At 41.3% G+C, this 111,512-nt stretch overlaps 1 protein-coding gene and 3 pseudogenes across 1 annotated transcript; 3 read left to right on the plus strand and 1 right to left on the minus strand.

Annotated features, from left to right (window-relative positions):
- The first annotated feature begins 18,372 nt into the window (after positions 1-18,372).
- Positions 18,373-19,624, plus strand: LOC132417835 (serine/arginine-rich splicing factor 3 pseudogene; annotated as a pseudogene).
- Positions 19,625-55,574: 35,950 nt separating this feature from the next.
- LOC132418577 (small ribosomal subunit protein eS4-like) lies at positions 55,575-58,172 on the plus strand (annotated as a pseudogene).
- A 1,773-nt stretch (positions 58,173-59,945) lies between these two features.
- Positions 59,946-61,876, plus strand: LOC132418954 (ubiquilin-1 pseudogene; annotated as a pseudogene).
- Positions 61,877-71,631: 9,755 nt separating this feature from the next.
- Positions 71,632-97,828, minus strand: GNL3L (G protein nucleolar 3 like). The gene is made up of 16 exons (XM_060002922.1): positions 97,732-97,828; positions 95,432-95,500; positions 88,952-88,992; positions 88,014-88,121; positions 87,163-87,279; positions 86,340-86,423; positions 85,674-85,809; positions 84,609-84,712; positions 82,731-82,875; positions 80,610-80,697; positions 79,950-80,124; positions 79,721-79,863; positions 79,276-79,412; positions 77,396-77,523; positions 73,657-73,876; positions 71,632-72,042 (listed from the first exon to the last, which is right to left on the minus strand). The coding sequence occupies exons 2-16, from the start codon at positions 95,448-95,450 to the stop codon at positions 71,960-71,962; spliced, it is 1,728 nt and encodes a 575-aa protein (XP_059858905.1). The 5' UTR covers positions 95,451-95,500; positions 97,732-97,828; the 3' UTR covers positions 71,632-71,959.
- Positions 97,829-111,512: the final 13,684 nt, after the last annotated feature.

A 111,512-nucleotide genomic window follows, 5' to 3' on the forward strand; every position in this document is an offset into this window, starting at 1 on the left:
CTAGGAATAAACCTACCTAGGGAAAAAAAGAAACCTACCTAGGGAGACAAAAGACCTGTATGCAGAAAACTATAAGACACTGATTAAGGAAGTTAAAGATGATATCAACAGATGGAGAGATATACCATGTTCTTGGATTGGAAGAATCAACATTGTGAAAATGACTATACTACCCATAGCAATCTACAGATTCAATGTAATCCTTATCAAATTACCAATGGCAATTTTTACGGAGCTAGAACAAAAAATCTTAAAATTTGTATGGAGACACAAAAGAACCCAAATAGCCAAAGTAGTCTTGAGGGAAAAAATCGGAGCTGGAGGAATCAGACACCCTGACTTCAGACTATACTACAAAGCTACAGTAAACAAGACAATATGGTACTGGCACAAAAACAGAAACATAGATCAATGGAACAAGAGAGAAAGCCCAGAGATAAACCCACACACCTATGGTCAACTGATCTATGAGAAAGGAGGCAAGGATATACAATGGAGAAAAGACAGTCTCTTCAATAAGTGGTGCTGGGAAACTTGGAGAGCTACATGTCAAAGAATGAAATTAGAACACTCCTTAACATCATACACAAAAATAAACTCAAAATAGATTTGAGACCTAAATTTAAGACTGGACATTATGAGACTCTTAGAAGAAAACATAGGAAGAACACTCTGACATAAATCACAGCAAGATCTTTTTTGATCTGCCTCCTAGAGTAATGGAAATAAAAACAAAAATAAACCAATGGGACCTAATGAAACTTCAAAGCTTTTGCACAGCAAAGGAAACCATAAACAAGATGAAAATACAACCTTCAGAATGGGAGAAAATATTTGCAAATGAATCATTGGACAAAGGATTAATCTCCAAAATATATAAACAGCTCATGCAGCTCAATATTAAACAAACAAACAACCCAATCCAAAAATGGGTAGAAGACCTAAATAGACATTTCTCCAAAGAAGACATACAGATGGCCAAGAAGCACATGAAAAGCTGCTCAACATCACTAATTATTAGAGAAATGCAAATCAAAACTACAATGAGGTATCCCCTCACACCAGTTAGAATGGGTATCATCAGAAAATCTACAAATAACAAATGCTAGAGAGGGTGTGGAGAAAAGGGAACCCTCTTGCACTGTTTGTGGGAATGTCAATTGATACACCCACTATGGAGAACAGTATGGAGGTTCCTTAAAAAATTAAAAATAGAATTACTATACGTCCCAGCAATCCCACTACTGGGCATATACCCTGCGAAAACCATAATTAACAAAGACACATGCACCCCAATGTTCATTGCAGCACTATTTACACTAGCCAGGTCATGGAAGCAACCTAAATGCCCATCGACAGACAAATGGATAAAGAAGATGTAGTACATATATACGATGGAATATTACGCAGACATAAAAAGGAATGAAATTGAGTCATTTGTTGAGACGTGGATGGATCTAGAGTCTGTCATACAGAGTGAAGTAAGTCAGAAAGAGAAAAGCAAATATCGTATATTAACGCATGTATGTGGAACCTAGAAAAATGGTACAGATGAACCGGTTTGCATGGCAGAAATTGGGACACAGATGTAGAGAATAAACACATGGACACCAAGGGGGAAAGCCGCGGGGGGATGGGGATGGTGGTGTGATGAATTGGATGACTGGAATTGACATGTATACACTGATGTGTATAAAATTGATGACTAATAAGAACCTGCTGTATTAAAAAATAAATAATATAAAATTTAAAACAAAGGCTTCCCTGGTGGTGCAGTGGTTGAGAATCTGCCTGCCAATGAACACTGGTTCAATCCCTGGTCTGGGAAGATTCCAAATGCCACGGAGCAACTAGGCCCGTGAGCCACAACTACTAAGCCTGCGCATCTGGAGCTTGTGCTCTGAAACACAAGAGGCCATGACAGTGAGAGGTCCGCGCACCGCGATGAAGAGTGGCCCCCACTTGCCACAACTAGAGAAAGCCCTCACACAGAAAGGAAGACCCAACACAGCCATAAATAAATAAATAAGCTTTCATTTTAAAAAAATGAAAAAAAAAAGTCATGGACCACTATGTTCATTGCAGCTCTATTTACAATACCCCGGACATGGAAGCAACCTTAGTGTCCATCAACAGATGAATGGATAAGGAAGATGTGGCACATACATACAATAGAATATTCCTCAGCCATAAAAAGAAACGAAATTGAGTTATTTGTAGTGAGATGGATGGACCTAGAGTATGTCATACAGAGTGAAGTAAGTCAGAAAGAGAAAAACAAATACCATATGCTAACACACATATATGGAATCTAAAAAAAAAAGGTTATGAAAAACGTAGAGGCAGGACAGGAATAAAAAGCACAGACGTAGATAATGGACTTGAGGACACGGGGAGGAGGATGGGTAAGCTGGGACAAAGTGAGAGAGTGGCAATGACTTATATATACTACCAAATGTAAAATAGATAGCTAGTGGGAAGTAGCTGCATAGCACAGGGAGATCAGCTCAGTGCTTTGTGACCACCTAGGGGGTGGGATAGGGAAGGTGCGAGGGAAACACACGAAGGAGGAGATATGGGGATATATGTATATGTATAGCTGATTCACTTTGTTATACAGCAGAAATTAACACACGATTGTAAAGCAATTGTGCTCCAATAAAGATGTTATTAAGTAAATAAATAAATAAATAAAGTCCCTGGAACTTATCTTAATGGCATACACCAAATTTGAAAAATAACATTTATTCTTGAAAATCTACCAAATCCCCCACAAGAACAATGAGAGTCTGTAGCACTTCAACCATAACCTGATCCCTCCCTCATCTCCCCAGCTTATCTTGACAGAAGCTCAACTCTAGGGGAATGTGGCCCAAGGAGTGCTTCCTCTCCTCATAGCTCCTAATCAAGGGATGATATCTTACTGGAGGGGAAGTCTGTCAGCATTTCTCAATTGCTTCAACTCTGAGTTATAGAGGCTAAAAATTCTGAGTGAGTTCCTTCCTCCAGCCAGCTCCAAATCATAGGACAAAGGTTCTACCCCAGATACAGCACACCAATAATATGGGACTCAAAATGGCCTCACCTCAGCTTTCTCATTTAGTGCAGACCCAACACCGAGAGAGGCAATATAAGAAGGCCAGACGCTACCATCCCAGCCAAGTGCTTGGAACAGTGGCTCAGAGCTTTTGCCCAGAGAAAGAAGCAGTCCCTAAGAACTGACTTTATTTGAAGCCTAAGGACATTCTCATAACAATAGATTTTGGTGATAGGGAATTAAGAGGAGGGTGATGGCTCTCCCGTGAGCCACAAGTTAAATCATAGGTCACCTACATTACCAGAGAGAACAAAATAGAGAGATAAGAAGAGTCCTCCTTGGGGTCAGAACAAACCTCAAGTCTGACCTCAAAAAAACTACTTCTTCCTAAATATAATTGAATCAGACATCAGCAATTTATTCCGCAGGGCATTGTTGCAAAAAATAGAGCAATCAGCCTGAAATTAGTGAAAACTAATAACTGTAATATCAACAGAGGCACACAACATAGAAATCAGGGAAAGATATAGTCAAAAAGAATCCTGCTAAAACCTCTGTCATCCCAAGGTGACTGTGCATGACCAAGGCTATACCCTCTGAGGAGTGACATAAGAGGCATCACACTGTTGAGGAAGAATATTTCACTAAAATAGTCTAGGCACATCACTAAACAAATAAACAAGCAAAAACAAAACAAAATAAAAATAAGCCCAAATAGAGAGGGAAGGGAATCAATATATAGAGTTGCTACAATATATTGTATAATATGACTGGTCTTCAACAAAAGTATGAGACATGCAAAGAAACAGAAAAATGTGACCCATATAAGGAGGGAGGGGAAATAAGCAACAGAAGTGATTTGAGAGGGCCCTGTTGTCAGAGTTAAAAACTTCAAAGCAGTCATTATAAATGTTAAAAGAACTAAAGAAAACCATGCTTAAGGAAATAAAGCATGCTGTGATGACAATGCCTCACAAACGTAGAATATCAATAAATAGACAGAAGTTATTTTTAAAACAATCAAATAGAATTTCAAGAGATTAAAAAGTACAGTAACTGAAATAAAAAATTCACCACAGGGATCAATAATAGGTCTAAACTAACATTTTTAAAAAAGGATCAGTTAGCTGGAAAACAGATTGATAGAGATTATGAAATTTGAAGAACAGAGAGGAAAAAGAATGAAGAAAAATGAACAGAGAAATATAGACATTAAGCACACCACCATATGCATAATGGGAGTACAAGAAGGAGAGAAGAGAGAGAAAGGAGCAGAAAAAAGTTTTACAGGAAACAGTGACTGAAAACTTCCCAAATTTTATGAGATGCATTCATCTATTAATCAAATAAATTCAACAAATCCAAGTAGGATTAACAAAGAAATTCACACCCAGGCATATCATATTAAAAATATTGAAAGACAAAGACTAAAAGAACACTTTAAAGAAGCAAGAAAAAAATAACTCATCACATACAAGGGAACCTGATTAAGATTAATAGTTGACGTCTCTTCAGAAAAAAATGTAAGCCCGCAGGCATTAGGATGACATATTTAAAGTACTAAAAGAAAAAACTCTCAACCAAGAACATTATATCCAGAAAAATTAATTTCAAAAATGAATGCAAAATAAAGGCATTCTCAGATAAACAAAAACTGAGATAACTTACTGCTAACAGACCTTCCTTAAAAAAAAATACTAAGAGGAAGTTCTTCACGCTGAAAGTACGTGATCCCAGACAGTCATTCAAATTCACACAAAAAAAGAAAGATTATCAGTAATGGTAATTATGCAATTATAAAAAACAATATAAATTCATATTTCTTCCCCTTTCCCTTCTTAAGCTAATTTTAAAAGAAATTGTATAAAATCATATCTAGATAGATGATAGATAATAAACAGATCATACATGTGTTCATATATACATGTATAGGTATATTTGTATTGTAGGTCCATACATGTAAAAACTAAGATACACTTGACAATAAAATCACAAAAGTGTGGGTGAGAGCAAAGCTGTATTGGCATAAGGAAATAATACCCGAAGGTAACTTAAATCCACAAGAATACATGGTAAATAATGTTAGTGTAGAGGAACAGTCACCAAGGTGGAAGAGTTGGCGACCCCAGCCTCCATACCCTCACAAAGATCAACAACTAGACAGCTATCCATGAACAAAAACAGCTCTGAGAGAGCTCTGGAGTCCACTTAAAAAGTTTCAGCAGCACAGTGGAACAAAATATTTGAGAATAACCACACAAACACGGAAGGAAGAACAGCTTCATTTTGCCTGCATCATCCCATCCCCCAAGCCAGCATTACTCAGTGCCAAGAGAGAACTCCCCAACTAGAAAGATTTTGCCTCACCCTCCCTGGCTAGAAAAGGAGGATGGGTTGGGAGACCAACTTCCCCAGCCTTTTGGGGCACTGCATGAAAGACCTATTTTGGTTCCCCCCTGCCCCCCTGTTCAGAGACAAGCAAAGCTTAGACATATAGTGATGGCTAGGAACAAGGAAGAAAATCAGGGACTACCAATACCAGCCATGCAGTGGGAATAACCAAATTTCCCAGTGACCTGCTCTGCAGAAGACCCAGCAGATTTCACTGCTGAGGAAACCAATGGCCAACACAGCCTCCACAGACCCCATGTAGATTTCACCATGTTTCATGAAAAAGTATTTGTGTTGACAAATGCCAGCTGCTTGCGTCCCTCCATGCTCCCTTCCTACATGCCCATGCCATAGCCCAGAAACTGCACCAGCAACAATCCCAGGCCCTTTAGCTGCATGAGCGCAAAATGCCAGCCTAGCTCATGCAGTTAACTACCACCACAATATGTGCACTCGGGGCTAGTCCCTATAGCTATGCTTTTGCTCACCATTGGCCTGATGCCCATCACTGGCCTCCATTGCCATGGGCACACCCATTGTAAGATTCTGCAGCCATAGAGGTGCATGCCAAAGCCAAGGCCCCTAGAGATGCTATGGGTGCAGATATGACTGTATCCTGTCACTGGCCTCACCTAAGGATAGCCCCTCTAGCTGTCCACCTGCACATCCCCAGCACAACCCACATCACTGGATTCCATTGCCATGCACAAGTCCCTGGGAAGACTGTGCAGGCACTAGTGTGAACAACAACAACCAGAGTCTCCATAGCTGCTCATGGACCCAGATCTGACCCTATCATTGGTCTGGACCACTGAGCTCAACTGGAGCTAGCCTCTCCAACTGTGTACCTGCATGTCACCTGCCTGACCCGTGTCACCAGTCTCCACTGCCATTCACATGCCTGTGGGGAGACTACGCAACCACAGGAAGGCATGTCCAAGCCAGGACTTCCACGGGTACTTATAGGCTCAGATCCAGCCCTGTCTCCTGTCACTGGCCTACATCACTGGGCTCACCAACAGCTAGCCCCTCCAGACTTAACACTTGCATGCCCCCAGCCTGACACCCAATACCAGCCTCCACTGCCATGTGCCTGTAGTGAGAACCAGCATCCACAGTATTACGTGCTGACAGCCAGGTCCCCTGTGACTGCCAGTGTGCCTACAGTTGGCACTGGCCCTTGTTGATGCCCTAACCCCCTAACCACTATGTGTATTGTTGCAACTAGTGCCTGACACTACACAGGTACCTGCATCTGGCCCCTGCAGCTGAGTATGTACACACCACCAATTCCAGCCACTACCACTGCCTGCTCTGTTCCCTAGATGCTGGACCCGAAGGTGCCACTGAGGAACCCAACAGCCTGTGCAGACACTGTGGACCCCACAGCACTTGCCATGTACCACATGGTTGTTGGTGCTGTGGACCCCAGTAGCCTGAGCTGAAGAGATATCACACACACAGTCCCAGACCTGGTGCCACCACACACCCCTGCACTTGGTGATATGCACCACTAGAACCAGGGTCACGGCACTTTCCAGCATACCTCACCCCCAACACACATACAGGTAAAAGTCTTTCCTTACCAAAGTCAGTCCATGAAGTCCATAGAAGCAACTGCTTCTTCAAATGCACAGTCACCTACAAAACACTACAGGGACCATGAAAATCAGAGAAATATGACTCCACCAAAGGAAACAATAAACTTCTAGTAACTGACCCCAAAGAAATGGAGATATAGGTATTTCCCAACAAAGAATTCAAAATAATTATTCTAAACATGCTCAGACACCTACAAGAGAACACAAATGAACAATTTAATGAAATCAGGAAGAACAATACAAGAACAAATTGAGAAGTTCAACAAACAGATACAAATCATAAAAAAAGAACAAAACAAATTTTGTAGCTAAAGAATACAGTGACTGAAGTGAAGAATTCAATAGAGTTTCAATAGCAGACTGGACCAAGCAGAAGAAAGAATCAGTGATCTTGAAGACAAATCATTTGAAATTGTCAGAGGAGCAAAAAAATAAATAAATAAATAAAAGAAAAGTAATGAAGGAAAGCCTTCAGAACTAATGGGATACCACTAAGAGAAATAATCTACACATCACTGTAGTCCCAGAAGGAAAAGAAAAGTAGGAAAGAATAGAAAGCTTATTTAAGGAAATAATGTCAGAGAATTTTGCTGACCTGGGGAGACATTTGGACATCCACATTCATGAAGCTAAGAGTCACCCCAAAATTTCTATCTAAAAGTATTATCTCCAAGACACATTAAAATAAAACTGTCTCAAAGACAAAGAGAGAATTTTAAATCAGCAAAAAACATTTTTTTCTTTCATACAATAGAAAGAGTGGACTTCTAAGCAGAAACCTTGCAGGGTGGGAGAGAATGGGTTGATATATTCAAAGTGATGGGGGAGGACTTCCCTGGTGGTACAATGGTTAAGAATCCACCTGCCAATGCAGGGGACACGGATTCGAGCGCTGGTCTAGGAAGATCCCACATGCCACAGAGCAACTAAGCCTGTGCACCACAACTACTGAGCCTGCGCTCTAGAGCCTGCAAGCTGCAACTATTGAGCCCTCATGCTGCAACTACTGAAGCCCATGTGCCTAGAGCCTGTGCTCTGCAACAAGAGAAGCCACCATAATGAGAAGCCTGCGCACTGCAATGAAGAGTACCCCGCACTCACCGCAACTAGAGAAAACCTGCGCACAGCAACGAAGACCCAGCGCAGCCAAAAATTAATTAATTAATTTTTTAAAAAGTGACAGGAAAAACTGCCAACCAAGAATACTTTACCCAGAAAAGTTGTCCATCAGAAGTAAAAGCAAGATAGGGACTCCCCTGGTGGTCCAGTGGGTAAGACTCCATGCTCCTAATGCAGGGGGCCTGGGTTTTATCCCTGGTCAGGGAACTAGATCCCACATGAATGTCACAACTAAGAGCTTGCATGCCACAACTAAAGATCTCACATGCTGAAACAAAGATTCCACATGCCACAACTTAGACCCAGAACAGCCTAAATAAATAAATAAATAAATATTTTTTTTAAAAAAGTAAAAGCAAGACAAAGACTTTGCAAAACAAACAAAAGCTGAGGGAGTTTATTCCCATTAGACCTGCCTTAAAAGAAATGCTGAAAGGTGTTCTTCAAGATGAAATGAAAGGACACTAACTAGTAACACGAAAATACACAATGCACTGGTAAAGTTAAATATGTAGTCAGATTCAGAATACTCTACTATTGTAATGTGGTGGAGTGTTAAACACTTAACTCTAATGTAAACTTTAAAGAATAAAAGTATTTTTAAAAGGCTATAGCTACAATAATTAGTTAAGGGAAACAATATAAAAAAAGATGTAAATTGTGACACAAAAACATAAAATAGGGAGGAGGGAGGTAGAAGATAGACATTTTTTATACAATCAAATTTAAGTGATTATCAGCTTAAAATAGACTGTTATATATCCATAAGATGTTTCAAGTAAGCATCAGGGTAACCACATACATACACACACACACACACACACACACACACACACACACACACATGTACAACCCTATGGTAGATACACATAAGATAAAGAAAAGGGAATCAAAGTATACCATGACACAAATCATCAATTCACAAAGGAGGACAGACAACAAGAGGAAAAGAGAAAACAACAACAAAAAAGCAACCAGAAAATAATTAAAAGATGGCAACAGTGCTTATCTAACACTAAATCACTTTAAATGTAAATAGACTAAATTCTCCAATCAAGAGGCAGAGAGTGGATGAATGGATTTTAAAAAAATATCCAACTATACTGTGCCTACAAGAGACTCACTTCAGCTTCAAGGATACACACAAGCTCAAAGTTAAGAAATGGAAAAAGATATTCACGCAAATGGAAACTGAAACAGAGCAGTGGTAGCTGTACTTATAAGGACAAAATAGACTTGAAGTCAGAAACTGTAAGAAGAGACAAAGAAGGTCATTATATAATGATAAAGGGGTAAATTCATCAACAGGATATATCAATTGTAAAAATATATGCACCCAACATTAGAGCACCTGAATGTTAATCAAATACTAACAAATGAGAAGGGAGTAATAAACAACAATACAATAATAGCAAGATACTTCAATACCACACTGTCAGCAATATATAGATCATCCAGACAGAAAATAAGGAAACACTGTATCTGAACTGTACTTTAGACCAAGTAGACTGATAAATACAGAACATTCAATCCAACAGTAGAAGAATACACATTCTTCTCAAGCACACATGGAATAGTCTCCAGGATAATATATGTAGGTCACAAAACGAGTTTCAGTGATTTTTTAAATAATTTGTAATTATATCAAGTAGCTTTTCTAAACACAATGGTAAGAAACTAGAAATCAATTACAGGAGGAAACAAAATTTTTACAAATATGTGTGGAAATTGAACGACACACTCCTTATAAAAAAAGGATTAAAGATGAAATCAAAGGAAAATTTAAAAATAGCTTGAAACAAATGAAAATGGAACACAATACACCAAAACTTATGGAATGCAGCAAAAGTTGTGCTAAGAGTGAAATCTATAGTGATAAATGTAGACATTAAGAAAAAGGAAAGATCCTCATGCACCTATGGTCAGCTAATCTATGACAAAGGATGCAAGAATATGCAATGGAGAAAACACAGTCTCTTCAACAAGTGGTGCTGGGAAAACTAGACAGTTACATATAAAAGAATGAAATTACAGGGCTTCCCTGGTGGCGCAGTGGCTGAGAGTCCACCTGCCGATGCAGGGGACATGGATTCGTGCCCCGGAATGGGAGGATCCCACATGCCGTGGAGTGGCTGGGCCTGTGAGCCATGGCCGCTGAGCCTTTGCGTCCAGAGCCTGTGCTCTGCAATGGGAGAGGCCACAACAGTGAGAGGCCTGCATACCGCAAAAAAAAAAAAAAAAAAGAATGAAATTACAACACTGCCTAACACCATACACAAAAATAAACTCAAAATGGATTAAAGGTACTTCCCTGGTGGCACAGTGGTTAAGACTCCACACTGCCAATGCAGAGAACCTGGGTTGGATCCACGGTCAGGGAACTAGATCCCACATGCATGCCACAACTAAGAGTTTGCATTCCACAACTAAGGGGCATGCATGCCGCAACTAAGGAGCCTGTGAGCCACAACAAAGGAGCCTGCCTGACACAACTAAGAATCAGTGCAACTAAATAAATAAATAATAAATGGATTAAAGACCTAAACATAAGGCAGGACAGTATAAAACTCTTAGAGGAAAACTTAGGCAGAACACTCTTTGACATAAATCACAGCAAGATCTTTTTAAATTTTTTTTGTGTGTGTGGTACGTGGGCCTCTCACTGCTGTGGCCTCTCCCGCTGCGGAGCACAGGCTCCGGATGCACAGGCCCAGCGGCCATGGCTCATGGGCCCAGCCACTCCGTGGCATGCGGGATTCCCCCAGACCGGGGCACGAACCCAGGTCCCCTGCATTGGCAGGCGGACTCTCAACCACTGCGCCACCTGGGAAGCCCCAGCAAGATCTTTTTTGAACCACCTCTTAGAGTAATGAAAATAAAAACAAAAATAAACAAATGAGACTTAGTTAAACTTCAAAGCTTTTGCATAGCAAAGGAAACCATAAACAAAACAAAAAGCCAAACCTCCGAATGGGAAAAATATTTGCAAATGATGAGCAATAAGGGGTTAATATCCAAAGTGTATAAACAGCTCATATAAGTCAACATTAAAAAATCAAACAACTGGATTAAAAAATGGGCAGAAGAACTCAATAGACATTTCTCAAAAGAAGAAATACAGATGGCCAACAGGCACATGAAAAGATGCTCAACATCACTAATTATTAGAAAAATGCAAATCAAAACTACAATAAGGTATCACCTCACACCAGTCTGAATGGCCATCACCAAAAAATCTACAAACAATAAATGCTGGAGAGGGTATGGAGAAAAGGAAACCATCCTACACTGTTGGTGGGAATGTAAATGGGTACAGCCACTATAGAGAACAGTATGGAGGTTCCTTAAAAAACTATAAATAGAGCTACCATATGATCCACCAATCCCACTCCTGAGCATATATCCAGAGAAATCCATAATTCGAAAATACATATGCACTCCAATGTTCATTGCAACTTTATTTACAGTAGCCAAGACATGGAAGCAACCTAAATGTCCATCAACAGACGAATGGATAAAGAAGATGTGGTACATATATACAGTGGAATATTACTCAGCCATACAAAAGAACAAAATAATGCTATTTGAGGCAACATGGATGGACCTAGAGATTGCCATACTGAGTGAAGTAAGTCAGACCGACAAAGACAAATATCACATGATATCACTTATATGTGGAATCTGAAAAAGGGTACAAATGAACTTATCTACAAAACAGAAATAGAGTTACAGATGTAGAAAACAGACTCATGGTTACCAGGGAGCAAGGGGGGAAGGGATAAATTGGAAGATTTGGACTGACATATACACACTACTATATATAAAATAGGTAACAAATAAGGACCTACTTATAGCACAAGGAACTCTACTCAACACTCTGTAATGGCCTATATGGGAAAAGAATCTTTAAAAAGAGTGGATATATGTATAACTGACTCACTTTATACACCTGAAACTAACACAACATTGTAAATCAAATATAATCCAATAAAAACTTTGAAAAAAGAGAAAATGGTGCTACAAAATAAAATAAAATAGGCGAAGGACTTGAATAGACATTTCTCCAAAGAAAATATACAAATTACCAAGAGGCACAAGAAAAGACACTCAATATAATTAGTCATTAGAGAAATGCAATCAAAAAAACACAATGAGATAGCACTTCATACTCACTAGGCAGGCTGTAATCTAAGAAACAGGAATTAGCAAATGTTGGGGAGGATGCGGAGGGGAAAACAGTTTGGCAGTTCCTCAAATACTTAAAACATAGAATTACCATATGACACAGTAATTCCACTCCTTGTTATTGAATATATACCAAAAGAATTGAAAACATGTATTTAAACAACTACTTGCACATAAATCTTTTTTTTAACTTTTTATTTTATATTGGAGTATAGTTGATTAACAATGTTGTGATAGTTTCAGGTGTACAGCAAAGTGGTTCAATTATAAATATACATGTATCTATTCTTTTTCAAATTCTTTTCCCGTTTAGGTTGTTACATATAATTGAGGACTATTCCCTGTGCTATACAGTAGGTTCTTGTTGATTATCCATTTTAAATATACAAGTGTGTACATGTCAGTCCCAAACTCCCTAACTATCCCTTCCCACCACCCTTCAACCCTGGTATTCATAAGTTCATTCCCTAAGTCTGTGAGTCTGTTTCTGTTTGGTAAATATGTGTCATTTGTATCATTTCTTTTTAGATTCCCTGTATAAGTGATATCATATGATATTTCTCTTTCTCTGTCTGACTTAATTCACTCAGTATGACAATCTCTTGGTCCATGCATGTTGCTAAAAATAACATTATTTCATCCTTTTTAATGGCAGAGTAATATTTCCTTTTATATATGTACCAATTTTTCTTCATCCATTCCTCTGTCGATGGACATTTAGGTTGCTTCCATGTCTTGGCTATTATAAACAGTGCTCCAATGAACATTGGGGTGCATGTATCTTTTTGGACCATGTTTTTCTCCAGATATATGCCCAGGAGTGGGAATGCAGTATCATATGGTAGCTCTATTTTCAGATTTTTATGGAACCTCCATACTGTTCTGCATAGTGGCTGTATCAATTTACATTCCCACCAACAGTGTAGGAGGGTTCCTTTCTCTTCACACCCTCTCCAGCATTTACCATTTGTGGATTTTTTGATGATAGCCATTTTGACTACTGTGAGGTTATAGCTCATTGTAGTTTTGCATTTCTCTAATAGTTAGCGATGTTGAACACCTTTTCATTTGCCTCTTGGCCATCTATATATCTTCTTTAGAGAAGTGTCTATTTAAGACTTCTGCCCATTTTTTGATTGGGTGGTGTGTTTGGATGATATTAAGCCACATGAGCTGTTTGTAAATTTTGGAGACTAATCCCTTGTCAGTCACATCATTTGCAAATATTTTCTCCCAATCTGTGGGTTTTCTTTTCATTTTGTTTATGGTTTCCTTTGCTGTGCAAAAGCTTTGGAGTTTAATTATATCCAATTTGTTTATTTTTGTTTTTATTTCCATTACTTTGGGAGGTGGATCAAAAAGATATTGCTGCAATTTATGTCAGACAGTGTTCCGCCTAGGTTTTCCTCTAAGAGTTTTATAGTGTTCAGTCTCTCATTTAGGTCTTTAATCCATTTTGAGTTTATTTTTGTGAATGGTGTTAAAGAATGTTCTAATTTCATTTTTTACATGTAGCCTGTCCAGTTTTCCCAGCATCATTTATTGAAGATATTGTATTTCCCTCATTATTTAGTCTTGCCTCCTTTGTCATAGATTAATTGACCATAGGTGTGTGGGTTTATTCCTGGGCATTCTATCCTGTTCCATTGATCTACATTTCTGTCCTTGCTCCTGCACCATACTGTTTTGATGACAGTAGCTTTGTAGTGTAGTCTGAAGTCAGGGAGCATGATTCCTCCTGCTCTGTTTTATTTCTCAAGAGTGCTTTGGCTACTTGGGGGTCTTTTGTATCTCCACACAAATTTTAAGATTTTTTGTCCTAGTTCTATGAAAAATGCCATTGGTAATTTGATAGGGATTGCATTGAATCTGCAGATTGCTTTGGGTAGTATAGTATTTTGACAATATTGATTCATCCAATCCAAGAACGTGGTATATCTTTCCATCTATTTCTGTCTTCTTCAATTTCTTTCATCCGCGTCTTATTATTTTCAGATTACAGGTCTTTTGTCTCCTTAGATAGGATTATTTCTGGGTGTTTTATTCTTTTTGATGCAATGGTAAATGGAATTGTTTGTTGGATTTCTCTTTTTGATCTTTTGTTGTTAGTGTATAGAAATGCAACAAGTTTCTGTGCTTTAATTTTGTAACCTGTGACTTTACCAAATTCATTGAAGAACTCTAGTAGTTTTCTGGCGCTGTCTTTAGGATCTTCTATGTACAGTATCATGTCATCTGCAAACAGTGACAGTTAAATTTCTTCTTTTCCAATTTGGATTCTTTTTATTTCTTTTTCTTCTTGATTGCTGTACCTAAGAATTCCAAAACTATGTTGAATAAAATTGGCAAGAGTGGACATCTTTGTCTTGTTCCTGATCTTAGAGGAATTGCTTTCAGTTTTCATCATTGAGTATGATGTTAGCTGTAGGTTTGTCATATATGGCCTTTATTATGTTGAGGTATGTTCCCTCTATGCCCACTTTCTGGAGAGTTTTTATCATAAATGGGTGCTGAATTTTCTCAAAAGCTTTTTCTGCATCTATTGAGATGATCATATGGTTTTTATTCTTCAATTTGTTCATGTGGTGTATCACAATGTTTGATTTGCAGATATTGAAAAATCCTTGCATCCCTGGGATAAATTCCACTAGATCATGGTGTATGATCCTTTTAATGTATTGTTACATTAATTCTTCTCCTGAGTTCTACGAGTGTCTTTATGATCATTACCTTGAACTCTTTGTTCAGTAGATTGCTTATCTCCACTTCACTTGGTTCTTCTGGGGTTTTATCTTGTTCCTTTGTTTGGAACATATTACTCTATGGCCTCATTTAGCTTAATTCTCTGTTTTTATTTATATGTATTTGGTAGGTTTGTTATGTTCCTGATCTGGAGAAGTGGCCATATGTAGGAGACGTCCTATGGGGTCCAGCAGTACACACCCCTCTGGTCACCAGAGATATATGTTCTCTCTGTGTGGGCTGCCCTCTATGTGAATTGTGTGGGCCTTTCTGTTTTTGCATGCTGATATGCATGTCTGGCCCCATTCCAGTCCAACTGGTTACCTAATGTGGAGGCTGCTGGCCACTGGTGGGCAGGATCATGTCCTGGCATGGCTGGCTGTATGACCCAGGGAGTCCTGGTGCTGGTGTTGGCCTGCTGGTAGGCTTAGCTGTGTCACCAGATGGCTGGCTGCAGAGTCCCGGGGTTCCTGGGGCTAGTGTTGGTCCACTGGTCTGCAGAGCCAGGTCCTGAGGTAGCTGGATGTGGGGCTAAGGATCCCAGAGCTAGTGTTGGCCTGCTGGTGGGTGGGGCTGGTTTCTTATATGGTTGGCTGTGGAGTCTGGGACGTCCCAGAGCTGGTGGCAGCCCACTGATGGATGGGGTCAGGGCCCAGATAGTGTTGGGGCTGTTGCTGGCCTGCTGGTGGGTGGGCTGGGTCCTGTCACTGCTGGCTGTGGGGAGGCAGTGGTCCCTGGGCTGGTGTCCACCAGCTGGTGAGCAGTATTGGGGTCCATAGGGTCCCAGGTGCTGACACCCACCCACTCGTGGGTAAGGCCAGGTCCTGGAGCTAATGCCAGCCCATCCATGGGTGGAGCCAGGTCCTGGGTTCTCTGGCTTCAGGCCCCAGGGATCCTGGAGTTGGTGGTAGCCTGCTGGTTGTCAGGGTCATGTTCCAAAGGCTGGCTACTAGTCCCAGGTGTTCCAGGGCTAGTGACAACCCACTGGTGTGTGGTGCTGGTTCCTGGGCCCTCTGGTGGGCAGGGCTGGGCCCTGGAGTGGCTGGGGGTTTAGGGGGTCCTATGGCAGCTGGCCTGCTGGTGAGTGGGGCTGTGTCCCTGCCTGGCTAGCTGCTTGGTCTGGTGTATCCCAGGATTGGTTCTGACTATCCAGTGGGCAGGGCTGGCTCTCACCACTGATAAGCTAGAGGGAGGGATCCAGAATGGTGCTTGCCAACACCAGTGTCCTCATGGTAGGTTGAGCTCCCCAAAATGGCTCCTTCCAGCATCTATGCTTCCAGTGTGAGTCCCAGTTGCCTCCTGCCTCTCTGGGAGGCTCTCCAAGATCAACAAGTGGGTCTTACCCAGGCTACTTTCAAATTACTGCTTCTGTCCTGGATCTTGGAGAGTGTGAGATTTTATGTGTGCCCTTTAAGAGTGGAGTCTCTATTTCCCACAACCCTCTAGCTCTCCCAAAAGTAAGCCCCACTGGCTTTCAAAGTCAAATGTTCTGGGGGCTTGTCTTCCTGGTGCAGGACCCCTGGGCTGGGGAGCCTAATGTGGGGTTCAGACCACTCTTTCTTTGGGGAGAACCTCTGCAATTGTAATTATTCTCCCATTTGTGGGTCACCTATCCAGGGCAGGTATAGGTATTGACTCTATTGCATCTCTACCCCCCCACCTGTCTCCCTGTGGTTCCTTCTTTATATCTTTAGTTGTGGAAAATGTTTTCTTCTAGTCTTCACATTGTTCTCATCGAAAGTTTGTATCTGAACAGTTGTAACTTTGGTGTGCCCATGGGAGGAAGTGAGCTCAGGGTCTTTCTACTCCACCATTTTGGCCACTCATTCCCAGAAAATATGTCTCTTGGTATTTACCCAAATGAGTTTAAAACTTATGTTTATGAAGAAAACATGCACTCAAATATTTATGGCAGCTTTATTCATAATTACCAAAACTTGAAAGCAACCAAGATGTTCTTCAGTAGGTGAATGGATAAAGTCTGGTACATCCATAGACTTGATTGCTATTCATCAGTAAAAAGAAATGAGCTCTCAAGCCACAAAAGCACAGAAAGAAACCTTAAATGCATATAACTAAGTGAAAGAAGCCAAACTGAAAAGTCTATATACCATATGTTTCCAAGTATATGACATTCTGGAACAGGCAAAACTAGAGGGAGACAGTAAAAAAGACCAGTAGTTGCAAAGAGTTGGCAGGGTGGGGGAAATAGGAGGGCTGAATAGGTGGAGCACATGGGATACGGGAGGCAGTGAAACTATTTTGAATGATACTGTTATGGTTAAAATATATAACACAAAGAGTGAACCCTAATATAGTCTAAGGACTTTAGCTAATAATAATGTATCATCATTGGATCATCAACTCCCTCTTGTGAGAGCACCAGAATCACAACTAAATGCTGAACAATCATCAACAGGAAGACACTGGAACTCACCAAAAAGATATCCCACATCCGAAGACAAAGAAGCCACAGTGAGACGGTAGAAGGGGCATATTCACAATAAAATCAAATCTCATAACTTCTGGGGGGGTGACTCACAAACTGGAGAACACTTATACCACAGAAGGCCACCCACTGGAGTGAAGGTTCTGAGCCCTACATCAGGCTTCCCAACCTGGGGGTCCAGCAATGGGAGGAGGAACTCCTAGAGAATCAGACTTTGAAGGCTGGCAGGATTTGACTGAAGGACTTTGACATGACTGGGGGAAACAGAGACACCACTCTTGGAGGGCACACACAAAGTAGTGTGCACATCAGAACACAGGGGAAGGAGCAGTGACCCCATAGGAGACTGAACCAGACCTACCTGCTAGTTTTGGAGGGCCTCCTGCACAGGTGGGGGGTGGCTGTGGCTCACCGTGAGGACAAAGACAATGGCAGCAGAAGATCTGGGAAGTACTCCTTGGCATGAGCCCTCCCAGAGTAGGCCATTAGCTGCAACAAAGAGCCCAGGTTTGCTCCATTCTTGGGTCACCTCGGACCAAACAGCCAACAGGGAGGGAACCCAGCCCCACCCATCAGCAGACAAGTGGATTAAAGTTTTACTGAGCTCGGCCCACCAGAGCAACAGCCAGCTCTACCCACCACCAGTCCCTCCCATCAGGAAACGTGCACAAGCCTCTTAGAGCAGACAGCAGAATCAAGAAGAACTACAATTCTGCAGCCTGTGGAACAAAAACCACATTCACAGAAAGATAGACAAGATGAAAAGGCAGAGGGCTATGTACCAGATGAAGGAACAAGATAAAACTTCAGAAAAACACCTAAATGGGCCATTTCGTGGACGACGGGTGTGGGAGAGCATCTGTGGGTGCCAGGCGCGAGGGGACCGGGAAGACCCAGGCGAGGGTGTGTGGATTTGAGCCTACGCGTTTCTAACCCGAGATCTCGAAATGCATCGTGATTCCTGTCCGTTGGACTGTAAAGTTTATGTAGGTAATCTTGGAAACAATGGTAACAAGACTGAATTGGAACGAGTTTTTGGCTATTATGGACCACTCCGAAGTGTGTGGGTTGCTAGAAACCCTCCCAGCTTCGCTTTTGTGGAATTTGAAGATCCTCGAGATGCAGCCGATGATGTCCGAGAGCTAGATGGGAGAACACTATGTGGCTGCCGAGTAAGAGTGGAACTGTCGAATGGTGAAAAGAGAAGTCGAAATCGTGGCCCACCTCCTTCTTGGGGTCGTCGCCCTCGAGATGATTATCGGAGGAGGAGTCCTCCAGCTTGCCGCAGATCTCCAAGATGGAGAAGTTTCTCCAGCAGCCAGAGCAGGTCCCTTACTAGAGATAGGAGAAGAGAGAGATCACTGTCCCAGGAGAGAAATCACAAGCCGTCCCCATCTTTCTCTAGGTCTCGTAGCCGATCTAGGTGAAATGAAAGGAAATAGAAGACCAGTTTGCAAGAGGAGTGGTGTACAGGAAGTAACTTCATTTGACAGGAGTATGTACAGAAAATTCAAGTTTTGTTTGAGACTTCATAAGCTTGGTGCATTTTAAAAATATTTTAGCTGTTCACATTTGTTTGTCTCTTGGAACAGTGACACAAAAAGATGTAATTCTCTATGGTTTGAAATGGATCATATGAGGCATGTAATATCAAGAATTGTTACTTTACAATGTTCCCTTAAGCAAAATTGAATTTGCTTTGAATTTTTAGTCTTGCATAGATTGATAATAAACCTCTAACTCCTGCCCAGCTAAAGTGTGATGTTTAATATTACGGAAACAAAACTGGTAAAAATTGAAAAGACTCTGTAGCTGGGATATGGTATGCAGCTGTAGTTAAGCGGTCTTTAAAAGCTGCTGTGAACACAAGCCAGCAGGTAAAAATTAAAGCTGCACCCTTAAACTAGATTAGAGGTTTAAAAATTCCACTAGTCTTCACACTGGACAAGAGGTTGTCCAGTGGGTTTAGAATCTAAGAAGTTTCAAGAAAGTTAGTTTACCTTCTGTGATTGCTGAATATGGATACATAGCTCTTTGTAATATTATTTGGAAATTTGACACTATTCAAGATACCCATGTCCTGCCAGTTTAAGGGTACATTGTAGAGCTGAACTATGAGCTACTGTGCAAGATTTTTTTTTCATGCTGTCATTTGTAATATGTTTTGTGAGAATCCTTGGGATTAAAGTTTTGGTTACAAAAAAAAAAACAAAACACCTAAATGAAGTGAAGAAAGAAACCTTCCAGAAAAAGAATTCACAATAATGGTAGTGAAGAACATCCAGGACCTCGGAAAAAGAATGGAGGAAAAGATCGAGAAGATGCAATGTTTAACAAAGACCTAGAAGAATTAAAGAACAAACAAACAGAGATGAACAATAACTGAAATGAAAATTACACTAGAAGGAATCAATAGCAGAATAACTGAGGCAGAAGAACGGATAAATGACCTGGAAGACAGAAGTGTGGAATTAACTGCTGTGGAACAGAATAAAGAAAAACGAATGAAAAGAAATGACAGCCGAAGAGACCTCTGGGAAAACATTAAATGCAACAACATTCGTGTTACAGGGGTCCCAGAGGGAGGAGAGAGAGAGAAAGGACCCGAGAAAATATTTGAAGAGATTATAGTTGAAAACTTCCCTAATATGAGAAAGCAAATAGCCACCCAAGTCCAGGAAGCATGGAGAGTCCCATACATGATAAACCCAAGGAGAAACATGCCGAGACACATAGTAATCAAATTGGCAAAAATTAAAGACAAAGAAAAATTATTCAAAGCAGCAAGGGAAAAACGACAAATAACATACAAGGGAACACCCATAAGGTTAACAACTGATTTCTCAGCAGAAACTCTACAAGCCAGAAGGGAGAGGCATGACATACTTAAAGTAATGAAAGGGAAGAACCTACAACAAAGATTATTTTACCCAGCAAGGATCTCATTCATATTCGATGGAGAAATCAAAACCTTTAAAGACAAGCAAAACCTAAGAGAATTCAGCACCATCAAACCAGCTGTACAACAAATGCTAAAGGAACTTCTCTAAGTGGGAAACATAAGAGGGGAAAAGGACCTACAAAAACAAACCCATAAGAATTAAGAAAATGGTAATAGGAACATACATATTGATTATTACCTTAAAGGTAAATGGAATAAATGTTCCAAACCAAAAGACACAGGCTCCCTGAATGGATTGCAAAATAAGACCCATATATATGCTGTCTACAAGAGACCCACCTCAGACGTAGGGACACATACAGACTGAAAGTGAGGGGAAGGAAAAAGATATTCCATGCAAATGGAAATCAAAAGAAAGCTGGAGTAGCAATTCTCACATCAGATAAAACAGACTGTAAAATAAAGAATGTTACAAGAGACATGTAAGGACACTACATAATGATCACCCTTGATCAATCCAAGAAGAAGATATAACAGTTATAAATATATGTGCACCCAAAACAGGAGCACCTCAATACATAAGGTAACCACTAACAGCTATAAAAGAGGGAATCGACAGTAACACAATAATAGTGGGGGACTTTAACACCTCACTTACACCAATGGACAGATCATCCAAACAGATAATTATTAAGGAAACACAAGCTTTAAATGACACAATAGACCAGATAGATTTAATTGATATTTAGAGAACATTCCATCCAAAAACAGCAGATTACACTTTCTTTTCAAGTGCACACAGAACATTCTCCAGGATAGATCACATCTTGAGTCGCAAATCAAGCCTCAGTAAATTTATAAATGTTGAAATTATATCAAGCATCGTTTCTGACAACAATGCTATGAGATTAGAAATCAATTACAGGGGAAAAAACGTCAAAAACACAAACATATGGAGGCTAAACAATACATTACTAAATAAGCAAAAGTTCACTGAAGAAATCAAAGAGGAAATCAAAAAATACCTAGAGAAAAATGGCAACGAAAACACGATGGGATCCAACTCTATGCCACTAAAACGGACAACCTGGAAGAAATGGACACATTCTTAGAAAGGTATAACCTTCCAAGACTGAACCAGGAAGAAATAGAAAATATGAACAGGCCAATCATAAGCAATGAAATTGAAACTGTGACTAAACATCTTCCAACAAACAAAAGTCCAGGACCAGATGGCTTCACAGGTGAATTCTATCAAATATTTAGAGAAGAGCTAACACCCATCCTTGTCAAATGCTTCCAAAAGATTGCAGAGTGGGCTTCCCTGGTGGCGCAGTGGTTGAGAGTCCACCTGCCGATGCAGGGGACACGGGTTCGTGCCCCGGTCCGGGAAGATCCCACATGCCGCGGAGCGGCTGGGCCCGTGAGCCATGGCCACTGAGCCTGCGCGTCCGGAGCCTGTGTTCCGCAACGGGAGAGGCCACAACGGTGAGAGGCCCGCGTACCGCCAAAAAAAAAAAAAAAAAAAAAAGATTGCAGAGTAAAGAAAACTCCCAAACACATTCTATGAGGCCACCATCACCCTGATACCAAAACCAGACAAAGATACTACAAAAAAAGAAAATTAAAGACCAATATCACTGATGAATATAGATGCAAAAATCCTCAACAAAATACTAGCAAACAGAATCCAACAACACATTAAAAGGATCATACACCATGATCAGGTGGGATATTTCCCAGGGATGCAAGGATTCTTCAATATAGGCAAATCAATCCATGTGATACACCACATCAACAAATTGAAGAATAAAAACCATATGATCATCTCAATAGATGCCGAAAAAGCTTTTGACAAAATTCAACACCATTTATGATAAAAACTCTCCAGAAAGTGGGCATAGAGGGAACATACCTCAACATAATAAAGGCCACATATGACAAACCCACAGCAAGCATCATTCTCAATGGTGAAAACCTGAAAGCATTTCCTCTAAGATCAGGAACAAGACAAGGATGTCCACTCTCGCCACTATTATTCAACATAGTTTTGGAAGTCCTAGCCACAGCAATGAGAGAAGAAAAAGAAATAAAAGGAATGCAAATCAAAAAAGAAGAAGTAAAACTGTCACTGTTTGCAGATGACATGATAGTATACATAGAGAATCCTAAAGGTGCTACCAGAAAACTACTAGAGCTAATCTATATATTTGGTAAATAGCAGGATACAAAATTAATGCACAGAAATCTCTTGCATTCCTATACACTAATGATAAAACATCTGAAAGAGAAATTAGGGAAACACTCCCATTTACCATTGCAACAGAAAGAATAAAATACCTAGTGATAAACCTACCTAGGGAGACGAAAGACCTGTATGCAGAAAACTATAAGACACTGATGAAAAAAATTAAAGATGATACCAACAGATGGAGAGATATACCATGTTCTTGGATTGGAAGAATCAATATTGTGAAAATGACTATAGTACCCAAAGCAATCTACAGATTCAATGCAACCCCTATCAAATTACCAATGGCAGTTTTTACAGAAGTAGAACAAAAAATCTTAAAATTTGTATGGAAACGCAAAGGACCCCGAATAGCCAAAGCAGTCTTGAGGGAAAAAAATGGAGTTGGAGGAATCAAAATCACTGACTTCAGACTATACTACAAAGCTACAGTAATCAAGACAATATGGTACTGGCACAAAAAAAGAAATATAGATCAATGGAAACGGATAGAAAGCCCAAAGATAAACCCACGCACCTATGGTCAACTAATCTATGACAAAGGAGGCAAGGATATACAATGTTGAAAAGACAGTCTTCAATAAGACCACCATTCAATAAGTGGTGCTGGGAAAACTGGACAGCTACATGTAAAAGAATGAAATTAGAACGCTCCCTAACATCATACACAAAAATAAACTCAAAATGGATTAGAGGCCTAAATGTAAGACCGGACGCTATAAAACTGTTAGAGGAAAACATAGGAAGAACACTCTTTGACACTAATCACAGCACCATCTTTTTTGATCCACCTCCTATAGTAATGGAAATAAAAACAAAAATAAACAAATGGGACCTAATGAAACTTAAAAGCTTTTGCAAAGCAATGGAAACTACAAACAAGATGAAAAGACAACCCTCAGGGGCTTCCCTGGTGGCGCAGTGGTTGAGAGTCCGCCTGCCGATGCAGGGGACATGGGTTCGTGCCCCGGTCCGGGAAGATCCCACATGCCGCGGAGCGGCTGGGCCCGTGAGCCATGGCCGCGGAGCCTGCGCGTCCAGAGCCTGTTGCTCCGCAACGGGAGAGGCCACAACAGTGAGAGGCCCGCGTACCGGAAAAAAAAAAAAAGACAACCCTCAGAACGGGAGAGAATATTTGCAAACGAATCAACGGACAAAGGATTAATCTTCAAAATATATAAACAGCTCATGCCGCTCAATATTAAAAAAACAAACAACCCAGTCCGAAACTGGGCAGAAGACCTGAATAGACATTTGTCCAAAGAAGACATACAGATGGCCAATAAGCACATGAAATGATGCTCAACATCACTATCAGAGAAATGCAAATCAAAACTACAATGAGGTATCACTTCACACCAGTCAGAATGGCCATCATCAAAAAATCTACAAACAATAAATGCTGGAGAGGGTGTAGAGAAAAAGGAACCCTCCTACACTATTGGTGGGACTGTAAATTGATACAGCCACTATGGAGAACAGTATGGAGGTTCACTAAAAAACTAAAATTAGAGCTACTGCATGATCCAGCAATCCCCCTCCTGGGCATATATCCAGAGAAAACAATAATTTGAAAATATACATGTACCCAAATGTTCCTTGCAGCACTGTTTACAATAGCCATGACATGAAAGCAACCTAAACGTCCATCGACAGAGGAATGGATAAAGAAGATGTGGTACATATAGATAATGGAATATTACTCAGCCATTAAAAAGAATGAAATAATGCCATTTGCAGCAACATGGATGGACCTAGAGATTGTCATACTGAGTGAAGTAAGTTAAACAGAGAAAGAGAATCTCTTATATGCAGAACCTAGAAAAAATTATACCAATGAACTTATTTACCAAACAGAAACAGACTCACTGACTTAGAGAACAAACTTATGGTTAGCAGCGGGGGAAGGGTTGGGGCAGGGATAGTTAGGGAGTTTGGGATTGACATGTACACACTGCTATATTTAAAATGGATAACCAACAACGACCTGCTGTATATCACAGGGAACTCTGTTCAATATTATGTAACAACCTAAATGGGAAAAGAATTTGAAAAAGAATAGATACATGTATATGTATAACTGAATCACTTTGCTGTACACCTGAAACTAATACAACATTGTTAATCTACTATACTCCAATATAAAATAAAAAGTTAAAAGAAAGAGGGGCCTTAGTTAAATAAATTCTGTTATATCCATACAATTTAATACTATGAATTTGGGCTTTTTTAATGAAGTAGTTAAGTACTGACATGGAAAGGTGTTAATGATAATTTGTCATGTGAAAAAGCAGGTTGCAGAACTTCCATTGCCGTTAAAAAGGAATACATGCACATTTATTTTTATATAAGAGAGGTATATGTTTGTATATGCACAGAAAATATCTGGGAAGATGTAGAACTGTTGAGTTACTGTCTCTGGGAATTGGTATTGGGGAAAAGAGGGTTGGATAAAGGTTTCTTTCTTTAGTTTATACATTCATTCATTCACTCATTCAACAAATACTGAGTGAACTTCTATTATATGGCAGCACTGTTTTAGGTTCTGGGACTACAGATGAGGCCTCTGCTCTGTGTTGAAGGAGAGACAGACGATAAGCAATGACATAAATGAATAGCACAATTTCAGACACAATATCAACACAATAAGGTCTGTGGAGAAAAAAACGGGGTGATATGATGGAGAGAAGTAGGGGGAAAGGGTTGGGTGGGCTATTTCACATTGCATGGCTGGGCAGGGCCTCTCTGAGGAAGTGACAATTGAGCTGAGACCTAAATGACAAGTAGGAGCCAGCCACCAGAAAATCAAGAAGAAAAGCATTCCAAGGAGAAGGAAGATTCGGTGCAAAGGCCCAAAGGCAAGAACAACCTTGATGTGTTCCAGAAACGGAGGCCAGTATAGCTGGAGCTTAGTAAATGTAGGGGAGAGTTGGAGAAGCTGACTGAGAATCAGACACATAATCTCTGTATTGATTATTTTTCTTTTATCTTTTTTTGTAACAAATTTGTGGTAATTTTTAAAAATAACAATAACACCTTAACACTTTTAAAAGAGAATAAGAGAATCACATAGACTAGCTCCATCACCTACTGGCTAGGTTACTTTAGTCAAGTTAATCTCATTAAGCCTCAGTTTGTTCATTTGTAAAATGAAGAAAAATACACTCACCTCAGAGGGCCAAACCTATGTAATGGGTTGTTTTGGTTAGGGCTCTTTTGGACACAAGGAAGAGAAACTCAGTCAAGCTAGATCAAGAATCAGAAATCCAAGATCAGGAAGTTGAGCACAGTTAGAGCTCATTAAGCCTGGAGCTGTAGGAAAGTTCTGGATGAGGCATGGGCCTCTGCTCTAGAGCTTTGCTATTAACATGACTCATCTACATTACATGTCTGCTTCTTTCTGCACATTTCCCCCATGCATCGTGCTCAACTCAGAAATGCAGCTGAGGGACTTCTCTGGTGGTGCAGTGGGTAAGACTCCGTGCTCCCAATGCAGGGGGCTCGGGTTCAATCCCTGGTTGGGGAACTAGATCCTGCATGCACGCCGCAACTAAGAGTTTGCATGGCACAACTAAGAAGTCCACATGCCACAACTAGGAGCCCACATGATGCAACTAAAAGATCCCACACACCACAACTAAAGAGCCCGCACGCCACAGTGAAGATCCCACATGCCACAACTAAGACCCGGTGCAGCCTAAATAAATAAATAATAAATAAATATTTTTTAAAAAAAAAGAAATGCAGCTGACACTTGACTTGTTCCATAATGCCCACCCCCCCACCAGCATCCTGGTCTGCTAGACCTGCCCGCTCAACAACTAACTGGCAACTCCCCTCTGCATCTCTTATTTCACTTTCCCAAAAGTGCAATCTGATTGGTCCACATCATCTTGTCAAGCAGGGCCATAAAACTCTCAGGTTGTCTGGCTGGGCTTGGATCAGATGCAATCAGCTGTACCTTAAGGGAAGGGAGGATATAGTACATAGTCAGGCCTGGCTTGCCCATTCAGCAGGAGCTGTAAGTAGAACAGATTCTCCCAGAACGGAGGTGTAAAGATGGCAGGCAAGAAGTGGCTTTTCTGATGCATGTGTGTAGCAGAGTGACTGCCATACAGTAGGTGTTCAAAAAATGGTCACAATTATTAACAGTAACATTATGCCACCTCTTACAGGAAGCCTTCTCAGAACTCTCAAGCTTCTCAAATTTTCCCCCCAGAAGAGAAATCCTACTGCAGGAATTGTCCAGTTAAGAAATCATTGAAATTCCTTCATCTAGGGCAGATTTTAAAGGCTCGTAGGTGTAATGCACTGGGAGGAGGGATATACAAATGAATCAGGCCCTTATCCTGACCTCAAAGAGCTCCCAGGGTAGTGCAAGGGAAAAGGAAGGCTAAGCCATGAGAGATCCACAGATAGGAAACTCTAGGAGTTCAGAGAAGGGCAAATATTGCTGTTTATCCGTATGTATGCATGTCTCCTGGATACATCCCCTTAGATGTCCCAAAGGCACCTCATACTAAATGTATTTAAAACTGATCTCATCTGCCCCCACCCCCAAACCTGTTCCTCTTCTCAGATTCCCTGTCTCCGTGAGGCAAGTTCATCCACACCTGTTGCCCAAGCTTGAAAGCTGAGCTGCACCCTCTCTTAATGTCAGCTGTTGTAGTTGCTAAAGTTGTCCCTGAGCCTTTACTGTGTGTTTGTCTTGCCCCAAAGGGCAGAACTAATAATAAACTTGAGAGTTGCTTCAGGAGGGAGAATTTTAAACCAGCCTGGAACAATACCTGGAGTTCACTAGGGTTGATTTCGGATTTGGCCTCTGGCATCAATGGGTACAATCCCTTTCAGGAAAGTGGGTCAATAAGAGCCTAAAACATTCATGCCATTTTCCCACTAATTCTGCTCCTCAATATCCACCCAACCCTACTCCGAAACAAGAAAAGCTCTAAGCACAAAATTATTCCTAACAAGGCTATTTTCTGATGGTCAAACAGAGAAGTAGTCTTAATATCCAACAAGAGGGGAAGGGTTAAGTGATTCGTGGCACAGCTGTCTGATGGAACATTCTATAACCATTACCGATGGATGATGGCTGTGGAGATTCTATAGCAACAGGGGAAAATTATTATGCTGTAACTAAGGACACAGGGTTATGTGTACACTCCGACTGCAACAACGTAAAAGCTGCGTAGGCTCAGGGTCTGCTGGTGAACATTTAAAATGTCTCATCTACAGGGGGAAAAAATGTCCTAAACTTAAGTAAACCATGAACATCTCTGAGGTTTTTCCTCTCTTTTTCCCCCTTTTCATTCAATCAGTCAACCATCTTAATTACGTGCCTTTTTTGTTACCGGGCCTCCCATTAGGTGCTGGAGATTCAACGAATCACCCATGATTCTTTTTCTCAGGGACATTAGGGCAGAAGAAGAAAGAGATACAAAAATAAACCGTTTCAAAATATATAGGCCAGTCTGTGCGGAACCATTTGTGGATGTGTGCAGGCACGGTCACCCCCTGGCGGCCACCCGACTGTCTTCGGTGGCTCTAACCTCCTCCTGGGCAGTGGCTTCCACCCTCGGGAGTCCAGCCCCAGCCTAGCTGCCTCCAAGACTCCTTCCTCTCCCCCGTTCTGGGGATCTCGACCTCTTAGTAGGTGCTTCAGCCTGAAGTTGGCCCGGACTGATCCCACCCTGCTACTCTCACCCGAGCTCCTCCCTCGCCCAAAGCCTCTCTCCGCTGGGATCTACAATATGATGTCATTCTCACTGGTTCGCATGCGCTCCCACCACTGGCCAATTGGTGCGCCGCTGCCGCAGGTGGGGCCGAGCTTCAGGTTCCTGAGTTCTCTCTTTTCTTTATTCCAATACTTTAAAAAGTGGCAACACCCTACTCGTAAGAAATGCAGGCAAACTCTTGGTTCTAAGAGCCGGATCCAAGAAAAGCTGCGAACCCTAAACTTCACTACTCCCTACTCTGCCTTTGTCGCACCCACTCCAGAGATAGATATCGCCCCTTTCTGACTCCTTCCACCTCCTTTCTCCAAGCGTGGGAATTGAAGCCCAGACCTGTGTGCGGCTCACACTTCTGAGATACTCTAACTGCGCCTGCGTCTGTTCGTAGCCGGCGGGGCTAGCGGGAGGCTGATGCAAGAAAGTCAGGGCGGGGCGCGTCAGATGAGATGGGAGCGGGATTGGAGAGGCCTGTTCCAGCCTTCCAAGTGGAAGTTGCCGTGGGGGCGGGGGGTGAGGGGGTGTTGGAGGGCTATTTGACAGTGTCTGTTAAAACTTTTAAGTGCGGGACTTTCATGGTGGTGTGGTGGTTAAGACTGCAGGAGGCCCGGGTTCCGTCCCTGGTCTGGGAACTAGATCCCACATGCATGCTGCAATTAAGAGTTCACACTAAGGAGCCGTTGAGCGGCAACTAAGGAGCCCCCTGCCGCAACTAAGACCAGATGCAACCAGATAAATATTTTTTTTAAAAAACTTTTAAATTCATGTATCCTATTGGCTCAGCAATCCCATTTCCATGTATACACCCAAGAGTCCTAGAGCAGTGCAACAGAATCACCTAGTGGGCCTGCTAAAACGCAGGTTGTCAAGGTTCACCCACTATCAGAGTTTCTGATTCAGTAGGTGTGGAATGGGGCCTGAGAATTTGCATTTCTAACAAGTTGTGAGTAATGCTGATGCTAACTGATTCAGTGACCACACTTCAAGAACCTTTGCTCTAAAGGGAAAAATACTTTGCAAGGACCCATGCGTGAACAAGTATAAGCCTTACTCATTTGTTTGCAATAATGAAAATTGAAAGCGTCACTAGGGGGGTGATTTTATCTGTTAAAAATGGGCTATATCTTTATAAACTGACAGGGAAAGATACTGATGATGGTGGTGGTGGTGGTGGTGATGGTGATGATTATAGTTAACATTCATTGAGTGCTTACACTGTCCTAGGCACTATACTAAGGACTTTTATAGTCATTTAATTTTACAGCAACACTCAATGATATGGACCATGTCTAACTCACCCTATATGTCCAGTCCAGAACAGGTTCTGGGACCAAGGATCTTGTCTGTAAATTTTTGTGGCTTCATATAGTCAGACTTACCCCCTGTCTGGTGGAGGAGACAAAAATACAAGTAAAGGAAGGCTGTAGGAGCCCAGAGGAATGGATCAGGCAGAGTTTCAGGAAGAGGTAGAACCTGAAATGTGGGTAAGTGTTTGCCAAAAGGGAGGAAAAGGCTGTCTCAGACAAAATGAGTGTGTGGCAAAACATCCCATTCCCAAACCATAGGACTTCAAAGGCCAAACAACATTTCAAAACATTATGAGGTGACAACAAATGCTGGTGAGGATGTAGAGCAACATGAACTCATGCACTGCTGGTAGGAATGCAAATTGGTACAGCCACTTTGGAAGACAGTTTGGTGGTTCATGCCAAACTAAATATACTCTTACTATATGATCCAGTGAACACATTCCTTGGTATTTACCCAACGGATTTGAAAACTCATGTCCACTGACAAAGATTCTTTGCTTGACCAAACTTTAGTCAGGCTTCCCTGAACCTTCTCCCCAGTAAGGCCCATCCATGTACTTACTTCCTTGTAGAATTCAGTTCTAGCTAGAATCCTACTAGGTCAGTTTAGTGAGAATTCCCCACCCTTGATATCTGATCAAACTGCTCATCCACACTATCCCCCAGGTGATACCTGATCACCTAGCCTATCGTCAGCAAGAATCCTGTTAGGTCAGTTCAGCCAGAATTCTCCCAGACTTCATGGCTCCTGTTACTAATTTTCCATCCACCAATGCTCCCCCTCAACTTGCTCCTTAGCTATAAATCCCCAGTTTTTCTGGTTGTATTCAGAATTGAGCCCAGTTCTATACTGGAGTCTCTCTTCTGCTGTTGCAATAATTTATTGAATAAAATCTATCTTCACCACTGTAACTTCTGTCCAGCTTTGGTTCTCTTTAACAGTTTTTGGTGCCGCAACTCAGATCTGGATCAGAACCACCATCAGACCCTCAACTCGGACAACCAAGCTTCCCATCTCCCACCAAAAATTTTGTCTCCAGTCTGCTTGCTCATTTGGGTGTCCACTGGTGAGTCTGACTCCAACCAAAACCCGGTGCTCCAGATAAATGTCCACTGAAACACGGTGAGGATAGACTTTGATTCTTAAGATTCTGAGTATATTCTAGAAGCCAGGTTAGAGTCCCAGACAAGCAGAGGCTAGTTAGAGTCCTAGGTTTCTCTGTTTGTAACAAGCTGGGTTAGAATCCCAGGCAAGCATCTGTTTCTAAGTTGCTGGGTTTCTCTTTCTGACCCACATTCTGGATAATTTCTTTGGATCTATCTTCTAGTTCACTAATTTACTGTTCATCAAGGTTTAATTTGCTGTCTGATCTATCCACTGACTTTCTGTTTTCAATTGTTATATTTTTTCATATATAGTAGTCCTATTTGGTTCTTTTTCAAATCTACTTGGTCATTTGTTATTATCTTCCATTCTCTGTACATATTTTCAATCTCCTGTTTTATTTCTTTAAAACTATTATAGTTTTATAATATTCTGTGTTTGAAAAATTTAATATCTTTATATGTCCTATGTTTTGTATGTAACCAATATCCTCAGACAAAGGGCTGCCACCCTGCTCTTCTCCCTTCCTCAATCAGGCCCCAATCCCTACTGGGCCATGAACTCATTGTTTTTTTCTTTGCTGGGGCCCCAATGCCTGCTGAGCTGCCAACCCATTCTTCAGCCTTCTGTGCTTGTGCCCTGACCTCCAATAGGCCACTGTTTATCTCTCATTAATATTTCTTGAAAGAATGAATAAATAAAGTGAATTAATGAATAAACAATATTCTCCTTGCTGCCTCTGCCACCCAAGTGCCAACTCCATTTCATTCTAGCTCTGCCAACAGCTCCTCTCCATCTTTGCAGCCTAGTTTAGGTCCCATCACTTCCAACCTAGGTTACTGTCCACCCCCAACCTTTATACTTCCTAACCATTCTGTCTACAAAATCAAGTCCAAATGTTAGGTCTGATCATACCCCACTCCTCTGCTATAGAATATTCAGCAGCTCACCAAGGCCCACTAGAGAAAGATGGAGCCTTCAATCATTGCATTAAACCCTTCTGAAACTGGCACTCCTGTCATCCTCCTCTACTTTTCCTATGCTCGGTTTACAGTGGTTAACACATCAAAAATAGAAGTCATCAGAAGAAAACTCCCAAAATCTCTAACCACCTTTGCCCACCTACTCCCATCTGTGCCAACACAGTCTCCCTGTAACTGTGGATAGCAGGTCACTGCTCCTATCTAAGACCAATTCTTCCACTTGGGCACCTGATCCCACTGCATCTTGCTTCATCAGAGAGAGAATTACTGCAATTCTCCCATCTCTTCTTAAATCCAGCAATATATAAAGATAGCAAAGCTCTGCAACCAAGTTAGGTTTGTGTTGGGAATACAGAGCTGGGTCAATATTTGAAAATCCATCAATGTAATCCTCCAAATTAACAGGCTTATGAGGAAAACCCACATAATCATATCGATTGATGCAGAAAATCAACTGAAAAAATTCAACACCATTCATGATTAAAAAAAAAACTCAGCAAATAGGAGTAGAGGGGAATCTCCTCAACTTGATAAAGAGCAACTATGAAAAACCTACAGCCTACATCATACTTAACAGTGAAAGACTAGATGTTTTCCCCTAAGATTAGGAACAAGATAAGGATGTTCAATCTCACTACACTTTTTCAACATCTAACTGGAAGTCCTAACTAGTGCAATAAGGCAAGAAAAGTAAACAAAAGGCATGTGTATTGGAAATAAAGAAATAACACTATACCTATCCACAGATGATATGATGGCTTATGTGAAAAAATATCACATGGAATCTACAAAAAAAAAGCTATTAAGACTGCTATGTGAGGGATACAGCAACATCAGCAAGATACAGGGCTAGGAGGTCCCAATGTTCATCACCCCCATAAACAACAAATAAATAACTACAAATCAACAAAAATAGGGATTGCATTGAATCTGTAGATCACTTTGGGTAGTATGGATATTTTAACAATTTTAATTCTTCCAACCCATGAACATGAGATATCTTTCCATTTATTTGTGTCCTTTCCAATTTCTTTCATCAATGTCTTATAGTTTTCAGTGCAAAGATCTTTCACTTCCTTGATTAAATTTATTCACAAGTATTTTATTCTTTCTCATCGTACTGTGAATGGGATTGTTTCTTTAATTTCTCTTTCTAATAGTTCATTATTGGTGTATAGAAATGAAACTTATTTTTGTAAATTGATTTTGTATCCTGCAACTTTATTGAAATTGTTTATTAATACAATAGTTTTCTAATGGAGTCTTTAAGGTTTTCTATATATAATATCATGTCATCTACAAATAGAGACAATTTTACTTCTTCCCACTCCAAAACTATGCCTTTTATTTATTTTTCTTACCTAATTGTTCTGGCTAGGGCTTCCAGTACTTTGTTGAATAAAAGGTGTAAGAATGGTAATTCTTGTCTTACTCCTGATCTGATAAAAAGTGTTCAGCTCTTCACCATTCTTTCTGGTATTAGTTGTGGGCTTGTCCTATATGGCCTTTATTATGTTGAGGTATAGTCCCTCTATAACCAGTTTGTTGAGAGTTTCTATACTAAAAGGATGTTGAATTTTGTCAAATGATTTTTCTGCATCTATTGAGAAGATCATATGACTTTTATCCTTTATTGTGTTAATGTGGTGTATCACATTTACTGATTTGTGAATGTTGAACCATCACAGCATCCCTGAAATAAATTGTGCTTGATCGTGTTGTATAATCCCTTTAATGTATTATTGAATTTGGTTGGCTAATATTTTGTTGAGGATTTTTGCATCCATGTTCATCAGGGATATTGATCTATAGCTTTTTTTCTTGTAGTGCCCTTGTCTGGATTTGATATCAAGGTAATGTTGGCTTTGTAAAATGAACTGGGAAGTGTTCTCTCATTTTCTATATTTTGGAGGAGTTTGGGAAGATTTGGTCTTAATTCTTCTTTAAATGTTTGGTAGAATTCACCCAAGAAACCATCTACTGTTGGCCTTTTCTTGTTAAGAGATTTTTTACTGTTTATTCAATTTTCTTCCTAGTAATTGCACTGTTCAGATTTTCTATTTCTTCCTGATTCAGTCATGGTAGGTTTTATGTTTCTAGTAATGTATCCATTTCTTCTAGGTTGTCTAATTTGTTAGCATATAATTGTTCATAGTAATCTCTCATGAGCCTTTGTATTTCTGTGATATCAACTGTAATTTCTCCTCTCTCATTTCTGATTTTATTTATTTGAGTCCTCTCTCGTTTTTCCTTGGTAAGTCTAACTAATGATTTTTCAGTTGTTTATCTTTTTTAGAAAAAGTAGCACTTAGTTTTATTGATCTTTTCTATTTTCTTTTTAGTCTCTGTTTCATTCTTCTCTGATCTTTGTTATTCCCTTCTTTCTGCTAACTTGGGGCTTATTTTGTTCTTCTACTTCTAATACATTGGGTGTAAAGTTAAGTGTTTATTTGAGATTTTTCTTATTTCTTTTTTTTTTTTTTTTTTTTTTTTTGCGGTACGCGGGCCTCTCACTGTTATGGCCTCTCCCGTTGCGGAGCGCAGGCTCCGACGCGCAGGCTCAGCGACCGTGGCTCACGGGCCCAGCCGCTCCGCAGCATGTGGGATCCTCCCGGACCGGGGCACGAACCCGTGTCCCCTGCATTGGTAGGCGGACTCCCAACCACTGTGCCACCAGGGAAGCCAAGATTTTTCTTATTTCTTAATGAAGGCTTTTTTCACTAGAAACTTCCCTCTTAGAACTGCTTTTGCTACATCCCATAAGTTTCAGTATGTTTTGTTTTCATTTTCATCTATCTCAAGGTATTATTTTTATTTCTCTTTTGATTTCTTCTTTAACATGTTGGATTTTCCAAAGCATGTTATTTAATCTCCACTTATTTGTGATTTTTTTCCATTTTCTTGTAAATGATTTCTAGTTTCAGATCATTGTGATCAGAAATGATACTTGATATGATTTCAATCTTCTTAAATTTATTAAGACTTGATTTGTCACCCAACATATGATCTATCCTGGATAATGTTCCGTGTGAGCTTGAGAAGAATGTGTACTCTGCTGTTCTTGCATGAAATGTTCTATATATATATGTTTGTTCCATCTGTCCTAACATGTAGATTAAATCCAATGTTTTCTTATTGACTTTCTGTCTGGATAGTCTATTGCCAAAAGAAGGGTATTGATGTCCCCTGCTTTTATTGTATTGATGTATATTTCTCTCTTCAGATCCGCTAATATTTGCTTTATATATTTAGGTGCTCCTATGCTTGGTGTATAAATATTTAAAATTGTTATACCTTCTAGATGAACTGACCCTTTTATTATTATATAATGACATTCTTTCTCTTTTTACAATCTTTGTAAAGTCTATTTTGTCTGATATAAATGTAGCTTCTCCTGCTTTCCTTTAGTTTTCATCTGATGGAATACTGTTTTCCATCTCTTCACTTTCACTTTATGTGTGTCCTTAAAGCTGTGGGGAGTCTCTTGTAGGCAACATAAACTTCATATACTTGGAACTTTCTAAAATTCTTAAATTCTTATTGATATTTCTTTCAAGATAGTCTTTTTTTTTTTTTTTTTTTTGGCCTCACTCTTCAGCTTCTGGGATCTTAGTTCCCTGACCAGGGATTGAACCTGGGCCCTCGGAAGTGAAAGCACAGAGTCCTAAAAACTGGACCACCAGGGAATTCCCCAGTTGGAACTTCTTTTTAAGCCATTAAGCCATTTTATGCCTTTTGACTGGAGAATTTATTCTATTTATATTTAAAGTGGTTATTCATATTATGGACTTACTGTTTCCATTTCATTCATTATTTTCAGGTTATTTTTTAATTCCTCTGTGCCTTTATTCCTTTCTTGTTCTCTTCATTTGTTATTTGATGTACTGTACTGGTATGCTTAGATTCCTTTCTATATACTGTAGGCATTTGCTTTATAGTTACCTTGAGGCTTACATAAAACATTACACTTATAACAGTCTACTTTAATCTGATAACTAACTTTTAACACGTACCAAACTCCTCCACCCCCAAATTGTATATTTTTGATGTCAAAATTCCACCTTTTTACACTGTGTATCCATTAAAAAATTATGTTACAGTTATTTTTAACACTTTGGTCTTTTAACCTTCATACTAGAGTTATATGTGATTGACCTAACAGCATTACATTAGAATATTTTTAATTTAATTATATATTTAACTTTACCAGTGAGCATTTTAGTTTCATATGTTTTCCTGTTACTAATTAGCATCTTTTTGTTTCAGCTTGAAGAACTCCTTTAATATCTCTTTTAAGGCAGATCTGGTGATGATTAAACCCTTCAGCTTTTATGTGTCTGGAAAAGTTTTAATCTCTCTTTCAGTTCTGAAGGACAACTTTGTTGAGTAGAGTATTTTTGGCTGGCAGGATTTTTTTTTCTTTCAACACTTTGAATATATCATCTCACTCTCTTCTGGCCTGCAAAGGATTCTTCTGAAAAATTGGCTGATAGTCTTATGTTGGTTCCCTTCTAGGTAACAAGTTCTTCTTCTCTCGCTGCTTTTAAGATCCTCTACTTGTTTTTAACATTTGACAATTAATATGTGGATTATTATCCACATATTATATTATTATATTATCTTTTTTTTGATGATAGAGAAATGGTTTATTCTTTTTTTTACAATGGTGTGTTAGTTTCTGCTTTATAACAAAGTGAATCAGTTATACATATATATATGTGTTCCCATATCTCTTCCCTCTTGCATCTCCCTCCCTCCCACCCTCCCTATCCCACCCCTCTAGGTGGTCACAAAGCACCGAGCTGATCTCCCTGTGCTATGTGGCTGCTTCCCACTAGCTATCTATTTTATATTTGGTAGTGTATATATGTCCATGCCACTCTCTCACTTTATCACAGCTTACCCTTCCCCCTCCCCATATCCTCAAGTCCATTCTTTAGTAGGTCTGTGTCTTTATTCCCATCTTACCCCTAGGTTCTTCATGACCTTTTTTTTTTTCTCTTAGATTCCATATATATGTGTTAGCATGCGGTATTTGTTTTTCTCTTTCTGACTTACTTCACTCTGTGTGACAGACTCTAGGTCAATCCACCTCACTACGAATAACTCAATTTCGTTTCTTTTTATGGCTGAGTAATATTCCATTGTATATATGTGCCACATCTTCTTTATCCATTCATCTGATGATGGACACTTAGGTTGCTTCCATCTCCTGGCTATTGTAAATAGAGCTGCAATGAACATTTTGGTACTGACTCTTTTTGAATTATGGTTTTCTCAGGGTATATGCCCAGTAGTGGGATTGCTGGGTCATATGGTAGTTCTATTTTTAGTGTTTTAAGGAACCTCCATACTGTTCTCCATAGTGGCTGTATCAATTTACATTCCCACCAACAGTGAAAGAGGGTTCCCTTTTCTGCACACCCTCTCCAGCATTTATTGTTTGTAGATTTTTTGATGATGGCCATTCTGACCAATGTGAGGTGACACCTCATTGTAGTTCTTTTTTTTTAACACCTTTATTGGAGTATAATTGCTTTACAATGGTGTGTTAGTTTCTTCTCTATAACAAAGTTAATCAGCTAAACATACATACATCCCCATATCTCCTCCCTCTTGTGTCTAAGACCTGGCACTCCCAAAATACATAAATAAATAAATATCTTTTAAAAATAAAAGCAAAACTAACAAAAACAGAAAACAAAAGTCAAAACAGGGACTTCTCTGGTGGCAGAGTGGTTAAGTTCTGCCTGCTGGAGCAGGGCACATGGGTTCGAGCCCTGATCCAGGAGGATCCCACATGCTGCAGAGCAGCTAGGTCCATGTGCCACAACTACTGAGCCTGTGCTCTAGAGCCTGCAAACCACAACTACTGGGCCCACGTGCCTAGAGCCCATGCTCCACAATGAGGGAAGCCACCACAGTGAGAAACCCTCACATTGCAATGAAAAGTAGCCCCTGCTCACTGCAACTAGAGAAAGCCCTTGCACAGCAACAAAGACCTAACACAGCCAAAATAAATAAATAAATAAATAGATAGATAAATAAATTTTTAAAAAATCAAAACAAAAACAGAAAGCAAACTAAGAAAAAAAGCAAAGAATACATAAAACAAACACAAAAAAACAGTGGAAAAAAGATAAAAACAAAACAAAAGAAAACAAAGAGAAAAACAAAAAATGAAAGAACAAAATCGTAAAATAAAAATAGAAAAATAAAAAATATCTTACACAAATTTTTAAAAAAGAAAAGAAAAAAAATTTAAAAAGTAAAAGAATAACAGGAGAGCAAAACAAAAAAAAATTTCCTGGGGTCTCAGCTGTCAGTGTTCTTGCCCCCACAGTGAGGCACTGCCAACCCCCACCTCCCCAGGAGGCCCTCCAATACCTCTAGGTAGGTCTCTGGACCCACTGTGGGCACTGTGGGGGCAGTTCAGCCTCTGACCTGCCCCAACTCCTGCATGTACTTGCCCCCAAAGTCCATGGCTGCTAAAGCTAGACTGGTCTCAGTTGTGGGAGCACTCATTGTCTATTCAGATATTCCACAGATGCAGGGTTTACCAAGCTGATCATGGGGATTTAACCCACAGCTTGTGCAGCTGTACAGAGAGATTTCTGTTCCTCTCCCTTGTGCAGCTGTACAGCCCCTGGGGCTCAGCTTTGGTTTTGGTCCCACTTTTACGTGTGGGCCACCCTCAGGCATCTGTTCCAGGTGAGACGGGGTAAAAGGAACAGCTGACTGGGGCACACTTGCTTGCTCAGGGCAGGGATGGATCAGGTGGTCACAACTGGGGCACTCACACTCACTCTGATGGGATCCCCCTCTAGTGCATGCAGCTGCAGAGACCAGCAGGAAGTTGCAACAGTCTGAGGCACTCTGGTGGGCAGTTCCCGCAGAAGCAGGGGCTGGCGTGTGGGGAGAGAGTCCACGATGACAGCCCAGCCCCTTGCGCACCACTCAACAATGGCACCTCGTTTCCAAGGCAGACCACGCTTCCTCCAGGAGGATTCCCAACCACAGAACCCCTCACTCCTGTCCCCTCAGGTTGTCTCCGCGCACCTGAGCTCCTCATTCCCATCCCTTCAGGCCATCTCCATGCAGCCAACAGGAGCCTTCTCCCCAGGTCCACTCTCCTAACCCCACACTTTAGCACTCAGCCCCCGCCAGCACTGGCAGATTCCCGTCTCAGGTTGGGGCACCCAGGGCTGGTTCCCTGGAGGCTTTGGTTGGGGCAGCGCTCAGGACCCCGGACCCTGCGTGGGCAGAGGAGGCCTAGGCTTGAGGTGCAGGCCAACCTTTTCAGACGGGTGCCCCTCCACTGCATGCAGAGTCAGGGGCTGGAGGGTAGGGAACAGCATTGCAATGGTGGCCCCGCCCCTTGTGCACCACTCAACAGTGGTGCCTTGTTTCTATGGTGGCCTGGGCTTCTTCCACAAACATTCCTGGTTGTGGATCTCCTTACTCCCATTCCTTCAGGCTGTCTCTTCACAGCCAACAGCTGTCCCCTCCCTGGGTCCACTCTCCGAACCCCACTTTCCAGTACCCAGCCCCCCTCCACACCAAGAGACACACAACTCAAGGTGGGGTGCACAGGGCTGCAGCAAGGACCATGTGCATAGATCTTACTCTGTCCTGCTTTCCACAGACCTGTTGCTGTGTTATCCTCTGATCTCGCAATCCCCCAAAGGTCTCTCTCTGTCCCAGCTGATTTCTCCACCATGAGGGGGCTTCTCTGAGTGCAGGAAGCTCTCCTCACCTTCATCTCCCTGTCAGTGGTGCTGGTCCCTTCCTGTTTCCTCTTTTCTTTTTTCTCTTTCTTTCATCTTACCCAGTTGCTGGGGGGTTTTCTTGTCCTTTTAGGTGTCCAAGGTCTTCCACTAGTATTCAGCAGGTGGTCTGTGAGAACTGTTCCATTTGTAGATGTATTCTTGAGGTACTTGTGAGGAGAGGCGAATTCCATGTCCTCCTATTTCACCATCTTGACTCCTAGAGTCAGCAATGATTTTTTAAATATGACACCCAAAGTATAAGCAACAAGAGCAAAATGAAGCAAGTGGGTTACATCAAACTAAAAACCTTCTTCACACCAAAAAAAAAAAAATGTAAAGGCAACCTATGGAATGGGAAAGAATGTTTGCAAATTATATATCTGATAAGGGGTTAATATCCAAAAATATATAAAGAATGCATATAACTCAGTAGCAACAAAAACCAACAACCCAATTTAAAAACAGGCAGAGGAAATGAATAGACATTTTTCCAAAAAAGATATACATATGACCAAAAGGTACATGAAAGGGTGCTCAACATCACTAATCATCAGTGAAATGCAAATCAAAACCACAATGAGAGGGACTTCCCTGGTGGCACAGTGGTTAAGAATCCGCCTGCCAATGCAGGGGACACGGGTTTGAACCCTGGTCCGGGAAGATCCCACATGCTGCAGAGCTACTAAGCCTGTGCGCCACAACTACTGAGCCTATGCTCTAGAGCCCATGGGCCACAACTACTGAGCCCACATGCCACAACTACTGAAGCCCATGCACCTATAGCCTGTGCTCCACAACAAGAAAAATCACTGCAATGAGAAGCCCATGCACCACAATGAAGAGTAACCCCTGTTCACCACAACTAGAGAAAGCCCACACACAGCAACAAAAACCCAATGCAGCCAAAAATAAATAAATAAAAATAAATAAATTTACTTTTAAAAACACAATGAAATATCACCTCATACCTATTAGAACTGCTATTGTTAAAAAGACAAATGATAACAAGTGTTGGCAAAAATGTGTAGAAAACCAAACCTTTGTGCACTATTGATGGAAATGTAAATTGGTATAATCACTACATATAATAGAATGAAGTTTCCTCAAAAAATTAAAAATAGAACTCTCATATGATCCAGCAATCCCACTTTTAGGTCTATGTCCAAAGAAATGACATCACCATCTCAAGAAGATATCTGCATCCCAACGTTCATTGCAGAATTATTCACAATAACCAAGAGACTGAAACAACCTAAGTGTCCACTGATGTATGAATGGATTTTTAAAATGTGAATTTATATACATATGTGTGTATGTATACATATATAACACTCACAAATAATGGAATATTATTCAGCCATGAAAAAGAAGGAAGTCTTACCATTTGCAACAATATGGATGGACCTTGGGGGCATTTATGCTAAGTGAAATAAGTTAGACAGAAAAACACAAATACTTATGATCTCACTTATATGTAGAATCTAAAAAAGCCAATGTCATAGAAACATAGTAGAATAATGGTTGCCAAGGAATGGAGAGTGGGGGAAATGGAGACATGTTGGACAAAGGATACAAACTTCCAGTTAAGATGATTGAGTTTTGGGGATCTAATGTAGAGCAAGGTGAATATAGTTAATAATACTGTATTGAATACTTGAAAGTTGTGAAGAGAGTAAATATGAAATGTTCTCACCACAACAAAAGGCAATTATGTAACATAATGGAGGTGTTAACTAACCTTATTTGGTAACCATTTTGCAATATATACATGTATCAAATCATCATGTTGTACACCTTAAACTTAGACAATGTTACATGTCAAATATATCTCAAGATAGCTCAGGAAAAAATCAATTGTATTTCTGTGCGCTACCAAAATTCAACTGGAAAATGGAATTTTAAAAATTACCACTTATAGTAGCTCCACAAAAATGAAATATGTAAAAACCTAAAAACATGTACAGGATATGCAGGCTGAAAACTAAAAAATACTGATGAAAAGTCAAAGAACACCTAAATTAACTGAGAACCATACCATGTTCATGGATTAAAAGACTTGTGGAGGTGCAGGAAATTTTTCAGCTCTCTCCAAATTGACCTAAGGATTAAACATAATTCCAATCAAAACTCCAGTGGATTAGTTGTAGATACAGACAAACTGATTTTAAACTTTATATGGAAAGGCAAAAGAACTAGAAGAAAAGAATATTAAAAAGAAGAAATTTGGAATAATCACACTAATTCAAGACTTACTATGAAGCTATAGTAATTAAGACAACATGAAATTTGCATTGATAAAGACATAAATCAACATAAGAGTCCAGAAATAGACCCACGTGAATATAGTCACTTGATTTTTTTTTTACAAAGATACAAAGGCATCTTGATGCTGGGAGAATAGTAATTCTTTTAATGGTTTTGAGAAAATTGGGTATCCATATTTTTTAAATGAACCTCAACTTAAACTCCACACCTTATATAAATATTAAGTCAAAATGGATCATAGATCCAAATGTAAAATTACAAAACATTCAGAAGAATACAAAGGAGAAAATCTTAATGGCATTGGTATAGGCAAATAGTAGACATGACACTAGAGATACAATCCATTAAGATATAATTGATAAATTAGAATTCATTAAAATTTAAAATATTTGCTCTGATATAGTCACTGTTAAAAGAAGGAAAACGTAAACCACTGACTGGGAAATAATATTTGCAAATTACATATCCAGTGACGACTTGTAGCCAGAACTCACAAAACTCAATGCTAAGAAAATAAGTGACACAATTCATATGTGGGCAAAAGACATGAGCAGACACTTCACAAAAGAGGATTATAGGATGACAGATAAGCAGATAAAAAGATGTTCACCATCATTAGCCATTAGAGAACTAAAAGCTAAAACTATGAGTACCACTACACACCTTTTACGATATCTAAAGTAAACAATTATAACAACACCAAGTGCTGGTGAGGATGGAGCAGAACTATAGTTAGCAGAACGATAACTCTCATACCTGCATAGTGGGTGGGCAAAATGGTAGAGCCACTCTGAAACACAGTTTGTCAGTTTCTTACAAATATAATTCGTATCACAAAAAAAAGGATGAAAGGAAACTTTTAGAGGTGATGGGTAAGTTTATTACCTGATCGTGGTGATCATGGGTGTATGAATATGTCCAAACTCATCAAATTGTATACATTAAATGTGTGCCCTTTTAATATCAATTATAGCTCAATAAAGCTGTAAAAAGTTAAACATAAATGTACCATAAGGACCAGCAATCCTAAACCAAGTATTTGCTCCACAAAAATAACAATTCTGTACCTGCAAAAATCTGTACACAAATGTTTGTAAAAGCTCCATTCATAATCCCCATATATTGGGAACAACCCAAATAGCCTTCAATGAGGGAATGTATAAACAAACTGTGGTATATCCATACAATGGAGTACCACTCCAGAATTAAAAGGAATAAAGCATTGTTACATGGAACAAAATTAACTAATCTCAAAGCTGAGTGAAAATAATAGCTGTTCTCAAAAGTCCTATATTCTATTCTGTGATTCCATTTATATACTGACAGAAAACAGACCAGTGGTTGTCAGGATTTAGGAATAGGGGGGAAACATGAAAACAAAGGGATAACACAGGCAGTTTAAGGGGTAATAGAACTGTTCTGTATTCTGATTGTGTTTGTTTTTAACCAATCTATACATTTGAAAATTAATAAAGGAAACCTCAACTAAAATTAAAGTTGGGAATGACTCTCATGCATGCATTATCACTGGCCATCCTTTGCATGCACTGACCTTGATTTGCATGCCCAACAGGAAGAAGCATAAGTTGCACTCCCAAACAGAAAGTACAACTACTTTAGTATCCTGAAGGAAGAATTTTCCTTGCTCAGCAACAGCCCAACCAATAAGGAATGGGTGCAGCTCAGCCAATGAGAAACCATCACCACCATGAACTCCTACTTTTCTCCAATGAACTTTTATTTAGAGCTGTCCCTCTCAACTACGCCTGCTTCCCTATAAAAGCAGCCTCTTTTCCTTTGTTCTCTGGACATGTCTGTGGTTTGACATAGATTGCATGTCTTAAAGTGCAATTAATTGCTGTTTCCCAAATAAAACCCATTTTGCTGGTAAAATAACTTCTGTTTTATTAGTTTTCAGTTAATACATGTTAAAATTCATATGACAGACAAATCTGAAATCCATGAGGTAGTATGCAAAAAATATATTTTAAGGTAAGTCTTTAAATATTGTACTTTATTATTTTACAGCAGTTTTAGGTTCACAGCAAAATTGAGAGGAAGGTACAAAGATTTCACATTCACCTCCTGTCCCCACACATGCATAGCTTCCCCCACTTTCAACATCACTCACCCGAATTGTACAGTTGTTATAATTGATTAATCTACATTGACACATTATAATCACCCAAAGTCCATAGTTTACCTTTGGGTTCACTCTTGGTGTCATACAATCTATGAGTTTGGGCAAATGTATAATGCCATGTATCTATTATTATAATATCATACAAAGTATTTTTACTTTCCTAAAAATTCTCTTTGTTCCACCTCTTCATTCCTCCCGCCACCCCAACCCCTGGCATACACTGATCTTTTTACTGTCTTCACAGTAAAAATGGAGACAAATGTTGTCTTTTCCAGAATGTCATAAAATTGGAATCATACAGTATGTAGCCTTTTCAGATTGGCTTCTTTCACTTAGCAATATGCATTTGTTTCCTCCATGTCCTTTTATGATTTGATAGCTCATTTCTTTTTATCATTGAATAATTTCCCACTGTCTGAATGTACCACAGTTTATTTATCCATTCACTTACCAAAGGACATCTTGGTTGCTTCCAAGTTTGGATAATTATGAATAAAGCTGCTATAAACATCCATGTCCAGGTTTTTGTGTGGACAAAATTTTCAACTCCTTTTGGGTAAAACCAAGGAATGTGATTGCTGGATTATATGGTAAGAGTATGTTTAGTTTTGTAAGAAACTGCCAATCTGTGTTCCAGATTTGGTCATCCTAATAGGTGGGAAGTGGTATCTCACTGTTGTTTTAATTTGCATTTTCCTGATGACATAGAATGTAAAGCATCATTTCACATGTTTATTCACTATCTGTGTATCTTCTTTGGTAAAGTATCTGTTAAGGTTTGGGGCCCATTTTTAATCAGGTTGTATGTTTTCTTATAAGCGAGTTTTAAGAATTATTGGTATATTTAGGATAACAGTCCTTTATCAGTGGTGTTTTTGTAAATATTTTCTCTGTCTGTGGCTTGCCTCCTATTTTTCTTGGCATCTTTCGCAGAACAGAAGATTTTAATTTTAATAAAGTCTTGTTTATTATTTCTTTCATAGATCATTCCTTTAGTGTTTTATCTAAAAAGTCATCACCATACCAAGGTCATCTAGGTTTTCTACTATGTTATGTTCTAAGAGTTTTATAGGTTTACATTATACAATTCGGTCTATGATCCATGTTGAGTTGATTTTTTTTGAACTGTGTAAGGTCTGTGTCTAGATTCATTTTTATGCATGTGGATATCCAGTTTTTCCAGCACCATTTATTGAAGAGACTCTCTTTGCTCTATTTTATTGCATTTGCTCCTTTGTCAAAGATCAGTTGACTATATTTATGCAGGTCTATTTACGGACTCTCTATTCTGTTCCATTTATCTATTTGTCAGTTCTTTCCCTAATATCTCACTCTTGATGACTGTAGCTTTATTGTAGTTCTTGGAGTCAGATGATGTCAATCCTATAATTTTGTTCTCTCCTTCAATATGTGTTGGCTATCCTGGGTCTTTTAACTCTCCATATAAACTTTTTTTTTCCTTTGGCCAGTGGCTTGCAGGATCTTAGTTCCCCAACCAATATTTGAACCCCAAGTCCTAACCACTGGGCCACCAGGGAATTCCCTATAAACTTTTGAATCAGTTTGTCAATATCCATAAAAAAACGTGCTGGGGGCTTCCCTGGTGGCACAGTGGTTGAGAGTCCGCCTGCCGATGCAGGGGATGCGGGTTCATGCCCCAGTCCGGGAGGATCCCACATGCCGCAGAGTGGCTGGGCCCATGAGCCATGGCTGCTGGGACTGCACGTCCAGAGCCTGTGTTCTGCAATGGGAGAGGCCACAGCAGTGAGAGGCCCGCGTACTGGGGAAAAAAAAAAAGTGCTGGGATTTTGATTGGGATTGCATTGAATCTATAGATCAATTTCAGAAGCACTGACATCTTGACAATATTAAATATTCCTACCCATGAACATGGACTCTCTCATCATTTATTTAGTTCTCTTTTGATTTCATTAATCAGCATTTTATAATTTTTCTCATATAGATCTTGTACATGTTTTGTTAGATTTATATCTAAATATTTAATTTTGGGGAAGCTAATGTAAATGATATTACATTTCTAACTTCAAATTCAACTTATTTGTTGCTGATATGTAGAAAAGAAATTGATTTTTGTACATTAAAATCTTATTCTGCAACCTTACTATAATCCATTATTAGTCCCAAGAGTTTTTTGTTGATTCTTTCAATTATCTACAAAGACTATCATGTTATCTGAAAACACAATTTTATTTCTTCCTTCCCAATCTGTATACATTTTGTTTCCTTTTCTTGTCTTATTGCATTAGCAAAGACTTTCAGAAATGGAATGGTGAGAGAGGAAATCTTTTCCCTGTACCTGATCATAGTGGGAAAGCTTCAAGTTTCTCACCATTAAGTAGGATGTTAGTGATAGATTTTTTCATAGATAGTCCTTATCAAGTGGATAAAGTTCCCCTCTGTTCCTAATTTACTGAGAGTTTATCAGGAATGAGTGCTGGATTTTGTCAAATGTGTTTTCTGCATCTATTGATATGAACATGTGATTTTCTTTTTTAGTTTGTTGATGTGATGGATTTCATTTATCAATTTTCAAACGTTGAACCAGCCTTGCATACCTGGAATAATTTACACATGGTTGCAGTGTATAATTCTTTTTATACCTTGCCGTATTTGATTTGCTAGTATTTTATTGAGAATTTTTGCATCTGTTAAGCCAATATTAAAAATAAAAGTTAAGATAATAGGGTTCAAAATGGCAGCATAAAAAGAGCCTGAACTTACCTCCTCCCAAGGATACAATAAATATACAGCTATATAAGGATCATTCCACCTGAAAAGAATGTGAGAATTGACTTGAGATGTGGGGGCGAGCAGTCACAGCACTATCCCACCACCTTGCTGAAACTAGGGAATGTCTGTTGTTGCAGCACACACACACACACACACACACACACACACACACACCGTCCCCTGGCTGGGGAAGGCGAGTATGACAAGTTGCAGTATTATTCCTCTCCCAGCCTAAAGCCAGCTCAACACTTCCCTGCCACCAGGCTGGGTCTTGCAAATATGAGCAGTTGCAGCATTCTCCTACACCTGGCCTAAAGCTGACATGCACTCAGACAAGGCACTCTACTGCTGTGTTGCTGAAGCCTGCAACTGTATGCAGTCATTTTCCCACTGCCTTTATGAAAAAAGGGAACAAGCCCTGCACCATACACTCTCCAGCTTCCTAGCCAAAGTTGTTGGGCATGTACAATTCACAAAAGGGACAGCACTTGATTGCCTGGCCCTGTTGACCAAGAGGGCTGGCATTCCAGAGCTCCATGGGACTGTAACAATCAGAAAGACAGTTCTCAGCAGGCCACCAACACCAGGGTACTGCACAGACAGCAGACTGAAACACAATCTCAGTCTTCCTGTGAAAAAGGCCTATTTACTTAGCCTGGAACTTCACCCTGAAGTAGAGGCTTCAGGTTTCCCACACAACTAGAGGTTAAGGAGGTGCTCCCAGGGTACATAAGCAGGGAGACACCATCCTTGCCCACCCTCTTGGCCTCACTAATGCTCAACAAGGCTCCCCAGAGTGCAACTTATATACTAGTCAGGAGCCCCAATGTTTGTAGCTGTTACCCAGAGGACACCTCCAGGTCTCCTCATCTGGAAGCCAGCAGAGAATACAATTATGGCTCCACTGGAATGTATATATCTGTGTACTTTAAAAGTACTGCCTGAGGGTCTGGCTTCCAATCAGACTGACACTGGGGTTAAATGAGATTCCTCCCCTTGGAACACTGAGAGGTCTCAGTGCATCCTCAACATCAGGGGCATATCAAGAATAAATCAGGTGGTATAGACGACTGCAAAGATTTGTGAGACAACCAAGAGCTAGGACGAGGTTGAATGAGAAGGATCATCACCTACACAAGATCACTCCTTCAAGAATGAGAGAGGTAGCAATATTGCCTAATACATGGAAATAAACATAGAGATCAAAGCAAAGTGAGGAAACAGAAAAATATGTTAAAAATGAAAGAACGAGACAAAACCCTCAGAAATAGATCTTAATGATATGGGAATAAGTAATATAATTTATAAAGAATAAAAATGGGCTTCCCTGGTGGCACAGTGGTTGAGAATATGCCTGCCAATGCAGGGGACATGGGTTTGAACGCTGGTCCAGGAAGATCCCACATACTGTGGAGTAACTAAGACCGTGAGCCACAACTACTGAGCCTGCATTCTAGAGCCCATGCACCACAACTACTGAAGCCTGCGTGCCTAGAACCTATGTTCTGCAACAAGAGAAGCCACCACAATGAGAAACCCATGCACCACAAAGAAGAGTAACCCCTGCTCATGGCAACTAGAGAAAGCCTGTGCACAGCAATGAAGACCCAATGCAGCCAAAAATAAATAAATAATAATAATAATAAAGAAGTGGTGGCCCCTTAAAAAAAAGAATTCAGGGCTTCCCTGGTGGCGCAGTGGTTGGGTGTCCACCTGCTGATGCAGGGGACATGGGTTCATGCCCCGGTCTGGGGGGGTCCCGCATGCCGAGGAGCGGCTGGGCCTGCGGGCCATGGCTGCTGGGCCTGCGCATCCGGGACCTGTGCTCTGTGGCGGGAGGGGCCATGGCAGTGAGAAGCCCACGTACCGCAAAAAAAAAAAAAAAAATTCAAAGTGATGGTCATAAAGGTTCTCATTGAACTTGGAGAAGAATGGATGAACACAGTGAGAACTTCAAAAAAATTTATAAAATATAAAAAAGAACCAATCAGAGGTGAAAAACACATAACTGAAATGAAAAATACACTAGAGGGAATCAATGGAAGGTTAGATAATACAGAAGAACAGACCAATGATCTGGAAGACAGGGTAGTGGAAATCATCCAATCAGAACAGCAAAAAGAAAACAGAATTCTGTGGAATGAGGATAGTTTAAGGGAACTCTGGGCAACCTCAGGCATACTAACATTTGCATTATAGGGACCTCCAGAAGGAAAAGAAAGAAAGGGGCAGAAAACTTCTTTGTAGAAATAATGGCTGAAAACTTCCCTAACCTGGGGAAAGAAACAGACATCCAAGTATGGAGAGTCCTAAACAAGATGAACCCAAAGAGATCCACACCAAGACACATTACAATTAAAATGCCAAAAGTTAAAAATAAAGAGAATTTTTAAAGCAACAAGTGTAAAACAACTAGTTACATATAAGTGAACCCCCTTAAGATTATCAGTGAATTTTTCAGCAGAAACTTTGCAGGCCAGGAAGAAGTGGCATGATACATTCAAAGTGCTGAAAGGACAAAACTTACACCAAGACTATTCTATTCAGCAAGGTTATCATTCAGAATTGAAGGAGAAATAGTTTGCCAGACAGGCAAAAACTAAACGAATTCATCACCACTAAACCAGCCTTACAAGAAATGATAAAGGGACTTCTTTAAGCAGAATGGAAGAGTCCATAAATAGAAATAAGAAAATATGCAAAAGAGAAAATCTGGTAAAAACAAATATATAACAAAGCCACTTATAAAGCTAGCATGAAAGGTAAAAAACAAAAGTAGTAATATCAACTAAAAGTACAATAAGTAGTTGAGGGATACACAAAATAAAAAGATTTAAAATAGGCTGTCAAAAATATTAAAAGGGGGAGTAAGTTAAAATATAGTGCTTTTAGAATGCATTTGAATTTAAGCAACTATCAACTTGAAATAATCTGCTTTATATACAGATTGTTAGATATGAACCTCATGGTAACCAAAAACAAAAAACTTATAATAGATACACAAAAAATAAAGAGAAAGGAATCCAAATATAACACTAAAGAAAATCATCAAACCACAAGGGAAGAGAACAAGAGAAATAGAAAAGAACAGAGAAGAACTGCAAAAAAAACAACCAGAAAACAATGAACAAAATGGCAAAAAGTATATACCTCTCAAAAATTAACTTAAATGTAAATGGACTAAATTATCCAACCAAAAGACATGAAGTGGCTAAATGGATTAAAAAACAAGACCCATATATATGCTGCCTACAAGACACTTACTTCAGATGAAAGGACACACACAGATTGAAAGTTAAAGAATGTAAAAAGATCTTCCATGTAAATGGAAACCAAAAGAAAGCTGGAGTAGCTATACTTATATCAGAGAAAATAGACTTTAAGACAAAGACTGCAATAATATACAAATTAGGTCATTAGATAATGATAAAGGAGTCAATCCAACAGGAGGATACACAGGCATACCTCATTTTATTGCCCTTTGTTTATTGTGCTTTACAGACATTGCATTTTTTACAAATCAAAGTTTCGTGACAACCCTGCATTGTCTGATGATGGTCAGCATTTTTTAGTACTTTTTCAAAGATATAATGCTGTTGCACACAGTAGACTACAGTGTAGTGTAAACATGACATTTATATGCACTGGAAAACCAAAAAATTCATGTGACTCACTTTATTGCAATATTCACTTTATTGAAGTGATCTGGAACCAAGCTCACAGTATTTCCAAGGTATGCCTATAATAATTTTAGATATTTATGCACCCAACATAGGAGCACCTATATACAAAGAAATATTAATAGACCTAAAGGGAGAATAAAAAGCAATACATAATTGTAGAGGGCTTTAATACCCCACTTTTATCAATGGATATATCATCCAGACAGAAAATCAACAAGGAAACATTGACCTTAAATGACAAGATGAATTTAACAAAATATACACAACATTCCATCCAAAAGAAACAGAATACACATTCTTCTCAAGAACACATGGAACATTCTCCAGGATACATCATATGTTAGTGCACAAAACCAGTCTTAATAAATTTAAGGGACTTCCCTGGTGGCATAGTGGTTAAGAATCCACCTGCCAATGCAGGGGCACGGGTTTGATCCCTGGTCCAGGAAGATCCCACATGCTGCGGAGAACCTAAGCCCATGTGCCACAACTGCTGAGCCTGCGCATCACAACTACTGAAGCCTGCATGCTCTAGAGCCCGCGTGCCACAACTACTGAGCCCACGTGCCTAGAGCCCATGCTCTGCAACGAGAAGCCACTGCAATAAGAAGCCTGCGCACCAAAACAAAGAATAGCCCCCTCTCGCCACAACTAGAGAAAGCCCATACGCAGCAATGAAGACCCCACGTAGCCCAAAAAAATAGATAAATAAAATAACTTAAAAAAATAAATTTAAGAAAATTGAAATCATATCAAGCATCTTTTTGGACTATAGAAATCAATTAGAAGAAGAAAAGTGGAAAATTCACAAATAAGTGGAGATTAAACATGTTACTGAAAAACCAATGAATAAAAGAAAAATTCAATAGAGAAATAAAAAATGCCTTGAGTCAATGAAAATGGAAATACAACATACCAAAACATATGGGCTACAGCAAAAGGAGTTGCAAGAGGGAAATTCATAGAGATAAATGCCTACATCATAAAATAATAAAAAGCTCAAATAAACAACTTAACTTTATACCTCAAGGAACTAGAAAAAAGAAGAACAAATGAAGCCCAAAGTCAGTAGAAGGAAGGAAATAATAAAGATCAGAGTGGAAATAAATGAAATAGAGACTAAAAGGACAATCAAAAAAATCAATAAAATTAAGAGCTCATTCCTTGAAAAGATAAATAAAATTGACAAAATGTTAGCTGCATTCACCAAGAAAAAAAGAGCAAGTCTCAAATAAAATCAGAAATTATAGAGATGTTACAATTGATACCACAGAAATACAAAGGATAATAAGAGACTACTATGAAGAATTATATACCAACAAATTGGACAACCTATAGGAAACTGATAAATTCCTAGAAACATACAACCTACCAAGACTGATTTAGGAAGAAACAGAAAATATAAATAGACCAACCACTCCCAAAACATTAAAAGCCCTGGATTAGATGGCTTCGATGGTGAATTCTACCAAACATTTAAATAATAAATACCAATACTTCTCAAACTCTTCTAAAATATAGGAAATGGAGGGGGCAACACATCTAAATGCATTTTTTGAGACCAACATTACCTTAATCTCAAAATTAGACAAGGACACCAAGAAAAGAAAATTACAGTCCAACATTCCTGAGAGACATAGAATCAAAAATCCTCAACAAAGTATTTGCAAACAAAATTCAGCAACACAATAAAAGAATTGTAACCATAATCAAGTGGAATTTTTCCAGAGATCAGTAATGGTTCAACATCCACAAATCAAACAGTATGCCATACCACAGTAACAAAATGAGTGACAAAAATCATATGATCATCTCAAAAGACAGAAAAGACATTTGACAAATTTCAACATACATTTATGATAAAAACTCTCTCTCAACAAGGTGAGTATAGAGGGAATATATCACAACATAATAAAGGTCATAGAAGACAAGTCCATGGCTAACTTCATGCTCAGTGGTGAAAAACTGAAAGCATTTCCTCTAAGGTCAGAAACAAGACAAAGATGCCCACTCTCTTCACTTTTATTCAACATAATATTGGAAGTCCTAACCACAGCAGTCAGACAAGGAAAAGAAATAAATGGAATCAATATTGAAAATGAATAAGTAGAATTGTCACTGTTTGCAGATGAAATGATACTACATAGGGAAAATCCTAAAGACACCACCTAAAAGGGGTGGGATGAACTGGGAAACTGGGATTGACACATATACACTAATATGTATAAAATAGATAACTAATAAGAACCTGCTGTATAGCACAGGGAACTCTACTCAGTGCTCTGTGGTGACCTAAATGAGAAAGAAATCCCCAAGGAGATATATGTATACATATAGCTGATTCACTTCACTGTACAGCAGAAACTAACACAACATTGTAAAGCAACTATACCCCAATTAAAAAAAAAACACCTAAAAGTTATTAGAAATAATAAATGAATTCAGTAACGTTGCAGGATACACAATTAATACATAGAAGTCAGTTGCCTTTCTATACAATAATAATGAATTATCAGAAAGAGAAATTAATAAAACAAGCCTATTTACAACTGAATCAAAAAGAATTAAATACCTAGGAATAAACCTAACCAAGAAAGTAAAAGACTCATACTTGGAAAACGAATAGGTATTGATGAAAGAAATTGAAGATGACACAAACGGATGGAAAGATATACCATGTTCATGGATTGGAAGAATTAATATTGTTAGGCAGAACACTCTATGACATAAATCACAGCAAGATCCTTTTTGACCCACCTCCTAGAGAAATGGAAATAAAACCAAAAATAAACAAATGGGACCTAATGAAACTTCAAAGCTTTTGCACAGCAAAGGAAACCATAAACAAGACCAAAAGACAACCCTCAGAATGGGAGAAAAGATTTGCAAATGAAGCAACTGAAAAAGGATTAAGCTCCAAAATTTACAAGCAGCTCATGCAGCTCAAGCAGCTCAGTATCAAAAAAAAACAAACAACCCAATCCAAAAATGGGCAGAAGACCTAAATAGACATTTCTCTAAAGAAGATATACAGATTTCCAACAAACACATGAAAGAATGCTCAACATCATTAATCATTAGAGAAATGCAAATCAAAACTAAAATGAGATATCATCTCACACCAGTCAGAATGGCCATCATCAAAAAATCTAGAAACAATAAATGCTGGAGAGGGTGTGGAGAAAAGGGAACACTCTTGCACTGTTGGTGGGAATGTAAATTGATACAGCCACTATGGAGAACAGTATGGAGGTTCCTTAAAACACTAAAAATAGAATTACTATACAACCCAGCAATCCCACTACTAGGCATATACCCTGAGAAAACCATAATACAAAAAGAGTCATGTACCAAAATGTTCATTGCAGCTCTATTTACAATAGCCAGGACATGGAAGCAACCTAAATGTCCATCAACAGATGAATGGATAAAGAAGACGTGGCACATATATACAATGGAATATTACTCAGCCATAAAAAGAAACGAAATTGAGTTATTTGTAGTGAGGTGGATGGACCTAGAGTCTGTCACACAGAGTGAAGTAAGTCAGAAAGAGAAAGACAAATACCATATGCTAACACATATATATTGAATCCAAAAAAAACAAAGGTCATGAAGAACCTAGGGGCAAGATGGGAATAAAGATGCAGACCTACTAGAGAGTGGACTTGAGGATATGGGGAGGGGGTAGGGTAAGCTGGGACAAAGTGAGAGAGTGGCATGGACATATATACACTACCAAACGTAAAATAGATAGCTAGTGGGAAGCAACCACATAGCACAGGGAGATCAGCTTGGTGCTTTGTGACCACCTAGAGGGGTGGTATAGGGAGGGTGGGAGGGAGGGAGATGCAAGAGGGAAGAGATATGGGGATATATGTATATGTATAACTGATTCACTTTGTTATAAAGCAGAAACGAACACACCATTGTAAAGCAATTATACTCCAATAAAGATGTTAAAAAAATAAAATAAAGATAATACACCTAATTTTCAGAGGTGAAGAAAGGATTAAATAAGATAATTCATTAAACATTTTTAGTTTTGTGACTATAAAATAAATAATCCATTAAAAAAACTTTCTGTTATAAATAAATAAAGTGGCAGAGCCCGGAGGTTGGCGGGGGGGGGGGGGGAAGAATTAATATTGTTAAAATGACCATACTACCCAAGATGATCTACAGATTTGATGCAATCCTTATCAAAGTACCAATGAAATATTTCACTGAACTGGAACAAAGGATCCTACAATTTGTATGGCATCACACACAAACTAAAACCCAAGTAGCCAAAACAGTCTGAGAAAGAAGAAAATGCTGGAGGTATCATGCTCCCTGATTTCAAACTATACGAAAAAGCTACACTAATCAACAGTATGGTACTGGCACAAAAACAGACACATATATCAATGGAACAGAATAGGGAGCCCAGAAATAAACCCACATTTATATGGTTAATTAGTCTATGACAAAGGAGGCACAAATATGCAATATGAGAAAGACAGCTTCTTCAATAAATGATATAGTTGGAAAAACTATACAGCCATATGCCAAAAAAAAAAAAAATCAAACTGGAGTACTTTTTCATACCATGTATAAAAGTAAACTCAAAATGGATTAAAGACTTAAATGTAACCCCTGAAACCATAAAATTCATAGAAGAATCACAGGCAATACATTCTCTGACATTAATCTTAGCAACGTGTTTTTGGATAGGTCTCCTCAGGCAAAGGAAACAATATGGGACTACATCAAAATAAAAAGCTTTTGCACGGTGAAGGAAACTATCAACAAAATGAAACGGAAATGAGAGATTTTGCAAATGATATATCCAACAAGAGGTTAATATGCAAAATATGAAAAGAACTCATACAACTCAACATCAAAAAAACAAACAACCCAAGTAAAAAATGGGCATGGGGGCTTCCCTGGTGACGCAGTGGTTGAGAATCTGCCTGCTAATGCAGGGGACACGGGTTTGAGCCCTGGTCTGGGAGGATCCCACATGCCGTGGAGCAACTAGGCCCGTGAGCCAAAACTACTGAGCCTGCGCGTCTGGAGCCTGTGCTCCGCAACAAGAGAGGCCGCGATAGTGAGAGGCCCGCACACCGCGATGAAGAGTGGCCCCCGCTTGCCACAACTAGAGAAAGCCCTCGCACAGAAACTAAGACCCAACACAGCAAAAATAAATAAATTAATTTTTAAAAAATGGGCATAGGGCTCTTTACGTGCCTAGTGCAGCCATGGCTCATGGTCCCAAGAAGCACCTGAAGCATGTAGCAGCTCCAAAGCATTGAATGCTGGATAAACTGACTGGTGTGTTTGCTCCTCGTCCATCTACCAGTCCCCATAAGCTAAGGGAATGTTGCCCCCAATCACCTTCCTAAGGAACAGACTTAAGTATGCCCTAACAGGAGATGAAATAAAGAAGATCTGCATGCAGCGTTTCATTTGGATTGATGGCAAGGTCCGCACTGATATAACCTACTGCTGGTTTTATGGATGTCATCAGCATTGACAAGACTGGAGAGAATTTTCGTCTGATCTATGGCACCAAGAGTCGCTTTGCTGTTCATTGTATTACACTTGAGGAGGCCAAGTATAAGCTGTGTAAAGTGAGAAAGATCTTTGTGGGGACAACAGGAATCCCTCATCGGGTGACCCATGATGCTCCCACCATCCACTACCCTGATCCCCTCATCAAGATGAATGACACCATTCAAATTGATTTGGAGACTGTCAAGATTACTGATTTCATCAAATTTGACACTGGTTACCTGTGCATGGTGACTGGAGGTGCTAACCTGGGAAGAATTGGTGTAATCACTAACCGGGCGAGACATCCTGGTTCTTTAGGTGTAGTTCGTGTGAAAGATGCCAGTGGCAACAGCTTTCCCACCCGGCTCTCCAACATTTTCATTATTGGCAAAGGCAACAAACCATGGATCTCTCTTCTTCATAGAAAGGGTATCCGCCTTACCATTGCTGAGGAGAGAAACGAGACTGGCGGCCAAACACAGCAGTGAATAAAATGAACTCTAAGTGACATGATTGGAAAAGTCTTTGTACTTAAAGATAATACCACATAAAAAAATGGGCATAGGACCTAAATTGATATTTTTCCAAAGAAGACATACATATGGCCAACAGACACATGAGAAGATGCTCAACATCACTAATCATCAGAGAAATGCAAATCAAAATCACAATGAGATACCACCTCACACATGTCAAAATGGCTATTACCAAAAAGACAACAAAATACAAGTGTTGGTGAAGATGTGGAGAAAAGTGAACACTCCAGCACTGTTGGTAGAAATACAAATTGGTGCAGCCAGTGTGGAAAACAGTATGGAAGTTCCTTGAAATTTAAAAATAGAACTGTCATATAATTCAGCAATTCCACTTCAGGGTATTTACCCAAAGAAAACAAAAATACTAATTCAAAAAGTTATGTGCACTTCATGTTTATTGCAGCATTATTTACAATAGCCAAGATAGTAAAGCAACCTAGGTGTCCATCAATGGAAAAATGGATAAAGAAGATATGGTATCTCAATAATTAAAAAAGATTTTTTAATACATTGAATTGGATTGAGTTGGATGGAAATGAAAATAAATCATATCGGGCTTCCCTGGTGGTGCAGTGGTTGAGAGTCCGCCTGCCGATGCAGGGGACGCGGGTACATGCCCCTGTCCAGGAAGATCCCACATGCCGTGGAGCGGCTGGGCCTGTGAGCCATGGCTGCTGAGCCTGCGCGTCCGGAGCCTGTGCTCCACAATGGAAGACGCCACAACAGTGAGAGGCCCGCGTATCGCAAAAAGAAAATAATAAAATAAATCATATCAAAATTTGAAGAATAAAGCTAACGCAGTGCTAACATGGCTGTTTCCACATTTGTAATCAACCAGTGTAATCCATCACATCAACAGACTAAACAAGAAACATCAAATAATCATATCAATTGATACGGAAAAGTTTTTGATAAAAATTCAACATCCATTCATGATAAAAAAATAATGCTCAGAATAATAGTGATAGACAGAAATTTTCTTAATTTGACATAGAGAATGTAAAAAAGAAACTATAATGTTACACAAAATGGTGAAAGACAATGTTTTCCCCTAAGATATGGAATAAGGCAAGAATTCCACTTTCACCACTTCAACATTATACTGGAAGTTCTCACCAGTACAATGGGCAAGAAAACAAAATAAAAATCATATATACTGAAAATATAGAAATAAAACTGTCTAAATTTGCAGAAGGCAAAGTAATCTACATAGAAAATCCCAAGATATTCACATATACAAAACCTAGTACAAATAAGTGAGTTCAGCAAGGTAACAGTATACAAGAAAAACATACAGAAATCAAACATATTTCTACATGCTAGCAATGAACATGTGGAACCTAAAATTAAAAATACAATCCCTAAATTCCTATTACAATTGTTCAAAAAATTAAATAGATGTTAACCTAACAAAACACACACAATACTTGTATGCTGAAAACTACAAAACACTGAAGAAAGAAATCAAAGACTTAATTATGTGGGGACATACCATGTTTAAGCTTTAGAAAGCCTATTATAGTAAAAATGTCAATTATCTCCAATTAATACACAGGGTGAATGGAATTCCTATCAAAACCCCAATGCCCAGAAAGATTTTTTAAATATTGAAAAGAAAATTTAAAATTTTATATGAAAAGCTGGGAAATGAGATGTCCAAAGCTCCAATGTATTCCTGGGAATCAGAGTGCCACATACATATGCAGGTCTGTGTTTATGACTAAGGTTGTGTGTACACTGGGGAAATACCTGAGAAAGCCTTAGGCTCTCACCTCTGCCTGTTAATGAGGCTCTGTACTAGTAGGAAGTTAAGGTTAAGACAGAGTTGTAAACTGCCTGATGAGCTGATAAAAGCATGTCCCCAATAAAGACACAGAGCCCCTCAGAAAAGACAAGGAGTGTTACTATTTCCAGACATTTAAAGAATCTCTGTTGGGGGCTTCCCTGCTGGCACAGTGGTTAAGAATCTGCCTGCCAATGCAGGGGACATGGGTTCGAGCCCTGATCCAGGAAAATCCCACATGCCGCAGAGCAACTAAGTCCATGGGCCACAACTACTGAGCCTGCCCTCTAGAGCCCATGAGCCACAACTACTGAAGCTCGCATGCCTAGAGCCCATGCTCCGCAACAAGAGAAGCCACCACAATGAGAAGCCAAGGCACCGCAATGAAGAGTAGCCCCCACTCGCTGCAACTAGAGAAAGCCCGCGAGCAGCAACAAAGACCTAACTCAGCCAAAAATAAATAAATAAATTTATTTTTTTAAAAAACAGGAATCTCTTTTGGTCATTAGCTAACCACTTTGCTCACCAAGCAGAGACTTCAGTGGTCACAGATGACAAAGAATACAGGCTTTACAAAATTAATTCAGAAAAGACACTAAATTAAAAAAAAACAACAAAGAGCAACAAAACACAGGAAAATGAAAGAATCTGACTTCCAGAGTTGCCACATTTTATATATACATACATACACACACACATATATGTTACTGAGGTAACATTGATTTATAACATTATATAAGTTTCATGTGTACAACATTATATTTCTAATTCTGTATAGCCTACATGCTCACCACCAAAAATTTATTTTCCATCCGGCACCATACAGTTGAACCCCCTTACCCATTTTGCACTACCCCCCCGATACCACCCCCTCTGATAACCACTACTCTGTTTTCTGTATCTATGTATTTGTTTTTGTGTGGTTTGGTTTGTTCATTTATATACACATTGTATTATTGCAAATGTCCAGTTTTCAACAACAACAAAAAAATGAGGCATGCCAAAAACCAAGAAACTATGGTTCATATACAGGAAAAAAGCAATCAGTTGAAACTGTTCCTAGGGAAGCCCAGAGGGTAGACATAAAGATAAATATATTAAATCAACTGTCTTAAATATGTTCAAAGAGCTTAAGGAAGTTATGTGAATAATGTCTAAATACATAAAGAATATCAATAAAGAGATAAAAATTAAACAAAGGAACAAAATTAAAATTCTGGAGCTGTAACGTTAAATACTGAAATACAAAATTCACTAGAGGGATTCAATAGTAGATTTTGGCAGGAACAAAAAAGAATCATCAAAAAAAGATCAATTAGAGTATCCAATCTGAAGAGCAGAAAGAAAAAAGAATGAAGAAAAATGATCCAGACCTAGGAGACCTGTGGGACAGTAATAAACATATCGACATGTGCATAATGGAAGTTTAAGCAAAAGAGGAGGGAAATGGAGAAAAAGAATATTTGAAAAAATAATAGGGGCTTCCCTGGTGGCACAGTGGTTAAGAATCCACCTGCCAATGCAGGACATAGGTTTGAGCCCTGGTCCAGGAAGATCCCACATGCCGTGGAGCAACTAAGCCCATGCGCCACAACTACTGAGCCTACACTCTAGAGCCTGTGAGCCACAACTACTGAGCCCACGTGCTACAACTACTGAAGCCCATGCGCTTAGACCCTGTGCTCCACAACAAGAGAAGCCACTGCAATGAGAAGCCCACGCACCGCAATGAAGAGTAGCCTCCACTCGCCGCAACTAGAGAAAGCCCACACAGAAACGAAGATCCAACACAGCCAAAAATAAATTAAATAAATAAGTTTTTTTAAAAATAGCTAAAACTTCACAAATTTAATCAAATACATGAATCCATACATCCAAGAACCTCAAGGAACTCCAATGAGTTAAACTCAGAGATCCACACCAAGACATTATAATCACATCACTAAAAGATAAAGACAAGAAGAAAATCTTGAAAGCAATAGGAGATAAATGACTCATCATATATAAGGGGTTCTCAATAAAAATTAACAGCCGATTTCTTATCAGATACAAAGGTGATTACATGTTTAAAGTGCTGAGGGCCTGCACTGGAACCCACATCGAGCTCTGTGCCCCCTAGCCTGCCAGGGCGTCCCTGCGCCCAGTTGTCACTGAGGCAGTGTGCCCCACATTCTTTGCTGCCCCGGCCGACCAGCTCAGGTGTTGCCTGGCTCCCCTTGGCTCGCCCACTCCCTCCTGCACACCTGAGGCACTGCTGTCCCATGGCCAAGAATGGTGAAAGTCTCAGCCCCCCAAGCTCCCAGGACAGTGCCACCACTGCCAAAGGTGCCGGCCCCCCTGCCACCGCTGCCTCCACAGAACCCAACATCACAAAAGTCACCCTGAAGACCCTGAAGAAGGAGTACTTCACAGTGTCCAAGAATAGCTCCACCCCCACAGTTCAAGGAAGAAATCTCTAAATGTTTCAAATCACATACCAACCAACTTGTGTTGATATTTGCTGGAAACGTTTTAAAAGATCAAGATACTTTAAGTCAGCATGGAATTCACAATGGACTTATTGTTCACCTCGTCATCAAAACACAAAACAGACCTCAGGATCATTCAGCTCAGCAAAAACACACCAGTGGAAGCAGTGCTACCACATCATCGGCTCCTAATAGTAACTCCACATTTGGTTCTGCTGCTAGCAACCTTTTTGGTTTAGGTGGCCTTAGAGGACTTCCAGGTCTGAGTAGCTTGGGTTTGAATAGTACCAACTTCTTTGAACTACAAAGCCAGGTGCAGCAGCAACTTGTGTCCAGTCCTGAAATAATGGTCCAGATCATGGAGAATCCCTCTGTCCAGAGCATGCTTTCAAATCCTGACCTGATGAGGCAGTTAATTATGGCCAATCCACAAATGCAGCAGTTGATACAGAGAAATCCAGAAAGTAATTATATGTTGAATAATCCAGATATTATGAGACAAACATTGGAACTTGCCAAGAATCCAGCAATGATGCAGGAAATAATGAGAAACCAGGACCGAGCCTTAACCAACCTAGGAAGCATCCCAGAGGATACTACAATGCTTTATGGTGCATGTACCCAGATATTCAGGAACTAATGCTGAGTGCTGCACAAGAACAGTTTGGTGGTAATCCATTTGCTTCCTTAGTGAGCAATATATCCTCAGGTGAAGGTAGTTAACCTTCCCGTACAGAATATAGAGATCGATTACCCAAAACGTGGGCTCCACAGGCTTCTCAGAATTCATCAGCTTCTGAGGGAGGCACTCAGAAGTGCCTGGGAGGCACTAGTGGTAGTGCTGTCAGTGGCACTGCTGGGCAGAGTTCTGTGCCAAATTTGGGGCCTGGAGTAAGAGCTAGTATGTTCAACACACCAGGAATGCAGAGCTTGTTGCAACAAATAACTGAAAACTCACAACTTATGCAAAATATGTTGTCTGCCCCCTACATGAGAAGCATGATGCAGTCACTAAGCCAGAACCCTGACCTTGCTGCACAGATGCAGACTGCTGATAAGTTATTGGCAATGTCAAACCCTAGAGCAACGCAGGCCTTGTTACAGATTCAGCAGGGTTTATGTCTCTAACAATAGGAAACATCAATGAAATTAAAAGCTGGTTCTTTGAAAAGATAAACAAAATTGATAAACCTTTAGCCAGACTCATCAAGAAAAAAAAGAGAGAGGGCTCAAATCAAAATTAGAAATGAAAAAGGAGAAATTACAACAGACACCACAGAAATACAAAGGATCATAAGAGACTACTATAAGCAACTATATGCCAATGAAATGGACAACCTAGAAGAAATGGACAAATTCTTAGAAAGGTACAATCTCCCAAGACTGAACCAGGAAGAAGTAGAAAATATGAACAGACCAATCACAAGTACTGAAATTGAAACTGATTTTAAAACTCCCAACAAACAAAAGTCCAGGACCAGATGGCTTCACAGGCAAATTCTATCAAATATTTTGAGAAGAGTTAACACCTATCTTCTGGAACTATTCCAAAAAAACTGCAGAGGAATACTCCCAAGCTCATTCTATGAGGTCGCCATCACCCTGATACCAAAACCAGACAAAGATACCACAGAAAAAGAAAATTACAGGCCAATATCACTAACGAACATTGACATAAAAATCCTCATCAAAATACTAGCAAACCGAATTCAACGATACATTAAAAGGATCAGACAACATGATCAAGTGGGATTTATCCCAGGGATGCAAGGATTTTTCAATATATGCAAATCAATCAGTGTGATACACCATATTAAAAAACCGAATACTAAAAACCATATATGATCATCTCAATAGATACAGAAAAAGATTTTGACAATATTCAACACCGATTTATGATAAAAACTCTGCAGAAAGTGGGCATAGAGAGAACACACCTCAACATAATAAAGGCCATATATGACAAAACTACAGCTAACATCATTCTCAATAGTGAAAAGCTGAAACCATTTCCACTAAGATGAGGAACAAGACAAGGATGTCCACTCTCACCACTTTTATTCAACGTAGTTTTGGAAGTTCTAGTGATGGCAATCAGAGAAGAAAAAGAAATAAAAGGAATTCAAATTGGAAAAGAAGAAGTAAAACTGTCACTGCTTGCAGATGACATGATACTATACATAGAAAATCCTAAAGATGCTATCAGAAAACTACAAGAGCTCATCAATGAATTTGGTAAAGTTGCAGGATACAAAATTAATACACAGAAATCTCTTGCATTTCTATACAATAACAGCAAAAGATCAGAAACAGAACTTAAAGAAACGATCCCATTTACCATTGCATCAAAAAGAATAAAATACCTAGGAATAAACCTACCTAAGGAGACAAAAGACCTGTACTCTGAAAACTATAAGAAGCTGATAAAAGAAATCGAAGATGACACAAACAGATGGAAAGATTGTGTTCTTGGATTGGAAGAATCAATATTGTCAAAATGACTATATTACCCAAAGCAATCTACAGATTCAGTGCAATCCCTATCAAATTACCAATGGCATTTTTCACAGAACTAGATCAAAAAATCTTAAAATTTGTATGGAGACACAAAAGACCCCATATAGCCAAAGCAATCTTGATCTGGAGGAATCCTGCTCCCTGACCTCAGACTATACTACAAAGTTACAGTCATCAAAAGAGTATGGTACTGGCACAAAAATAGAAATATAGATCAATGGAACAGGACAGAAAGCCCAAAGATAAACCCACACACCTATGGTCACCTAATCTAGGACAAAGGAGGCAAAAATATACAATGGAGAAAAGACAGCCTCTTCAATAAATGGTGCTGGGAAAACTGGACAGCTACATGTAAAAGAATGAAATTAGAACACTTCCTAACACCATACACAAAAATAAACTCAAAATGAATTAAGGACTTAAGTCTAAGACCAGATACTATAAACTCTAGAGGAAAAACATAGGCTGGACACTCTTTGACATAAATTGCAGCAATATTTTTTTGGAATCATCTCCTAGAGTAATGGAAACAAAAACGAAAATAAACAAATGAGACCTAATTAAATTTAAAAGCTTTTGCACAGCAAAGGAAACCATAAACAAAGCAAAAAGACAACATATGGAATGGGAGAAAATATTTGAAAACAATGCAACCAGCAAGGGATTAATCTTTAAAATATACAAACAGTTCATACAGCTTAATATCAAAAAAACAAGCAAACAATCCAATCAAATAATGGACAGAAAACCTAAACAGATATTTCTCAAAGAAAGACACACAGATAGCCAAGAAGCACATGAAAAGATGCTCAACATCGCTAATTATTAGAGAAAAGCAAATCAAAATCACAGTGAGGTATCACCTCACACCAGTCAGAATAGCCATCATCAAAAAGTCTACAAGCAATAAATGCTGGAGAGGGTGGAGAAAAAGGAACCCTCCTACACTCTTGGCGGGAACGTAAATTGGTACAGCCACTATGGAGAATAGTATGGAAGTTCCTTAAAAGATTAAAAATAGAGTTACCATATGATCCTGCAATCCCACTCCTGGGCATATATCTGGTGAAAATTCTAACTCGAAAAGATACATGCACCCCTATGTAGCACTATTTACAATAACCAAGACGTAGAAGTAATGTAAATGTGTATCAACAGATGAATGGATAAAGAAGATGTGGTATATATATACAATGGAATACTACTCCACCATTAAAATAATAAAATAGGGACTTCCCTGGTGGTGCAGTGGTTAAGAATCCACCTGCCAATGCAGGGGACACGGGTTCAATGCCTGGTCCAGGAAGATCCCACATACCGCAGAGCAACTAAGCCTGTGTGCCACAACTACTGAGCCTGCGCTCTAGAGCCCATGAGCCACAACTACTGAGCCCGTGTGCCACAACTACTGAAGCCCACGCACCTAAAGCCCACGCTCTGCAACAAGAGAAGCCACCACAATGAGAAGCCCGCACACTGCAATGAAGAGTAGCCCCCACTCACCACAACTAGAGAAAGCCCATGAACAGCAATGAAGACCCAACGCAGCCAAAAAAATAAATTAAATAAATAAATTTTTTAAAAAAGAATAATGCCATTTGCAGCAACATGGATGGACCTAGAGATTATTATATTAAGTGAAGTAAGTCAGTCAGAGTAAGACAAATATCATGTGATATCAGTTATCTGTGGAATCTAAAGAAATCATACAAACTTATTTATAAAACAGAAATAGATGTAGGAAACAAACTTATGGTTACCAGAGGGGATAGCGGGGCGGGGGAGATAAATTAGGAGTTTGGGATTAACATATACACAGTACTATATAAAATAGGTAAACAAGGACCTACTGTATAGCACAGGGAACTATATTGAATACCTGTAATAACCCACGATGGAACAGAATCTGAAAAAGAATATATATATATATATATATATATGTATAACTGAATCACTTTGCCGTACACCTAAAACTAACACAACATTGTAAATTAACTGTATTTAAATTTTAAAAAAAAGAAAAGAAGGGCTTCCCTGGTGGCGCAGTGGTTGAGAGTCTGCCTGCCGATGCAGGGGACACGGGTTCATGCCCCGGTCTGGGAAGATCCCACATGCTGCGGAGCGGCTGGGCCCATGAGCCATGGCCGCTGAGCCTGCGCGTCCAGAGCCTGTGCTCCGCAACAGGAGAGGCCACAACAGTGAGAGACCCGCGTACCACAAAAAAAAAAAAAGAAAGAAAGAAAACCTTTAAAAAAATCTTGAAGATAGGAACAAATTTAAAAAGAGAACAAAAAAGAAAAATTAAAACAATCTTTATTCACAGAGAACATGATTATCTATGTAGAAAGTATAATGAAATCTAGAAAAAAGCTACTAGAACTAAGTAGGTTTAGCAAGGTTTCAGGATATAATATCTATATACAGAAACCAATTGTATATGTATATACAATTTTGGCCATGCCGTGAGGCATGTGGTATCTTAGTTCCCCAACCAGGGATTGAACCCGTGTCCTCTCTGCATTGGGAGTGCAGTCTTAACCAATGGACTGCCAGGGAAGTCCCACAATTGTATCTTTATATACTAACAGTGAATGACTGGAAATTCACTGCTACAATTGTATTTTTATATACTAGCCGTGAATGACTGGGAATTGAAAATTTTAAAATACCATTTATAATAGCATACAAAAATATGAAATAAGTGGGGATAAATCTGAAAAATGTGATAGACCTGTACACTGAAAACTATAAAAAAATATTGCTGAGAAAAATTAAAGGCCTAAATAAATGGAGGAATACATCTTGTTCATGAGCCAAAGACTCAATATTGTTAAGAGGTCAATTCTTCCCCCACTTTAATCTATAGATTCAATGCAATCCCAACCAAATCCCAGCAGACTCTTTTGTAGAAATAGACAAGCTGATTCTAAAATTCATGTGGAAATTCAAAAGACCCCCAAAGAGCCAAAACAATCCTGAGAAACAACAAAATTGAAGGCCTAAGACTATCTGATCTCCCAAATTATTATACAGCTACAGTAATCAAAACAGTGTAATACTGGCATAAAGGTAGACAAATACATCAATGGAACATAACAGAGGGTCCAGAAATAAACCCACGCATATATAGACAATTGATTTTTGACAAAAGCAATGCAATGGAGAAAGGATAGCCTTCTCAACACACACTGCTAGAAAAACTGGGTAACTATATGCTAAAAAAAAAAAAAAAGAACGTGGTGCCATATACAAAAATTAACTGCAAATGGCTCATGGACCTAAATGTAAAGCCTAAAACTATAAAACTCATAAAAGGGAACATAGGAGAAAACCTTTGTAATCTTATGTTAGACGAAGATTCCTTAGATATGACACCAAAAGCATATTCCATAGAAGAATAAAATAATAAATTAAACTTCATCAAAGGGAAGGGGGGATGGGATGAACTGGGGGCTTGGGATTCACATATATACACTACTATGTATAAAACAGATAACTAATGAGAACCTACTGTATAGCACAGGGAACTCTATTCAATGCTCTGCGGTGAACTAAACGGGAAGGAAATCTAAAAAAGAGTGGATATATGTATACATATAACTGATTCGCTTTGCTGTACCTCAGAAACTAACACAACATTGTAAAGAAACTATACGCCAATAAAAAAATTTTTTAAGCTTCATCAAAATTTAAAATGTCTTCTCTTCAAAAGACACTGTTTAGATAAAGAATAGAGTTGAGAAAACTGGATATCCACATGCAAAAGAATGAAGTTGGACACTTTCCTTATACCATACATAAAAACTCAAAATAGATCAAAGATCGAAATGTAAGAGCAAAAACTACAACACTCTTAGAAATAAACATAGGCAGAAAGCTTCATGACATTGGATTTGGCAATGATTTTTTGTGTATGACACCAAAAGTACAGGCGACAAAAGAAAAAACTTAACTATATCCAAATTTAAAACTATGCATTGAAGGACACAATCAACAGAATGAAAAGGCAATCCAGGAGATGGGAGTAAATATTTGCAAATCATATCTGATAAGGAGTTAATATGCAGAATATATAAAGAACTTCTACAACTCAACAATAAGAAAATTTTTTAATGGGTGAAGAAGATATACAGATGACCAATAAGCACAAGAAAAGATGCTCAACATCACTAATCATTAGGGAAATGCAAATCAAAATCACATATCACTTCACACCCTTTAGGATGATGAAAGAAAAAGAAGGAAGGGAGGGAAGGAGGGAGGAAAGGAAGGGAAAGAAAGAGAAAGGAAGGGAAGAAAAAGTGTTGGTGAGGATGTGGGGAAACCGGAATCCTAGAGCACTCTTGTTGGGAACATAAGATGGTGCAGTCTCTACAGAAAATAGTACGGCAGTTCCTCAAAAAATTAAAAATCAGTTACCATATGATCCAGCAATCCCATTCTTGGGTATATACCCTAAAGAATTAAAAGCAGGGACTCAAATAGATATTTGTTTACCCATACTTAAAGCAGCATTATTCACAATAGCCAAAAGGTAAAAGCAACCCAAGTGTCCATCAATGGGTAAATGGATAAACAAAATATGGTGTACACTACAATGGAATATTATTTAGCCTTAAAAAGGAAATTCTGCCACATGCTACAACATGTACGAACCTTGAAGACATTATGCTAAGTGAAATAAGCTAGTCACAGAAGGAGAGATACTGTATGATTCCACTTATATGAGGTACCAAGAGTAATCAAATTCAGAGGCAGAAAGTAGAATGGTGGTTGTCAGGGGCTGCGGGGAGGATGAATTAGTGTTTAGATGGTAGACTTTCAGTTATGCAAGATGAAAGGAGTTCTGAAGATGGATTGTGGTGATGGTTGCACAAATGTGAATAAATTTAATGCCACTCTATACTTAAAAATGGTTAAGATGGTAAATTTTATATGTATTTTACCACAATATTTTTTTAAATTTTAAATGTTTTAAAAGCTTTTTCAGGGGACTTCCCTGATAGTCCAGTGGTTAAGACTCTGGGCTTCCACTGCAGGGGGCACGGGTTCAATCCCTGGTTGGGGAGCTAAGATCCCGCATGCTGTGTGGCCATAAATGAAAAGCTTTTTCAGAATGAAAAAAGACACTTTTTAAAGAATGAAAAGACAAGCCACAGACTGGAGAAAAAATGTTACAAAACATACATATATCTGATAAAGAATTTTTATCCAATTATATGTAGAATTCTCAAAACTCAATAATAAAATGAGCAACCCAATACAAAATGTGCGAGAGTTGAACATTTTACCAAAGAAGATATTTGGATGGCACATGAAAATACTCTCAAATCATTAGTCAGTAGAAAAATGCAAATCAAAACTACAATGAGATACCACTACATCCTACTAGATTAGCTAATGTCAAAAAACTGACAATGCCAGCTGCTGGAAAATGTGTGGAGAATTTTCACACACTGATGGGAATGCCAAATGGTAGAGCTACTTTGAGAAAGTTTAGCAGTTTCTGAGCCTGTTAAACATATACTTACCATATATCCCAGCAAACCAACTATAAGTATTTAAAGAAATGAAAACACAAAAAAATCCATGCAAATGTTTACAGCAGGTTTATTTGTAATCACCCAAACCTGCAAACAACCCAATGTCCCTTCAACTGGGGAATGGATAAACTAATGGTGGTACATCCATACAATGGAGTGTAACTCAGATAAGGAACTACTGATAAACCCAATAATGTAGATGAATCTCAAATGTGCTTAGTGAAAGAAGCCAGTCTCAAAAGGCTACATATTGTATAATTCCATCTATATGACATTCTCCAAAAGATAAAACTATAGGGACAAAGAACAAATCAGGGTTGCCAGGAGTTAAGAGGTAGGGAGGTTTTTACTATAAAGTAGCAGGGATGAATTTGACGGGGGAGAGCAGAGGGTAATAGAACTGTTCTATACCTTGATTGTGTTGGTTACACAACTCTATGCATTTTTCAAAGCTTATAGAACTGTACACCAGAGGTTATCTTATTCTAAGTACACCAGAGGTTATTTTATTCTATACCTATAGGCATAAAATAAGCCTACATGCTGTATGATTCTTTTTACATGACATTCACACGAAGGCAAAACTATAGGGACAGAAAAAAGATCGGGGGCTCCCAGAATCTGAGGGTGGGGGTAGGGGTTGACTACAAAGAGTTCCAAGAGTTTTGGGGGTGATGTAAACTATACCTTGATAGTGATGGTAGTTCACTACTGTATACATTTGTCCAAACTCACAGAACTTACACTATAAAGGGTGAACTTTATTGTATATAAATTATACTTAAAAAAAAAAAAGCAAGAGGGAAAAGACTCGAAAAATAGCATTGTAAAAAACTTGTGATAGGGCTTCCCTGGTGGCGCAGTGGTTAAGAATCCGCCTGCCAATGCAGGGGACACGGGTTCGAGCCCTGGTCCAGGAAGGTCCCACATGTCGCGGAGCAACTAAGCCTGTGCACCGCAACTACTGAGCCTGTGCTCTAGAGCCCGTGGGCCACAACTACTGAGCCCGCATGCCACAACTACTGAAGCCCGTACACCTGCAGCCTGTGCTCTGCAACAAGAGAAGCCACTGCAAGGAGAAGCCCACACACCACAACGAAGAGTAGCCCCCGCTCACCGCAACTAGAGAAAGCCCACACGCAGCAACAAAGACCCAACTCAGCCATAAATAAATAAATAAATAAATAAATGATTTTTTTAAAAAAAGCAGAAAAAAAACTGTGATATGCTGTAGAAAATCTGGAATCCCAAATTCTTATCCTGACATGACTACTTTAGTTCTTCTGTTTGACTTGGGCCAAATTTTGTTCCCATGATGTTTCTTACTCAACGAGATACCTCTTATTCCTAGTATTTAGTTACCAGTATCTCTTAGGAGTATTAGAAAATATTTTTAAAGTTAAATTATGAATTGCCATATGGTTATAAAATGGCATTAGCTGTCCTGGTATGCAATTTTTCATTGTAGCACTATTATCTATCAGGAGATTTTGATAGGATAGTGTAAAGTAAGTTGGACCCCATTAAAGAGTATTTGGAGTGGCATTTTATCAAGGCCCTATTTTTTAAAGCCAAAAAAAGAGAGAATGTATTTAAAAGACTTGATAACAGAGGCTGGCACACCGTAGGTACTTAATGTTAAGGAGGCAGTACAATGCAGAGGAAAGGGACTGCATAATGTTTTTATCACACCTGGGTTCCAATCCTGGCACCACCACTTAATATGTTGTTTTGGGTACTTCCTGACAACTTTGAGCCCATTTATCTTTCATATGGGGAGACTAACCTCTTACTGGCAGAGCTGTATTGAAGGCTAAAGAAGGTAACAGGTTTTCAGGGTCTGGTTCAGTTTGTGCTCAAGCAGTATGTAATTCTCTCCTCTGGCTGCCCCAGAATGCAGAAGTGGTCTGCACTTCCCTGCCAACCATCCTGCAACCAAGGGCCTATCAGGCCATCACACGGTTCCAGTCTCAGGATTTGAATAGGGTGACAGCAAGAGAGGCAAGGCTAAGATGTGGCTGTGGATCCACAGATGATGTGGAAGTTTGGGGTGGGGGGCAAAGCCTGCAATCTAACACCCATTCCCTTCAAACATGTCCAGTCTCAGGTAGACTGCTAGGAACTGAGGTCCTATGCATAACCCAAACAACCCCTGGTAAAGTAAGATACTGTGTTTCTGTTGCCATCATTTACCCTAGTCCCTTTCTGAGGGGCCCTGACACTGCCTGGGTCTTTTTCTGATGGAGTATGCTCCCCCAGAAGAGGTGGCTAATATTTTTATGGGGTATAATGTCTTCTAGACACCAGAAAAGGAGTTTGCTGGTATACCCCTGATATAGCAGCTCTTGAGGATGCAGCCTATGAATAAATGATACCAGAACTCTTTTGAATCATGGAATTCAAATGCTGGTGCTGGGTGAGACGGGGTCACACAATGACGGGTCCCAGCCAGAGTGCTTCAGTTCAAGCAATTCCAACTCACAGTCTGCCCAGAAATGCCCCACAGCAGCAACCTACCAAGAGGTACCTTTCTTCCCCTTTGTGTAAACAGGCAGTGCTTACCACACCTCAGCACCAGCCAGGCTTGTGTGTTGTCTTCTTTCTTCTATTCTATCCCTAAACCCTTCCAGAGACTCAGAAGGCTCATCACTGTTCCCCCTACTCCTGCTGCCACCCAAGCGAGGATCTGTGGGCTTGGGTGGGAGGAAGATGTGTGACCTGCAGCCCATTGCAGGGATGGCTTGCTGCTGAGCTTTGTTGTAGACTGGTAAAGAAATCATCACCCCCACCACCACCGAGGAAGCCCCAGATCTACGAGCAGCCTAGCCTCCAGTTGCATGTTTAGCTCTCCAAGAAGGTTTTGTGAGGGGTCGGCCCTCCAACCAGCCCAACCTATAAGGTGGGGGATAAATTGTTAGCATAAGGGATCTGCTGATAATTTTTTTTTAATTTCTCTTGAAAACAGAGTACAGATTAAATAAGGGTATTGGGTTTGTCAGTTTCAGACACTTGGGACTTTTTTTTCCCGGAGAATGGAGGGAAGGGGGGTTGGGGGAAGGGGCTTTTTTAATTTCAGGGAGAAGCAAACCATTTCATCTGTTATTTCCACTGGAACTGATGCTTGGAGTGGGGGAAGGAGGTGAGATCAGTGGATCAGTCACCAGCACTGTCATCAGCATTGCCAGAGAGGTCAAGGGCGGACATCATGGAATCAGACAGCTTGCTGGCGAGTTTATCTGCAGATGGAGAAAAATGGGCAGTCACTTGGTGGCTGGCTTGCCAACAGGAGGCCTGCAGGAGCTAGCCTACATTTACCTTGGTCTGCACCAAACTCCCAAACTGGCTCCCTAACCGCCCCCTCCCCACCCAACACTAAACAAAACAACTGGTGAGCTAATGGCAGCCACTGCTCAGCCTCACAGGAAGACCCATTTGTCTACCTATGAAATGATCACCCCAAAATAGCTTGTATCTCAGAGTGTCAGAGTACTGAGCTTCAAGTATTTTTCTCTTCCTAGTATCAAAACAGCTGTTTTCTTTTACTGTGTTGAACTTATTAGCACTCTGCCATGACCCTCAAAGCTCTCACGGCAAAGGGGCAGGATGGCAGTAGGGGCTTTGAGCCTGAATGCTCACCTCCATCCTCCAGCCACACCTTATTGTTCCTCAGGATTCCCCTCAGACATCACCTCCTTCTGGAAGCCTTCTCTGATCACCCCTACCCCACCACGACCTCCAGGCTGGGTTAGGTTCCCGCACTGTGCTTTCTATGTCTTCACAGTGATCACTTTGTGTTGCCAATGTCTGTTTTCTCGTCTCCTCTCCACTCCCCAATAAGACCAGCAGTTCAAGAGCAATTCATCTCTGTATTCCCAGGACTCAGCGTGGAATCAGGCCAAGAGCGAATGGTTATGAACATAGTCTAGTTCAAAGAACAGGGCTCATGGGATCAGTCAAATCTAGGTTTGCATTTTGGCCCCATCAAATACCTTGAGTGTGTCACTTAATGTCTCTGGGCCCCAGTTTCCTCACTTAACAAATGAGAATAAGACTTTTGCAATGAGTTAGTGAAAATTAGTATAGCATGAAGACCTAAATGGACCAGCCATACAGCAGACCACCATTGAAATGAAGGGAGAAGTTCTTTTGTGAATTGATGGGGAAATATCTATAATATATATTGAGTGGAAAAATGATGTGGCAAAACTATATGTTCAGGAGACTAGCCTCTGTCTACAAAAAGAGAACAAAGAATATACAGATATTTGCCTGTGTACCTATCTCAGGAATGAGATACAAGAAATTAACTGGTTGCCTCTGGAGGGATGCCTGAAAGACTGCGGGATTGGAAGGAGACATTTTATTGTATATTCTTTTGTACCCTTTGTATTTTGAATATATCGCCTATTGATAAAGTAAACATATATAGCCTGAAAGCTTCTTAACACATAGAAAGCAGGTGATAAATAAATGGTGGGTATTTGATACATAAAACTAGGCCAGTGGTTCTCCAAGTGTGGTTCCCAGAGGAGCAACATCACCACTAACTGGCAACCAGTTAGAAACACAAATTCTCAGCGCCCTGCCACCCACCCACCCAAGGTCCAACTACTCAGTTAGAAACTCTGGGGGTGGGTCCCAGAAACCTGTGTTTTAATAAGCCCTCCAGGCAATTCTAATACAAGCTAAAGTTTGAGAACCACTGTGCTAGCAGGTAAGCCTCCTAACCCCTCCCTGCCCCCTAATCCTGGCCCGGGGCTGGACATATGGAGATGCTCATTCAGGAGCCCCTAATTAAGGCCTCAGGTAGGTTCTTTTTGGAGCACAGGGGTGTGGTCAAGTGCCCCTACCTGTACGCTTCTGGAGCTTCTTCTTATTCTTCAGGGCAGATGCCAGAGCCTGGCCCTGCTGCAGGGGGTCTGTCTCCATGATCCTCTGTAGCATCGGGCGGCGGTCCACTGGGCAGACATCCACTGAGCTGTTGTTCCTGGGGTGAAGGTCCACATTGCGCTTAGCCCACCCCATCTGATGACGGTTTGGATTGGTGCAATACCCAGTGAGATCTCCGATCTGGGGAAAGAAAGGACAACAGTGAGGTCTGGGCCCCCAGAGTACCTCCAAAGACTTCTGCAGAGGAGGCAAGGACAGGCTTGCATAAGAACAGGAGCCTTGGAGCCACACAGAACTAATAAGCTTCAAGTCTGGCTCCACCACAGACTAGCAGGTGCTTAGTTATCCTTTCAGCCACAATTTGCTCATCTGTCAAATAAGGGTGGACAGTAGGTAGCTTGCATGGCTTTTACAAGAATAAAATGAAAAAGCAGAATTACTTGTCAATGACAATTGGTATTCAATGATTCTTTGTTCAAGTGACCCTTCAAGGTCTTACTCAATTTAACAAATATGTTCTGACACCAATTTTGTGCCTAGCTCTGTATGGGGAAATGTTGGAGAAATGGCTCGGATGCAGTCCCACCTTCAGGAAGCAACCAGGCTAAAGAGGAAAAAACACAACCACACCTCAAGTTAGAATGTAGTAAGTGCCCACCAAAGAAATGCAGCGTAAGTGACAGAGGCTGAGGGGATGGTGGTGGTCAACATACTTCTGCTAATGGAAGGGTCATTCCTGACTGAACACTGGAAAAGCAGAGAGCATACCTGGGCACCCAAAAGGGTGTCTATTTGGCTGTAACAGAAGGTACATGTGGTCAGTAAAAGGTAATATTGACAGGAAGCTCACTATGTGCCACGTACCTTTCTAAGCATACACATATATGTGTGTGTTATACATATACATACATATGTATATGTATACATGTACTCACACACACCTGTGTATTAACTCATTTAATCCTTGCAACAATGTCTTTGACAAACAAGGCACGTAAGGTCACACAGCTAGTAAGCAGTAGAATAAATGAGAACCCAAGCAGTCAGGATTCTGTATGTATGACTACCTGCTACACTACAGTGGGTAAAAGGCAAGGCTACCACACTGTACAACTACGGGGTTGCGGGGGTGGGAGGGGGCACCATTTACAACATAGCACTCCTAAATGGAGTTGTGCAATTGAGTGGCCCTACTCAGGGCCCTGAACCTGAGCCTAGAATTTGCAGTATGGAGTAGGGAACTACTGCTGGTCCTTGAGGAAAAATGGTATGTTCTGGGGCTTATGGGCTCAGTGAGAAATATCAGGGGATGGCCTTAAACTCACAACTTTAAACTGATTTTCCTGTAAGCACTGGGGGGACTTTCGAAACTATGTGAAGATGGGAATGGCGTGATTCCTACCACTGCCCCAATGCAGGCCTCATCATTTCTTACAGAGCTCAGGCAACCGTTTCCTTCCTGGACTTCTTACCTCCACTCTGGCTCCTTTCTTTCCAACTTGATTTTTACCCCAGCCACTGGAGTGATAGTTCTAATACATAAACTTGACCATGTTGCTTCCCTGCTTAAGAAACCCTTCCAGATATTATATAGCCATCAAAAATGAACGACAGAGGATTTCCCTGGTGGTCCAGTGGTTGAGAATCCGCCTTCCAATGCAGGGGACGTGGGTTCAATCCCTGGTCGGGGAACTGAGATCTCACATGCCGCGGGGCAACTAAGCCCACGTGCCACAACTACTTAGCCCCCGCATGCCACAACTAGAGAGAAGCCCTCGCGCTGCAACGAAGAACCCACATACCACAGTGAGGATCCCGTGTGCCACAACTAAGACCCGATGCAGCCAAATAAATAATTTTCTTTTTTAAAAATGAAGGACTGTTCTTTAAGTAATCATGTGGAACAATCTACAAGATGAATTTGTAAGTGAAATAAGCAATGTGCAGAACAATAAAAACAGCATACGACTATTTGAATTGAAATAGATCTGTTGGGACTCCCCTGGTGGCTCAGTGGTTAAGAATCCGCCTGCCAATGCAGGGGGCATGGGTTGGAGCCCTGGTCCGGGAAGATCCCACATGCCACGGAGCAACTAAGCCTGTGTGCCACAACTACTGAGCCTGCGCTCTACAGCCCGCAAGACAAATACTGAAGCCTGCACACTTAGAGCCCATGCTCCACAACAAGAGAAACCACTACAGTGAGAAGCCCATGTACTGCAACGAAGAGTAGTCCTCACTCACCACAACTAGAGAAAGCCCACACACAGCAATGAAGACCCAACACAGACATAAATTAATAAATAAATAAAATTTTTTAAAAAAGCATTGAAATAGATCTGTTATCTGCTTTTATATATATATGTGTGTATAAAGATGGAGTAGCTCTGAAAGGACACTCAGGAGGGGGCAGGGTGGCTGGGAGAGAGAAGCAGGAGAGAGATTTACTTTTACTGTATACCCTTTACCTTTCCTTTTTTTTTTTTGGCCACGCCACACAGCTTGTGGGATCTTAGTTCCCCGACCAGAGATTGAACCCAGGCCCTCAGCAGTGAAAGCGTGGAGTCCTAACCACTGGACCGCCAGGGAATATCCTACCTTTTCAATTTTATACCATGTACCTAATCAAAAAAATATCTTAAATAAACAAAATGGGAAAAAAATTTTAAACCCTTTGCCTCCCCTCCCCCACAAAACATAAACAACTTTCAGTGTTTACCTATTACCCATGGTTTAAAGTCAAACTCAAGGCCTTCAATGATCTGACACCAGATTCATCTTTCCCTGCCTCTACCCTCACTCCAGTCACCTCAGACCACTAGTGATTTCTGCAAAATAACACGCTCTCACCCTTTTGGGTCTTGGCACGCGCACTGGCTGAGCCCCTGACCACAGGTTGCTGCCCCCCTTGCCCAGAGAATTCCTCAACCTTCAAGACGTGGCACAAGCATCAAGGCCCCCTGGAATACTTCCCTGACCCACAAGTAGTATAGGTTAGTTAGGGCCCTTAGATCCATGCTTTTCCAACCTCTGCCCCCAACCCCAGCCTGTGTGTCTCCCATCACAGTGTAGATATCCGTGGTTGAAACCACTAAACTGTGACCTCTCGAAGGGCAGCGATGGGGGACTGGCAGACATAGAGGCTGAAAAAGCCTCCAGAGATCATAGCAGAGCATATCTACTTGATCCTGGGGAGCCATGAAAGGGCAGGTGACCTTTGGGACCTGCCATATGGAATAAATGTCCAGGTGGGAGACAACTGGAAGGTTAGGCTAGGGTTACAGGAATGGTAGGAATAGAAAGAGGCCAAGAGCATCTCTTAAGATTTAGGCAGGAGAAGCCACAGACTTGGTGACTGACTGTATATAGGATCCAGGATACTAGTTAGAAGGAAGGAAGAATCAGGGTTGCCCAGGTTTGTAACTTGAAGAAGCGGGTGGATAGACAGGGATCCTGCTCTCTAGGCTAGAGCTGGGCTGGGAAAGCTACTTGAGAGAGCATGCCTCCTCCTTGGACCTGCCATTGCTTGGCAAAGGATGCACCCTGCCTAGCACCCAGGGAGCCCACAAGGTATGAATGAACAACCCGCATCTCCCCAGTATTATAGGCGGACCTTGTGGGAGCCAGGTGGAAGGGACTGACCATTTCCCAGAGCCCGGGGTAGAGGAGAGTGTTGCCATGAAGAAAGAGAACAGGTACCTTATACACCGTGGTTTTATTTTCCATGGCATCTGCTATTTTCACCATAGGAGAATGGAGCCACTTGATCTCCATTTCGAGCGGGTCCATGTCACCCAACAGCTCATCAGGTTCTCCAGTGGCCAAGCCTTTAACACAATAAATACCACTGTCAGGGCCCTGGCTCCTCCCTGCTACTAGCCCCCTGGTCAGGCCTCAGTGGAAAGGATATGTGGACGCTGCCCAGGGTAGTCAGGAGGGAAGGCTCTTTTATTCCTGCTGGGAGGCCACATGACAAAGGATTCAAGATGTGGGTTTTGCAGTAGGGTACTCGCCTGCTGGGAGCTGGTCTTGGAGCCTCAGCTTCCTCATCTGGAAAATGAGAATGCCACAAGCCCTATAACAAAGGGCTGCTGTGAATTACAGCAGAGGGTACCTGAAATGCACTGGCCTGAGACACTGCTCTGTAAATGGCAGCTACTGGGATTCCCTCCCCAGGACCGGGCCTCTCTCCCTCTCTCTCTGGTGCCTTGCCTAGAGCTGGCCTCCAGTGCAAACCACAAAAGTGTCCATTGCCCTGGGCCTCTAATCCCTAATCTTCAAGATTCAACACTAGGGCAACTAGGAAATTCTCACTATTAACCACTCCCTCTTCTCAATTTCCGGGACCTCTATCTTTTGCCAAAGTACATTCTCACTGCCAGAGCCCTGCTTGCCCTCACACACAGCCAGAGTCAAGCATCATCATAAAAATGTGAGCACTAATTCCTCCCAGCTACCCACTTAATAGAAAAGCAAAGTTCAGAAAAAGGGCTGACTTGCCCAAAGCCACATGGGGGTAGGCAAGCCTCTTGTCCTCATTTGTAATCCAAGCACACTAAAAGGCCCAGAGAAGGAAAGCTACTGGCCCTCAAGAGAAACAGGGTAACTAGAAGCCAGGCCAGCCAAGGCTTTCTCCACTACCCCAGAGTGTCCACAGACAGGCCCAGAGATCACCGGGTACCTTCCTTGGGTGGGATAGAGAAGAAAGGAGCCATCAACCAGAGCTGCAGATGGTAGAGTATCTGAAGAGAACAAACTTCCTACAGGAGTTTCTGAAAGTCATACTTCTATACCTCAACAAATAACCATCTTAATAACTGCTAATATTTACCAAGCATGTACTATATGCCAGGCAGTGTTTTTACATATCAAATAAGTCTTCACAACTATCTTATCAGGTGGGTGCTACTGTCCCCATTTTACAGATGACATCATTGGACATGGAGAGCTTAAGAACTTGTACAGCACCACACAACACTCAAATTTTAATCCAGGCAGTCCATTCTTTTAACCACTTAGATACTGAGTTGGGAGAATCTTCAAAACAAGGCAAGAGAGCTAGTTTGAATGCCACGTCTGCCTGTCAATGACCATGCACCATTTAGCAAATATCACCTTTCTGTGTCTCAGATGCCTCACCTGCCAATGTGGATAAAAGTAAAAATCTAGAAATGGACATGCAATGGCTGTGACAAAACCTGGAGTAAAATGAGAGAAGGGGTTTTTGAGAGGAGTATCTCAGTCCACTCCAGGCCTCAAGAGATGGGGAAAGGAACCTCACACTTCGTAAATACCTCACCATGTTCCAGGTACTTTGCTGATTTTTTTCCTATCTACCAAGAGCCCACAACCAGCTGCCTCCCTACCCCACCCCACCCCCATATTCCCATGACCCAGATTACAATTCTCCACCTTGTGGGAAAAAGACATTAAGGTTAAAGCTAGTTAAACAGTTTTCCCCAAGTCAGAGTAGAGCCAGAGCAGGGGGAGGTCAAATGTAGGACCTGTTGTCAGGTCTGTGTGGCTCTACTAGGGCAGGACCAGGTGCCAGGCAGGCCAACCTACTCGCCCTTACTTACATTCCATGGTGTCCTCATTGGCCTGCTCAGTATCCTCAATGTCGAAGACCTCAGTCATCTCCTTAACGATCTCAGCACTGAGATGGGCAGGCAGAGTGTGGGTGGAGGGTGGGAGTGTATAGAAGCTGATCTTCCCGCTGAATTGGGAGGTGGGAAGAAATTGGTGATCTCATTAAGACAACAAATGACCAATCAAAGAGAGAATGAGTTCTCAGGTCAGAAACAGTGAGGGTCAACTAGAAAACCCAGACAGTTGCTTCTGAACAAGAGGTTGAGCTGCTGGATAATCACTGGGCATAAGTTGCCAAGCAGGATGTGACCTGGTGCCTTGGACTTCCCTACCCAAGAAGTTAGGCTGCCCCGCCGCTGCAGTGAACACAGATGATCCCCTTCGTGGAGCCTGACTCCCAGCAGGCTTCACCCTTACACCTAGCCCCCTCCTCACCTCACCCAGTCAGCCAGGACAGCTTTGGCTGCCTGCTCCTGACTGTATATGCCCCCCTTCTTCTTCTTCCCCAAGCGGTGGGCCACTGCAGTCAGAAAGTGCTCAGTGGTCTGGAACCCAGAGACACCGTAATAGCTGGAAATCTGGTGAAGAGAGGAAGAAGAGAAATCATGAGGAAGAACGAAGGGCCCTTGGAGCAGGGTAGGGCATAAGCAAGAGGCCCGCGTACCTCCTCCAGGTTGCAGCGCTGAAGAATGGTCTCCACTGGGGTCACAGGATCCGCCAGCTTCTGCACATGAATGCAGTTGCACAGGATGGTGCCCACCTCCGAGTTGGGTCCTGGGACAATGCCCGGGGCATCCAGCAGCCTGATGAATTTGTCCAGGTAGACCTCCTGCATGAACCTGGGGTGGGAGAGGGGAGATATGAGGACACAGGACGGTGATAAGCCCAGATGTGCCTGGCATCCTCTAGGCTCCAAGCACCCAGTTGAGAGAAGGGGTGGGACAGATGGCACACAGGTGAAGGCGGAGAGATATGGGGTCTGATTCCAGTCTAGCCTCCACCACCGGGGACTGAGCTGCAGGACCACAGGCAAGCTTCTGACTCTCTGAGCCTGTTGCTTCACCGAGGAAGTGGAGCTGCTTATTCAGAGCCCAATCTTGCATGGTGTCGGGAGGCTTCAAGGAGCTAAGTGGGGGAAACACCCAGCTGGGTGCCTGACCCACAGCCAGGGTGTGCCAGGTAAATGAGGGCTATTAGTGAGACTCCCATGCCCAGGGAAGAATCAAAGGCTGGTCCAAGATAAGGGACAGGGGCTGAAGGCGTGGGAGTTGGGGGAATGGTAGGGTGAAGGATCTGTGAAGTGGGGGAGCAGGCAGGTGCTTACTTGGTGACCCCAGGAACGGCTCCCACACTGCACGCACGGCTGCGCTTCAGGCTATTGATCAGGCTGCTCTTCCCAACATTGGGAAGGCCTACAAAGGAGCAGCAGATGGCTCAGGGCAGGAAGGGTCCTCAAGAATATCTGGGACAGCCTGTGTGTGGGAGGCCCAGGCAGGGGCAGTGTGACCAGGCCATGGGGGAGCCAAAAACAGAGCCTGGCCTCCTGCCTTCCCATCCAAGGCCCTGACCAACCCCCTCCATGGTCTTTCTACCCCTCTCCTCCATATGTGAGCAACCTGGCTAGACGTGTCCCTCTTTCTAGATGTGGCACTCACCTCCTACCTACAAACAGCCTGGGAAAGACGCTCAAAGCAAGGCCTCTGTGACAAAATCCAGTGGAGGGTGGATACTGGGAAATATTGTAAGACAGAATCATCCATCCTGGTATATAATTCACCTGGCAGGGGGTGGGGGGAGCTCATCTCCAGATGTCAGTCTCTGAGCAGCTTTCTGCCTGTGGTGCGTGTTTTTTTGTTTGGGCATCTGTGAGCACCTCTCAGCCTATGGATGTCCTTGTCTATTTCTTCCTCACTGGGTCTCTCATTCCCACCATTCTCTTTCTCTGTGTGCTAGAACTTACACATGTACTGCTCCCTCACAGATGTGCCTGTGTATATATCCCTCATGTATAGAAGTCTCTGTATATCTTCTGTCTCTTGGTTGTTCTCATTCTAAATACCACTGCTTTTCCCATTTCTGTCTTTCTCACTCCATCTTTTTCTCTATCACATCTTTCTTTGTCTGTGTATCTCTGTGTATCTAAGCACCTCTTTCTCTGCCGGTTTGTCTCACTGTATCTCATTCTGGCCATTGTCCTTTCTCTCTAATTCTCCCCACCCCACCAATTCTACCTCTTTGTAATTCCCTCTATGTCAGCTCCTCTCAGCTCTTTCTGTACATGTTCCTTCTCTCCATGGGCTTGTCTCTCTACATGTATGTCCTTCCGTACGTGTTCCACTGTGTCTCTTTTTCTCTGTGCCTCCCTAATGCCCTCTGTATCTCTATTTCTCTATATATACATATATATCCGTCTCATCATAGACGTGTATCTGTCTCTGTGACTCTGGGGCGTGACTATGTCTGAGGGTCGAGTGTATCCGGGCACGTGTCTCTCCGTGGCTCTATTTCATTGGGGAGGGGAAGCGGAGTTGGGTGAGTGTATGGGAAGAGCTTGGTCTGCATGTATTTTGCCTCTGGGTCTGTACATGTCTCCATACATGTGGATGTGTACATGTGTTTGTGGATCTGTATGTGTGCATAGGTCTGGGGGTGCATTCCTCTGTGTCTGCATCTTTGTTCCTGCCTCTATGTGTATCTCCCTCTGAATCTCTCTCTATCCCTGTGTTTGACTCACTCATTCTTTCCTTGGGTATACATGTCTGCCTCTCTACTTACATGGGAGGGTCTCTAGCCCTCTTATGTTTCTCTGCAAGTCTCTGCGCACACTTCTTTGTGATCATATCTCCCTCTCTCTGCATGCCTCTGTCATTCACATCTGTCTTCCCTTTCCACTCCCCACCAATCCCACCATTTGGCTTCTCAAATCTTCTGTGTCTACTCAGGTATGCAAATCTATACCTTTTTCTCAGTGTCCACCTTCACTTCCTCTCCCTGCGGGTCTATCTCTGCCTCTCTCAATTTCCCTGTTCCCTTCCCACCAGCCTTCCCTCAGTACCCTGGGTTCCAGGTTTGAGCCTCAGCTCTGCCTTGTCTCACCCAGGGCTGAGCCCTACAAGTCCCTTTCCCTCCTCTGAGCCCCAGTGTTCTTATCTATGAAAGGGAGGTGTTCACCCCTCCCTCCCACAGCTCTGGTAGAATGAGATGAGGCCAACTCCAAGCCCGGCCCCGCACTTTTGGTCCATGGTTCTAACACTCAAACCATGGTGGTGATCCTGAGTATGCCTTCCCACATCCACCTATCCAAATTACAAATCACAAGACCCTTCCTGAACAGTTCCTCTCCTCCCCCCACAAAAGTAACATGAAGTTCCCAGAATGCTTTGCCCCAATGAAGCCCCTGCACAAGGAAGAAGCCTGGGTCCCATGACCTCCCCCAAGGCCTTACCCACAACGCCCACACGGATATGGGTGCGCACTTCACCCAGGCGGCAATAGTTCCCCAGAACCCTCATGAGATTTTCAGCTCCAAAGCAGGCTTTGCTCTTCAGCAGTGACTCAGAGGCTTGATCCACTGGCACACTGCAGCGATTCTGGAAAATGAGGGGTATTATAGAAGTGGCATCAGGTGGGAGATGTGGTCTCAGCTCAGATTTCCAACTTTCAGGGCCGCCTCCCTGTGATCACTGAAACCCCCAGCCTGAAGCAGAGGGCTTCTCACATAGGCCCTGAATACCTGCCATTTCCCTGCTTCCACAAGGCCTATTTTTCCACTGTCTTTGCACCTCCAGTCTTCTCTGTCCCTGCCTGTCTCTTGCCTCCCTCAGCAGGGGCAGGATAGCATCCTTGCCTCTAGGCAGGCCAGGTTTGAGTTCAGCTCTGCCTCTCACAGGCGTGTGCCTGGCAAATTCTGATTTCATTCTCTGGGCCTCAGTGAACCTCGCCTACACAGTGGGGACGTTTGCCTCCCTGTCTGTGGAGAGAAGAGATGGTGCCTGGCCCACATAAAGTCTACCTTCCCTTGATTCCTCACACAGGTCAAGGTCATTTCGGCCTCCATCTCCTTACTCCTGATGCTACCTCCTCTGCCTACAATGCCCTTTCGGCTCTTCTTCTGTCCTTACTTACCTACCACAGTACTTCAAAATAGGAATTGACTTAAATATCTATTAATAAGAAACAGATTAAGGAGCTATATCCTTGAAGTGGAACACAAATGAAAGAAAACTGTTAAAAAAGGATGCTTATCACATTTTTGCCATGAAAAAGGCCAAAAAATTATAAAGGAGATATCATGTTTCTCCCAGATGAATAAAGATTTAAATGTTTAATGATATCAAATGTTGGCAAGGGTGTAGGGAAATAAGCCCTCTCACACATTCATCTATCCCATTAGTGGGAAGATAAATTGGTACAGCCACTGAGGGGTGGGGGTGGAGGAGGTGGGGTGCTGGGGAGCAATTTGTCAGTGACTAGGAAAATGTAAAATGCAAAAAGCCTATGACCCAGCCACTCTACCTCTCAGTGCCCAACCTACACAAACACTTGCCCACTAGCCAAGACGTGTAAGAGTGCATGTTGTAGTACTGGTTATAATGATAAAAAAAAATTGGAAACTAATTTTATTTAGCATCAAAAAGGTAGAACTCTATAGAAAGATCTTCAAGGAAAAAAAAAACAAAATGCAGGATGACATATATGATACTCGTAAACACTATTTTCTCTTTATAAACACATCCACATATAATATAAAGCACAGAAAAACATCTGGAAGGATACACACCAAACTAACAATGGTGGTTACTTCTGGATATGGATAAAAGAGTTTGGAATTAGAGGTACCAGCGTAAGGATATTCAAGCTTCCATCTATACAGTTGACCCTTAAACAACACGGGTTTGAACAGCACAGGTCCATTTATACGCAAATTTTTTCACTAGTAAATACTATAGTACTACATGATTCGCAGTTGGTTGAATCTGCAGATACAGAACTGCAGATATGAAGGGCCAACTATAAGTTATACACAGATTTTCCATTGTGCAGAAGGTGGATGTCCCTAACCCCTGTTTAGTTCAAGGGTCAACTGTAATTGTTTTTATTTTTTCTACTTTATTTTTTTAAATAAATAAGTTTTATACCTGGTACAAAATTGAAAAAACAAATGTCCCCCAGGACCCAGTTTCTCTCCATCAAAGCAACAAATGTTTCTGTATACTTTAATATCTTACATTGAAAACACATTTCTATGTTAATGATATAATTAGAAAACAGTGTAGCCCCAGGCTACCCTGAAAGAGGCTAGATGTCCCTGGCCCCAGCTTACCAGGTTTTTGACCTGATGCTGGGTGCTGGCCTTAAAAGCCACAATTGGCAGCTCATTCCGAAGGTATTCCAGCCACTTCTCCACAACCTCCTTGGGGACCAGGTCTGGGGAAAATAGGAACAGAGAGGACTGGAAAGGAGAACATCACCTCGATGGCTCACTCTAAAGATGCAGCCACCCACATCCAAGACTTGGCCCACCTCCTGCCAACAGATATCTCCCTAGCACTGACAGTCCCTGTCCAGTCCCCAGGTTAGAGTTAGAAAGGACAGTCTAGTCTAGGGGACCAGTTGGCCCTCCCTGAGGAGACCTGTTTCCTCAAGGAGAATGGGTAAACAGCTCTATGGTCCTAGATGCCTTCCTTCCAGACCAGGGGGCCCAGGGTACCAGAGGCCTCCCAAAGACAGTGCTTCCCACCCCTCCCTGGATCATTCTAGGTTGGGCCAAATGTCAAGAATAACCTTGACAAAAAAAAAAAAAAAAAAAAAAAAAAGAATAACCTTGACAAAAATGGCTACCATTTATGAAGAACTGAACATGTATGTACCAAGCACTTTATCATTAATTCTCCAACAATCCTATGAGATTGGGACAATCACAGCCCATTTTACACCTAGAGAAGCAGAAGCTCTCAGGTGACATGACTTGTCCAAGATCCCAGAGAAAACAGACAGCAAAACTGGGATGAGACCCAGACCTGAGTGACTCGTGAGCCGATGTGCTCTTCTGCCCCAGTGTCCGGGTTCCAGCTTGGGAGAAAAGAGGAACTCTCCAGGGTTGGCCAGTCACAGATAAAGCTCAAAATGGCAAAAACAGGGGACTGAAAGGCAGACAGGCTTTAACTCCATTCCCAACTTCTGCTGTACTGTGTGTGTGGTGTGTGTGTGTTTAGACAAGTGACTTCACCTCTCAAATCCCTGGCTTTAAAAACTCAAACAAGAATTCCTACCTTGCACAACTGTTATGGATACCACTGAGTTGCTGGGTGTCAGGGTCTGGTCCAAGCTAGTTTTTCAACAAGTCCTGGTCCCTGCCTTGCCTTACCCAATACTGCCCAATACCCACCAATCTTGTTCAAGACCAGGACCAGCTTCTTGTTGCCTTCTGCCCGCAGGACAGTCTCCTCCATTTGGAAGCAGCGGCAGCCCAATGGGTCCCTGGCATCCAGGACTTCTAGAATCACATCAGAGTATTCCACCACCTGCAGGGCAGGGAATGAGGGATGAAGGCAGGGAAAGAACTGGGTAGCAATCAACAGGCCCATGAAAGAAGAGGTCTCCATCTTAGGAAAAACAGAAGCAGAGAGGAGACAGCACTGGATTGATGCCCTCCCTAAAGGGCCTTAAGAAATGCGCCCCCGGGACTTCCCTGGTGGTGCAGTGGTTAAGAATCTGCCTGCCAATGCAGGGGACACGGGTTCAAGCCCTGGTCCAGGAAGATCACACATGCCGCAGAGCAACTAAGCCTGAGCGCCACAACTACTGAGCCTGCACTCTAGAGCCCACAAGCCACAACTACTGAGCCCGTGTGCCACAACTACTGAAGCCCACATGCCTAGAGCCTGTGCTCTGCAATAAGAGAAGCCACCACAATGAGAAGCCCACGCACTGCAACCAAGAGCAGTCCCCGCTCGCTACAACTAGAGAAAGCCCACGCACAGCAACAAAGACCCAATGCAGTCAAAAAATAAATAAATGAATAAAAATTTTTTTAAAAAATGGGCCTCCATACCTTACGGAACTCCTTGTAATAAGCCTTCCTTGTGGCCTCATCATCCAACTGAGGAAACATATTTAATTCCTCCAAAACTTCCTCCTAAAGGGAAAAAAAGACAATGGTCCAGGGGAGGAAAGAGAGTGAGAGCTGTCTTTGGCAACCATGGGAGGCTGGGAGAGCCATGTGAGTCCCAGCCCACCAAAGAGCAGCTTGTATCAGCCAACAAAGCCAGGAACTAGAAGAAGAAAGGATAGACCCACATGGTCCATGTGTGTGCCTATTTGTAAGTGTGTGTTTGAGCACCAGCTAGAGGCCTGGGATTGCACCTGAGTGTATAAGGGAGGAATGTAAGAGGGAGGTATAAGTGAGAAAAACAATCTATGGGGAATGTGGGATGGAGGAAGCAAAATGTGTACTTTATATTAGAAAAGGAACTTTAAGTTGGAAAGTATATATTCTGTGAGATGAGACTATATGCCAGAAAGGCAGTAAGAGGTCCTAGAAAGAAGACTCTTCTCTTAACTTTCCCCTCACGTTCTCATTCCTTCTCTCCCCCTGTCCCCTAGTCCAACGCCTCCCCACTCCCAGACCCCAGTCTTTGGGTTCCAGCTTGGGAGAAAGGACCTAACCAGGGTTGTCCAGTCACAGATAAGGCTCTTCACCTCCCTCTCACCCTCCCTCCATGTCCCTACTGTTTCCCGTCCTCTCTGAACTGATTCTCTACTCCCCCTCCAACAATCTCACACCCTTCCTCTTTCCTTTTCACAGATCAATGGCAAAAGATGCTTTTGAGCAAACCCACACCAGTCCTACCCAGGGGCAAAGACTGCTCTCTTACCTTGCGCTCAAACTCCTCCTGGCGTCGCAGGACATCCTGACAATAGCTTTCAATGGTCCTGCGTCGGTGTCTCTCTTGCTCCCGGGCAGCCTGCTGCTTCTCCCTCATCTCCTCAACCTAACAAGTGAACGCACACCAGGGCTGTAGCTGACTAGGTCTGCAGTCTAAGGGAGGGATGGAAGACCAAGAGTAACAGGGAGCAGGTGACAGAGGGAGAAAACAGTGTGACATGGCACAGGTGGGAGGAGCAGGGATACAGGAAAGGAGAAGATATGACAGCAAGAGATAAGGGGTTTGAGAGAAAGAAAAAGACAAAGAGATGAAGGAAGGGAAAGTATGGCAGACACTAATACAAGGAAGATATGTGAAGCTGAGAGAGAATGTGTTCTAAGTAGCGGGAAGCACTTAAGACCAGAGAGGAAAAGAAAACAAGGTCCTGGGATGCTCCATCATTTACAGAGCAGCAAGAGACAGCAGAAAAGAAAGGACATCCAGGAGAGTGAGATGACAGGAAAGCCAAAGTGAGAGTGTTTCAAAAAAAAAATCATGGTCTCAAATGCTGAGAAGTTGAATAACATGAGGGAAGAAAGTTATCCATGAGTCTGATACCAGAGAACATGCTGGTGAGGCTGGCAGGGGTCATTCCAGTGGAGCAATGAGAACATAAACCAGACAGCCATGGACTGGGAGGTGAGCAAATGGACACTAAATCAAGTATCAAGGCAACTGCCCTCTCTTCCCCTTTCCACAAACAGCCTCAACAACCCTAACAGTTCTGGCCTTTGCCTTTCAACATTTCTGTAGACCTGGCAGTCAAGCCAGGCCCTCTCTCTCCAAGGGAAAGGGCTTACCCTCTTCTTCTTTAATTCAGCCTCCCGATTGGCATGATCATTGGAGTGAACAAACTGGGGAGCGGAGGCCACTTTGGTGGCTGCTTTCTTCCCATTCTGCTTTGCAGGCTGGTCACCACACAACAGGGAAAAAATGAACAGACTTAATGAACACATGGAAATCACCCTTCCCAGCGGGTGTTAAAGCTGCTCAGAAGTGTAGTTGTTGGGGAAAAGAGGAGAGAAGCAAACAAAAAGGGCTCTGTCCCCAGAGGTCTGCCCATCTGACTAGAAAAAGACCCTTCTTCCCCTAGCCAGGCAGGGACGTGCAGCCCTTGGAACAACAGTAACAGCATCACCTAGGCACTAGAAATACCAATTATCAGATGCCAAGACAGATCTACCAAATCAGAAACTCAAGGGTAGAGCCCAGCAATCTGTGTTTTAACCAGCCCTCCAGGTGATTCTGGAGGGCTAGTTAAAGTTGGAGAACTGCTGCTCTGACCCAAGTCCTACGTGTCCACAACTTTCCCAGCAGGACCAGAAGATCCAGGAGCTGGGGCCAAAGACTGTTTGAACCTCCCTCCTCTCCATGAGCAATAGGGACTTGGGAATTAGACAGACTCAAGTCCTAGCTGTGCTACCTTGAACCTAAGAACTTTCTCACTGAGGCTCAGTTTCTTCATCTAAAAAATAGGATGATGACAATCCCTAACCAAGGTAAACCAAGCACAAAGCAGTACATGGCTTGTGGTGGGAACTTAATAAATGCTGCTGCTTCTCTGCTGAAGCAACCCAGAGAGGGAGGGAAAGCCAGATCTACTGATTCCAATGCAGTGCTCTGTTTGGAGTCACCCAATATCTACCTGGTTTTGTGGGCCTCTTCTAGGGTGGGTAACCTGTTCCTGACCTTGTCGTCAACAATGGGTATACCTTACCTGAGCGTGGAACCAACTTACCTTCTTGCAGCCTTTGGAACTTTTACCTGGCTTTTTATTTTCTAAAGAAAGAAAAAAAAGCCATCATCCACCTACCCAACATTTGTTGAACCTTAATGGAGGTCAGGCCACACTGGGAACCTAAGGAAGCCTCAGACACCATGTCTGTCTAGGCGCACAAGACAGACACGGAGCTGGCAGCAACAGTGTCAGAGGAGGTACTGGATATAAATGTTCGGGGTATTCAGTGCAAACTGAAACAATTCTTAAGGGAATCCTGTGAAGAGAGCAACTTGAAGGTGCGCTTCTGACTCCTTTCTCTCTTCCAACTTCTAGCTGGGGCAGCTCAACAATTTTGGCACCAGGCTGAGGTGGGGGGCTGGTAGCATGGGAAAGTGATCTGAGGGTTAGGGTTAGAGTTAGGGACCCTGGTTAGTCCCTGGTTAGGGACTCTGAGGAGTCCCAGCCAGCTAAGCCAGAGTAGATGCCCTCAGCACATGGGGAGAGAACTGTCCCTTCCTGCTGACCCTGCTCATGTCATTGCCTCCAAAGGGAATTGCGCTACACAGCTAAACTGCAACCTCCCTTTGATTTAAGGAGGAGAGAGTTCACCTTCTACAATCACGCCTTAACAAAGCCCAGCAACTTAAGGGGCCTCTTCCCACTTCAGTGAGGAGTCCCGTCTGTCATCTCCTTCACAGCTGGCCTCTCAGAAAGAATGGCTTCCCTTAATTCCCACCATTTGCAAGGGGGCTAAAGGAATTCTTACAGGGGGAGGTTCTGGAAGGTCAGGATATATGCTACAAACAAATATAGGAGCAGCTTGAGATTATCAGAGAACAGGCTCCCCAATCACACTAGGTGGTTCACGCCAAAGCAGAGTTAATGTAGGAAACAGAGGAGTTAAATACTACTGCAGGACTTCCCTGGTGGCACAGTGGTTAAGAATCTGCCTGCCAACGCAGGGGACACAGGTTCGAGCCCTGGTCTGGGAAGATCCCACATGCTGCAGAGCAACTGAGGCCGTGTGCCACAACTACTAAGCCTGTGTCCTAGAGCCCATGCTCTGCAACAAGAAGCCCCTGCAATGAGAAGCCCGTACACCACAACGAAGAGTAGCCCCCACTTGCTGCAACCAGAGAGTAGCCCCCACTTGCCGCAACCAGAGGAAAGCCCATGCGAGGCAACAAAGACGCAACACAGCCAAAAAAAAATTTTTTTAATAAATTAATTAATTAAATAAATACTACTGCAAGTTCTTAAAGAGATTCAAGAAGATACTTCAAATGAACTGTGTGAGAAAAAGATTCCCAAAATTTGATATTGAATAAAAATTCAATTGATGTAGTGAAAAACAGAACAGACAGACATCACTAATAACCAAATTAATAAGCTAGAAGGCCAAGGGAAGAGCTTGCTTAAAACAGGACAAAAATCCAAAGAAAAGTAAAAACAGGGGCTTCCCTGGTGGTGCAGTGGTTGGGAGTCCTCCTGCCGGTGTGGGGTACTCGGGTTCGGGCCCTGGTCCGGGAGGATCCCACATGCCCCGGAGCGGCTGAGCCCGCGAGCCACAACTGCTCGGCCCGCGCGCCACAACTTAAAAAAAAAAAAATGTAAAAACAGAAAATGGAGAATGGACTCAGGAGAGCTAGTATCTAAATTAACAGGAGTTCCAGAAAGAGAAAAGATACAAATGGAGAAGCAATTATTTTTTTAAATAATAGATGAAAGTTTCCCAAGTTGAAAACAGGACTGAGGCTTCAGACTAGAAAGGCGCATGGAGCATCAAGATTAACAAAAGACATATGCCCTAGGCATACACTGATGAAATTTCTGAACTCCAAGGATAAAGAGAAAATCTTGTAAACTTCCAAACAGAAGGCATTCCCAACAAATGTGAGAGAAGCAGACAGCCTTCTCAAATCCACAATTCTGAACACTTAAGACAGAAGAATAACCATTACAAAGTACTGAGACAAGGGACCGTGTTCCAAGCTAAATTCCTATAACTGATCAATATTTCACTCTTACGTGAAGGTAAAAGACAGACATGTGCAAAGATTACCACCTGTGTTCCCTTTCTGGTAAAACTACTTGAGGAAGTATGCCAGCAAAAATAAGTATAAAATCATGCTAAAGGTCTCACTTTGGAAGAGTAGGGCAAAAATAGTTATTTAACTTTGGTAAAGTGATAAAAAAAATTTAGTTATGCTTGATATAAATATGAATGCAATTACCAACGTAATTTTAAGTCCTGGTGGAGGATTTCTTTTTAACTTGTTAAACTTTTTAAAAGTAATAAGGGAATAAGAAGAAACAAACAAAAAATATAAAATAAGATGGTAAAAATCAGACCAAACATATTAGTTATCATAATGAATGTGAATGGGCCTAATTTCCCCATAACAAAAAAAAAATCAGATCCCAAGTCTCCTTTTCTTCCAAAGTACTCATGTTGCAATGAAAAGAATGTGAGGTTTGGAAGGAACCAGGTCTGGCCATTTTACTCAACAATTTCCATCGGCCTAACTTCCCTGGAAAATGAGGGCCTGCACTGGATACAGGCACACGATGAAAGAAAATACATCACTTAAAGTGGCGAAAAACGTCTGCTTCAGAGAGGAGAAGGAGAGGGGAGGAGAAGCGAGGAAGAGGGTAGGGGTGCAGTCACCACTCACAACACTGCAACACCCAGGAGCCGCTGTTACTGCTTTTTAATAGCTTCAGAGAGAAAACAGCTACCATTTTTTAGCCAGCCATACCTAGGTTCCTGTTCTGGCTCAATAACTACCTAGCTATATGACCTTGAAGAATTTCCTTAAATCTCTCTGACCACCAATATCTCCATCCACCAACTCTCATATCAATACTCAAAGGTGGATCTCTCCATTCATCCATCATCTCCCATACTCTCACCCCACTACATCCCTGTATCCCCAGCCTGGCAGTGACTCTGCCCCCATCCTCCATCTACCCCTGCATCCGACTTCCCACTATGCCCTCTGAAACTCCCACTTAGGAGATCAGCACTCCCCTAATTCTTCCATCTTTTCTTGGGAACAATTCCTCAACCTCCTGCCTTAATAGAGACTCAGCTCTCCCCTGAGGACACTGCTTCACCTGCAGGCTTGAAAGGTGGCTATTAATTTATATTAACATGAATACCTTGGAGCCAGTAGGTGCAGGAGGTATCTTGCAGACTCACCACTGCCAAACCAATTTCTCTCTCTTGTTAAAAAAGAGGGGGGAGGGGGGAATCCTACTTTTTTTTGAGACTGCTGCTATGCCTGTCACCTATGAGTCACTTTTCCTCTTTTACTGAAGCACCTAGCTCATAGCTTTTTTTTTCTTAATTATCTTTTTTTAATTTTTGGCTGCATTGGGTCTTCGTTGCTGCACGTGGGCTTTCTCTAGTTGCAGCGAGCGGAGGCTACTCTTCACTGTGGTGTACAGACTTCTCATTGCGGTGGCTCCTCTTGTTGCAGAATACAGGCTCTAGGTGCACAGGCTTCAGTAGTTGCAGCATGTGGGCTCAGCAGTTGGGGCACGCAGGCCCTAGAGTGCACAGGCTTCGGTAGTTGTGGCACGCGGGCTCTAGAGTGCAGGCTCAGTAGTTGTGGTGCACGGGCTTAGTTGCTCCGCGGCATGTGGGAATCTTCCCGGACCAGGGATTGAACCCGTGTCCCCTGCACTGGCAGGCAGATTCTTAACCACTGCGCCACCAGGGAAGTCCATAGCTTTACTTTCAACTGAACTCCTGCCATCATCAACCTGGGCAACTTTGGTGATCACTGGGCCCCTTCCAATGCTCAGGTTTCCCACTTCCTTGACATCCCCATTCCATGTAGCCACCTGCCCACGCATTGCATTGGTGACATCTATGATCATCATCTATAACTGCTTGTACTTCAGAAAGCAATCTCAGACACCCCTCTCAACTATCTTCAAGCACATTTGTTCAACCTCCTAGAGACTTCCAAAACACTGGCGCCACTCGGTTCTTTATTCAACGGCCACCCTATTTCCCTCCCTGTGCAGCTTACATTCCAGTCTGTCATTACGATGGATTACATACCTGTGCCACCAATCACTGATGGTTGTAAATCTTTTAAATGATAAAACGTACCCTCCTTTTTAATAGCCATTCAAAAACATACAACAGTTGAAACTGTATGTGAACACTCTTTCTAGGGCTTCTCAATAACCTTCCCAGATTTAATCATTATCATTACCATTTGGGTCCAAGGTATCTCTAGCCCAGGGTGCAGGGAGCTGCACCATGAAGCACCTCCCCCATCTTCCGCTGCAATCATCCTAGTTAGTCTGATCAAGACTTCAGTTGCAATTTAACAGTGAAAGTCTTTGTTTTGTGTGCACATGTAAAGTTTTTCTATTTAATTTAATGTTCACCATTTTCCCACTAATGCAGATATGTATGATTGTTCTTTAACAGGTAATACAGTCAGATGGTTCCAAAGTAAAACCATGTCAGATGTAGAAAACAAACTTATGGTCACCAGTGGGGAAAGCGGGGGAGATAAACTGGGAGATTGGGACTGACATATACACACTACTATATATAAAATAGATAACTAATAACGACCTACTGTATAGCATAGAGAACTCTACTCAATACTCTGTAATGGCCTATGTTGGAAAAGAATCTAGAAAAGAGTGGATATATGTATAAGTATAACTGATTTACTTTGCTGTACACCTGAAAGTAACACAACATTGTAAATCAACTACACTCCAATAAAAATTATGAAAAATAAATAAAAATAAAACCATGTATTCTGAGAGATCTCCCTCCCACACTTGTCCCTAGCCACTGCAGTCCCCTCACCACAAGAAACCACTTTATTAGTTTGTGATGCATCATTCAGTTTCTTTATGCAAATACAAATTTATATTCTTATTTCCCTCCATTTTCTCCCAGGGAAGGTAACATACTATGTACTCCTGTCAGCAACTTGCTTTTTTCACTTAACAAATCCTGGAGATCTTTCCATCTAACAGTTTTTCCATATAATAGTCTTTCCATATACTACTTCCTCATTTTTTTAAACTGCCAGGGTTCCTTTGTATGCATACACTCTATTTCACCAGGTAATTATTGTTTTTCATCACTATTAATAATTCTATTACCAATAAAAATTAATTAAAAAATAATACTTCTATTATTATCTTGTATTTGATATTCTTAAATAGAGTATAACTACTTTTGTTCACTTTTCTTGTGTTATGTGAAAAAATGATTATTTGCTTTTGGTATTAACATAACCAAAGTCTGATTCTTGATGAAATTTTTATGATTATATAAAGTAAGTGAATTTTTTTTCACCAAGCCCTACATAGGCAGGGCCACAATTCACACAGAATACAAGGCCACTGGGTTGCACAATTCTCATCCAGTCTATCCAGTGTGCTATCCAAATGTTATCATTTTCTGCTTGGGCCATAGCAGGATAAAGGCAGGGAAGCACAGAACCAGACCTGTCCTACTGCCTTTGCCTTCCCTCTTTTAAGGAAGAGTCCATGTATCACATTTGTCTTCTCCCTCTAGGCTGTAAGCATCATGGTGGGAGGAGGGGGGGATTGAGTTAGCACTATTAATTGAGACATTCTAGTGCCTGGCATACAGTAAGTGCCAAATAGCTATGCCTGGTCATGCTGGGCCCTTGGGACACAAAGATGAACCAGATGTCAGTGAGAAGTTAACAGTGTTGTGAAAGAGACAGACCCAATCATAGAGTCAACAGCCCTGGTTCCTGTGGGTACACAGACAAGTAGAAACCAAGGGAGGAGGTTAACAGGAGGGATTCCCAGAGGAAATGATGTATAAGTTGAAATCTGAAAAACAAGCAAGAGTTATCCCATTAAAGGATGAGAAGGAAAGGGAAAGAGTCCTGAAGGCAGAAAGAACAGCAATGTATCCACACTGTCTGTTTCATAGGTAAGAAAAATCCAAAGCTCAAGAGAGATCAGACAATAATTCAGTGGCAGACAGTGTATGCATCCTCTGAGGGGCTAAACTCCAAAGAGAAATGAAGGCTGAATCTTTAAAGCTAATACTTACAGACCACTTATTATGTGCCAGGCACTGTTCTAAGTGTTCTACCTATTTTAATTCATTAAATCCTCACAACAACACTGGTAGGCAAATACTATTACTGACTGGACAATTTACAAATACTGTGCGTCTGGACAATTTTTTTTTTCTTTTTTTTTGCGGTACGTGGGCCTCTCGCTGTTGTGGCCTCTCCCGTTGTGGAGTACAGGCTCCGGACGCGCAGGCTCAGCGGCCATGGCTCACGGGCCCAGCCGCTCCACAGCATGTGGGATCTTCCCGGACCGGGGCACGAACCCGTGTCCCCTGCATCGGCAGGAGGACTCTCAACCACTGCGCCACCAGGGAAGCCCCATTCTGGGAAATTTTTTAAAATACTATGAATATTCATTAAAGCTTAGGATTGGGAAGAAGTGGTAAAAGAAACTCACTGTGTCTAAGTTTCACCATGATGACTAGCTTGAAAGCAGGTAGATTCAAATCTGCAGGCTTTTTTTTTCCTGTTGGAATGAGAGAAGAACCAATTTGAAGACAGAGAGAGGAACCACAATGCTATAAGCCCCTTCTGAGCCCCCTGAAGGCAAAATAAAATGTTAAAGAACATGATAAGGAAGCCCTAACAATTAGAGGAATCTGAGAGAAGGGGTTATACTGGAGCTGGCACCTGGTATGGCTGAGTATAATTAATTATAATAATAATATTACAGGGAAGGTAGTGTCACACTACCCAATGGGAAATTAGGTCTAAACCTCTCTTCCTGGGTGGAGTCAGTGCCTCAATGCATCAGATATAGGATACCCCAGGTAAGGGACTAGCACTAAACCTCTCTAAGGGGAGAGTGGTATGCAAGGACAATCTGTTTCTACAAAGGGTATTAACTGCACCTCTTTTCCCCAAATAGGGGGTTCTCATTTACCCTGGAAGTGGGAGGAAAAGACATATCCCAGGAATCTACCCTGGGGAAAAGGGACCTCAGAATAGGGCTTTTTATCTGTATGTCTATGTGGACTGAGGTCAGTGCAAAATCTTGGGGGAGGGGGGAAAAATGTGCACCTGTATGTATGGCTGGGGTCTGTTCCTTGGTGACAGGGGGGAGGAGGGCAGGATGCCTTTTGTCACTCTACTCCAGGATACAGAGGAACTAGATAAACCGGCACAGTGGCTGTGTGCATCTCCGCTGCATGGGAGAGGAGCACAAGTCTACATCTGTAAGTTGTGCAGGGACCGGGGCTGGGGGGTACTTTGAATCACTTTATCCTAGGGAGGGCCATGAGATGGGACTGATATACCAATCTCCACTACAAGGTGACATTAGTGCCATGCTAACAAAGGGGGGAATTATGCAGCTTTGCATGAATGGGGTCTGCACCTTGCCCGCAGTGGGTTACTCTAGCCCCTTCCATGGGAGATGGGATGGGGCACGATCTGTTTATCTCGTGTACGGGTTGAAGTCAGCAGCGTGTTAATATTGAAGGAAAAGGACCTCTGGTTCTCTGCATGGGGGAGGGGGGAATGCAGCTATACATTCAATGGAACGGCCCTTACAGTAGGTGGGGGGGGGGGTTCCTGTGGGTTTTTTTCCTGGATAGGGAGAAAAAGATCTGAGCTCCTCTACCTCGGATAAGGGGGTAGCCCATATGCACGCACTATGGGGTGATCAGTGATGTCACTGCTTCTCAACATTGGAGGGCACCTCTCTGCTCCCTTGGGGTCTCTCCTTTCCTACAGTTGGTGATTCTAAATCCTTGGGGAAGGGGGGAGAGGAGGGATGATCTGTGTCTACCTAAAAAAGAGAATAAATCTGAGCCCTTCTTCCCCGGGTACCCCAGGAGAGGCAGTTCTGACTGTCTCTTCATGGGTTAAGGTCTGCTGTTGTTTGCTGCAGGGCATTTTTGGGTCAAGCCTTTACAAATTCAGTATGCCAGCACCTGGGGAGGAGGTGGTGAGATCTGATTTTCCATAATGGGGACTCACTCTAGCCTAGAAGGGGTAAATCTGCGTGCTTCTCTGTGGGATGAGACTTGTGCCTCCAAACACATAGGGAGGGGTGGTCTACCGCCTCTGCAGGAGCGGGGGCGAGACATCGGTCAATTAGTTACCCGGGGGCGAGGTAGGGAGGTCTCTAGGTCTTGACGCTAAGGGAAGGAGGCTCACTCCTCTATATATTAAAATTTCGGAGCTCCTCTATTCTGGTCGTCAGGCGGGGGTGGGGGTAAATACATCAAAGCCTCTGCCTAAGGGAAAAGGTGTGCGCTGAGGTGGATCTGTGTGCCTTAGCGCCAGTAGAAATCTGCGCCGTTCAGCCTCGTGAGGAGGGAGATGTGTCTCTTTACGGGTGGGGTCGATGTCGCCACACCTTCGGGGTGTCCACGCCTGTCTACACCGGGAAAATACGGAATGGAACCTCACTACCCTAAAAGGAGGAGGGCACTCGACGCTTCTCCACACAAGTGGGGTCTGTAACTCTCCATACAGTGTGTCCAGGGGTCTATACCTGTCCAGATGAGGTGCGTCCGTGCCCCTCTACCCCGCAAGAATGTGTTTGGGCGCATGTCCACAGGCGAGCAATCCCTGCCTCTCATCCGGGCCCTTCTACCCTGGAAGGAGCCCGACTCTTCACCTCTCTATTCCAGGGCACAGGGCGCCTCGGGTTTCACCTGAAATAGTTGATCCTTTCGGCGCGGCCGGCTGGGTGAGCGCTCACCACGAAAAAAGAGAGTCGTGCCTTACCTCCACTTCCGGCGAAGATCTGAGAAGAGAAGACAGTACAACACTGTCAGCCCACAGACTGCGCTCGCAGCATTAGACTTCGACTTCCGGATCCCAGCCTCGCTGTGAGCGTACCCGGGGGCGGGGCTTAGGATTGACAGCTCGCTCCCTCCCGTCCCTTCCCCGGGGCCGCGGTGGCCCCGCCTCCCGGACGCTCCGTAAGGTAAGGAAATAGCCGAGCAGGGGAGGCGGCGAGGCGGCGAGGGGGGGAGGCGGGGAGGCGGCAGCGGTTCGTTGGCTGGTGTGGGCATATAACCTACTTGTAAGACAAGTTCTTGTCTGCGGGCCTCTGCCTGGCCCTAAATATGTATGTTCTCGAATCTTAGTGACCAAGTGATCGCCAAGGCCGCATCAGACAAGGGTGGGGGGGGTCGGTGCCTTTGTCTACAACGGAAGATGGCGACGGGCAGGGTGTGAGAAAATGGCCGCCAGGGTCACATGTTTTGCTGAGTATACCCACCTGAAATGACTAGGTTAGCTGCTCCCAGCAACCGTCCCGGCTTGCGGGGTCCCAGAGGAACCCTGAGGGAGTCACTCAGAGCTCTTTCTGCTGCAGCGCAGATCCACGGCCAGGCCTACAGACGGAAGAACTGGAAGCCTCTCCCACCCATTTGCCTTCTTCCCCTCCTCCTCCCTCCCTCCCTCAGGCCCCAGAGCAGAGTCCGCTGGAGGGAATGGATTTACCTCTGGAGTGGGGGCAAGTAAGAGTTTCTTCAGAAGCCATCTCAGGGAGCTCCTGACCTGGCTGGAGAATGAGGTCTCCCCCTTAAAAAAATAATTATTAGTCTGAAAATGTCTTCTTCCTGATAACTTAGTTCCAGCCACTCCTCTTCCTCTAGCCTAAACTTTGGGGTGAGGCCGAGCCCCTGTACCCCAAGGATATCAACCTCTAGCATATCCAGGCAGAAAATGACTCCCTCTGCCTACTCCTACCTCTTACGTACGAAGGACTCACTGCCCCTACATCCATGGAAGGCTTCTAAACTCTTACCCTAGAGAAACACAACTCCTCTGGACCCCAAACCAGCCCTAGCCACCTTCACCTTCCCCCCTGCATTAGCAAATTCTTCCTTTTTCTTTAAGACCTAACTCTTGTCGCTTCTATGAACTTTCCCAGCTGAAAGAGAAACTCAGAGCACCTTGTTGCATTTATCACTTAGTATTATAATCATTTATGTGGCTGTATCTCCTCACAGGAGAGTGAACTCCCTGAGACTAGGAGCCATCTATCTTCGCGCCCTCAGCAGGACCCAGCACAAGACTGGTACAAGGCACGCTTCAGCAAATGTTTGTTAAACGGGTAAGTTTACGGGCCTACACCACAAATCAATGGGAAATGGACATTTTAGTAGATAGTGCTGGGAAATTTGGCTCACCATAACGAGAAAAATAAAACTGGATCCCTATTTATTTCCACATGAGAGGGTGGAGAATATCTTTGTGACCTAGGACTGTGGAAGGACTTTTTAAACAAAGTCCGAAATGCACAAACCATGAGGAAAAAATTTGTGATGAAGTCTTTGATAGGAATGAAAATTGGTATTACTACTTTGGAAAACAATTAAGAATAGTTAAACAATCAGAATAGTTAAAGATGGCCCTGGGACCCAGCAATTCTGTTAGAGGGTGTGTGTGTGTGTGTGTGTGTGTGTGTGTGTATGTATGTTAAGTCCTAGAGAAATTCTTAAACATATGCACAAGGAGGCATGTGCAAGAATATTCATTGCAAAATAAAGATAAAAGGAAAACAATCAAGAAAAGAATATTCATCACAGAACTGTTAGTAATAGAGAAGAAAACTCAACAATCTAAAAGTTCACCAAAAGGAGAATAAATAAATAGTGGTGTAGCCACACAACAGACTACTATATACAACAGTAAAAAAAAAATGAACCAGAATTGGTTATATCAATCCAGATTAATTTCAGAAACATACTGCTGTGATAAAATGCAAGTTGTGGAAGGATACATGATGTGTGAGACCATTTATATAGATTTTTTAAAACTAGAAAACAGTGCACTATGTTGTTTATCAATTACATAGCTATGTAAACAATATTTTTTAAACAAAGGAATTAAACACCAAATGCAGAATGGTGATTACCTCTGGGGAACAAAATGAGAGAAAAATACACAGGGGACTTTGACTGTCTAATATTTTATCTGGGTAATAGGTACATGGGTGTGTGCTATATTATTCTTCATACTTACTTGTATGCCTGAAGTATTTCATATTTTTTTAGAAAGACTGTGAGGATCTATAACAAAATTAATGGTGTCTAAATCTAGATCAGTGGTTCTCAAACCTGGGCTGCAGCAGAATCACTTGGGAGAGCTTGTTAAAATACCAGATGCTGGGCCCCACACCCAGAATTGTGTTTTAGTTAAGTCTGTATTGCATTTCTAACAAGTTCTCAGGTGGTGGTGGTGGTGGTGGTGGTGGTGGTGGTGATGAAGAAGAAGAAGAAGAAGAAAATGATGATGATGATAAAGCTGCTGCTGCTGCTAGTCCAGGTACCACATTTTGAGAACTGCTGACAGAGAAAATGAAATTATCAATGAATTTAGTTTTCTTCATTGTGCTTTTCTTTGTTTTCCATGTATTCAATGAGTGAGTGTTACTTTAGGGAGAGGTCTTTGTTGTTTTTTAAATTCTCTTTCATCTCTATTTCCCACTCTCATTTCCTTCATGTAGGCAAGCATTTTAAAGTGTTTTATGCATATCTTTTTGTTTATATGTGTTCTTGCAAAATATGTATTGTTCTTTTACATGCATGTATTTCCCCAAAATTTTCATTTTTCCATTTTTCAAAATTCAGAACAGTTGAAAAAATAGTACAATGAAAGCCCATACACTCTTAATATTTTGCCAAATTTGTTCTACTTCTCTTTATATGTATATGTGTACATCTTCTTGCAGGCAGTATAACAGCTCACCCCTAAAAACTTCAGCACTCATCTACTAGAATAAGGACATTCTCCTGCATAACCACAATACTGTTATCACACCTAAGAAAACTTACTAATTCAATAATACCATCAAAGATACCCTATATACAAATTTTCCAATTGAGCCCAAAATGTTCTTAGACCTGCTCTGATTTTTTGATCCCAGTATCTAATTAAGGTTTGTGTATTACATTTGGTTGTTTTAGCACTTTAACCTCTTTTAATCTAAAATAGTACCCCTAGATTTTTTGTGTGTTTGAGATTACACCAGTACTTTTCAAGAGTCCAGGCCAGTTTCTTATAGAATATCCCACAGAATATCTGGATTCATCTGCTCTTTCCACATGAAAGGTTAAATTATTAATTATATAAACTTATTAATTATATAATTGTATATAATTATATGTAATTATGTATATTATATATATTATATATATTATATATCTAATTATATCTAATTATATAATTTTATATATTAAATATATATAATTATATAATTAATTATATATAATTATATAATTATGATTATATAAATTATTAATTATATAAATTATATAAACCATTATTCAGGTTAAATAATTCCAGCAATAACAGGACATAGAGGATGCCGCTTACTTCATATTGTATCTTCTCAGGAGGCACTTAATACCAGGTTGGCCCATGGTGGAGAATATTTTGTGTCTGTGCATTTTTTTTTTATATCTTTATTGGATTGCTTTACAATGGTGTGTTAGTTTCTGCTTTATAACAAACTGAATCAGTTGTACATATACATATGTTCCCATATCTCTTCCCTCTTGCATCTCCCTCCCTCCCACCCTCCCTATCCCACCTCTCTAGGTGGTCAAAAAGCACCGAGCTGATCTCCCTGTGCTATGCAGCTGCTTCCCACTAGCTATCTATTTTACATTTGGTAGTGTATATATGTCCATGCCACTCTCTCGCTTTATCACAGCTTACCTTTCCCCCTCCCCATATCCTCAAGTCCATTCTCTAGTAGGCCTGTGGCTTTTTTCCTGTCTTAACCCTAGGTTCTTCATGACCTTTTTTTTCCTTAAATTCCATATATATGTGTTAGCATACGGTATTTGTATTTCTCTTTCTGACTTACTTCACTCTGTGTGACAGACTCTAGGTCCATACACCTCATTACAAATACGTCAGTCTTGTTTCTTTTTATGGCTGAGTAATATTCCACTGTATATATGTGCCACATCTTCTTTATCCATTCATCCGATGATGGACACTTAGGTTGTTTCCATGTCCTGGCTATTGTAAATAGAGCTGCAATGAACATTTTGGTACATGACTCTTTCTGAATTTTGGTTTCTCAGGGTATATGCCCAGTAGTGGGATTGCTGGGTCATATGGTAGTTCTATTTGTAGTTTTTTAAGGAACCTCCATACTGTTCTCCATAGGGGCTGTACCAATTCACATTCCCACCAGCAGTGCAAGAGTGTTCTCTTTTCTCCACACCCTCTCCAGCATTTATTGTTTCTAGATTTTTTGATGATGGCCATTCTGACTGGTGTGAGATGATATTTTATTGTAGCTTTGATTTGCATTTCTCTAATGATTAATGATGTTGAGCATTCTTTCATGTGTTTGTTGGCAGTCTGTATATCTTCTTTGGAGAAATGTCTATTTAGGTCTTCTGCCCATCTTTGGATTGAGTTGTTTGTTTTTTTGTTATTGAGCTGCATGAGCTCCTTGTAAATTTTGGAGATTAATCCTTTGTCAGTTGCTTCCTTTGCAAATATTTTCTCCCATTCTGAGGGTTGTCTTTTGGTCTTGTTTATGGCTTCCTTTGCTGTGCAAAAGCTTTGAAGTTTCATTAGGTCCCATTTGTTTATTTTTGTTTTTATTTCCATTTCTCTAGGAGGTGGGTCAAAAAGGATCTTGCTGTGATTCATGTCTTAGAGTCTGCCTATGTTTTCCTCTAAGAGTTGATAGTTTCTGGCCTTACATTTAGGTCTTTAATCCATTTTGAGCTTATTTTTGTGTATGGTGTTAGAGAGTGATCTAATCTCATACTTTTAAATGTACCTGTCCAGTTTTCCCAGCACCACTTATTGAAGAAGCTGTCCTTTCTCCACTGTACATTCCTGCCTACTTTATCAAAGACAAGGTGGCCATATGTGCGTGGGTTTATCTCTGGGCTTTCTATCCTGTTCCATTGATCTATCTTTCTGTTTTTGTGCCAGTACCATACTGTCTTGATTGCTGTAGCTTTGTAGTATAGCCTGAAGTCAGGGAGCCTGATTCCACCAGCTCCGTTTTTCGTTCTCAAGATTGCTTTGGCTATTGGGGGTCTTTTGTGTTTGCATACAAATTGTGAATTTTTTTGTTCTAGTTCTGTGAAAAATGCCAGTAGTAGTTTGATAGGGATTGCACTGAATCTGTAGATTGCTTTGGGTAGTAGAGTCATTTTCACAATGTTGATTCTTCCAATCCAAGAACATGGTATATCTCTCCATATATTTGTATCATCTTTAATTTCTTTCACCAGTGTTTTATAATTTTCTGCATACAGGTCTTTTGTCTCCTTAGGTAGGTTTATTCCTAGATATTTTATTCTTTTTGTTGCAACGGTAAATGGAAATGTTTTCTTGATTTCACTTTCAGATTTTTCATCATTAGTGTATAGGAATGTCAGAGATTTCTGTGCATTAATTTTGTATCCTGCTACTTTACCAAATTCATTGATTAGCTCTAGTAGTTTTCTGGTAGCATCTTTAGGATTCTCTATGTATAGTATCATGTCATCTGCAAACAGTGACAGCTTTACTTCTTCTTTTCCGATTTGGATTCCTTTTATTTCCTTTTCTTCTCTGATTGCTGTGGCCAAAACTTCCAAAACTATGTTGAATAAGAGTGGTGAGAGTGGGCACCCTTGTCTTATTCCTGATCTTAGTGGAAATGCTTTCAGTTTTTCACCATTGAGGACGATGTTGGCTGTGGGTTTGTCATATATGGCCTTTATTATGTTGAGGAAAGTTCCCTCTATGCCTACTTTCTCCAGGGATTTTATCATAAATGGGTGTTGAATTTTGTCAAAAGCTTTCTCTGCATCTATTGAGATGATCATATGGTTTTTCTCCTTCAATTTGTTAATATGGTGTATCATGTTGATTGATTTGCATATATTGAATCCTTGCATTCCTGGAATAAACCCCACTTCACCATGGTGTGTGATCCTTTTAATGTGCTGTTGGATTCTGTTTGCTAGTATTTTGTTGAGGATTTTTGCATCTATGTTCATCAGTGATATTGGCCTGTAGTTTTCCTTCTTGGTGACATCCTTGTCTGGTTTTCGTATCAAGGTGATGATGACCATGTAGAATGAGTTTCAGAGTGTTCCTCCCTCTGCTATATTTTGGAAGAGTTTGAGAAGGATACATGTGAGCTCTTCTCTAAATGTTTGATAGAATTCGCCTGTGAAGCCATCTGGTCCTAGGCTTTTGTTTGTTGGAAGATTTTTTTTTTTTAACATCTTTATTGGGGTATAATTGCTTTACAATGGTGTGTTAGTTTCTGCTTTATAACAAAGTGAATCAGTCATACATAAACATATGTTCCCATATGTCTTCCCTCTTGCATCTCCCTCCCTCCCACCCTCCCTATGTTGGAAGATTTTTAATCACAGTTTCAATTTCAGTGTTTGTGATTGGTCTGTTCATATTTTGTATTTCTTCCTGATTCAGTCTTGGCAGGTTATGCATTTCTAAGAATCTGTCCATTTCTTCCAGGTTGTCCATTTTATTGGCATAGAGTTGCTTGTAGTAATCTCTCATGATCTTTTTCATTTCTGCAGTGTGTGTTGTTACTTCTCCTTTTTCATTTCTAATTCTATTGATTTGAGTCTTCTCCCTTTTTTTCTTGATGAGTCTGGCTAATGGTTTATAAATTTTGTTTATCTTCTCAAAGAGCCAGCTTTTAGTTTTATTCATCTTTGCTATCATTTCCTTCATTTCTTTTTCATTTATTTCTGATCGGATTTTTAGGATTTCTTTCCTTCTGCTAACTTTGAGGTTTTTCTGTTCTTCTCTAATTGCTTTAGGTGCAAGGTTAGGTTGTTTATTCGAGATGTTTCCTGTTTCTTAAGGTAGGATTGTATCGCTATAAACTTCCCTCTTAGAACTGCTTTTGCTGCATCCCATAGGTTTTGGGCTGTCGCGTCTCCATTGTCGTTTGTTTTTAGGTATTTTTTTATTTCCTCTTTCATTTCTTCAGTGATCACTTCATTATTAAGTAGTGTATTGTTTAGCCTCCATGTGTTTGTATTTTTTACAGATCTTTTCCTGTAATTGATATCTAGTCTCATTGCGTTGTGGTTGGAAAAGATACTTGATACAATTTCAATTTTCTTAAGTTTACCAAGGCTTTATTTCTGACCCAAGGTATGATCTATCCTGGAGAATGTTCCTTGAGCACTTGAGAAAAATGTGTATTCTGTTGTTTTTGGATGTAATGTCCTATAAATATCAATTAAATCCATCTTGTTTAATGTATCATTTAAAGCTTGTGTTTCCTTATTTATTTTCATTTTGGATGATGTGTCCATTGGTGAAAGTGGGGTGTTAAAGTCCCCTACTATGAATGTGTTACTGTCGATTTCCCCTTTGATGGCTGTTAGTATTTGCCTTAGGTAGTGAAGTGCTCCTATGTTGGGTGCATAAATATTTACAATTGTTATATCTTCTTCTTGGATCGATCCCTTGATCATTATGTAGTGTCCTTCTTTGGCTCTTGTAATAGTCTTTATTTTAAAGTCTATTTTGTATGATATGAGAATTGCTACTCCAGCTTTCTTTTGGTTTCCATTTGCATGGTATATCTTTTTCCATCCCCTCACTTTCAGTCTGTATGTGTCTCTAGGTCTGAAGTGGGTCTCTTGTAGAGAGCATATATATGGGTCTTGTTTTTGTATCCATTCAGCCAATCTGTGTCTTTTGGTGGGAGTATTTAGTCCATTTACATTTAAGGTAATTATCAATATGTATGTTCCTATTCCCATTTTCTAAATTGTTTTTGGTTCGTTATTGTAGGTAGGTCTTTTGCTTTTCTTGTGTTTCTTGCCTAGAGAAGTTCCTTTAGCATTTGTTGTAAAGCTGGTTTGGTGGTGCTGAACTCTCTCAGCTTTTGTTTGTCTGTAAAGGTTTAATTTCTCCATCAAATCTGAATGAGATCCTTGCTGGGTAGAGTCATCTTGGTTGCAGGTTTTTCTCATCACTTTAAATATGTCCTGCCAGTCCTTTCTGGCTTGCAGAGTTTCTGCTGAAAGATCAGCTGTTAACCTTATGGGCATTCCCTTGTGTGTTATTTGTTGTTTTTCCCTTGCTGCTTTTAATATGTTTTCTTTGTATTTCATTTATGACAGTTTGATTAATATGTGTCTTGGCGTATTTCTCCTTGGATTTATCCTGTATGGGACTCTCTGTGCTTCCTGGACTTGATTAACTATTTCCTTTCCCATATTAGGGAAGTTTCAACTATAATCTCTTCAAATATTTTCTCAGTCCCTTTCTTTTTCTCTTCTTCTTCTGGAACCCTTATAATTCGAATGTTGGTGCGTTTAATGTTGTCCCAGAGGTCTCTGAGACTGTCCTCAGTTCTTTTCATTCTTTTTTCTTTATTCTGCTCTGCAGTAGTTATTTCCACTATTTTATCTTCCAGGTCACTTATCCGTTCTTCTGCCTCAGTTATTCTGCTATTGATCCCATCTCGAGTATTTTTCATTTCATTTTTACTGTGTTGTTCATCGTTGCTTGTTTCATCTTTAGTTCTTCTAGGTCCTTGTTAAATGTTTCTTGCATTTTGTCTATTCTGTTTCCAAGATTTTGGATCATCTTTACTATCATTATTCTGAATTCTTTTTCAGGTAGACTGCCTATTTCCTCTTCATTTGTTAGGTCTGGTGGGTTTTTATCTTGCTCCTTCATCTGTGGTGTGTTTTTCTGTCTTTTCATTTTGCTTATCTTACTGTGTTTGGGGTCTCATTTTTTCAGGCTGCAGGTTCGTAGTTCCCGTCGTTTTTGGTGTCTGTCCCCAGTGGCTAAAGTTGGTTCAGTGGGTAGTGTAGGCTTCCTGGTGGAGGGGACTAGTTCCTGTGTTCTGGTGGATGAGGCTGGATCTTGTCTTTCTGGTGGGCAGGTCCACGTCTGGTGGTGTGTTTTGGGGTGTCTGTGGACTTACTATGATTTTAGGCAGCCTCTCTGCTAATGGGTGGGGTTGTGTTCCTGTCTTTCTAGTTGTTTGGCATAGGGTGTCCAGCACTGTAGCTTGCTGGTCATTCAGTGAAGCTGGGTGCTCATGTTGAGATGGAGATCTCTGGGAGATTTTCACCGTTCGATAATATTTGGAGCTGGGAAGTCTCTTGTGGACCAGTGTCCTGAAGTTGGCTCTCCCACCTCAGAGGTACAGCATTGACTCCTGGCTGCAGCACCAAGAGCCTTTCATCCACGTGGCTCAGAATAAAAGGGAGAAAAAGAAGAAAAGAAAGAAAGAAAGAGAGAGAGAAAGAGAGGGAGAGAGAGAAAGAAAGAAAGAAAGGAAGGAAGGAAGGAAGGAAGGAAGGAGGGAACGGAGGAAGGAAGGGGGTAAAATAAAATAAAGTAAGATAAAATAAAATAAATTTTTTAAAAAAGTAAATAAAAAAACAAAAAGAAAACAGACCGACAGAACCCCAAATGGTGAAAGCAAAGCTATACAGACAAAATCTCACACAGAAGCATACACACTCGCAAAAAGAGGAAAAGGGGAAAAATAATAAATCTTGCTCTCAAGGTCCACCTCCTCAATTTGGGATGATTTGTTGTCTATTCATATATTCCACAGATGCAGGGTACATCACGTTGCTGGTGGAGATTTAATCCGCTGCTGCTGAGGCTGCTGGGAGAGATTTTCGTTTCCTTTCTTGGTTCGCACAGCTCCTGGGGCTCAGCTTTGGAATTGGCCCCGCCTCTTCGTGTAGGTCGCTGGAGGCTGTCTGTTCTTCACTCAGACAGGACGGGGTTAAAGAAGCTACTGACTTGGGAGCTCTGGCTCACTCAGGCCGGGGGGAGGGAGGGGTACGGAGTGCGGGGTGAGCCTGCAGCAGCAAAGGCCAACGGGACGTTGCACCAGCCTGAGGCCCGCCGTGCGTTCTCCCAGGGAAGTTGGCCCTGGATCCCGGGACCCTGGCAGTGGCGGGCTGCACAGGCTCCCCAGAAGGGAGGTATGGATAGTGACCTGTGCTTGCACACAGGCTTCTTGGTGGCGGCAGCAGCAGCAGCCTTAGCTTCTCATGCCCATCTCGGGGGTCCGTGCTGTTATCCGCGGCTCGCCCCCGTCCCTGGAGCTCTTTTAAGCAGCGCTCTTAATCCCCTCTCCTCGCGCACCAGGAAACAAAGAGGGAAGAAAAAGTCTCTTGCCTCTTTGGCAGGTCCAGACTTTTCCCCGGACTCCCTCCTGGCTAACCATGTTGCACTAACCCCTTCAGGCTGTGTTCACGCCGCCAGTCCTCTCCCTGGGCTCCGACTGAAGCCAGAGCCTCAGCTCCCAGCCCCACTCGCCCCGGCAGGTGAGCAGACAAGCTTCTCGGGCTGGTGAGTTCCGGTCGGCACCTATCCTCTGTGCGGGAATCTCTCTGCTTTGCCCTCCGCACCTCTGTTGCTGTGCTCTCCTCCGTGGCTCCAAAGCTTCCCCCCTCCGCCACCTGCAGTCTCCGCCCACGAAGGGGCTTCCTAGTGTGTGGAAACCTTTCCTCCTTCACAGCTCCCTCGCACTGGTGCAGGTCCCGTCCCTGTTCTTTTGTCTCTGTTTATTTTTTTTTCTTTTGTCCTACTCAGGTATGTGGGGAGTTTCTTGCCTTTTGGGAGGTCTGAGGTCTTCTGCCAGCATTCAGTAGGTGTTCTGTAGGAGTTGTCCCATGTGTAGATGTATTTCCGGTGTATCTGTGGGGAGGAAGGTGATCTCCATGCCTTATTCTTCCCCCATCTTCCTCCGACCCCCTCACCTTTAGGTTTTAATCCATTTAGAATCCACGCTCATTTGTGGTGATAGGTAGGTATGCAATTTTATTTTTTCCACATAGTGAGCCACATTTCCCACCACCAAATACTAAACAATCCTTCCTTTTTCATTGATTTACCATGCCACCTTTGTCGTATATTATGAAACATACACACATAGGTCTGTTTCTGTTCTTGTACTAATACCACCTATTTTTTTAATATTTTGTAACGTATCTTAAATCTGATAGGGCAAGTCCCCTCCTCTTTAGTCTTCTTTTGGGTTGTCTTAACTATAACTCTGCATAAATCTTCAAAAGATTTTATCAAGCTCTTCAAAAAAACAACTGTAATTTTGATTAGAATCGCACTGAATTTATAGATTAATTTGGGAGAGTTGACACTATCAAAATATTAACTTGTCCCATCCAAGATCATGGAATATCTCCTCATTTGTTCAGTTCACCTTCTACCTGTGCTCTTTATTAAGAGTTTAAAGTTTTCTCTTTAGAATTTTTGTGTTTTTACTAATTTAATTCCTAGTGACTTTACAGTTTTAGTTACTATTCTGAATATTTTTATTTTTTGAATAGATAATATACACGCATTTTGAATAGCAAAACTATATAAAAATTATACTTTGAGAATTGTCACTCATCTTTGTCCATTCTACCCAGTTGCCACCATACACACCGCCCACAGTTACCAGTTTTATTCATTTATTTTTTTATTCTTCCAGTGTCTCTTTATGCAGATACAAACAAGTATAAATGTATATCGTATTCCATCTCCCTCTTTCTTACACAAAAGGTGACATACTATACATACAGTTATACATGTTGCTTTTTTCACGTGATACATCCTGCAGGTCCTTGCATATCAGAGCATTAGAAAGTTTCCACTACATAGAAAATCATGTAGTATGACTTGAAACTGTTGAGAGCTGAGAAACCGTTACATTATGTGGATGTGTAATAGTTTATTTAATGACTGCAATACCCTACTGATGGATGTTCAGGGTATTTTCAGTCCTTTGGTATTACAAATGGTGCCATGATGAATAGACATTTCATATGTATGCAGATATTTCTATAGGATAAATTCTAAGAATCACATTTATAACATTGGTAGATATTGCCAAAATTTCCCTCCGTAGGTGTACCATTTTGCACTTACCACCCATGTATGAGTTTATGTGTTTCACCACCACCTCGCTCAGAAAGTGTATCATTAAAGACTTTCGGATTTTTGCCAATGTGATAGGTGAGAAACAGTATCTCACTGTAGTTTTAATTGACATTTCTTTTATGATGAGTGAGGTTGAGCATCTTTTCATATGTTTAAGGGTCATTTTTGGCTTTTCCTGTGAGTTGTCTATTTATATGCTCTGTTTATGTTCTCGATTTCTACAAGCTTGTTATATAATTAGAGAAATTAGACCTTTGTGAATGATATCAGTTGTCAGTATTTTTTTCCCAGTTTGTTGTTCTTTTGACTTTGCTAATGGATATTTTCCAAGCAAATTTTACTTTATTTTTATGTAAACAAGTTTATGTTTTCTTTTATGGATTCTAGATTTTGATTTGTACTTTTGTGATAGATTGCATTAATGGCCCCAATTTTTTATGTGTCTTCACACCCTTTGGTAGTGCCCTCCCATAGTGACTGAGTTTGGCCATATAATTTACTTCAACCAACAGGATAGTAGCAAATTTGATATAAGCAGAGACTTGAGAAAGCTCTTGCATATTCTGCTTCCTCTCTTGGACCCGTGCCACTGCTGTGAGAACATACCCAGGCTAGTCTGCTGGAGGGATGTGAGAGACATATAGAAATGAGCCTGGTCCTCCCAGCCAAGGCATCCTATAGCAGCCAACCTCCAGCCAAGCCACCAACTTAGTGCAGATACATGAGCTGGCAGAGTTGAGATCAACAGAGCCTGATCCAGTGCATAGAACCTCTCAGCTGACCATAGACTCTGTCTAAGTTTGGGTATCTAAATATTCATTTTGGTTTTTTATAGAGAATTATTGTAGCAATAGTCCCCCATCATTGTTCTTCCTTTTCAGAGATATTCTGGCTGTGCTTGTTCGTTATTTTTCCATTTGATCTTTAATTCAGCTTGTCTAGTTTCAGAAAAAGAAAAAATACGGTATTTTTAATTAGCTTATACTAAATTTATAAATTAATTTTACATCTTTATGATTTTGAGTCTTCCTATTTAAGAAAATGGGGTGCCTTTCTATTTGTTTCTTCAGAGTGTTACAAATGTTTTCTCTTGAAGGATTTAGACATTTCTTGTTAAGTTTGTTTCTAGGTATTTGCTGTAGACTGAATGTTTGTGTCTGCCCCCACCCCCCGAATTTTACGTTGAAACCTAACCCCCAATGTGATAGTGTTTGGAGGTAGGACCTTTGGCAGGTGATTAGATCATGAGATTGGAGCCCTCATGACTGGGATTAGTGCCCTTATAAAAGAGACCCAAGAGAGCTCCCTTTCCACTCCTGCCATGTGAGGACACAGCAAGAAGATGGCTATCTATAAACCAGGAAGTGGGCCCTCCCCAGACATAAAATCTTTGAGTGTCTTGATCTTGGACTTCCCAGCCTCTAGAACTGTGAATAATAAATTTCGGTTGTTTATAAGCCAACCAGTCTGTGGTATTCTGTTATAGCAGCCGCAACAGACTAAGACATTATTTTGTCTTTTTTGTTGCTATGATAAATGAAGCCTTCTCTTCCATATGTCTTCTAACTGAATGATTTCTATATATTAATTTTATATCCTGCTACCTTGCTGAG

This window comes from Delphinus delphis, chromosome X (assembly GCF_949987515.2).
Source record: "Delphinus delphis chromosome X, mDelDel1.2, whole genome shotgun sequence".
NCBI lineage: Eukaryota > Metazoa > Chordata > Mammalia > Artiodactyla > Delphinidae > Delphinus > Delphinus delphis.

Coding starts and splice junctions, on each gene's coding strand:
- GNL3L (XM_060002922.1), bottom strand. Junction 85,810..86,339: donor ATTACAAGGAGTTCCGTAAG/GTATGGAGGCCC, acceptor CCTGCCCTGCAG/GTGGTGGAATACTCTGATGT. Junction 73,877..77,395: donor ATAAAACCACGGTGTATAAG/GTACCTGTTCTC, acceptor TTCTTTCCCCAG/ATCGGAGATCTCACTGGGTA.